The sequence below is a fragment of the Bidens hawaiensis genome, unplaced genomic scaffold (genome assembly GCF_021521415.1).
Source record: "Bidens hawaiensis isolate Kalapana, Puna unplaced genomic scaffold, B.hawaiensis_p1.1 tig00002631_1, whole genome shotgun sequence".
Taxonomy (NCBI): Eukaryota; Viridiplantae; Streptophyta; class Magnoliopsida; order Asterales; family Asteraceae; genus Bidens; species Bidens hawaiensis.
Window position 1 is genome coordinate 2728711 of NW_027491143.1, and position 144179 is coordinate 2872889.

General features: G+C 36.4%; 4 protein-coding genes and 1 long non-coding RNA gene across 6 annotated transcripts; 1 reads left to right on the forward strand and 4 right to left on the reverse strand.

Annotated features, from left to right (window-relative positions):
• Positions 1 to 21315: 21315 nt before the first annotated feature.
• On the reverse strand, positions 21316 to 24574 carry LOC143620662 (protein argonaute 4A-like). The gene is made up of 4 exons (XM_077092301.1): positions 24512 to 24574; positions 22221 to 22315; positions 22107 to 22138; positions 21316 to 21590 (listed from the first exon to the last, which is right to left on the reverse strand). Exons 1-4 carry the CDS (start codon positions 24572 to 24574, stop codon positions 21400 to 21402), a joined length of 381 nt encoding a protein of 126 aa, XP_076948416.1. The 3' UTR covers positions 21316 to 21399.
• LOC143620761 (protein argonaute 4-like) lies at positions 24513 to 27737 on the reverse strand. The gene is made up of 11 exons (XM_077092385.1): positions 27579 to 27737; positions 26758 to 26963; positions 26478 to 26684; positions 26242 to 26378; positions 26048 to 26145; positions 25847 to 25944; positions 25590 to 25752; positions 25391 to 25507; positions 25143 to 25313; positions 24943 to 25056; positions 24513 to 24861 (listed from the first exon to the last, which is right to left on the reverse strand). Exons 1-11 carry the CDS (start codon positions 27681 to 27683, stop codon positions 24670 to 24672), a joined length of 1608 nt encoding a protein of 535 aa, XP_076948500.1. The 5' UTR covers positions 27684 to 27737; the 3' UTR covers positions 24513 to 24669.
• An 18780-nt stretch (positions 27738 to 46517) lies between these two features.
• On the reverse strand, positions 46518 to 52702 carry LOC143620762 (uncharacterized). Its single transcript, XM_077092386.1, has 4 exons — positions 52251 to 52702; positions 50822 to 50937; positions 48132 to 48378; positions 46518 to 48029 (listed from the first exon to the last, which is right to left on the reverse strand). The coding sequence occupies exons 1-4, from the start codon at positions 52578 to 52580 to the stop codon at positions 46725 to 46727; spliced, it is 1998 nt and encodes a 665-aa protein (XP_076948501.1). The 5' UTR covers positions 52581 to 52702; the 3' UTR covers positions 46518 to 46724.
• A 22403-nt stretch (positions 52703 to 75105) lies between these two features.
• LOC143620764 (uncharacterized) lies at positions 75106 to 106755 on the forward strand. Of its 2 annotated transcripts, XR_013151394.1 has the most exons (8): positions 75106 to 75309; positions 79120 to 79179; positions 103595 to 104067; positions 104223 to 104316; positions 104413 to 104525; positions 104602 to 104683; positions 105689 to 106041; positions 106130 to 106303. XR_013151394.1 is itself a non-coding variant. In XM_077092387.1 (3 exons), the coding sequence occupies exons 1-3, from the start codon at positions 105968 to 105970 to the stop codon at positions 106568 to 106570; spliced, it is 423 nt and encodes a 140-aa protein (XP_076948502.1). In that variant the 5' UTR covers positions 105912 to 105967; the 3' UTR covers positions 106571 to 106755. The 2 variants fall into 2 exon arrangements, 1 of the variants encoding a protein (XP_076948502.1); XM_077092387.1 differs by lacking the exons at positions 75106 to 75309; positions 79120 to 79179; positions 103595 to 104067; ... (1 more) ...; positions 104413 to 104525; positions 104602 to 104683 and adding an exon at positions 106536 to 106755 and having other exon boundaries at positions 105912 to 106041; positions 106130 to 106443.
• A 31689-nt stretch (positions 106756 to 138444) lies between these two features.
• LOC143620708 (uncharacterized) lies at positions 138445 to 138989 on the reverse strand. Its single transcript, XR_013151380.1, has 3 exons — positions 138806 to 138989; positions 138623 to 138691; positions 138445 to 138527 (listed from the first exon to the last, which is right to left on the reverse strand). It is a non-coding gene; the product is annotated as an uncharacterized LOC143620708 (long non-coding RNA).
• Between the last annotated feature and the right edge of the window lie 5190 nt (positions 138990 to 144179).

Sequence of the window (144179 nt, forward strand, 5' to 3'; positions counted from 1 at the left end):
ATGAAGGATGAGGATTTGGTAGTAAGTGTGTTTGACCTCCGGATGGGTAATATGGTGGGATATCGGTGGGTTGATATGTTGGTATTTCGGATGGTTGATACATAGGTAGACTCGTCTGATGATAGCTTGAATGTCGAGGGGGTTGGTATGTTTGATGTAGAGTGTTATCTAGGTGATAGATTGGACTTGGATTGGGGTTTTGATTATGTTCTTCATTGAAGAATGATTCAAAGTAATCCTTGCTCATGATGTCCTTCGGAAATTTGTAGTATTTCCTTGCTCTTCTTGCTTCATTATTATAATATTCCATTAACTTCTCGTAAGACATCTTGATAGGTGGTTTAGAATGTGGAGAGGGAAAGAAAAGGTTACCAACCAATCTTATCCCTATTCAATTAAACAAGTAAATATTTCCTACGCTTGGATCGAAGCTTGGGTATTGATTTATGATACTCAATTCGCTAAGATCGATGGCTCTGATACCAACCTGTCACACCCCCATTCTAGGCCTAGGAGTATGGTCAATAGTTGGTACCATATTTGTAAATAAATTAGAGTAGCGAGTTAATGCGGAAGACTTTATAAAATATAAGGATCAAACTTGTAAATATTTACATTACAAAAAGACGAGACGAAAGTCTCGTTTAGTATTTACTTGTTTATAAGTTATACAAAAACATCATATTTTAATATTTAAACAAAATTATCCGAGCCACGGGATTCTTGAGCTTCTTCGTCTCTCAAGCTCTAATCTTGGTTACCTGCAAAACGTTATTAAAATACGTCAGCAACGAATGCTGGTGAATATGCTGACGCTAAAAATATTTTCTTTACTTAACCACCCCTCGAGACCACGTAAGCCTCGGCCCATCTTGGCTTAGGAATAATCAAGTTAACAATCATTATAAACTCGAGTCTCTACACTAGGTCACTTCAGCAGAACACCGCAGCGTTCCAACGTACTTAGGTACCATAAATATACACAAGGTCATTCTCACTCGAACATACTTTGGTTCGGCCCATCGTGGCTGGAGGTCGTGACCAGGCGTGGTGCGATGTGCCCACCGCATACCACATATGTAAGGATCCAGACAAACGTATACCACAGCCTGAGGGCTAGGCTCATACTCTTATTTATAATGATTTTAGAGACACTTAGTCTCATGTAAAGTTTTACACGTAACACGTTTGTTTGTTTGAAAACAAGTTAAAAGTGGGGCGTATTCACCTTTCAGAACACCGTCCGTTGAGTCTTTCTTGCTATCTCGCACCTATAGTACGAGTATAACCTTTGTTAGTCGGATACACGTTCCGGCTTAAGACCTTTAGTCTTATTTTTCTCGATGAACCTTTAGTTCATTATCTCATTTTACTTTAAAACCTTTAGTTGAAAAGTAATATTAATAAACCTTTAGTTTATTCATAAAACCCGACGTTTCTTCTTCATTAAGAAACGTATTTTTTTCTTTATTATTTAAGTATACTCATTATACTTAGATAATATATTTATAACAAAGATTAATCATATTCATATATATACTCACATATATGTTTTCATTTTTCTTTTATTTATTTTCTTTGTTATATGCTTCTTTGTTTATCGAGAATAATTTCGACTTGGGGTATTAAGCCTTTATAATATTTTATTATATTTTGGTCGGGCATTATGCCTACCTTTGTCGGCTTAGAAATACCCTAGACACTTGGGCAGCACATCAACGCCGTTCAATCAACACTCATTCCTTGCAAACTCTTATTCCTCACTTGGCACGCTTTTCGAGACACCAACTCTTCCTAGCACGTAATTCGAGGTAAACGTCAGGACGTCGGGGCAGCAACTTCTCTTTGCTTGGAACGTCGTCGGGAAGTAGTACGTATATTGGGATAATGGCACGGAAAAAGAGGTAACGTGCACGGGTTTCAAGATAGATCGATGGCACGAACTTCGAAGTTTAGAGAGAGAGTAGTGAGAGAGTATATGTGTGGTTTTTGGTGTGCAAATAGGAAGAGCCGGACCCTGCTATTTATAGACTTGATTTTGGGTCCCATCGCGGTACGCGCTGGCCGTCGCCTACCGCGACGTAGGCCTGGTCAGTCACACACTAGACCTGCCACATGGCAACACGTGGCAGGCGTTGCGCCACGTGGCGACACCTGGCGGACGTGTAGCCACGTGGCGGCAACCGTTGCCACCGTGTGCCACGTGGCACACGTGTCACCATCTGTCAGACACCCCATCGCGGTACGCGTTGGGTGTCTCTCTTGGCCTGTCACGTAGCGCGATAGGTTAAGAAAACATATTTTTCTTTTTAGTCCCTGAAATTTTGATTTTGGCAAATCTGGTCCTTTGACTTTGGAAACTTGACATTTTTGGCCCGAATTTTATGTGATGTTACATCCTCCCCACCTTGAAATAAATCTCGTCCTCGAGATTGCTTACGAGAACAAGTGGGGGTATTTCTTTCTCATTTCGGACTCAAGTTCCCAAATGTATTCGGGTCCTCATCGGGAATCCCATCTTACTTTTACGATTTTCAATGTTCGTCTTTTAAGTTTCTTTGTTTTCGAATCTTCTTTTTGAATTGGTCTTTCAATGAATTTTAATTTCTCGTTAATTTCTACATCTTTTAGTGGCATCGAAAGAAATTCATCGGCTAAACACTTACACAGATTCGAAACATGGAATACATCATGTATCCCTTGCATTTCCTCAGGTAGTCGCAAACGGTATGCAACGGTACCAATTCGTTCGAGTATCTCGAAAGGCCCAACGAATCGAGGATTTAGCTTGCCTTTCTTGCCGAAGCGGACTACGCCCTTCCATGGTGAGACTTTCAAAAAAACGTTGTCACCAACATTAAACTCCAACGGCTTACGACGGACATCAGCATAACTTTTTTGGCGATCACGCGCCGTCTTAAGTCGTTCTCGGATATGAAGAACTTTGTCGGTGGTTTTTTGGACTATTTCGGGTCCAGATAATTGATTGTCTCCAGTCTCAGACCAACACACGGGCGTTCTACATTTTCGACCATATAATGCCTCGAATGGTACGGCTTGAATGCTCGCGTGATAACTATTGTTATACGAAAATTCCATTAGGGGCAAGTGGTTATCCCAACTTCCACCTAAGTCTATCACACATGCACGGAGCATATCTTCCAACGTTTGGATTGTCCTTTCGCTTTGCCCATCAGTTTGTGGATGATAAGCGGTGCTAATGTTAAGCTTTGTGCCTAAGGCTTGTTGGAAGCTTTTCCAAAAGTGAGACGTAAAATGACTGTCTCTATCAGAAATTATAGATAGCGGTACTCCATGCAAAGCAACGATGTTGTTCACATAAATACGCGCTAATCTATCCATTGAGTACGACTCATTAATAGGGATGAAGTGTGCGGATTTTGTTAAACGGTCCACAATCACCCATATAACGTTATGTTGTCGAGTCATTTTCGGAAGTTTGGTTATAAAATCCATGGTTATTAACTCTCACTTCCATACTGGAATTTCGGGTTGCTGAAGCAATCCCGAAGGCTTTTGATGTTCAGTCTTGACTTTCAAACAAGTTAGACATTTCGCAACATGCGAAGCGATATCCTTTTTCATCCCATTCCACCAGTAGTTTGATTTGAGGTTTTGATACATCTTGTCACTACCGGGGTGCATCATATACTTGGTCTTATGGGCTTCGTTCATAATCTTTTCACTCAAGTCCCTAATGATTGGTACCCAAATCCGGTTTCCCATTCTAAGGATACCATCGTCACCTTTTACAAGTGAGTCAATGGTACCGTTACGTTTTTCATCGGAGATATTGTTTTCATTGATCGCTTGTGTTTGAGCAGATTTGATTTGGTCAACAAGATCAATTTGAAGTTCTAGCCTTAACGCTCGGACTCTTTTTGGCTTTTCGTGCTCTTTATGACTTAAAGCGTCAGCCAAAACGTTGGCTTTACCTTCATGATAAAAGATCTCACAGTCGTAGTCGTTGAGAGTTTCCATCCAGCGTCGTAGGCGCATGTTAAGCTCTTTTTGCTCAAAGATGTGTTTTAAGCTTTTATGATCGGTGTACACGATAAATCTTACTCCATAGAGATAGTGCCTCCATATCTTAAGTGCAAAGATTATGGCGCCTAACTCTAGATCGTGAGACGTGTAATTCTTTTCGTGCACCTTAAGTTGATGAGAGGCGTAAGCGATTACTTTCTTTCGTTGCATTAGTACACATCCCAAGCCGGAATGAGATGCATCACTATAGACAACAAAGTCTTCAGTACCTTCTGGCAAGGCCAGTATAGGAGCTTGGGTAAGATTTTGTTTAAGTATATCGAGTGTCTCTTGTTGCTTTGTTCCCCATTCATACTTGATGTTTTTACGAGTCAAAGAAGTTAGGGGAACAGCGATTCGGGAAAAGTTTTCGATGAATCTTCGATAATAGCCGGCCAATCCCAAGAAACTTCGAATCTCGGTTGGCGACTTTGGGATCTCCCACTTAGAGATAGCTTCAATCTTAGGGGGATTCACTTGAATACCTTTAACGTTTATGATATGACCAAGAAATTGTACCTCGTGTAACCAGAACTCACATTTCGAGAACTTGGCGTACAACTTCTCGGTTCTAAGAATTTCAAGTAATGTTCGAAGATAATTTTTGTGATCGTCCTTAAACTTAGAATAAATGAGTATGTCGTCGATGAAGACGATAACAAATTTATCCAAGTAAGGTTTACAGATTCGGTTCATCACGTCCATGAATGCAGCTGGCGCATTTGTAAGTCCGAATGGCATAACGATGAACTCATAATGGCCATACCTTGTTCAAAAGGCGGTTTTTGGAATGTCTTCGGTTTGGACTTTGAGTCGGTGATAGCCGGAACGAAGATCGATTTTAGAAAAGTAGCTAGCACCTTGAAGTTGATCGAAAAGGTCATCGATTTGAGGAAGTGGATAACGATTCTAGATTGTTACTTTGTTAAGAGCTCGGTAGTCAATGCACATGCGCATAGATCCATCCTTCTTCTTGACGAATAGTATCGGCGCTCCCCATGGTGATGAACTCGGTCGTATGAAACCTTTCTCGAGAAGTTCGTCCAATTGTTTCTTCAGTTCTTTCATCTCAGTTGGCGCGAGGCGATACGGAGCTTTAGCGATCGGAGTAGTTCCGGGAATAAGATAGATCCTAAACTCTACTTCTCGATCGGGAGGAATGCCGGGGAGTTCATCAAGAAAGACATCGGCATAATTAGAAACAACAGGAACGTCTTTGATTTCTTTGGGTTTTGATTCCTCGGTGACGTAGGCCATGAATGCTAAGCATCCTTGATTTAAACATTTGTTAGCCCTTATCATAGAGATTAGGATAACTCGGCCAGCGTCTTTATCCCCTTCAATTCGAATAGTTCGTTTATCCGGGGCTTGAAGTTCAACATTTTGCTATTGTAAAGGATACATGCATGGTTGTCGGATAACCAACCCATACCCAATACAACATCAAAACCCGCAAGAGTCATGGGTAACAATTGAATAGGCAAAACTTAACCGGCTAATAAGATTTTTCCATTTTCTAAGGCTTCGGAGATTTTAACAGTTTCGCCATTAGCGGTCTCGAAGCTTAGAGTTTTATTAAGTTTGATTAAAGGTTCGTTTAATAGACTACAAAAGTTATAATCTATAAAACTTAAGTTAGCTCCTGAATCAAACAAGACTCTAGCATAAGCGTTGTTAACAAGGAAGGTACTAGTAATGGTTTCCGGTGTGTCGGACGCTTTCTTCGTATCGAGAACGAAGACTCTTGCATTGCCCTTCTTGGGCTCGTTCTTTTGACCGCTACCACCGCACCACCAGCCGCGGGCTTGTTCTTGGGGCAATCGAAGCTAAGGTGTCCCATCTCCTTGAAGTTGTAGCAGGTCATCTTTTTCTTCCAACAATCGGCCGTTGCGTGGCCGGGTTTGTGGCATGAGTCACAAAGACGTGGAGTTAAATGGCATCTACCCCTATGATACTTCTTACAGATTTTGCATTGTGGGATGCCGGGGTTGAAGCCTGACCTTCGGTGGTCAACTCCTTTACCCTTGAAACGGGTATTCCCTTCCTTCTTCGGATCTTGCATTGACACGACCTTCTTATCTTCTTCTTTATTGCGGATCATTCCGCCCATCAAGTATCCAGCCAACTCCATCGCGGAGTCAGCGGTTTATGGCAAGTGCGATCTCACCATGTCACGAATCTCTCGTGGCAGTCCCCAAATGTAACGTGTAACTTTGCTGGATTCGGGGGTGACCAGCTGGGGAACCAAACGACAATATTCGTGAAATTTTGTGTTGTACTCACGAAGGTTCGTTCCAACAAACTTATGAGCCAAGAACTTGGTTTGGATTTGGTCTGTCTCGTGCATCGGACAGAACTTCGACATCAATAATTCTTTGAACTCGCTCCAAGACAAACTATACATCACCTCTCTTCCTCTACTCATTATTAACGTGTTCCACCATTCAAGCGCTTCGCCTTTGACCATCAAGGCGGAGTATTGTATCTTCTCTTCGTCGGAACACTTGCTCGTAATCACAATCGTCTCCATCTCTTCGAGCCACCTCACGGTCGTGATGGCTCATTTATCACCGTGGAATTCTTTCGGTCCATAATACTTAAAATCTTTAAACGAGCATCCACCAATCTTAAGTTTCTTAAATTCTTGTCTCACGCCTCCATCGGCATTTGACTCATGAACGCTCTCTTCAAAATGGGATGGTTTCGTACGAGATTTAACAGATTTAGATGGGTGAATAGATTGGGAATGTTTTGCTTGTCTAGATTGGGATCGAAATTCCGATCTTCCCAAATCGCTTTCTTAATCATTTGTTGGATTTTATTCATATATTTCTCGGGAATCTCTTCCTCTCTTTCATTTTTGGGGCCTTTCCCCTTTTCCTCACGTCTTTCGGCTTCCTTTCAGGAGGCCTCTCGGTTATCACTTTGTCTAGACATTCTTTTTCTTTTGTTCTCTATCTGAAATTTAACATAATTCTTTTCTTAATATACAAATTTTTATTTATTTCACATCCATATACATATCATAAATGATATGTATGTTATTTTACAACACACTTATATATCGTTTAAGCGATATATAAGGTCCTACCCTTATTACATATGATACATACATTACACATAACATATAAACTATATTACACACATAAACTTCTTTTCTTGATAACATACCACCATCATCATCCTCCTAATCTTTCATGAATTTCTTCACAACCTTTGTCAGTTTGTTGCATTTGCGAAGAAGCTTGTCTCCTATCTTCTTCTTTTTCTTTCCTTCAACGTCAATCTTCTTTCTCAACTCATCCGTCTCTTGTAGGGCTAGATCCAAATGTTCCTCCTGAGATTGAGGTATGTCAGTAGGATACCCGTATCTTGGAGGTGGGTCGCGGTAACCCATCATCACAATGTCGTAGTGGTTCTTGGGATCAGGGTATGGAGATGCAGTCACATCTGAAGGATAATTGAAGAATGTATCGGCAGCTTCATTCTGCTCACGAATTTCATTGGCCTGTTCTTTAATGGACAGAATTTCACCTTGGTATAGTGGAAAACTTGTTGACGCCTTACCCTTGAGTTCATGGAGGAATTGCATATACGGGTCGACAGATACGTATTTTGGGGTTGAATGTTGTTCTTCCTCCGATGTGGTTACCTCATTTGGATTGTCAGGATACTCCTCTTCAGGATTAGTTTCCTCTTCCGGTTCCTATTCTGGTTCTTCTTCGGTCATTGCCGACATGTGAATCTTCTCATATGGCATCGTCACTCTCATCTTGGGCTTGTGGGATGGCCCTTCCTTGTTGATGCGAGAATCAGCAGAATCCATTGTTGAAGTGCCGGTATGCCATCTTCGTTGATCGGAGTGGCATTGCATCTAGTTAGATGAAGAAGATTTCGGTTCCTTCTTGATTGGTAAGTTGGAGAGGAAAGCATAAGAAGGATGAGGATTTGGTGGTAAGTGTGTTTGACCTCCGGATGGGTAATATGGTGGGATCTCGGTGGGTTGATATGTTGGTATTTCGGATGGTTGATACATAGGTAGACTCGTCTGATGATAGCTTGAATGTCGAGGGGGTTGGTATGTTTGATGTAGAGTGTTATCTAGGTGATAGATTGGACTTGGATTGGGGTTTTGATTATGTTCTTCATTGAAGAATGATTCAAAGTAATCCTTGCTCATGATGTCCTTCGGAAATTTGTAGTATTTCCTTGCTCTTCTTGCTTCATTATTATAATATTCCATTAACTTCTCGTAAGACATCTTGATAGGTGGTTTAGAATGTGGAGAGGGAAAGAAAAGGTTACCAACCAATCTTATCCCTATTCAATTAAACAAGTAAATATTTCCTACGCTTGGATCGAAGCTTGGGTATTGTTTTATGATAACGAATTTGCTAAGATCGATGGCTCAGATACACCGCAACGTTCCGACGTACTTATGTACCATAAATATACACAAGGTCATTCTCACACGAACATACTTTGGTTCGGCCCATCGTGGCTGGAGGTCGTGACCAGGCGTGGTGCGATGTGCCCACCGCATACCACATATGTAAGGATCCAGAGAAATGTATACCACAGCCTGAGGGCTAGGCTCATACTCTTATTTATAATGTTTTTAGAGACACTTAGTCTCATGTAAAGTTTTACACATAACACGTTTGTTTGTTTGAAAACAAGTTAAAAGTGGGGCGTATTCACCTTTCAAATGGGATCGGCTTCCAACACCGTCCGTTGAGTCTTTCTTGCTATCTCGCACCTATAGTACGAGTATAACCTTTGTTAGTCGGATACACGTTTCGGATTAAGACCTTTAGTCTTATTTTTCTCGATGAACTTTTAGTTCATTATCTCATTTTACTTTAAAACCTTTAGTTGAAATGTAATATTAATAAACCTTTAATTTATTCATAAAACCCGGCGTTTCTTCTTCATTAAGAAACATAGTTCTTTCTTTATTATTTAAGTATACTCATTATACTTAAATAGTATATTTATAACAAAGATTAATCATATTCATATATATACTCACATATATGTTTTCATTTTTCTTTTCTTTATTTTCTTTGTTATATGCTTCTTTGTTTATCGATAATAACTTCTACTTGGGGTATTAAGCCTTTATAATATTTTATTATATTTTGGTCGGGCATTATGCCTACCTTTGTCGGCTTAGAAATACCCTAGACACTTGGGTAGCACTTCAACGCCGTTCAATCAACACTCCTTCCTTGTAAACTCTTATTCCTCACTTGGCACGCTTTTCGAGACACCAACTCTTCCTAGCACGTACTTCGAGGTAAATGTCTGGACGTCGGGGCAGCACCTTCTCTTTGCTTGGAACGTCCTCAGGAAGTAGTACGTATATTGGGATAATGGCACAGAAAACGAGGTAATGGGCACGGGTTTCGAGATAGATCGATGGCACGAACTTCGAGGTTTAGAGAGATAGTAGTGAGAGAGTATATGTGTGGTTTTTGGTGTGCAAATGGGAAGAGCCGGACCCTGCTATTTATAGACTTGATTTTGGTTCCCATCGCGGTACGCGATGGGTCCCTTGGCTGGCCCGTCGCGTACCGCGACGTTGACCTGGCCAGTCACACACTAGACCTGCCAAGTGGCAACACGTGGCAGGCGTTGCGCCACGTGGCGGACGTGTTGCCACGTGGTGACACGTGGCGGAAACCGTTGCCACGGTGTGCCACGTGGCACACGTGTCACCATCTGTCAGACACCCCATCGCGGTACGCGATGGGTGTCTCTCTTGACCTGTCGCGTAGTGCGAGAGGTCAAGAAAACAGATTTTTCATTTTAGTCCCTGGATTTTGGATTTTGGAAAATCTGGTCCTTTGACTTTGGAAACTTGACATTTTTTGCCCGAATTTTACGTGATGTTACATGTTTACAGGTGTTTAATTTTTTTTTGTTAGTTTTAAAAGTTCTGAACACCTAGAACTTCTTAGAACTTCAAAACTTTATCAGAACTTCTAAACCTTTTTGAACACCCAGAACTTCTAAACTTTATGAGAACTTCTAAACTTTTTTTTAAACAACCTGAACTTCTTAGAACGTATTAGAATGTTTAAAGATGTTCATTTTTTTGAACACCCATATCTTCTTTGAATGTATTAGAACGTTTAAAGATGTTCTTTTTTGGTCAGAACGTTTAAAGGTATTCAGTTTTGTTTCAGAACGTTTAAACATAATATTTTGAACCATAATCAGAGCTCGATTAAGTGCGTTATTTCGGCAATCCAATAATCGATTGATGATTCTAAAGCCTCTTACACATCAATTCGACTGATTAAATTATCAATTTTGATCAATTTGAAGATTTTTAATGTTCAGTGACGTTCTATTTTAATTTTGGTTTTTGACTTTTGAGATTTCATACTGTAAGTTGTGATTAGAGTTTAGAAATTGGATGAGATAGATTAAGGAGTTCTGAATTTGAATCGGAATCGATTTTAAATCGATGAATTTGATCGCGAACTACTGTTTGGGTTATTTACCAAATTGCCACCGCATGAAAGTGAAATCGATGATCAGGAGTGTCGCGTACGTAATGTACGATATATATATATATATATATATATATATATATATATATATAGGATCAGGATTGTGAGCGAACTTTTTGGAAATTGAGAACTATGAGGACCATTTTGGATCACAAAAAAACCCAAAAATAAAAAAAAATCATAAAATAAAAAAAACCCAAAAATGAAAAAGTAAAAAAACCAAAATTCTTATTTTATCATCCCGGTTTCATTAAAAAAAACTCGGTTTAGCTAAATTATATACACATATGTATAATATATGCATATATGTACATTTACATGTTTTTTATACACATATGTATAGTTTAAGATAAATAATACTGTAAATATGTGTATATTACGTAACTAAAGATTAAATAAAATTATACATATGTGTATAATACAACGTTTTTTTTTTGTTTTTTTATTATTTTTTTAATGAAACCGGAATGAAATATAAGAATTTTGGTTTTTTTAACTTTTTTAAAATTTTTGTTATTTTTTGTTTTATAACTTTTTTAAATATTTTTTAAATGTGTTTTTAGTGGTTCAAAATGGTTCTCAAAGTTTTCAATTTGCAAAGGGTTCTCTTAGGATTCTTACCCTATATATATATATATATATATATATATATATATATATAAGATTAGGTTCATTTCAGAAGTATTCTTAGTGCGAGAAGTCATCACAACCAATCATATTTTTTGTTTTTATTTTTCCATTAAATTATCTACAAGGGTATACATGTAATCCATCCAAATGTTAGTTTTTGGTAACTATTAATGGTAAGAAGTTTCAAAACATGTTATTTGTTTTTATTTGTTTATAATAATATTTTAAAGGCTCTCACCATCGCCATTGATCATTGACTGTTCACAATTTTAATATCACTATACTAACTAAGATCAGACAGAATATTTTTATTGAACAAAATATTCATATTGAATGAAAAATAGTCATTATAATAATATTAACAATATACATGTATTATTGTACGTAAACATAGAATTCTATATTGCTCATATTTTGATATTCTTTTAGCTTTTTTTTCTTCAACTTCAATAGCAGCAACAATATTTATCATAACTTAATATTTTCTTGCATAATATCATCATGTTTCATGAGTTGTTTGAATTTTTGTGTCATTTTCAAGCACACATACGTTTACCAAAAATAATGATCATAAACCAAGTAAATGTATAGTAATATTTTAATAAATACGTTACCTTCTTTTTTAAATAGATTTATTCAACATACCTTACACAATAAACACCTTATCCTACACAACAATTGAAATATACATACCATACAAAACTTACTACATAACCTACATAGTAAAATTACGTATCCTACACACCCTACACGGTAAAAAAATGTATCTTACATACGCTACACAATTAAAAAAATGTATTCTACACACCATACACAGTAAAAAAAACGTATCCTATATATCTATCCTACACATTCAATCGTTAATAATAATATCCTACACACCCTACACGGTAAAAAAAAACTTATCCTACACACCCAACACAGTAAATAAAACTTATACTACACACCATACACAGTAAAATTACGTATCATACACACCCTACACAATTAAAATACGTATCCTACATACCCTACACAATTAAAAAAACCAAATAAAAAAACAACTTATCCTATGCAGTTAAAGAAAAAAAAAACTTATCTTACACAAATACACAATTGAGATTTTTGGTGAACATTGTGTTGTTACATCTTTACAAATTGTTTTAATAATAAAAATCATAATTTTTTGATCGAATTTTCTCAGTAAATAATCCAAATGTTGGCATCTATGTACTGTTACAAATTATATTAAACTTGATTGAAAAATAAAAAATATAAAATGGCATACCATCACCCCTGAATCTTTATAAATTGATCCTACAATAAAAATCTTAATTAATTTAATCAAATAATACACTATAATTCACATGTACGTTATATAGGCATATTTTTGGGGATTACATAAAGCTCGTCCGTTTTCTTTTATATGCCTACAATCATATGACAATTTTGCCCTTTCACATTAATAATCATCATATCAATGCCGCTTGTAATTATAAAAAGGCCATTTGTATTTTAGACCATTGATTACACTTAATCAATGGCTAAGATTCACTTCTCGTTATAATTTCACTTCTCGCATGAACCATCCCCTATATATATATATAGGATGAATATCATTACAGAACTGATAAATTATTTAAAAACTTGAGAGAACCCTTGAAAAGTAACGTTTTTTATAAAAAAATTTGTATGTTAATATTATTTGAATGTAGTTTTATCATTTTGTATATCTATATTTACGATTACAATTTTAAAAATTAATTTTTATACATATCTACTTTTTGTTTTACACATATGTATAATTTTCTGAAAATTACTTATTTATAATTTACCATGTTTAAGTACTCTCAAGCACTTTTCACCTAAACCGCGTACCTATTACTCTCCAGTCGACTGACCTAAAAACATCTTGCGAGCTTTGCAACCATGACTTTTATAAAAGTTTTACAATTTTATTGTTATCGTGAAAATTTTAAAATCTAATATTAAAACAGTGAATAGTTCTAGACAATTAATGGTTTTATTATGTGGGTCCATCACGATTTGACAATGAGATCAACCTTCTCATCAGTTTTTGCTTTTCAGGGAGAAAAAATCATATTCCATAAGGGGGCCTATCAAACAAAAAGTTAATATTAATAAACACAGATTTACGAGCTAGTAATATTATATGCAAGTTACGGCCCGTAATTTTTTTTAACGACAAACACAGGCAAAATCCACGATAAACAGAAGAAACATGAATGAACTGTTTTTCTATCAACAACAATATTGTAAGTTTATCTACACTTCTATATAAAGCATATTGGAATAACAGGTTGCTAATTTGCCCACATTTTAAGACCCGAAGTTAACGAGTACTTAACGGAGTAAAATGAGGGTGAAATTACCCTTTCGTCCTTCAACTCTCTAAGATCCTTTTAAACTCATCCACATCAAATAGGAGACGAAAAAGAAGTCAATTGTTAAGGCTTGATAAATAGTGGTTTTGTTTTTTTAGGTTGAAAGTTACATACCCATTGCGAAGTGCGAGCTTACCCACTGGTATAATACATATATGTGATCTAATATAGAGTTAACATTGTGTAAAAGTGGATGAAAAAAATTATATCGTCGATTATACCTTTCCAATTATCAGTTCGCTTATATTAGAAAAAATGTTGGATTTGTTTCATTGCACTTCGAACATTTAGAAGGATGTAATTAATATGCTGATTCAAGTCTTACATGTGATAAAAAAAATTGTGGTTTCGGGTTAAGTCATGAGGGTTTTCTCATATATGATGGGTTTCCTTCTAAGGATTAAATGAAGATAATCAAATGAATGAATAGCCTATCGGTGATTCAAACAGCCCGTTTTCTAGATGCTTTAAATGATGATGTTAGAACTTAGAATTAAATACGTGGATATTTCTAACATGAATTCTTTATTAATAAAATATGTTGAAAGTCTAATTTCTCTAGTTTACAAGCAATGTTGTTGTTGATAAATTAACCATAGCTTTGTAAAGCTTGCTTAACCAAATTCAAGACGTGAAAAGGCAATAAAGTTACTAGGAAACCATTGTTTATTTCTTTGGTTAGTGAAAACTTAAGAGAAGTTATCAATTGATCATCTAGATCCTTAATTTGTTACGAATATATTGAAATAATTGGTATTATTTTAAACCAAAATTAGGTTAACATCAGTCAATTCAATTTGATTATGGATTAACACCAAATCTAATCTATAACTGACGTTCCATCTTTTTTTCTTTTAGATATTCATTCAGTTTCAATTATAAACGATTAGTTTATTTTGATTATTGTAAAAGATAGTTTGATTACTTTAGATAACCTTCAATTAACCTTAGATTTTGAACGTGAGTAAATTCAAGCTAACTTAAATTATACAAGGGTCGATAAAATACTAACTATCTTTTTAATTTGAAAAGGAGAATAAACAATAACGTATTAGTTATTATAAAAATCTATAATAAGATTTTTCTCACTCTATATAGCATATTACTAAATAAAATATTAAAAAGCCTTAAAAGTTTCTTTTAAGATCAGTTCGATCTGTTCAATTAGTTTAATAATATATATACGTATAACCAAATTCGGTACGGCCAGCAAACAATTTTACTTAGTTTGTGTTATATAACTATAATCATATCAAAAAAACTAATTTAGAAAAAAAATGGTGACCAAACAAGCAACCGATTTTTTTTATTATCAAAATATGATCAGTCCTGATAATTTTAAACCATGATTAAAAGGGGGTGTGTCTTTTAAAATATGGGTCCTCCACTTTGGAAGACATCAAAACCTCACATGTCCTCCAAAAACATTAGATGAAAATGCTACTGTTGTTTTACCATGGATTAGTTTTGTTTTATTTTTTTTATATTGTTCATGGAGGTTTAAAAATACCATAAAAATGCAAAATAATATAGTTATAGATTGTTGTCATTATTTACATGGAAGTTTCAACCTATTTTAAGACGTGGAAACTTTTTGCATAAAAATAAGGGATATTGGTTTTTAATACTCTTAACTTTCCCTCATTGGTAGATAACACTCCCAACTTTCGATTTGTCACCCACCACTCCCAACTTTCACCATATTTTTCTGTATCATTCCCCGTCTAAATGAACACTAACCTCGTTAATGTTTTGGACTAAAAATGTCATTCAAATTAGTTGAGGTAGTGAAAAAGAAAATTAAATTGTTTAACATATACCAAATTTGCCTCCAACCAACCCTAGATCTAGCATCACCACTCCATCCTCATCTATTACAACCACCACTACACCTCTGATTCAACACGAACTCATAACATATCGATTCGAAGTAATCCTTTACTCGCTGGAAAACGAGTTGCAGGTGTCCGGCGAACACCATATCCATTATTTCACCGCCCACCGCCCCAAAACCGCAACTCCCGCCCCTCGCCAGCACTAGTGTCTCACCCAGCCACCTTCCGGGATCGCCTGCGTGCCGGAAAAACGAGTTGCAGGTTTCCGGCGAGCACTATCGTCATCATATCTCCATCGGTGCACAATCTTCAGGATCTCCATCACCTGTTTACACCTCTGAACCATCTCCATTATCTGAAAGACGAGATAGCCGGAAAACTCAAATTCGTCGGAAAAAACGAGGTCGCCGGAAAAAAGAGGTCACCGGAAATGGAGGTTGTTGAGGCTGTACAATTACCACCGTCCCCGTCTTGTAGTTGTATTGGGAGTTTGTCGAAAAACAAGGAAGCCAAACCAGATCGTCACCGGAATATATGGCAGACCATAAAATTTCTGTTTTACCCCCTCAACTAATTTGAATGACATTTTTAGTCCAAAACATTAACGAGGTTAGTGTTCATTTAGACGGGGAGTGGTACAGGAAAATAGGGTGAAAGTTGGGAGTGGTTGGTGACAAATCAAAAGTTGGGAGTGTTATCTACCAATGAAGGAAAGTTGGGAGTATTAAAAACCAATATCCCTAAAAATAAATATCTAAAGATTGTTTAGGTTCGTAGAGACTTAACGATCTTAGTACATTTTATGTTTTAACCCTTTTAGATTAATAGGTATTTAATTTCAATGTACACAACTGAGTTTGATCCGAGCTTAGACTCGTTAAGATTAATAACAAACCAGCTGAGCTTGATCGAGTCAAGCTCGAGCTAAACAACGACTCATAAGTTGAGCTCAGACTCAACTTGACTAGTTTACACCCCTGTTTATGACTCATTTCACATTTTTTATACATAAAAGCTTCATATCTAAATCCCTGTATCGATCATATTCGTATATTTTTTCTCATATTATTTATTTCTTTTTCTATTCCTTGAACTTACAAAAACATGAAGAGAAAATGATACAAGAATACATAGCCAAGATGTGAATTGTGTCTTTTAATCTCGTTTTTATTTTAGAGAATAAGATTTATTGCTAAGTTAGATGAATACCTACAAAAAAATAAGTTAAATGGAGTGGGATCGATTTGAAAATTTAAAAACATTAATTATCGTACATCCTATCCTATGAAACTAGAATAGAAAAAACTACTAAAAGAGATAATATGGCCAATATAATAACATAATGGGTAGTACATCCTCTATAACTAGAATAGAGTTAGATCAATCAATCAATCATGCCCAGTAAAATCCCACCGACAGCAAAGCTATAAGTAGGGTCTGGGGAGGGTGGGATGTAGGCACACCGTACCTCTATCCAAAGGAATAAAGAGGTGGCTTCCAGAGAGACCCTCGGCTCTAAGTACATGTGTATGAAGCAAAATAAAGGAAATCAAAGTTTAACAGTTATATAAAAACTACTACTAATTATAATAATATTAATAATAAGATCACAGTTTAACAGCTATATAAAAGCTAATTATAATAATAATAATAATAATAATAATAATAATATATGTAAGGGAAATACCAATATGGTATGTGACCTAAATAAGTTAAGTCTAAGCCCTAAGGTATTCAATTCTCTCTAAAAATCCTTAACTTTAATTCTACTTCTCCACAAATTCCTATCCTCAACCATGTCCTCGGAGAGGTTTAGGTCTATCAAATCATGCCTAATCCTCTCATCCCAAGTCAATTTCGGTCGTCCTCTACCCCTCCTCCCCTCTATAGTAATGTTTTCTACGGATCTAACAGGATTCGTCGTCTGTCTTCTCTTTACATGTCCAAACCATCTCAATCTCCACTCTCTTATCTTGTCTGCTATGTTCGCCATCCATAATCTCTCGCGAAACACAACGTTTCTTATTCGGTCTAGCCTTGTGTGCCCACACATCCAACGTAGCATTCTCATTTCTGCTACCTCCATCTTCCGCACTTGTGCCTTCTTGATGGCCTAACAATCTGTTCCATATAGCATTGCAGGTCTAACTGCCACCCTATAGAATTTTCCCTTTAGTTTAATCGGGAAACTCTTGTCGCACAATATACCTGTGGCTGCTTTCCATCTACACCATCCTACCTGAACTCGGTGGGTCACATCACTGTCTAATTCCCCATCGCTCTGTACAAATGATCCTAAATACTTGAATTTCGTTACCTGCGGGACCACCTGCCATTCAATTGTGATATGTGCGTCTTCATTGTCGTTTATCCCACCAAAATCACAGTGGAGGTACTCCATCTTAGATCGGCTAATCTTTAAACCTTTTGTCTCTAAGGTTGTTCGCCACTCCTCAAGCCTCATGTTTAGATCTTGTTTTTTCTCAGCAAGTAACACAATATCGTCTGCGAACATCATGCACCACGGGAGAGTCCCCTGAATCGACTTTGACAACTCATCCAAGACTACTGCAAAAAGAAACGGGCTCAACGCTGACCCCTGGTGAAGACCTACCTCTACAGGAAAGAAATCAGTATCCCCCACTGGCGCACGGACACTTGTTTCACTCCTGGTATACATATCCATAATTATCTCTATGTATTTCCTGGGCACTCTTCTACCCTCCAAGCACTCCCAGAGCACCTGTCGTAGCACACTGTCGTAGGCCTTTTCTAGGTCAATAAACACCATATGTAGATCACGCTTCTTCTCCCTATACTTTTCTATTAATCTTCTTATAAGGTGTATTGCCTCTGTGGTGGAACGCCCCGGCATGAAGCCAAATTGGTTGACCGTAACCTGAGTTTCTCGTCTAAGTCTAACCTCAATCACTCTTTCCCATAGCTTCATAGTATGACTTAGGGGTGTGGGGGCTTCAAAGGGGGCTAGAGCCCCTCTGCTCGCGCCCCCAGGCGCTAATACCACACCAAATGGGCGCTAGAGGGGGCGCTACCGAGGCGCAAACACCACCCGTGAGCATGGTAGCGGGAGAAGAGAGAGAGGATGTGGGGCTTTAATATGGGCGTTAGAGGGGCGCTACCTACACCAGGGGCCAGGGGCTCCAACACCCCCTTATCCAGTTTCTCTCTCTGCCACACGTCATAATATTATTGGTTCTTGACTCTGCTGGAGCCCCCACTAAAGCCCCCCACACCCCTTAGTCTTAAAAGTTACCTAACTACTAATCTGACTTTGTGTAGCTAGGTTGGTATCGACAAATTTAACATAAAAGGTTATAAATGAATGTGCTTAAATTCTAAGCTATAAACATCTCACATTAATCACATCTAGGGTTGCACTACCTTAAAGAAAAGCCACTTGATCTACTCAAAAGTCAAAAATAAACATCTCACATTAATCATCAAATAAATTCAGGATACTTAAACTTATTACAAGTTACCATTTAAAAACTTTAGAAATGAAAGTTAAATTTGAAAGCATTTTGTAATCATACATTTTGTAGCAAGTGTTTCAATGGATCAACAATAACAAAATATATTGATACTTGATTTCTAAAGATTGTTTTGATATTTTTATAGTGTGAATAAAGTGTAAATTATTTTGAAAGAACTGGCTTACACACCTTCTAAATTTACTCCTAAATCTATATATAATACACTTTATAGTAGTATGATTGTATCAAGACGTGTTGATATGATGTTTCTCTCTTAGTGGTTGCGAGTTATAGCATGTTGTGTATAAAAGTTTTTATTTATAAGTCAAATAGTGGGTGTGTGAGTTAGCGGTTTTTTTAAATAAATATATACTTGGACGTATTGGATTAAGTAAAGAATTTAGATGATATTCGGTAATCTTGTGCTGAATCATTAAGAGACATAATTGATTAAGAGGTTGACTCTAAATAATTCATCATGACTCAGAAACTTAACTATTAAAATACCTCATGAACTACCGAGAGGTTTTCTTTAATGAAGCAAACACATTCTAGTGCCGACTATTCAGATGTTGACTCTTATTATAATCATTAAGAAGCTACCAAACAGCCCTTAGTGCAAGTTAAAACTTCTTTAAATATCGAATTTAGATGAGTCTATTAACGTTATAATCTCTAATTGTAAAACTTAAATCAACGATTAATATAATAAATTTTGATTAATCTTTTTTTTAAACAAAATCATGAGAAGAATATTACTTGTGGTACTATTAAAGCTTACAAAGGATTAGATAATAATAGTTATAATTTGTTAAAATAAACTTGGTCAAAATAAGGATGTGGTATAATACTATTATAAAAACCGTATTTTAAAGACTCAATTAGGTCTATTGTTGAGAAAATAGATCCTATATTCAAATTTGATTTTCAGCTTTAGAATGTCGAACACATACCCTTTTACAATATATTTTTGCACATTCAAAGTAGTATTATGTTATACTAAACCAAATCTATTTAGTTACATTTTGATTTTAACAACATTACAAGAAGAGTGTTTGTTATTCCCCACAAGACTCAATCTTCATCAATCATGACATGTTTTACTTGAGAGTTGAGGGTATATGTAAATAAAAAGAATACAAAAATTAGCCATTATAAGTGACTCAAGACCCAAAACAACTTAAAAACAAATTGATATCAACATACCACACACCGGCCCGACGTATGGTACATTGTATGTTTTCAACAAAGTTGGCATATGAATAACATATAACATCAAGCATAGACGCAATGATAAATATACAAGCATATGGTATAGTAGTGGGCATGTTACACCACTTAAAACAACTTTTCGGCCATTTTCTACTTCATTTCAACTGTTATGGCAACTCTTTTAACTTCAGTAACTAACCGAATATGATTCCAAGTTTCTAAGTTCAACTATCATAACAGGAACTCAAAATACACTTAATGATCATCATTAACATTCCTATTATGGGTCACATAACTATGTGACTTAGTTAAATCAGTTACACTTAGTGATTATAAAACTTCAAATTGAAAACACACAATATTATGATTCACTGACCGTTTTTAATGACATACAACATTGTGATTTAATAGTCTCATAATGACACTAATTATGGACTTCAAGTTGCATTAGGAATTTAGAATGAAACTTGGATGAAACTAAAGAAAAGTCTGAACCTGATGTTAAGCATTCTATTCACACATATTAATCCGCACAAATCTTCAAATTTATTCAAATTGTTTAAAACATTTACATATATAAATGTTCCCACTTATAATCATGTTATAACCACAACATTAATATATATAATACACTTCGAACTAGTATTATATTATAAATTAACCATGACATCAGTAATGATAAAGGATGATATAATTATAATCTATTGAAACAAATTTTGTCAAAATAAGGATATGATACAATAAATTATAAGAAAGTGACACACGTAACGCCCTCATATTTTTAAGATTCAATAAAGCCTATTCCTACGGAAATAGGCCTATACTACATATAACATTACATACTTGAACGTGTATTTTCAACTTTAAAATGTCAAAAACACACCAGCTTACATAATATTTATGCAAAAGTATAATAATGTCATGCTAGACATAACCTATTTAGTTGCATATTGTTTTTTAAAACATTAGCAAAAGTGTTGGTAATCAACCATCTACTTAGTGTTATTCACTTGAGATTATATGCAAATCAACAAGTATTTGCCAAAGTAACAACCAAAACTTATGACTAAATTAATAATAATTCAAAATCTAGACTTAGGGTAAATCATAAATAACACCAAAAGTATTTCATTGTTTCTAACTTAATGCATAATGTCACTAGAGTAAGGAATAATACTAGTTGTGCATAAACTACATAGCATTAGCACAATACAATCCACTTAAATCATCCACACAAATATTAATAATACTGTCTGTTAATCAACTAGCCAGGTGTTCAACAAAAGAACATTGAAGTGCATACATTGTCATGCAACTTTGGTATTTGAGTAACACCACCACTGCCACCGCTGCTGCTAGCGCCACCACCGCCACCACTGTGGCTGGATGCCGTGTCTGACACGTCATCAAACTTCACAAACTGCCCCATCTGCACTGCTGCCAGGTGTGCATAGCAGATTGGAGCAACTGCACATATACATAGAGGTTTATTTATCAGATTCTTTTTAAGTTGTAACTTTAACCAACCAAACCATATGGATATATAGACTTGTAAAAGAACCGAACGAACACGAACAAGGGCATGTTCCTGTTTGTTCATTTAGTTTTAAATAAACACGAACACAAACACTTAATCAGACAAATATTTGTGTTCATTTTCGTTCATTTAAGAAATGAACATGTTTATGTTCGTTTAGAATTTATAAAAAGAACAGTATAATTGAAAAATATAAACGAACAGAAATGAAAAAATGTAAACAAAAAAAAACGAACATAAATGAACGAACGAAACATGTGTTCACGTTCGTTTGTTAAATTAAAACAACACAAAATTTTGTGTTCATGTTTGTTCATTTATTAAATGAACGAACATATACAAACTTCCCGCCAAACGGGTCACGAACAGTTCACCGAACATGTAGTTCGTTTACAGGCCTAAATATGCAAAAGGAGTGCAGTTTGTTTATTTATATATTTACTCACCTACAGATATGGCAGTTGTGCTCCTTTGGTACCTGCATAATAATCCATAACCCCCACAAATCAGTCACTAATTATTAACAAATTTACTTGGTGAATATTTTTCATTTAACTTACACATATGATAGCGAATGAACAAGTTCTTGCAAATTATCAGCACTGAATCCAATCTGATCAAGAAGAACATGATAATGCGTCGGTCGTGTAGTCCCCTAAACATCAATGTATTGTTTTTCAGTCACAAACATTAATACATGTATAAAAGTTAGGATAGATAATTATTATATAACTAGTTTGAGGCCCGTGTATTACACGGGTAATTGTTGAAAATTTTAAACTTTAACAATTAAGTGAAATATAGCCAATAAATGGATCATATATTGCTAATATAATTACAATTAAATTAAAATTACAGAAATTACATAACTGATATTACACAAATATGTTACAAATAGGTAAAAACTTCCTTTACACTACATTTGTGATTGTATTAGCAAGTATACATTTTTTTTTATCAAAAATCAAAATCTTTATTTCATGTCTGCTTGTAACTCTTAATAAAGTAATATATAGACCTACTTATAACTCTTGATATAACCATATATAGTTGTCCGTGTGACAAAAAAAGTTCTCCAAGTACATACAACTCTAAATAAATGATAATATATATCCATGATACTAATAAAAAAATATTCATACATATAAAATATCATAGCTTTTAATCAATTAATATGATGTCATTTGAGAACATCTGCTCATGTTTATAAAAAAAACATGATTATCCCAAAAACCATATACCTGAACTTTGATGAAATAATCATCCTTAGTATCTTTACAATTTGAAATTGATTGATCATGATAAATTTGTTGTTGTCATTAATATTCTGTATATGACAAATTTTTAATTGACTTTATATTTTACAATTAAAAATTGTATAATCAAGCAACATAACAACCGAAAATTTAAATATAACAAAATGATTTGTTTATTTCATATGAATGTAATTGTCAGGAAAATGGAAAATACATGTTTTTTAATTGCCAAAAACCATATACCTGAACTTTGATGATATAATCATCCTTAATATCTTTACCTATAACATGAAACCCAACCCAAAAAAACCGTACCTAAACCCAAACTAACCGGACCCGAGAAACTCGAACTCAAGAAATACTAACCCAAACCTAAACCGAAGTAATTCGGGTTGGTTCTTGGGTCCGAATTTTAGGTTTTGGGTCAACCCGAAAATTTTTAGTTTTAAAATCCTATGTATTTTTAGGTATTAAAGGCTAAGCTTAGCCGCTGACGTTATCAGGATTTAGTCAAAGTCGATTGTTTCCACATATTATGAATCGAATGTTTATTTTTTAGAATATAAACCATAATAAACACTTTAATTAACACTTCAAAATTCACTAATCGTCTCTTGTCAATTCATATGGAGATTACTTATTATATGTAGTAATACATTTAATTGGAATAAACCTAATTTTAATGTCATGTATTGAAATGACTTAAAAGATAAGAACTAAATATGAAAATTGGTTGAAAAAAAAAAGATGAGGAAGGCTATGGTATAGCAAAAATAGTAACCTTTATTAGAATAGATAGATAACACAGACCCGAAAAATAAGTTCAGCAGATTAAAATTAATTTTAGATACTTATTAAAATTAAGTGATGACATTTATGATTTAAAGTCACTTAAAAAAATATATTGATTAAACTTATTATTCCTGAAAACTCACTATCATCATTAGTATCAAGAGCTTATAATCCCAACAGCAAATAACAGTGACATAGACTTTATTGATTAAATTAATTTTAGATATTTATTAAAATTAAGATAGATTATCACAAACTCATTAATAACAAAATATTATTCCGTAACTAAAAGGCAAATGAAACATTCTATAAGATAAATGAGCAATAGTGTTTTAAACACATTTACAGCGGTCAATGCCTAACTTATAAAATGATGTATTTATGTGTACTGACATCAATTGTAAATATGAAATGAATAATAATAATAATAATAATAATACCGAAAAAGTCAGATGAATGATGATTTCTTCATGTGTAATAATAATAATAATAATAATAATAAATACAAATGATCTGTAAACAGCTAATTAATACACAAATCTCAAATTAAACATATTAAACCTAAACCTTCAATCAATCTAATATCAAAATTCAATCAAAAGAGTTAATAATAATACTACTACATGGTGAAGATGAGAGAAAGAGATTTAGGGGTTTTGAGGTCTACCGTTGCGTCGTATATGTATATATATAGTAGATATAGTTGAGGGGGGCGATAGTAGTTGTGGCGGTGGTGGTCGTGGAGAGGGTCTATTAATGCAAAGGTATTCATTTCAATTCATTTATTAAATTGAAATGAATACCTTTGCATTAATCTTCAGAAGCAAGTTGGTTAAATACTGGTCATTGATTCTTCCGGGTGCCATGCACTGCGTCACAATCCCGTTTTCAACGAGGCATTTGGACTTCCACGGACCTAACAATATTATAATAAATAAAACATCTTCATATTAAAAATAATTTAACAAAAATAGAGAGAAATGAAACCATAAAGGTCGGAGTTCTTTCTTTCGGGCAAGATGCACAAAAGAAAGTGAGGTAAGCTTGGAAGTGTGTTTTTGATAGCATCAAACATTAGTTCTACACGAACACGAGCAGGATTGCGGCTGGACTGTAGGTTCTCTTGGATCACAGAATGTGGTGCATCAAGAAACTGCAAATATGCAAAGAATATTTTCATATATATCATTTTTATTTTATTTTGTCACAAAGTAAATAAGACAAGTCAACCCACCATGCCTTTGACTTTACAGCACCGGATGAGGTCTCTGCGTAGGCTATCGGTGTCGCAGCGTGCAGAGAAGTTCACAATTGCCCATTGCTTGACCCGTTTCGGCTCAACAAGTGTCTGCATACAATATATGAACACCTCTTATTAACAAAACTTGAGCTTTTTAATATTTTTATAAAACTTAAGTTTTAAGATATACTTACTTTGTTGTTGAAGTTCCATCGACCGTCACGAGGAAACATGTCTACACCGTTTCCAAACTTGAGTCTTGGCGGTTCCAGTACTCGGCCCTCGAGTTGGATAAACGAATTGTTGATTGTGATGCCGGTTGAGTTGATCAAAGGATCAGCACCATAGTTGGTTCTCTTCATCTCCTAAAACAACAAAATACCCGGCTTACATTATGCGAACTGTAAACATATTATTAATTAAACAAATTTAGCTAGCTTACATGCATCAACGAGTTCATCCTATCTTGCGGCTTCTGTCTGGACTGTTCAACAAGTTTTGCTCTTTGCAGATTCGATAATGATTTTGTGTAGCGTTGAAGAGAAATCAACTCACAGAGCTACATATAACCAATGCAGAAGCATTAATAATTAATGTTAACAATAAAGTTAATATTAACTTAGATTGTGATCACTTGTTACCTCAAGAGGAATGTAAACGGGACGTTTTGGTTTCCCGACATCCAGACAAGGGTAATTGTGAGATACTGTCAGCTGATGATTACGGTACTTGGCATAGTAGTCAGAGACCGTGATCTCTATTGGTTCACCAGGACTGTCACCATTCCTTTGCTTCATGAAAAACCTACAAAAACAATCATTTTGTTACATAAAATTAATTTTGTTCATGCATAAATAATAATAATAATAATAATAGTAATATTAACGCTAGGACTTACGTCTGTTTTCTGCAAGATTTTTCACTCAACCCGATAATTCTATACTCGATGTTAGAGGGAAACGTCTTGACCCGGAGATACCTTAACATCCGTCTTGCCTTTTATTTTTATAAACATATGAGCAAATGATCGATCAATCTAATAAATATTATACAAAAATGAAAAAGATATCAAACTGAATAGAACAGAACAGACTAGTACCTTGATCCAGTCAATCTCCCGTATGTTTTTGACATTTTGATTCTCTAAAAGAAAATCAACAACCTTCCCAGGCTTAAGTATCATCGTTGTTGAGACATCTGCAAAAACAATATTAATTCTTAACAACATTAATATGTATCATTCTGATTTTGAAAAATAAAGATGAATTACACGGAGTGTCGAGTGTTAATTACCCATGTTTAAGGTCAAACCGGCTTGAGTGGCCCGGAAACTGGAATGGAATCCTCTGCATCCCACAACACCGCCCCCAATGCTTATCGAGTTCCTTGGATCATTGTGAAAGAATGACTGCCTGACAAAAAGACAGCCTCTGCATACACAACAAAACATGCATATTAGCATGATTATCATTCAAATTAATAATAATATATAAATACATTGTAAAATAGTTTTTAAGTATATATGCTACTGTTTTGCAGCATGCTGTCTAAGCATCACATCAAGAACCCGCACTGCCTCATGGAACTGGTCGGATTCTTGTCCACGAAGCGCATTGAAAATGGCTTGGATCGGGATCTTGGTAGCATAGCTTATCCTCACGGTATACGACTTTGATTGAGGCGGACGTCTTGATCTTTTGGTGTCCTTTTCAGTTGGACTACCACCGCGTACAGTTCTATATAAACAACACCAAATCATTAGCAACAAGATTCTTAAAGTAACGGAAAAAAAAACATTAAATTGTGTACCTGTTTGACGACAGATTCTCCAACACAACAGGGAACTCAAGCTGAGCCCCGGGCAACGGGCCCACAGTAAACAGAGTCTTTTCGCCATCGTATGCGAAACCCTTACCGCCCATTTCTGCGTTGTAGAACTTGTAAACTGCATCAAGTACTCGCCTGCCAATACCTTTGGCCTCCACGGGATTCCCATCTTCGTAGACTAATGCCACCTAAATCATCATACCAACATTTTAGATTATAAACCAAGTCTGATATTAATTTATATCATTGTACACAGTTTTCATTTAAAATACTTTATATGCTCATTTACTCTATTTATACCAATAATAATAAGAGAAACATGGTATTACTTATTAGGTTTTCAACAATATTCAACAAAACAAACCAGCTTTCCTAACCACAATTTTCATATCAAGAATGAATTGATAAATGCAAAGCGAAAACGCACACAAAAGTCGAATTTTTTTATAACACCTAGTTATGTTACATATAGAAAATAAAACTCAAAAACATTTGTTACACATGATAACTCCCAATTATATTTACTTACAAAAAAAATATAACTAAAGAACGTTTCTTACACATAACTCGTGTTTCTAGATGAAACACTAACCCGGTATCATCTATTTATATCACTATTCATTAACTCAAACTTAGCTAACAAGAAATCGTACTAACCCGAACTTTGTCATTAAAAAACTTATTATAAATTTCAGTATTTTCTAACATTTATTAAAGCTTTGTAGTAACATAAGTCTAATCAATCATAACATAATAACAGTATATATATAGTTGTAAACATAGGAGAAGAGAGAGAGATATACACTGTATTGATAGAAGTGGTCAGTGGTGTTGTTCAGTTTCACATTAAAATGGTTGGAGACCAGTTCAATACTCCGGCCTTTGGTGCCAGTCGTGCGCCTTGCCATGGGGTTGCGGTTTGAGCCATGAGAAACACATTTTGGTGGAACCACAAGTATTTCCTTTGATGCTTTCTCATCCGAATGCTCCATTTTTGTTTTCTGTCACATTAAGAAACTATATCATAATCTTAAAATATATATACAGATCTACACATGAACAAAAACCAAAATAAAAAAATGATAAATAATAAGTACATCATATATATGTAGAGAGATCACAATTTACAAAACACAAACAAATAACTTTTATTATATAAGTTATAAATCTAGCAGAAGACATATATAAGAACACAGATCCGTATAATATATGTACACCACAAACATTTGTCCATGTATATATGAGTTATACACATTAATATAATTTTTTTAAAAACATACAAACATATGTAGCAAAATTACTTATCTTAAACACAAACAGATAACTTTTATTAAGTTATAAATCTAGCAAAAGACGGATATAAGAACACATAATACACACACACACACTGAAACATGTTACAAAAACACTTTAACACATATATAACTCACACACTTAAACACAAACACATACTAAACATACTTTAAACACATAGAGTTATGAACACAATATTGAAGAAAATATTCATTACAACTATGTACATATATAGAAAGATGATATACACCTAACGTACCAGAAGTTTAACAAGTAAACTGATCTGACCAAGTGAGAAGATGAACAGCTAAAAACCCAAGATCTAAAGAAAAGACAAAATGTTTTTTTGCAACAATTTTCTAGTGAGAGAAACAGTGTAGATAAAGAGTGAAGTTAAGGTGAATAAGTGATCATGAAATATTGTCTTTAAGGTTGGTCTTCTTTGACCATAATAACCCTTGCTATGATCATGTTAGTCAGCTAGTCCAATCTTGCATTTTAGTGTTTGAGGGTATTTTCGTCCTAATAATATTGTATATTTGATAATCTAATGAAAAGAAAATAATGATCATTACAACATCTCTCTTTCTCAGAACTTAAAAGTGATTTGAAAAAAGTTGATTACTTCCTATAAATGGAAGAAAATTTTTTTGGTTACTTTAGCTTCTAATTGTCTATTTTAGTGAAACTATTTCACATCACCTTTGTGAATAATAAATGTCTTTTATTTTATTGATATTAAAATATATTTGTATTTAAATAGAAACACAAAGTGTAAAAGTATAACACATTTTTAAAAAAAAGTAATCCTTAAAGAAATGATAGATAAGATTTAGTGTTTAAAACACAAATGAACACAACATTCATGATTTATAATTACTGATTCAGGCTAACCTGATGAGTTTATAATTTTAAGAAAATCATACACACATAAAATAAATTAAGTTTTTTTTACATATGTTTGTATTTTATTTATATGAAACACATATATATCATACACACTTTAACACACAAATATATATTATTATGCACTTGAACACATATACTTATGAACACATGTAAGACAAGGTGTGTTAAGTATGTGTGTCATATGTGTTTGTGTGTTTAAGTGTGTAAAAATACAGTTATGAACACATTGAAGAACACATTTATGTTTTATGGCAGTGTCACATGCAAAAACTGTATCATAATCTTAAAATACACACACACAGTCACACACACACATCCTATGGCATGAACAAAAACGAAAATAAAAAAATAAATATATAAGGAACACATAAAATGCAGGTATATTAACAAAATCACTTTTATTAAGTTATAAATCTAGCAAAAGACAAATAAAAGAACACAGATCCGTATAGTATATGTACAAAACAAACATTTGTCCATGTTTATAAAACTTATTAATATTAATATAATAATAAAAAAAAGAAATACAAACATATCTAACAAAACTTACCTTAAGGCTTAAACACAAACAGATAACTTGCATGAGTTATAAAATCTAGTACCAACTTAAGAAAATCATACACAAAGAAAATAAATTAAGTTTTTACATATGCTTGTATATTATTTTATTTTAAATCTGAAACACATATTACACACACACACTTTATAAAACACAAAAATATATTCACACACTTAACACATATTGTGTTTGTGTGTTTAAGTGTGTGTAAACACACACAGTTATGAACACATTGAAGAAAACTTCCACTACAAATATATATATATACATAGAAAGATAATATGATATACACTTAACATACCAGAAGTGAGAAAGTAAACTGATCTGAACAAATAAGAAGATGAACAACTAAAAACCCTAGATCTAAATGAAAGACAAAGGTTTTTTTGCAACAATTTTCTAGTGAGAGAGTGATGTTAAAAACAAGTTATCATGAACTGTTGTGTTGCAGGTACTTTACTTGGTGCTATCTATTAGTTACAGGGCCCGCAGGATTCTATTTATTTCTCTTTGACCATTTAACCCTTAGCTATGAATTGTTGTTTAGTGATGTAAACAGATCGAACAATCATCGAATAGTTCGTGAATTGTTTGGCAGAAAGTTCGTTTACATTCGTTCGTTTAATAAATGAGCAAACACGAACAAGAAATTTTGTTCGTTTCGTTAAATGAACGAATACGAACAGAGGTTGCGTTCGTCATTTGTGTTTGTGAACCTTTGATAATGTGTTCATTTATGTTTGTTTACATTAGTTAGTTAAAGGCTTGTTTTATATTTTTATAATATTTTATTTGTAATACCCAACCGAACATTTAAATTTTATAATTATTTTTATTGTTTATATTCAGTTCATTTCGTTAATGGTTTCTTTTTATAAAGTCTTGCTTCAACTAACAATAATTTTAACTTGTGATTCGTTGACATTATCATAATAGAAAACCTTAGATTAGGGGGATGGTTATGCTTATATATAATTATTGTTGTCTCAACTGTTTAGTTAAGGTAATTATGTCTTGGATTAAGAGTGTTGCTTCTTTATTTTTTTCTTAAATAGTACATGTTTTTTTTTTGCATTTGTGAAGTGTTCATAAACAAGGTCAATTCCTTAAAGAAAGTACACAAATAAGATATTCCGTTCATTTAATGTACATGAACTGTTCGCGAACAAATTTAATGATAAAGAAACGAACATGAACAAGGCTTCATTTAGTTCGGTTCGATTCGTTTACAATCTTATCCTTGGTAATCAAGTCATGCATTTTAGTGTTTTGAGGGTGTTCTAATCCTAATAATATTGTAACAAGTACAACTACCAACATATTCTTGTCGATTTCGTGTAATCAAATGGATACGTTTGTTCATATTTGATAATTTGAGAAGAAAATAATGATGATGATTACATCTCTCTTTCATATGAAAACTAACTCTCTCTCTCTCTCTCTCTCGACTTTAAAATGTTGGTGAAAATAATTGATTAGTTTCTATAAATGGATGGATAGCTTTTTGTTACTTTGGCTTTGTTTAAGTACCTAATTTTGTGAAATTATTTCACATCACCTATGCAAATAATGAATATTTCTAATTCATTTATTTTAATATATGTGCGTTTGAATACAATAGTATGAAGAAATGATAACAATAGAAACACAAAATGTAAAAATATAAATAGTCTAAACTTGCTTGAATGAATTTTAGGTCAAACTTGAAGGATTAATCTTGAATATTAGTAAAGTTAAGGGTTTATTTTGTTAAGTTTAATTTAGTTATTTGAATTGTAGTAGGTTTAGGAAAGCTATGTCTTAGAGAACAAGTTTAGTGAGTCTATATATAGGGTTTAGTTTATTAGTTTTATTTGTGAGAGTCGAGAGAGAGTTGAGAGAGAGTTAAGAGGGAGTCAAGGAGTCTCATCTCCATGTTCGTTTCATAAGTTCGTGAAGTTCGTTTGATATATGAAAAGAGTCGAGTGTTGTCACCCCAATATCTCGTGTTAGTTTGTTTGATAAGTTTGTTTGATTCGATTGTTTGATCCGTCTGGGCCAACAATTGGTATCAGAGCATAGGCTCGTTGAGTACACGGCTCTTTGCACGGAAGACGAGTCGCGTTTGATAAGTTCGTGAAGTTCGTTTGATATATGAAAAGAGTCGAGGGTTGTCACCCCAATATCTCGTGTTAGTTTGTTTGATAAGTTTGTTTGATTCGATTGTTTGATCCGTCTGGGCCAACAATTGGTATCAGAGTATAGCCCCGTTGAGTACACGGCTCATTGCACGGAAAATGAGTCACAAGGGAGGTTCGATTACCATTCAGAAGTTGGTTGGCTTTTGTTGTTTTGGTTCACGGCGGATCAAAGAAAACCCTTTTGGAGACGTGTTCGATAATTCTGAGAAGTTGTGATTTGTGTAGTAATTATAACACAATTATTGTGTTGATAATATTAGTCGCCGCCTCCAAAGCTGTTTGTCAATTTGTTTGGGTTTAGTTATATAGAGATCCGGGCCGTTCAACGTAAAAAAAAAAGTTCACAAGAGTTTTTTTTCGGCCATTTTTGTATCAAGATCGAAGGTGAAAAAAAAATAATAAAAGGAATAGGTTAATCATCAAGCCATGGCCGATGATAAAGAAGTGGGAAGCTCAGGAACAATGAAAGAATCTATAGGTGGTTTGTTTTGCAAGCACCGAAGTTAACTTTGACCAACTACGCATCATGGTCGGTTATGGTGAAAATTATTTTGGGTGCGAACGGTTTGCATGTTGCGATTGATAAAGAAAAGGGTGCAGGAATTGAAGAAATAAAGAAGTTTATGGCCTTGGGTGTTATCTTTCAAACCCTACCTGAAGACGTGATGCTTCAGATGGCCAAGTATTCGGAACTGAAAGATGTTTGGGAAACGTTAAGAGTTCGTTATCTTGGTGCAGAACGAACTTAGAAAGCTCGTGTTCAAATGCTAAGAACCGAGTTAGATGGACTGAATATGGGGGAGACGGAAAGTATTGACGATTATGCAGCAAAGTTGGGTGGAGTACTGTCACACCCCGACCAAAGGCGGCAGAACATGCCGAGGTGTAACGATTGCCCATAAGCGCATGACACTATTTTAATCGACAGTATTTAACAACTCATTTCATTTCACAACATCGAAAATGTCACATAACAATAATCATAAGTCAAATACAACAAAATATAGCAAATCAAATATTGTTCGTTTTTGCTAATATCCTAACGGTATTTGTGACGTTTTCTTCACCGAACTCCAACATCATCCTAAATGCAAATCTGTAACATTTCATAAAATAAAGTTTGTTAACACAAATGTTGGTGAGCAATTCATAGTTTTGAGCATATATGTATATAATAAGAAAAGCCACAATCTTGTATACAAAACAAACAAATAAATACCAATAATTTGGATAATATGAGGTCGCTAATAAGAATACATTAGCGGCACCGTCTATAAGAGAATACCAAATAGATTTGGATTTCATGAGGTCGTTAATAAGAATACATTAACGGCACCGTGCTATAAGAGAATACCATATAGTTCACGGATTTATGATTCAACTCTCCAAAAGCGTAAACACATAAGCATATAATCATGTAAGCATAGAACACCAAATCGAGCATTTATTTAAGTAAGGTATACAATAACGTTTGTGGTTTAAGACTCAAATATAAAGCATTTAATTTGAATAAGTATGAAATGTCACCCCCAAAACAAAAGATGGAAAACGGGGGATGAATGTACTCAGGTTAAAGTAACAAACTTGAAAGATTGATTATTTGGAGATTTTCCGGAACGACGAGTTTAACGTATGAAGCCTAAATAAAAGAAAGTCTTAGATTTACAATGGTTTTCTTGAAAATCTTTAAATAAATAATTGTTGCAAAAAGTAAACAATTAAAGTTCAAAATGTAACTATTTAAGGGTTTATAATAATAACCCTTTAAAAATGTAAGTTTCCTCAAAACCGGGTTAAAGTATCTAACCTTAATATTTACTTAACCTATGTTAAGTAATAAGGTGAGAAAAATGCTAAATGCAAGTTCCTTTGGGACAAAGATACTAAAACGGGTCTTTAGCGAGTGTTCGGGGTGTTGGTTCGGGTCTTGATAGTTGGTCAAACCAAAAGTCAACTTTCCAAAATAATGAATGTTATGAGATAACTCAATAACACTTTATAAGACTTAACCAAGTATGTATATCTATTGTTTTAGAACTAACAACGTACATTAGGCGAGAATTCGGTTTTGTCGGTCCAAACTATGTTATGAGATCAAGTTGGATCCAACATTTCCAAGTACTTAAGAAAATAATCAAAATCATATTTTTAGAGAAATGTACAAATCTTGATAGCTAAAAACACACTTGTGTGTCTTAAGCGAGTAAAAATCGGATTCGTTCGGTTTCCATCTCACAATATGTTCCTTGATGGTCTCCACATGCCCAAATATCATAGATCTTGTATAATAATTTATAAATGAGAAATATTTAAGTTTTACAACTAAAAAATTAACAATAATTCTTTTAAGCAAAAGTATCGGTTTAGTTCGGTTTCCATCTCCCAACGAGCTCATAGATGGATTCCACATGCTTAATATTAAAGACTTATAAAAAAATGATTTTTGAAACTCAAATCTAACATTAAACATGTTTAAACAACTATTTTAACAAAACTAGTAAGCAAAAGTTCGGTTCACGGTTTGGACTATTTACGGTTAAACTGAGGTTAGTCTCTACAAACCCCCACCATGGAACTTCATAAATATGACAAACAAACTAAAAAAAGAGCATAAGTTAAACAAGATTAATATGTGCAACAAGTTATATAAGTGTGTGTATATATCAAGAACACGAAGTCCTTCATGAAGCCTTGCCTTACGAGGTCGAAACTTAACCGATCGGAACCAGAGAAGTAACTACCAAAGGAAACAAGGGGTGTGTATTATATATATTTTGTACCACCATATTCAAGTAATAAGAATTAGTTAGAACAAGGTTAACTTTTAGTTTGACCTTAAGTAGTCAAAATAGCAAAATGTTGAAGATAAATACTTAGAGTTGAGAGAGATTTTGGAGAAGATGAACAACCAAAATGGTGTATGGAGCCTTGCTTTTATAATGGTAAGAGTATGGTTCATACAAATTGGATAAATATGCATGTGATGGTTGAAATGGTCAAACAAGTTTTTGATAAATGACAATAATAGTCCCCAAAGTTTGGTTTAAGTCATTTTTAAGGAGTTTTAAGGATCAAAAAGAATGTTTTCAAGACCCAACAAGTGTAAAACAATATTGTAACGTAAAATCCATCATTTTGATTATATCATAAGCTTTGGTTTACAAAATGGGTCGGTTTACATGATAAACGAATACAAATGAGACCCGAAATTGACGAATGTCACAGTATCCTCTACTTTAGGAAATTTCGTCCCGAAATTAAGATGACGATGATGATGCAAACAAGTGTGGATACTTATCCTTCATTGTGTCTTCTCGTTCCCAAGTGAACTCCGCGCCACGCCGTGATTCCCATCGAACTTTGACTAGCCAAATACGACTACGTTTGGTTTTCTTCTCGCTGCGATCCATGATCTCAATGGGTCGTTCAACCATAATCATCGATTCATCGACATGTACTTCGTCGAGAGGTATATGGAGATTTCCTTCGGCTAAGCACTTCTTGAAACATGAAATGTCGGATGAACACCGGCAAGTTCTTGCGGTAATTCGAGTCGATAAGCTACTTTCCCAACACGCTCAAGAATTTTGAAAGGACCAACGAAACGAGGAGCTAACGTACCCTTCTTTCCGAAACAGACTACCCCCTTCCAAGGAGATACTTTTAGAAGGACAAGATCGTCAACATTAAATTCGATCGGTTTTTTTCGTTTGTCTGCGTAACTCTTTTGACGACTTCTAGCCGCTAGGAGGTTCTTTCGGATTTGATCGATCACATCGGTATCTTCTTAGACCATTTAGGGTCCCGTGGTTTGAGCTTCACCGATTTCGTTCCAACTAATTGGAGATCGACATTTACGACCGTAAAGAGCTTGAAAAGGAGCCACATCAATGCTAGAATTGTAGCTATTGTTATAGGAGAACTCGATGAACGGAAGATGAGAATCCCAATTCCCACCGAAATCAAGAACACACGCTCGTAACATATCCTCGAGTGTTTGGATTGTACGTTCGGATTGACCGTCCGTTTGAGGATGATAAGCGGTGCTAAGATCGAGACGTGTTCCCAAAGCTTCTTGAAGAGATCGCCAAAAATGAGAGGTAAAACGGGCATCGTGATTGGAGATGATAGACAATGTCAAACCGTGTCGGCACACGATTTCCCCAACATTGATTTGAGCAAGCTGCTCGACAGAATACTTCTCGCGGATCGGAATGAAGTGAGCGGATTTGGTCAAACGATCGATGATCACCCAAATGCTATCGTTGCCTTTTTGGGTGTTGGGTAATTTGGTGATAAAGTCCATAGCAATATCTTCCCATTTCCAAACGGGAGTCGGTGGTTGTCGAGTAGACCAAAAGGTCTTTGATGTTCCGTTTTGACTTTTGAGCAAGTAAGACATTTAGATACAAAAACGCTACGTCCTTTTCATACCCGGCCACCAAAAGGTACCACGAAGATCGAAATACATCTTATCCGCACCGGGATGAACGGAATACCGCAAGATGTGAGCTTCGTCGAGTATACAAGTACGAAGGTCATCGCTATTGGGAACCCACAAACAATTGAGAAAGTACAAAAGACCATAGGGTTTAGTTTCGAGTTGAAGTTCGGCTCCAAATGACATTTCTTCATACATTTTACCCTCTTTAATGGAGGTACGTTGGGCTTGAAAAATACGAATTCGAATATCGGTTTGAACAACAACGCTTAGAAGCAGAACGGATTTAACATTAACCTTTCGACTTAGGGCATCGGCGACAACATTCGCTTTACCGGGATGGTAGCTAATCTCGAAATCGTAATCACTAAGTAATTCGGCCCATCGTCGTTGTCTCATGTTGAGATATTTTTGGTCAAAATATGTTGAAGGCTTTTATGATCGGTAAAAAACCACACATTTTGTACCATAAAGGTAATGTCTCCAGATTTTGAGAGCGAAAACGACGGTACCAAGTTCGAGATCGTGAGTCATATAGTTCTTCTCGTTGACCTTTAGTTGTCTTGATGCGTATGCGATGACTTGACCTCGTTGCATGAGAACACAACCAAGACCTTGATGGGAGGCATCGTAAAATACAACAAAATCGTCGTTTCCATCAGGAAGGGTTAGAACGGGAGCATTTCAAAACATGTCCTTGAGAGTACAAAAGGCTTCCTCTTGCTTCGAACCCCATTCGAATGGTTTCCCTTTATGGGTGAGAGAGGTAAGAGGCAAAGAGATCTTGGAAAAATTCTGAATGAAACGCTGATAATATCCGGCCAAACTGAGGAAGGATCGAATTTCCGTGGGAGTCGTAGGAGTTTTCCAATCCTTAACAGCCTCAACTTTGGCGGGATCAACATGAATACCTTTGTCGTTTAAGATATGTCCCAAAAATTGAACTTCCTCGAGCCAAAATTCGCATTTGGAGAATTTGGCATAGAGTTGTTCGTTTCTAAGGAGCTCGAGAATGGAACGCAAGTGATGTTCATGTTCGGCTTTGGATTTGGAAAAGATGAGAATGTCATCAATAAAGACAATACCGAATTTATCAAGGAAAAGTTTACAAACGCGGTTCATGAGGTCCATAAACACCGCGGGTGCATTTGTCAACCCGAAGGGCATAACCAAAAATTCGAAATGTCCATATCGTGTACGAAAAGCGGTTTTAGGAATGTCTTCTTCGCGAACACGCAATTGATGATAACCCGATCGAAGATCAATTTTGGAGAAACAAGTTGTGCCTTGAAGTTGGTCGAATAGGTCGTCGATACGTGGCAATGGATAACGATTTTTAATAGTAAGCTTGTTAAGTTCACGATAATCAATGCACATACGAAACGAACCATCCTTCTTTTTCACGAAGTGAACGGGAGCGCCCCAAGGAGATTAGCTTGGATGAATGAAGCCTTTATCGGAAAGTTCTTTGAGTTGGTTTGATAGTTCTTGCATTTCCGACGGGGCTAAAAGGTAAGGAGCCTTGGCCACAGGCATCGCGCCGGGCACAAGATCGATTTGGAATTCAATCGGACGAACGGGAGGAAGACCGGTGACATCATCGGGAAAGACATCGAGGAAATCACGAACAATGGAAATATCTTGGATTTTCCTTTCCTTTTTGTTCTTTGTCACCGAGAGGCTAAAACCAGAACGTACTTTTGGCGTAAGTAATTTTGCGATTGAACACACGACATGAGATTAAGCCTTCGAGGCGTTGCGTTGTCGAAGACCTTAAGAATTTACCGTTGACAAGCGGAATACGAATGAATTTATCGAAACAAACGACTTCGGCACGGTGCAAAGATAACCAATCCATGCCTACTATGACATCAAAACTTCCCATTTGCATCGGGATGAGATCGATGGAGAATTTATGCTTGGAAAGAATGAGAGAACAATCGCAGACGACGGAATTGATGGTAATAGAATTGCCATTGGCGACTTCAACAGAGAACGGTCGGGAAAGCTTAGTTCGAGGCATAGCAAGTTTCGACTCAAATTTCAAAGAAATAAAACTTCTATCGGCACCCGTATCAAATAAAATAGAAGCCAAATGATAGTTCACCAAAAACATACCGTTCACGACATCGTTCGCCACTTGAGCTTGATTTTCATTCATCTTAAAAGCTCGCCATTGGTTGTCATGGTTGACTTGTTGTGCTTGTTGGGGAGGTGGAGGTGGTGCTTGGATTGCTTGGATGGGTTGGATGATTGGTGCATTGAGTTGGGGGAGTTGGGGTTGATAGGTTTGGACTTGGTAGGCTTGGGTTTGGTAGTAAGGTATGGTCATGGTTTGGGCTTGGTTAGAAAAGGTTAGGCGTGGGCAATTGTTGCGGAAATGGTTTGGATGGCCACAATTAAAGCAAGCTCGGGGTTGTTGTGGAGGGTTTGGTGGGTAGGGTGCATATCGGTTTTGGGGATTTTGGGGAGTAGTTCTTGGTCGATTGGGTTGGGTTGGTTGTGCGGATCGACATGTGGTATTGAGATGACCAAAACGGTTACAAATTGTGCATTGGCGGCATGGTAAGTGTGATGGGTGGTGGCGTTGACAATGGTTACACAATGGGAAAGTACCGGTATAGGGCCTTCGGATTTGTTGAGGAACTTGGGTTTGTTGTTAAGGTTGGGGTTGGGTGACAACAGAGTTTCGGTAGTTGGTTTTGGGTTTCTTTTTGTTATTGTTATTGTTGTGTCGGGAAGAGTTGGAGTAGTTAATAGCTTGGGGTTGTGGGTCAACTTTGGCTTGAGGTGCGGGCTCGGGCTTGGCTTTCTCATTCGGTTTCTTGATGGTGAGACTACCCGCTTTCACGTGATTTTCTGACAACGTGTCGGCCAAAGTGATGGCTTCCTCAAGGGTCACGGGTTTGCTACTCATAACAGAGTCCCGAATTTGCATGGGTAGACCCCCAATGTATTTATCAATTTCACGTTCAGTTGGGATAACCAAATGAGGAACAAGGATGCTCAACTCATGGAAGTGGAGTGAGTAAGCGAAGTTATCACCACTTTCTTGTTTTAGGTTCCAAAATCCTACCTCAAGCTTTTGGAGCTCGTGTTTGGGACAGAATTTCTTCATCATAAGCGCCTTGAGATCGGCCCATGGAAGAGTCATAGCCGTATCCGAACCTTGGAGGTGCATAACACTACCCCACCATGTTAGAGCGGTTTCTCTAAACATGTTTGACGAGAAATTTGTCTTTTTCGCGTCGGGGCATTCGTTGTGTCGAAACACACTCTCGGTCGATTCAAACCATTGCAACAAGGTAGTCGCACAATTGGTTCCACGGAACTCGGACGGTTTAGCACTAGTAAATTGCTTAAGCAGGTAGGATGCGGGTTTGGGTTCAACGGGTGCGAGTTGGGTAGCTTGGATTTGGGTTATAAGTTCAGGAATCACAGCGGCCATTTGTTTGGCGACTAGAGCGGCTATACGTCGGTTGGAGTTCTTGAGCGGTTGGCGTCTTAGCGGAGGCATGCTAAAATTTATAAAGAAAATGGGATAAGTTTTGGGTAAAAAGAAATGAATATAAGGGTGTATAAAAATAAAATAAGATATCTTTTTTTTATTGTGAATCCTAGAGTTAGTATGGAGAAGATGTTAGTGTTAGGTAAAATATAAAACTTTGTATATAAATAACAAAACCGTAAACAAAACGTAAATGATTTTGAGATGGTTAAAGCTTGAAAAATTTGAGATTTATAAAGTCGGAAAAATCGTGCATGAATCACCATGACTCGATATTCCAACACTAAAAAAAGTTTTATAAAATACCACGTTGGAGTCTAAACATGTGCACGTAACCACCGCGACTTTTTCATGTTTTAGACATAAATAACAATAATAACACAATAAATCGAGATACAACGTCATGTCAAAACACTAGTCCACAAACCACCGTAGTCCTACTGTTTTAACACCGAAAATTAGGATGGCGACCGGAACGCTCGCATTCGACTACTTAAAGAATTGACATATATAACATGATTTGTGGCCTAGAAAACGAGCACTATAACTCAACCATCCCATGTAAGTAAATCACCTTCGATCCTTGGAATCTTTTTGTCAAATGGTCATTTTATAATGTCTTGTTTTCTATGATGGCTACAAACCCGATATAAACGCAACCTCTAAGAGATTTGAAACAACGGGATCCAAGTTAATCTTGTAATCCAAAAAACACAATAAAAAAATCTACTTTTTGCGTTTTAATGTAAGGATACCTTGGAAATACTATGAAAGCGTGTGTATGTGAACATTTAGGATATTGGTGAACTTTAAATAAGTTTATAAATAAACATGCGATATGAACAATAAAATAGAGTAAACACGTATGAACACACGTATAGGACCCTAAGCATAACAATTCTAGGTCGTTACGTCTAACCACATATCCTAATTGTCATGGCTCTGATACCAATCTGTCACACCCCGACCAAAGGCGGCGGAACATGCCGAGATGTAACAATTGCCCATAAATGCATGACACTATTTTAAGCGACAATATTTAACAACTCATTTCATTTCACAACATCGAAAATGTCACATAACAATAATCATAAGTCAAATACAACAAAATATAGCAAATCAAATATTGTTCGATTTTGCTAATATCCTAACGGTATTTGTGACGTTTTCTTCACCGAACTCCAACATCAACCTAAATGCAAACCTGTAACATTTCATAAAATAAAGTTTGTCAACACAAAGGTTGGTGAGAAATTCATAGTTTTGAGCATATATGTATATAATAATAAAAGCCACAATCTTGTATACGAAACAAACAAATAAATAGCAATAATTTGGATAATATGAGGTCGCTAATAAGAATACATTAGTGGCACCGTCTATAAGAGAATACCAAATAGATTCGGATTTCATGAGGTCGTTAATAAGAATACATTAACGGTACCGTGCTATAAGAGAATACCATATAGTTCACGGATTTATGATTCAACTCTCCAAAAGCGTAAACACATAAGCATATAATCATGTAAGCATAGAACACCAAATCGAGCATTTATTTAAGTAAAGTATACAATAACGTTTGTGATTTAAGACTCAAATATAAAGCATTTAATTTGAATAAGTATGAAATGTCACCCCCAAAACAAAAGATGGAAAACGGGGGATGAATGTACTCACGTTAAAGTAATAAACTTGAAAGATTTATTATTTGGAGATTTTCCGGAACGACGAGTTTAACGTATGAAGCCTAAATAAAAGAAAGTCTTGGATTTAGAAAGGTTGTCTTGAAGATATTTAAATAAATAACTGTTGCAAAAAGTAAACAATTAAAGTTCAAAATGTAACTATTTAAGGATTTATAATAATAACCCTTTAAAAATGTAAGTTTGCTCGAAACCGGGTTAAAGTATCTAACCTTAATATTTACTTAACCTATGTTAAGTAATAAGGTGAGAAAAATGCTAAATGCAAGTTTCTTTGGGACAAAGATACTAAAACGGGTTTTTAGCGAGTATTCGGGGTGTCGGTTCGGGTCTTGATAGTTGGTCAAACCCAAGGTCAACTTTCCAAAATAATGAATGTTATGAGATAACTCAATAAAACTTTATAAGACTTAACCAAGTTTGTAGATCTATTGTTTTAGAACTAACAACGTACGTTAGGCGAGAATTCGGTTTTGTCGGTCCAAACTATGTTATGAGATCAAGTTGGATCCAACATTTCCAAGTACTTAAGAAAATAATTAAAATCATATTTTTAGAGAAATATACAAGTCTTGATAGCTAAAAAAACACTTGTGTGTCTTAAGCGAGTAAAAATCGGATTCGTTCGGTTTCCATCTCACAATATGTTCCTTGATGGTCTCCACCTGCCCAAATATCATATATCTTGTATAATAATTTATAAATGAGAAATATTTAAGTTTTACAACTAAAAAATTAACAAGTCTTTTAAGCAAAAGTATCGGTTTAGTTCGGTTTCCATCTCCCAACGAGCTCATAGATGGATTCCACATACTTAATATTAAAGACTTGTAAAAAAATGATTTTTGAAACTCAAATCTAACATTAAACATGTTTAAACAACTATTTTAACAAAACTAGTAAGCAAAAGTTCGGTTCACGGTTTGGACTATTTACGGTTAAACTGAGGTTAGTCTCTACAAACCCCCACCATGGAACTTCATAAATATGACAAACAAACTAAAAAAAAGAGCATAAGTTAAACAAGATTAATATGTGCAACAAGTTATATAAGTGTGTGTGTGTGTGTATATCAAGAACACGAAGTCCTCCAGCCTTACGAGGTCGAAACTTAACTGATCGGAACCAGAGAAGTAACTACCAAAGGAAACAAGGGGTGTGTATTATGTATATGTTGTACCACCATATTCAAGTAATGAGAATTAGTTAGAACAAGGTTAGCTTTTAGTTTGACCTTAAGTAGTCAAAATAGCAAAATGTTGAAGATGAATACTTGGATTTGAGAGAGATTTTGGAGAAGATGAACAACCAAAATGGTGTATGGAGCCTTGCTTTTATATGGTAAGAGTATGGTTCATACAAATTGGGTAAAGAGGCATGTGATGGTTGAAATGGTCAAACAAGTTTTTGATAAATGACAATAATAGTCCCCAAAGTTTGGTTTAAGTCATTTTTAAGGAGTTTTAAGGACCAAAAAGAATGTTTTCAAGACCCAACAAGTGTAAAACAATATTGTAACATAAAGTCCATCATTTTGATTATATCATAAGCTTTGGTTCACAAAATGGGTCGGTTCACATGATAGACGAATACAAAAACGAATACAAACGAGACCTGAAATTGACGAATGTCACAAGTACAGTCAAAGTACAAGAGCTTGGGAGCGGTACTTGAAGAAGAGGTTTTGGTAAGAAAGTTCTTGAACTCTATGCCGGATAAATATTTACATGTTGTTTCTTCGATGGAGCTACTCGGAGACATCGAAACAATGGCGTTTGAAGATGTGGTTGGACGTTTGAAGGCATATGAAGAAAGAAACAAGTTCAAGAATGTAAATGGAAGTTCATCCCAAAGTCAGCTCATGTTCACCCAAACCGAAAAGAAAGTTGAAAACTACCAAGGACATGGTAGAGGCCGTGGAAGATACAATGGACGAGGAAGAGGGAATCCAAGATGGAATAGTGAACGTAAGAATGATGAACGGAGTGAATACCGGAAAAAAAACCCTGGAGAATGGGAAGACAGAAGGAAGTATGTAACGTGCTACAACTGCGATAAGATTGGGCACTACTCGAATGAATGTAAAGAACCAAGCAAAGGGAATGATGAAGTGAATTTGACAAAGAAAGAAGATGATGTTGATCCTTCTTTGTTAATGGCAGTTTGTTCAATTAAGAAGGTAAGTTTGAATGAAGAAATGGTTATCCCTTGTGTATTTGAAAAGGATGAAAAGAATGAAGGTACATGGTACTTAGATAATGGTGCAAGTCATCATGTGTCAGGAAAGAAAGAGTTTTTTACTACCTTAGATGAACAAGTTTCGGGTCAAGTGAAGTTTGGTGATGGATCCGAGATCGAGATCAAAGGTAAAGGTAATGTGACCGTGGTAAGTAAGACTGGTGAAAAGAAAACGTTTTGTGATGTTTTCTATATCCCTAAGTTAAAGACCAATCTTCTTAGCTTGGGAAAGTTAGATGAAGAATGATGTAAGATTGAAATAGCCAATGGTACATTGAGGCTATATGATAAGAAAGAGAGATTGTTGATGAAGGTTCAGAGAAATCTGAATAAGACGTACAACATCAAGCTTCAGGTATGTTGTAATCCTAATAACTTTGAAGTTGAAAAGAAAGAAAGTTATGATGTGAAAACGATTATGAAAGTGAAGGATGTTCGGTTTGGAACGATTCCGAATGATTTATTTGGAGTTCGTGAAAGTATTGGTCAAGAACGAGTTGATGAGAAGAAGCAAGTTGAGAAAGAAAATTGCAACATGGTTTCAAATTTAAAATTGAAGGAACGAATGCTAAGTTTGAAGAATCGGTGAAGCAAGTATGCTATAGTCAGTTGAAAAGGAAGAACAAATGCAAGAAGAAATACAATTCAAGATTAAGGGGGTGAATGAAGGATTAATCTTGAATATTAGTAAAGTTAAGGGTTTATTTTGTTAAGTTAAATTTAGTTATTTGAATTGTAGTAGGTTTAGGAAAGGTATGTCTTGAAGAGCAAGTTTAGTGAGTCTATATATAGGGTTTAGTTTATTAGTTTTATTTGTGAGAGTCGAGAGAGAGTTGAGAGAGAGTTAAGAGAAAGTCAAGGAGTCTCATCTCCATGTTCGTTTGATAAGTTCGTGAAGTTTGTTTGTTAAGTCCGTTTGATATATGAAAAGAGTCGAGGGTTGTCACCCCAATATCTCGTGTTAGTTTGTTTGATAAGTTTGTTTGGTTCGATTGTTTGATTTGTCTGGGCTAACAAAACTCGTAATATATTTTGATATACATGATGAGATGATGAATTTATGGGTTAACCACTTTATTTTACAACTCTATTTTAAAATGTGTTTTTATGTACCTTAAACTTATTGAGTATTTTATGCAAAATGTAAAAGTTATAAGAGAAATACACATTAATTTTAAAGTTTAAACGTAATTGTTTTATATACATTTGTTATTTTGTTATATGTTTGCAATTTTAGAGTCTTAGTGCGTAAAACGGTAAAAATATGTTTGTATCAACACGTGTCATGTCATGTTCGAGTGCATGTTGGATGGATTCAAATTACTAACATGTAAACAAGCATGGAATATTTTGACTCCATCCCACACAAATGTGTGTTTATAAAACCTTTGTGCGCCTTCTTTACCATGTGTAGTGGGAGAGTTATGGATATGTGTAGTGGGAGAGTTACGGATAAAGTTATGGTCCATAACTCTTCCCTTGCACCGTTCCTCTCAAAGTTATGGGTAAAGTTATGTGTGCCCAAGTTATGTACATAACTTTAAAGAGAGGCGTTTTGTGGGAGAGGGATAGAGGGGGTAATGATAGTATTGGATTTTTATAAAATTAGGTTAGTTTTAAATTATTGATAATTAATAAATTAATTTCCATCAAATTAGGTAATATTGCATTCTTAAGTGGATGATTTATATTCGTCATCCATCTTCTCCTTGATAAATAATCATGCCATTGTCCGATCTTTTACTTGTTAGGTTATAAAACTTCCCACACATGATTATAAAGTATGGTGCTCGATCTTAGCTAGTTACAAGTTAATATTTATTACAAAAGTATATTCCATTGGGTTTTTGAATATGGAGTTTGATTAATTGTTTTAAAGTTGAAAAATGGGTTCAATGTGTTTATTGTTTTCATTTTTTTGTCCAAAAGAACAAATAGTTCATGTTTGAAAAGAAAATAATCATGATTGTATATCTCTCTAGAGTGCCAGTGAATTAAGTTTCTATAAATGAAAGAACATATTACGTTCTTTTACTTTGGCTTTTATCTATATCCGTGAAATTATGTCACATCTCCTCTCTGTAAATCTGTGAATAACAAATTTCTTTTTTATTTCTTGTACTATTAGTATATTTGCTTTATGAGATAACAAGAGAATCACACAAAGTGTAAAAATATAAAACACTCTTTCAAAAGTAATTAATATTTAAACATGACAAACATATATATTTAGAATGTAAATTTCTCTAATACAACATAAAATGAACTCGAAATTCATGAGTTTATATATAATATATATAGTCTAAACGAGATTTGGTGAATCTTAGGTCAAACATGTAAATCCATTTTGTTACATGTTTTGAGTCTATATAGTTAAACGTAATTGCTCTATATACACTGTTTTGTGTTATAAATTAGCAATTTTAAAGCCTTAGTGCCTAGAAAAGGTAGAACTATGTTCGTATCAACATATGCATTCACATGTCATGTTCATGTTCATGTTGATGTTCATGTTGGATTCAACTTTTGATTTTGTTTCACCTCTTATCCACCTTTAACCCCTATAAGTTCCATTATAAATAGATTTTCATCCCATTACCATATACGTAGAATTGCACTAAAGCATATACAACAAGCCTTATTTTAACCCAATCAAAATCATTAAAATAGATATTAGGTATCTTGTTTCACAACTCACAGAAGATACGTAAAGAGGAAAACCCACAATTAAGATGTTACAGCGCAAACATACAGGATAGTCTAAAGTTAGTTATATCAACCACAACCATTAATAAACAGGCTTAAAATAGTTATAAATCACAGTTCATGTTAATACTTTTTATTCATTTATTTATATCATATGCAACATAAAGAAGAGGATTCATATTTATACCTCATACCAATTTTTTTTTTCCTTTTGAACCAAAAAATTTAAATTATAAAGGGGTAGAGACATGGTATTATGACTTTCCAATTTCCAGTCTAGTTACAAATCATTTGCACCCAAAACAACTACATTAAAGATGTATCTACACTTGGTTTTTTTTTTTTCGTTTTCTTTTTTTTTTTTAAATCTCGGAGTGACAAACAAGGATCTACAAAGGTAAAGAAGCCCATGTTACTGGGTTTTTCCAGCCCCTGGATCAGACTCATCATTGTTTGAACAAGTTCCACCCGAGTCACCGAGCAGATCAACCAGATCACCTTCATCAAGGCACCTCCTCATAACACCGCCGCCACCGGACCTCTCACTTAGTGACACCAAGCCCACGGCAGCAATGCTATTTGCAATGGCGTGGTTCACGTCTGTAGCTCCCCCATAAAGACCCCTGCTTCCAGATGCCAGCCCGTTTTGATTCCCGTCGACATGGGCTAGAACCGAGGGCAGCTGGCTTGAGCCACTGATTAGCAGGCGTAGGGTATCCCTTGCGCTCTTCTCAGCCATGGAGTCGGTTTCTTGGATCAGTGGGCTCACAAGCGCCTGGTGGAGTGGTGGGATGGTGACGTTCATGGCAGGCCCGCCGCTCACCAGGTAGGCTTGTCCTGAAGAGCAAATGTCTATTACAGGGATGTGAACTATTGAATCAGTCATCAAGGGAGTGAAAAGCGGGATCTGTTGAGAAGTTGGCATGGATATGGGTAACCTAACCAGTGGTTCGGGTAAGAAAGGTGGGATTTCATCCAGATTAAGAGTTGGTTTCGGTGTTAACAAGCTGGATGACGATGAGCCTGCGAGAAGTGAAGAAAGGGGTGGCAAGGTAAACGAATCGACCACTGGCATGGGCTTCATCTGTGAAGAAGCTGATGCCATTTGGAGAGCGGACGCAACAGGTGGACACCAACAATAATAAGGAGAAAATGGAGAAAGCGGAGGAGATGAACTTATGACCGAGGTATCATCTACTGTTTTCTCAGCTAAACCAACTTCTAGCCCGATTATCAACGGGAACAGGCTGCTATCTATAGCAGCTTCAGAAACCTTGTCTTTAGAAGACTGATTTGAAGTGCATATATTGGTAGAACTAGATGAAACAGAAATGGTATCGAGATTTTCAGCACATGAAAAGCTGCTTGTTTCCCCCTTTCGCCTGAATTTATCCTTGACAACATTTTTCAAGGAAATAAGACTTCTAGGTGGGCTGTCTTTGAAAGAACTTGCTTTTGGACTCAGACTGCCTGAAATGCCACAGGTCCGACCACGTGAAGACTTCGATGCCAATTGTGAGCTTTTACCAGTTCCGCCATGTCCTAAAGAGGTTGTCGATGAGGGAATGGCTAATGACACGGGTTCAATATTATTATTCGCTTGAGGATTTGAACCAACAAGATAAGATCGAAGACGAGTCACAAAACATTCAAGACGAGAATCACTAATTCCAGTTAAATCAGCAAGGGAAGGCTTCTTCTCAAGTAAGTTCTTCATCTAAAAACAGTGTATGCAGCATATATCAGTATAGATTTTTCAATAAGTTCGTAGCACAGTAGCAGACACGTTTGTATGCAATTCACAAAATACGATACCTACCTTATCAAGCAATTCATTACCAAGAAGTTTGGACTTCTCAGAGCACCAAAAGTAAAAAGGTTCATCACTAGTAGGAACCCTAATCATAAAAGACCGACCACAATTATCTGCTGATATTCCTTCAATCATGACAGACGAGCAATCAGAGATACTTCTCAAGGTTGAAAGACGCTCTGCATGACCATCATCTCCAAGAAAGGATATACGTAGATCAGATGTCGGTAAGAGAGACAGAGTTAAGTCCCCCCTGTTTCAATGCAAGAAAGTATAAACATCAAGTATTGAAAAAAAAAACATAATCAGTTCAAAACACATATAGCCATCCTATTCAAAATCACACATTGAGATTTGAGTTTTCTAATCCGGAATGTGATTTTTCAATACCAAGTTTCTTCATGTTTGTTTTTTAATAAGTTCTTTTTAAAGGATAGGAGAGAGAGGAGTTGTTACTACTATAAGATCCCTCAAGAGTCAAGGCAATTACTATTTATCTAACATTCTAGAAACTGTCTACTCAAAGGTGTCTGACACCATAAGTGCATAACTTCTAGTATTTCAATGCTCGAAGGCAATAACAAAATACTCCTAAAAACACAATAAGTACACATATTAGATCAAAGACGAGCATTTCAATTACTATAATGAGACGCCTTCAGAATGCAATGTTGGATAAAGGCTGTTATTATTTTAAAATTATAATTAATTGAAATAGTGCACCTAACATACTAGCTACTCACATAGTTTCTCATCTTAATTTTCCAAAAGCATGGCATACACTTCACACATGGCTAAAGACATCATGACAATTTAACAATACTGCTTTATAATAAGAATGACACTGGTGATCTAGTTTAGTCCCTATGTTATCTATAATAAACAGTAGAAACAGTATTGATTATTGAACACATAACTCACATCAATATCCCCAAAAATAAGGGCTGTTGTTGGTAACTTTTGTATTTATACATTAAAAACAGCTGAATAGCAATTTCTGAACTTGAAAATGCGTCTTGGTGCATTAATGGATAACAGAAAATGTAGCAAGAAATCAAGAATGGATGTGAAGTCAAATAACCAGACAAGAATGTTAAAAACCAAATAACAATAAAAAACAATATTTATCAAGTAGAAGACTCCAGAAATCAGAATACAGCACAGCATAGCATATCTGTAAGAATATCAATATAAAAGCATAACTCTACCTTTACTTCTTCTTAATTCAGAGATCATAAAAGAATACGCCAGTTACCTACAACGAAAAGATATATTTATTTGGAAGGATGAACATGTCACTATTAATATGCTGATGTGCACGAGCCTAGAACATCAGACTTCTACTCATTAAATTTCAGAATATGCAATTATCAATTAACAGATGTGAGCATATGTTTCTCATAAAGACAATTAGCAGTTAAATTGAACAAGTTAGAATGAAAGTATGCAAGTGACAAATAGATGGTAAGATAAAATGTGACAAGTTAAAAACTGATATATCCCACAATTAAACCAGTGAGCTGCAACAGATATTATCACACAAAAACAAAACTCAAAATTTAACTGATATCTACTTGACAAATCTGATAAGCCACGTCATTCCACCAACCTCTACCCTCCCGTGTCAAACACACCATCTAGCTATGATCAATCTCAGGCCAAAATGCAGTTGTCTACGTAGCAACCAAATGGTATCCGATACGTAATGACATCCGAGGTTAGGTACATACACGTCTGCAATTCATGTACAAGGCACTCAAAATTTTCACCCTAACAGTTTCAGAGATTAGAAGTATATAGCATTGTCCAAAAATCACATGTTGCCTAATGCGGAAATATTAACCCCGAGTACATGTGAAAACGTCTTGCACATTCAAAGTTACAACAGATAAAAGGTTGTGTGTGTGTGAGCGAGTGTGAGACCACTAAGGCGTTAGTGCATTACAAAACAGTTCTGTGTCAGGTCATCACAGAGAAAAATCTTAAAAAGCCGCACGAAAGTGGAGATCAATACTAATAATGCAAAGAAAACGCAAGTAAAATGAAGAATAACAAGATGAGTGTGAGAGAAAAAAGGAAAGGGATATATATTTGTATGCGTATGACCACTAAGACAACAAACAGTTCTATGCCAGTCCATCAAAAGAAAAATAAAATATTAAAATGCCGTGTGTAAGTAGTAGTCAGTGAAGAACAATCCTTGTTGTGCAACTAAAACCCATGTAAAATGATGAATAATAAGATGAGCACACAAAACTTCGATATTAAGTAGACCAAGACACAATAAAATCCTCTCATATTGAAACCTATGCACGTTAGAATGCAGGCATGCAGCTAACTTTCCCTTTAGTCCCAGAAAGCAGAGAAGGTGACCTTAAAATATGCACAGCAACCTATGAACGGAATGCAAAGCAAATGTTACCTATTACCTACAATACGGCTCGACCATCAAACTTTACATATGAATACAAATATCGCAAACCTGGCTTAAAGGCCATAGCTTCAACCAGATTATCCCAATCAACAACTATACCTAAGTACTTAACACGTTCTAAGAATCAACAAACTGAATAACATGCCAAATTGTTCTGGTTTATAGATCAAGCAAATTTTAATGAAGAGATGCATATGTCTTTATGTTTATAAACTTATAATGCATCAAAATTTAGTTACAGAGCATTCCAAATTGCAACTACCTTGAACTGTTTGGAATTAGGAGAGTTCCTTGCTTGTCGATCTTGCCAACACGAACTGACACAAGCGGAACGCACAAGCACCTTGCAAGCAATCCAACTTCTGATGGTTCAAAGTGCTGCAAGCAAAACCAAATACATCAGCATCACATCATATCATATATTGCAGCAATTAATCAACAGCCTCTTTCAATTGTTTACCAACTCAGAACAGTAAATAATTCATCTATCTCAAAATCCACATGTTTATTATAACAAGATTTCAAGGACAATACAGCATAGTTTCCATCTTATATCAATAATATCCAAAAAGAACTGATAAAATAAGAATTCAGGCACCTAAGTTATCCCAACTGATAGATAATTCCTAAATACTTAGTCTCAGCTATATAAGACTACATTTATTCAATCTGTGTAAAACACGATATCTAACCTAGTCATATTATACACTGAAACAACAAATTAACAGCTTTTTTCAATTATTCGCAAACTCTGCACAGTAAAACTCATCTTAAATTCCACATGTTTATTGCAACAATATTTCAACGACTATACAGCAAAGTTTCCATCTTATATTAATAATATCCTAATCTAACTGATTAAACACAAATTCAGAAACCTAAGTAATCACAATTGACAGATAAATCCTAAATCCTCATTCTCAAATATATAACATTACATATATTCAACCAACCTAGTACACGAGTATCTAACCTAATCATATTATATATTGCAACAACTAATCAACAGCCTCTTTTAACTATTCACAACTATACATCACACTTTCCATCTTATATCAATAACAACCAAACCTAACTAACAAAACATAAATTCATACACCTAACTAATCATATCATACACACTGCAACAATTGACCAATAACAATCTAACTAATTGCAGTTAACAGATAATTGCCAATCCTTAGTCTCAACTATATAACATTAGAACATTACGTTTATTCAATCCGTGTTTTGCACGAGTACCTAACCTAGTCATATTACATACTGCAACAATCAATCACCAGACTCTTTCAACTATTCACAACTATCATCACACTTTCCATCATATATCAATAACATCCAAACCTAACTAAGAAATTATGAATTCAAACACATAAGCATATAACATTATGTTTACGCATCAACATCATATCACATCATGATACTACAACAATTAATTCAACAACTTCTTTCAATTGTTCACAAACTCTGTGCAGTATATAACTCATCTAAGTAATACGAATTCATCAGAATCAATAATATTCAAACCTAACTGATTCAATACGAATACATACACCTAACTACTAAACACTACATTTATGCATCAACATCATAATATGAATTGTTCACAACTCATCTAATTGATACAAAATGATTAGAATACATCAATACATAGACCTAAGTAATCACAATCAACAGATAACAAGCAATACCTGACTCAAATGCGACAATAACCGATCCTCAGCCACGCCACTGGACACATTAACCTTAAGCAACGGCTTCAACCTCTCATCCGCACGGCAGGCTCCCATGACCTGCATATCAAGCGCCTGAAGCCACTGCACAACCGTTCCTCGTGCACTCCGTCGCATCAACACCTCATCGTCACCTCCGTCGCCAACGAACAAGTCCGTCAACCGATCCGCCAGTCCGGTTCCGTTAACGTCGTCCGTACGGTCTTGATTATCATCAACGCCTCGATCCGTAACCGATTGTCGTTCCGATTGTTGCTGATTCTCGTGATTGTTGCTGTTGTTGTTCATATTGAATTTGAAACCCTAGGTATGATTGGATTGGATTGGATGAATTAGGATATTTATTTGTTTGTTAATTTATAATGATAATAATAATAATTGGTAGAGAATAGAGACGAGAAAGAAGGAAGATAATATTATTATTATTATTTGTAGAGAGGAGAAGAGTTTGGGTTGAAAAGATGATACGGACGTGAAAGGAAAAGGTTAGTGGGAATTAAGTAATTGGTTGGAGTCCGGTAGGACCGTGCTGACGGGGTACCAGATCACCGGAAGTGGGCCCGGGGTGGTGTGTGAGTGTGGAGGATAGATGTGACACGTTGTCAAGGAGGTGACTATTTGCTTTTGTGTAGTGTTTTAAAAACCGGTTCAAACCGGCCGGTTGAACCGGTTAAACCGGATTTCACACAGTAGGTCGATATTTTGAGTCCGGTATTTTTGACTGGTTTGCTAAAACATCGTACCGGTGGTTTTTGTCTAAAATACCGGTTTCTACCGGCATACCGGTTTTAAGCCCGAGAAAATTTGACATTTGCGGCCCATATTTTTTCAAAATTAATTTTAACCCAACAATTAACATTCAAACGTGTAACTTTAAGACTATTTTTAAAAATTTGAGTGCTTTTACGTTACTTTTTTAATATGGATACTTTTAGATTATTTTTTGTTACATGAATAATTTAGTTTTAGGTTATTTTTGGATTGAAATTACATTTATAAGAAATTATAAGGTAAACTATTTAACCGGTTGAACCTCCCGGTATAATCCGGTTCAACCGATTATACTATTTTTTAGATTAATTCGGTACAAGTAAAATACCGGTTTTTAAAACATTGCTTTTGTGGGAGTATTTAATAATTAATTGTTTGCATTATTAAAATAATAATAAAATCCTAGATATCTACCCTCTCACTTGTTCTTAACTAGGGAAGATATTTATTGTATTTGGTATGAGCAGTGATAAATAAATTTTAGGATTTTGGTATTTAGTATTTACGTGTATAGGTATGAATACAAGTATTTTGGTATTAATGTACCCGTTTAAATTATGTTAGAGATTTATTAACTTTCATATTTTTGTCTAAAATATATGTCCAACTAATTACCAATCATGTGACATATAGTCTAGCCGGTATTCGTATCAATCTAACCAATTTGATATACGTCATGTACTGATACCCTTATTAATTAAGTTTATTTGTTACTCGTATCAAGATAATTGGATATTTAAAAAAAATTATTTTGTAAGATAATAATATCATATAACTTTCATTTCTAGAAAACGTTTACAATAAAGTGGCAGGCAAACGGGCAACAAACTGCGCCGCTACCCCCTTTTGAATATCAAAGACAATCCTACTAAAAACGAAGGTTTGGCACCTAGGAGTTGAAGAGGTTCCGTATACGACGCGCTGAACCCTACTCAAAAATTTACAGTCTCTGGGCCCAGGAAACCAAATGTATCAAAAGCAAATGGAAGAAAGACATGTTGATTCTCTAAACAAGTTTTCTCGTGTTTAACAACTGTAACGATTCCAGCAAATTCAGGTATACCCTAGCCGGAATATACTATTTACGTGTTATTCAATACTGAATATATGAATTATAATGTGTTTATACGAGTATATAAGATTCACAGTACGAATTATACTCGAATGAACAGTTAGTCGTATTAGAATTACGATTAACCGATGAACGGTTATTGAAACCCGAACGAATCGGGGATTACGTCATAGATGAAATATATGATGTTTAGTAAGGTTTACGAAGTATTAAGGCTTCGGGATAAGTGAATTATAGCACAGAAAAAGGATTTCGATTTATTAGTACGTCGGTACGTTAAACGAAACCTTTAACATCAAACCAAGCAAGAGACGATCGATCAAGCCGAAAAAGATGCACAATGACCGACAATATGATGTGTTGAGTCAATAAATGTCATGGTTTAAGTTTTTAAAGATTTTAAATCGGTTTTATATAAATTTTATTTTTAAGCCGAAAAACGACCGTTTTAGCCTCGTTTTAAGCCGAATTAAGCGTTTAACCGAAAAAAGAACTGAACCAGATTATCCACAACGTTATCTGGATTACACAATCCAAATGTGTGGCCATGGTTGGAGTTGTGGGCCCCCCTCCCCACCTTACTATGGACCGATCGGTCCATAGCCTCACCATACACACCTCATTTTCATTTTTCTAATCTCCTAACTCCAAAATCCTCTCAACACTCTTCAACCTTCATCCAAACTCTTGATTTTTAACAAGAATCATAAGGTAAAAACATGATTTTAATGGTTGATTCTTAGTTTTGATTCCATAATCTTGAGAAAATGAGGTTTCAAATGAAAAATGGGTGAAAACCCGAGATGAAACCGATTCTTGGAGGATCAAGTGATGTATACAAGTTATACAAAGGATCTTGGTCCAAGAAAGTAGCTAAAAGAGTCAAAAACGAATTTTTACGGTCAAAATCTTTGTTTTGATGTTTTAATCGAAACCATGAAAGAAATGGCTTGATTGTGGGTATAACTTGCTTGGTGTGGTGTTGTTGTGCTTGTAAGTGTTGTATCTAGTGGCTAGCAAAGGCTAGAAACCAAGATCTTTGCGATCTAACGCTAGAAAACACAAAGTAGTTCGGTTTTCGTATGATTTAGTTATTTTGGACAGATTGTGATAGACCTAGAGTTGGGTCACGAAATTTCACAGAGATGATCTACACATGAAAATATGAGATCTGTGAATTTTTGGTAATTTTTGAATAAAGGATGAATATTTGGTGAATTTAATGCTCGGTTTTGGCCAAAAATGGTGAAAAATAGCTAAACATCATGAAAAATTCTGGAAAATTTAAGATAAGCTTTTTATAACATATAAAAGTCACACACAAAATTTCAGGTTCATTGAAGAAGTCTAAGTAGGCTTTTCGGTAAAACGAGTTCTAGGGATTTCTAGCTCGGTTTTGGTAAAAATTGCATGAAAAATAAGTTTTTGGTTCTGGAAAAATTACAGGGAACTATGTGGGTGACAGGGGTCATCCCAGAAAAATTTGGGATTTTTCGAAGTTCGTTTGGTATTTTCGTCATATTTGGTGTTTAAATGACGTTTAAAAATGGTTAAATAAATTTTAGATATAAAAATTAATTCTGGAAAAATTTTATAAAATTCCTTACTGTCAAAATATGGTTTGTACAAAATTTCAAGGTCCGAGTCTAAACGGATATTTATTTGTGCTAAATGGAACTTAAAAACAAACTTTTTAAGCTTAAAACGAGTAAACCGGCGAAGTTCGCCTAAGCGAGCTGACTGGTGTTTGAAAACCTTAAAAATGGATGATTTTTATGAAACTAAGTTAATCAAGTAAAAATAAATCATCCGAAAATAATTCGGATAATTTGGGTAATTTTACCCGATTTAACCGTTTCCGGTGTATTAAAGACGGAAACGGGCCCCGCGGCCAAACGGGGTGTCTAACCGAGCTCTAATTTCACCACTTTAATGAAAATATCAATAATAACTATTTTCGGGTCGTGTGTGGTCAAACTTATTTTTGTAAACATAAAGACGGATAACCGTGCTAGGCACGCAAAACGAGAAAACAAACTAACGGTAGTCTTGACTAAAGAACTCTAGGTGATATCACAATCTAAGTCCTGAAAAGTATTTCGGGGTTAACATTGTCCCCGGATCGTGTATGTACTGGGTTAACAGTGTCCCCAGACGTACCGGTTAACACGAATTTAAGTTATATTGATAGAAATTGTGTAGTAACGATTTGGGGGATCGTATTACAGATCTGTACCAGTAGCCGTGCACCGTAGTACATCTTGCTCACAAGAAGGTGAGTTTTCACGAGCCCCTTTTACTGAACTGTTTTAAATATTTTTCCGGGGCGGAAAGATGTTTTTATCAAAGTGTTTAAGTACATGCCGATCGCATGGAAATGAATGTATTTATATAATGTTTATTGTACGGAAATCGTACGGTAATATATTTAGATGGTAATTAACTGAGTTGTTAATATTGTAAGGCCCGAAACAGTGTTCTGGGTTAACAGTGTCCCCAGAGGTTATTAAATGTATTTCTGGGTTAACAGTGTCCCCAGAGGATATTGGAAATGTTCTGGGTTAACAGTGCCCCCAGAGGTTATTAAATATGTTTCTGGGTTAACAGTGTCCCCAGAGGTTATTAGATATGTTTCTGGGTTAACAGTGTCCCCAGGGGTAATTTCATGTGTTTCGGGGTTAACAGAGTTTTCACTTGTGAACTCAGTATAATTACATCGCTTATTTATGATTTTTATAATGATTTGTCATGGTTTATTTACATTAGTGAAACTCACCAACTATTCGTAGTTGACCCGTTTTCTTTACATGCTTTCTAGGTACACTCAAATTGGAATGAGTGATATGTGTTCGATGCTGTGTGCTATTTTGTGGAAGTCTAGAGATCTATATTTTTCATTAAATATGTTAATGTACTATCGGTAACACTTATGTGATAACGCTTAGATGGTTATGAAACTCAGAACAATGTAATACGTTTAAATTAATGTAGTGGTGTTTTCTTTATAAACAATGCTGTTGATATCAGATGTGTCTGTTGCATCCCGTGTACGTTTCCGCTGCGGTTACGGGGTGTTACAGAACTTGGTATCAGAGCCATTGGTTATAAAGAATTAGGATGTCTTTAAAAGATACCTAAAATATAACCAGTAGCTCAAGTATTATAGGATCTGAATATCAACTAATAATTTATTGTGACGAGATCGGGATGAACTTGGATGGACAAGTGGGTTATTATGGTCCGGAACATAATAACAGACTTGTCTGCACGAGGGAATTCAGGGAAAGTCACGGGGGACTTTAATAGGTAAAATTGGCAACATACGTGCAAATATGTGATAATATTGTTATGTGGTCAAGTTGTATAAGTAAGTGTATATGAATTTGATTATGATTTACACTATGGAAAGGACTATATGTTTGCTAACTTGTGTACAGGTAAACATGTCAAGATCACGAAGTTTATCTGTAGAAGAGGACCCGGAGGAGGCCAGTTCCGGGGACTCTAGGAGTGTACGCTTAGCTTCCAGCACCGAGCCTTCTGAGACTAGCCTTAGGAGTGCTAGCTTGTCCTCCCCTGCTAGGGTTACCAGGTCTCCCACCCCACCCGCACCTCAGGTCACCCTCACCCCTCCCAGACCCGGTCCCCGCCTCACGGCGCGGATCAGTGTCCCGTATGTTTCACCTACCTCTACCCCACCCAGATCCACTTACCACAGAGGCGAGTCCTCCCGCCCCCAGCCCGGGCCTGTGCCGCCACCTGTGTGGGGTACCCCCAGGCCAGTGAGGGATGAGCGTCCCTCCACCGAGGCGGCGTGGCTCCGGGTGCTCACCGAGCGGATGAATGAGCACACCACCGCCTTGACGGTGGGTATTCAGAGGAGGAACCTCTTGGTGGATTGCATACTGGACAGCCAGCATGCGATCGCGCAGCTGAGGAGGGAGGACGCCTACTCCCTGGGGTTGATTGACCGGATGGAAACACGGATCCGGGGTTTAATGGCAGTGATTGTGGGGATGGCGGCGGTGTTGGTGTGGTTGGTATACCACCGTGTTTAGATCATGTTAGGGTGGTGATAGTCAGGGACCGCTTTTTGATAATCTGTGTAAGCAGTTAGTGGTGATGCTAACATAGAGTGAATCTTGGGTAGTTATAATACAACCACTGGCCCTTAGGGGGGGTCTCTTTTGGGGCATATCAGTATAGATACTTTTGGGTATCATTCAAGCACTGACCCGTTGCGGGTTATGTCGAGATGATGCCGACATAGGCCCTACGTATGAAAACTTAACTAATGTAATAGTGACCGGAAAGTAATATGAACGGATGTTTGTGTAATATGTACTAACGTTTATTAATGAATGGAATGTTTGTTGTGTTTTATGATTGGAACTTGTATTGATTATATATTTTCTTGACGTTGTGTAGAATGGCACCAAAACGTTCAGCCCAATTGTCGGAAGTGAACGTGAGTCGTTTGATTGCTCAACAGTTAGAGGCGGCGATACCGGATATAGTATCGCGCATCGCCGCCAGTATTAACAATTCGACCAATCCAACCCCTCCGAGCAATCAAACGACCACCAATAATGACGGGGAACAAAATGTTAATCCTCCACAGAATGATAACACGATTCCGAGTAATGACGCACCGCCTAGGGTGGTCGTTACAGACAGTAATGGCCCTATACCTACGGTAGAGACGAACCGTACTGAACCGATTCGTGCATCCAGGGGATGTTCAATCAAGGACTTCATGTTGTGCAAACCTCTAGAGTTTAGCGGGTCTGAAGGACCAAATGGGTTGGTTAAGTGGATCGAGAAAATAGAATCCGTGGTGAATATCAGCAACTGCCCCGAGGATTGTGTTGTTAAGTATGCTGCCTGTACATTCACGGACCATGCCTTGACATGGTGGAACACGATAGTGCAGACCCGGGGCCAGGCGGCGACAAACCGCATGACCTGGACGGAGCTCAAGGCTCTTGTACTGGAACATTTCTGCCCGAAAAACGAATTGCAAAAATTAGAAAATGAATTGTGGAACCTGGAGATGCATGGGGCAGACCATTTGGGTTATATGAACCGGTTTAATGAGTTGTCGCGATTGGTACCATGGTTGGTCACCCCAGAGTCGAAGAGGGTGGAGCGTTATATTTGGGGGCTAACTCCAGTTGTAAGGAGTATAGTCAATTCTGGGGGACACCAGACGTATGAGGGTGCGGTGACGCAAGCTGGTATCGTCACGTATGATTTCGTAAGAAGCGGGTCACTGAAGGTAGCAGGAGAGTCCGCCGGGGGGAAGCGGAGTTCACATGACCATAGGACCTAGGAAAAGCAGCAAGGTAAACGTGCTAGACTCACTGCCCAGAACTACGCCATGACTAGTTCGGGCGGAAGGCAAGAACCGCAGAAGGGAACGTTTCCTAAGTGTGGGAAATGTGGTTACCACCATGGTGGCATGTGCAAAGAGGTGGGTGCCACCGGTGTGGCAGGATTGAGCACTACGCACCGAGCTGTAGGACAAACCTGAACAACTTGAACCGGCAACCGCAACCTATCCGTGCGCAGCCATTTAGGACCCAATCAGCCCGACAACAAAACCCACAAGGAAATCAAGTGATGACCACAAGTCGTGCTTGCTTTGAATGCGGTAGCACAGATCACTTCAAGAAAAACTGTCCGAAGCTGAACCAGGGAGGAAATGGGCGGCAACCCGCGGGTCAGGCATCGTCGTCCAATCCGGCGCGAGGCCGAGCATTCGTGATGGGGGCGAACGAGGCACGCCAGGACCCCAGCGTAGTGACAGGTACATTCCTCGTCTCTGATCATTACGCTTCTGTATTATTTGATACAGGCGCCGATAGAAGTTTTGTCTCCGTTAGATTCCTTTCGATAGCAAACCTTCCTATTGGTGAAACCATAGAACCTTACACCGTAGAAGTCGCTAACGGTAAAACCATGATAGTTAATCACATAGTTCGGAATTGCCCTTTTATTCTGAACGAACAATCCTTTCCGATTGACTTGTTACCGGTAGAATTGGGTAGTTTTGACGTAATAGTGGGAATGGATTGGTTAGCACGTAACAAAGTAGATATAAACTGTGAAAAGAAAATCGTCAAGATCCGGGTGTCGGATGACGAGGAGGTATTAGTGCAAGGAGAAAAATCCGGCACCATGATACCATTTATATCCCATCTCAAGGTGTTAAAATATATACGTCAGGGATGTGTGGCGTATCTAGCGAGCCTGACGGCCACTGATTCTGAGGAAAAACGGGTGGACGATATTCCAGTGGTACGCGAATTTCCACAAGTCTTCCCAGAAGAACTTCCTGGATTACCGCCAACCCGACAGGTCGAATTCAGAATCGATCTATTACCTCAAGCTGGCCCTGTTGCTAAGGCACCCTACCGACTTGCACCATCAGAGATGCAAGAATTATCCAACCAATTGCAAGAATTGTTGGATAAAGGATTTATACGTCCTAGTTATTCCCCGTGGGGTGCACCGGTACTATTCGTGAAAAAGAAGGACGGAAGCCTTAGAATGTGCATTGATTACAGGGAGCTGAACAAGTTGACAATCAAAAATAGGTATCCTCTCCCCCGAATCGATGATCTGTTCGACCAGCTACAAGGTGCGAGCTACTTCTCAAAAATAGATCTTAGATCGGGATACCATCAGGTTAGAATCCAGGAGGAGGATATCCCAAAAACCGCATTCCGGACTCGCTACGGCCATTACGAGTTCTTAGTTATGCCCTTTGGGCTAACAAATGCGCCAGCAGTATTCATGGATCTCATGAATCGAGTCTGTAGACCCTACCTCGATAAATTCGTCAGCGTGTTTATTGACGATATTTTGATTTATTCGAAGAGTAAAGAAGAGCACGAGCAACACTTGAGATTAATTTTAGAGCTTCTAAATCAGGAGAAGTTGTTTGCAAAATTCTCCAAGTGTAACTTCTGGTTACAAGAAGTGCAATTCCTTGGACACGTTATAAACCATCAAGGAATACATGTTGATCCAAGTAAGGTTGAAGCAGTTAAGAGTTGGCAAGCGCCTAAATCGCCAAAGGAAATCCGCCAATTCTTAGGCTTAGCTGGATATTATCGTCGATTTATAGAGAACTTTTCCAGCATTGCCCAACCTTTAACCCTTCTGACCCAAAAGGATCGAAAGTATGAATGGGGTGAAGAGCAGGAAACGGCGTTTCAAACGCTAAAACAAAGATTGTGCCAAGCGCCGATCTTAAGTCTCCCCGACGGAGACGATGGTTTTGTCGTGTATTGTGACGCATCCCGTAGAGGATTGGGATGTGTGTTGATGCAGAATAATAAAGTCATAGCCTATGCTTCCCGACAGTTAAAAGTACACGAGAAAAATTACACTACTCATGACTTAGAACTGGGAGCAGTTATCTTCGCACTTAAAATCTGGAGACATTATCTCTACGGTACAAAGTGCACCATCTTCACCGATCATAAAAGTTTGCAACACATATTCCATCAGAAAGAACTGAATATGAGACAACGAAGATGGGTCGAGTTATTAAGCGACTATGACTGTGACATCCGTTATCACCCCGGCAAGGCTAACGTCGTAGCCGATGCCTTGAGTAGGAAGGATCGGGTTAAGCCATTGCGAGTGCGAGCGCTGGGGATGATAGTCCAGTCGTACCTTTCGGATTTGATTCGAGTCGCTCAACGCGATGCATTGGAAGAGGAACAATTGGAAAAAGAGGGACTTTTCGGTAACGAAAAGAATTTCGAACAGCGCAAGGACGAAATTCTCTACTTCAAAAATCGGATTTGGATCCCGACCCTCCATGACCTTCGTGAATTAATCATGGATGAAGCGCATAAATCAAAATATTCCATACATCCGGGTTCGGATAAGATGTACAAGGATGTGAAGGAGTTCTACTGGTGGCCGGGTATGAAAAAGGATATAGCCACATACGTCGGCAAGTGTACGACGTGTGCGAGGGTTAAGGCGGAGCACCAGAAACCTTCGGGAATGTTACAACAACCGGAAATTCCCGAATGGAAGTGGGAGCAGATCACGATGGATTTTGTGACACATCTCCCCAAGACGTCCCGAGGACATGATGCAATTTGGGTAGTCGTGGATCGATTAACCAAATCGGCACATTTTATCCCGATTAGAAATAATTATAACACTGAGAGACTTGCGCAGATTTATATAAATGAAATTGTGTCTCGTCATGGGATACCCATCTCAATCATCTCTGATCGGGATAGCCATTTCACCTCCAAGCTTTGGCAAGCTGTGCAAGAAGCGCTGGGAACGCGTATTAATTTAAGCACAGCCTACCACCCTCAGACCGACGGTCAGTCTGAGAGGACCATTCAAACCCTGGAGGATTTGCTTCGTGCATGCGTACTGGATTTTAAGGGAAATTGGGATCAACATCTCCCGCTCGTTGAATTTTCCTATAATAACAGTTACCATAGCAGTATAAAAGCAGCACCGTATGAAGCATTGTATGGACGAAAGTGCCGATCACCACTCTGCTGGACTGAAGTGGGCGACACACAGGTTATTAGATCAGATCTGGTCCAGGAAACGACCAGCAAAATTCTTGAAATTAAGAACAATCTGAAGGCCGCACGGGATCGGCAGAAGAGTTATGCCGATACCCGTAGAAAACCGTTATCATTTGAGAAAGGTGATAAAGTATATTTGAAAGTATCACCTTGGAAAGGAGTAGTCAGATATGGAAAGGCGGGGAAGTTAGCCCCTAGATATATTGGACCATTCGATATTACTGCGAAAATCGGTCCTGTAGCATACCGATTAGAACTGCCTGATGAACTGAGTGCAGTTCACAACGTGTTTCACGTGTCGAACCTGAAACGGTGTCTGTCGGATGAGACATCGGTGTTACCCTTAGAGGGTGTTCAAATAAATGATAAGCTCAACATTGTAGAGGAGCCCATAGAAATAGTAGATGGGAAAATCAAGCAACTTAGACACAATAAGATCTCGTTGGTCAAAGTTAGATGGAATTCGCAACGAGGCCCAGAATATACATGGGAACGAAAGGACGAATTTCGGAAGAAATACCCCCACCTATTTCCTCAAAAGGAAGTAGTTGACGCGTAAAATTTCGAGGACGAAATTTTTATAACGGGGGGAGAATGTAACGATTCCGGCAAATTCAGGTATACCCTAGCCGGAATATACTATTTATGTGTTATTCAATACTGAATATATGAATTATAATGTGTTTATACGAGTATATAAGATTCACAGTACGAATTATACTCGAATGAACAGTTAGTCGTATTAGAATTACGATTAACCGATGAACGGTTATTGAAACCCGAACGAATCGGGGATTACGTCATAGATGAAATATATGATGTTTAGTAAGGTTTACGAAGTATTAAGGCTTCGGGATAAGTGAATTATAGCACAGAAAAAGGATTTCGATTTATTAGTACGTCGGTACGTTAAACGAAACCTTTAACATCAAACCAAGCAAGAGACGATCGATCAAGCCGAAAAAGATGCACAATGACCGACAATATGATGTGTTGAGTCAATAAATGTCATGGTTTAAGTTTTTAAAGATTTTAAATCGGTTTTATATAAATTTTATTTTTAAGCCGAAAAACGACCGTTTTAGCCTCGTTTTAAGCCGAATTAAGCGTTTAACCGAAAAACGAACTGAACCAGATTATCCACAACGTTATCTGGATTACACAATCCAAATATGTGGCCATGGTTGGAGTTGTGGGCCCCCCTCCCCACCTTACTATGGACCGATCGGTCCATAGCCTCACCATACACACCTCATTTTCTTTTTTCTAATCTCCTAACTCCAAAATCCTCTCAACACTCTTCAACCTTCATCCAAACTCTTGATTTTTAACAAGAATCATAAGGTAAAAACATGATTTTAATGGTTGATTCTTAGTTTTGATTCCATAATCTTGAGAAAATGAGGTTTCAAATGAAAAATGGGTGAAAACCCGAGATGAAACCGATTCTTGGAGGATCAAGTGATGTATACAAGTTATACAAAGGATCTTGGTCCAAGAAAGTAGCTAAAAGAGTCAAAAACGAATTTTTACGGTCAAAATCTTTGTTTTGATGTTTTAATCGAAACCATGAAAGAAATGGCTTGATTGTGGGTATAACTTGCTTGGTGTGGTGTTGTTGTGCTTGTAAGTGTTGTATCTAGTGGTTAGCAAAGGCTAGAAACCAAGATCTTTGCGATCTAACGCTAGAAAACACAAAGTAGTTCGGTTTTCGTATGATTTAGTTATTTTGGACAGATTGTGATAGACCTAGAGTTGGGTCACGAAATTTCACAGAGATGATCTACACATGAAAATATGAGATCTGTGAATTTTTGGTAATTTTTGGATAAAGGATGAATATTTGGTGAATTTAATGCTCGGTTTTGGCCAAAAATGGTGAAAAATAGCTAAACATCATGAAAAATTCTGGAAAATTTAAGATAAGCTTTTTATAACATATAAAAGTCACACACAAAATTTCAGGTTCATTGGAGAAGTCTAAGTAGGCTTTTCGGTAAAACGAGTTCTAGGGATTTCTAGCTCGGTTTTGGTAAATATGGCATGAAAAATAAGTTTTTGGTTCTGGAAAAATTACAGGGAACTATGTGGGTGACAGGGGTCATCCCAGAAAAATTTGGGATTTTTCGAAGGTCGTTTGGTATTTTCGTCATATTTGGTGTTTAAATGACGTTTAAAAATGGTTAAATAAATTTTAGATATAAAAATTAATTCTGGAAAAATTTTATAAAATTCCTTACTGTCAAAATATGGTTTGTACAAAATTTCAAGGTCCGAGTCTAAACGGATATTTATTTGTGCTAAATGGTACTTAAAAACAAACTTTTAAAGCTTAAAACGAGTAAACCGGCGAAGTTCGCCTAAGCGAGCTGACTGGTGTTTGAAAACCTTAAAAATGGATGATTTTTATGAAACTAAGTTAATCAAGTAAAAATAAATCATCCGAAAATAATTCGGATAATTTGGGTAATTTTACCCGATTTAACCGTTTCCGGTGTATTAAAGACGGAAACGGGCCCCGCGGCCAAACGGGGTGTCTAACCGAGCTCTAATTTCACCACTTTAATGAAAATATCAATAATAACTATTTTCGGGTCGTGTGTGGTCAAACTTATTTTTGTAAACATAAAGACGGATAACCGTGCTAGGCACGCAAAACGAGAAAACAAACTAACGGTAGTCTTGACTAAAGAACTCTAGGTGATATCACAATCTAAGTCCTGAAAAGTATTTCGGGGTTAACATTGTCCCCGGATCGTGTATGTACTGGGTTAACAGTGTCCCCAGACGTACCGGTTAACACGAATTTAAGTTATATTGATAGAAATTGTGTAGTAACGATTTGGGGGATCGTATTACAGATCTGTACCAGTAGCCGTGCACCGTAGTACATCTTGCTCACAAGAAGGTGAGTTTTCACGAGCCCTTTTTACTGAACTGTTTTAAATATTTTTCCGGGGCGGAAAGATGTTTTTATCAAAGTGTTTAAGTACATGCCGATCGCATGGAAATGAATGTATTTATATAATGTTTATTGTACGGAAATCGTACGGTAATATATTTAGATGGTAATTAACTGAATTGTTAATATTGTAAGGCCCGAAACAGTGTTCTGGGTTAACAGTGTCCCCAGAGGTTATTAAATGTATTTCTGGGTTAACAGTGTCCCCAGAGGATATTGGAAATGTTCTGGGTTAACAGTGCCCCCAGAGGTTATTAAATATGTTTCTGGGTTAACAGTGTCCCCAGAGGTTATTAGATATGTTTCTGGGTTAACAGTGTCCCCAGGGGTAATTTCATGTGTTTCGGGGTTAACAGAGTTTTCACTTGTGAACTCAGTATAATTACATCGCTTATTTATGATTTTTATAATGATTTGTCATGGTTTATTTAATTTAGTGAAACTCACCAACTATTCGTAGTTGACCCGTTTTCTTTACATGCTTTCTAGGTACACTCAAATTGGAATGAGTGATATGTGTTCGATGCTGTGTGCTATTTTGTGGAAGTCTAGTGATCTATATTTTTCATTAAATATGTTAATGTACTATCGGTAACACTTATGTGATAACGCTTAGATGGTTATGAAACTCAGAACAATGTAATACGTTTAAATTAATGTAGTGGTGTTTTCTTTATAAACAATGCTGTTGATATCAGATGTGTCTGTTGCATCCCGTGTACGTTTCCGCTGCGGTTACGGGGTGTTACAACAACTTTGCCTGATACAGCCTTCAACGCAGCCTGACCCACAACAAACCACCCATACCGAAATACATGTTCTGATACATATACGGCTATGCTCGTACACGTACCGTACCAATGAAATCTTTTGATTTTATGCTTTTTCGTTTTCTAGTTTTATCGCTAACTGACTCACTCTTAAAGCTTTTGTTATGTGCCAACCTCATGTGTTTATGGAACAAGTCATCCGTTTGTTTTTATTAATTATGTCATGTTATTTTTAATTAATTTTTTTTGTTGAGTTGGTTAAGGATGGATAATGGGTGGTTAAACTCTCCCATGTTCACCATGTTTCCGTAGCAACTTAGGAGTCACGTTCTAGTACTGGTTGTTTATTTGTAATCCTTATTTAAGGATCAATTTTGAAGTTAATGTTTATGAATGAAAATTTTATGATTTGATTAATCAAAGTCTCTTTCAAAAATTTATGATTTCTATTCTGGTTTTTATCTATTTTTTTGGACCACTTGATTAACGAACGAGATTCGTAACAACTTTATTGGAAATTCAAACCAATGCTCATTATAAAATTAGAGGTGTTAATATTGAAAAGAAACACACTTATTAAGCATTTTGATAATGCTAGGTTACAAGCCTTGTGCGTTATGTTTTCATATAAAGCCTAGTAGTATCCAGGTGCCATGTAAAGTGACGTCCATTACCAAGAGATCTTAGGTTTTTGAGCCTTGTGTGTTATGATGAACATTTATATAGTATTAGAAGTTGATTAGGTTTTTTTTAGTTATTAAGAAAACCGTTAACACAATTCAAAATTAGAAAAGTATGTTTAGTCAATCCCTTCTTTCCCTTTCACTCACATATTCACATGATCACCCTTATTTTGTTATCTTGTAGAGGTGCATATACCAACACATTTTCAAAATTGACGTAAGTTTGTTGAAGTTAGTGTTATGTGGTTATTAGGGATGTTTATGAACCGAACCGAACCGAACGCGGGCATACTCATACTTGGTTTGGTTTGAAAGAGAGCCGAACCGAGCGGATTGAATTTAAAGAAACGAGCGAAATCTTTATGCTTGAACTTGGTTTGGTTTTGAAACCGAGCGGCTTGGTTCAGTTTGGTTTTGCTTGACTTCGTACAAAGTTTCCAATTTTAAATTTCTAAAACTTCAAAATATTATTAATACAAGACTTTCAACTCTAAATTGTCTAAACTTTCATCTTTAAAATGTATAAAACTCATAGTTAACAATAAAACATGTATATAAACGAGTGGCTATGGTTTAAATTTGAACTTTGAATACAACAAAAGAGGACAATTGTAAAAACCTTAAAAATAGTATTCTTTAATATATATACATAAAGTTTATATATAAAACTAATATATAAAAATTAATTCGAGCAAAACGAACCGAACCAAACCGAGTGAGGCTTTGCTCGTGCTTGGATTGCTTTTAAACCGAACCGAGCCGAACGGCTCACTTGCAAACCGAGCCGAAATCGAACGAGCATTTTTCGAGCAAAATTCGAGCGAACGATGAACGAGCGGCGAGCAATTTGGACAGCCCTAGTGGTTATGTCTAAGATATGAATTAAAGTGCTTTGATTGTAAAAAATTGCATATTACTCATTTAATTAGAAAAATTTTACATGACCTTTAGGATTTTCATTTCCATTCCGATTGAGTGATAAGATGATTCGGGCGTTGAATAGGAGCAATGGGTTCAAATTTCAATTCCTATAAAATGTATATTTTGTCATTAAAAAAGGGATATTGGTTTTAATTACTTTTAACTTTGACTCATTGATAGATAGCACTCTCAGCTTACGAAATGTTCCCCAACGCTCCCAACTTTTAACGTATTTTCTTCTAGCACCCCCGGAGTAACGAGACACTAACTTCGTTAGTGTTGGGGTAAAAAATGTCACCAAAGTCACAAGGGATAAAATCAAAAGTTCATTTATTATATATTCCGCCATCCCTCTCCACCGAACCACCACCCCCTATTTCCTGTCGACAACCACCACACGCCACTGACAACCACTAACTACCACAGCTGCCACCATCACCGGGACTATACCGCAGAAACTTGGAAACATAACAAGCCTTCAAAAAACTACCTTGGGTATTACAACACTTACATCGGCGGTATTCTGCTAGAAATCGGTAACTTATCTAACATTCACAGCTTCAGTGCCGCTAACTACGGCCTCACCGGTGAAGTACCGCCTGAAATCGGAAAACTTCAAAATCATGACACCTTATTCACAGGCGAGATACCAGATGTCACAGCCCCCGACCCCTATAACCCGGGATGGGAAGCCGTGAACATTGATTGGTGGTATCGGTGTTTATTAAATTATTTTGCAGCGGAAAACTTCATCAGAATCGTAGTTAGGAAAAATGATCAGAGTTATAAAAACACCATGATTATTATTATGAAAAAACCGGGAATTTAATCCCTTTTGATACAAACATAAGTTTTATAGGGTTAATCCCTAATTTACAAAACACGTTTCTTTATTATGGTGAAAAGCCACTTATTTAAGCTGGAAGCCCGCAGGAATCATTCATTTGTCTCTAACAAGTCACCTGAAACATGTTTTAAATATTTGATCAGCAACAAATATTGGTGAGTACATTCATTTGTAAATGACACATTTTACAGTTACAGCATTAAGATGTTTTTACATCTGTCTGCTTACAAATTACCGAAAGGTACTTGTCACTCGACTGTATCTATGACTGTGGTCATATTACTTATTGGCTAACACTTGTCCAATAAGTAACGTGTAATAGCCCAGTAGGAAATCCTTGTATTCAAAACCCCACAATACCAGTAGTAACCATCCCGTAAGTCTACAGATACTTAATCACTGTAATGTATTTAAAATACTTTAAAAATATTTTTGAAAACATTTAGAACATTTGCCATGAGTTTTATAGGTTTTGAAATTATCATGACAATGTCGGAAAAATAGTGGTCTCACGCAAATGTGAGTTGTACAAAAACTCGAATGTCTCACCTTGCAGGTTTACAATTAAAGAAAACCTTCTGGTATTAAGCACCTAGGATAAACACAATGTAGTATCACTAGATTAGTATAAAACCAACAATCATAACGATAATCACGAGAGTAGAAACTTTACACAATGGCACAATGTCATACCTTAACAGGCAGAGCTTTCGGATTCGTGTATATACGCTTCTTTCGATCGGATAGGATATCGTTACGACACTCGGGTATTATACTAAAATCTTAATAATATGTTTGTGTGTGAGAACTCAGAGAGAAAAGAAAGTTTTGAGCAAATTATGAATGTCCCATTTCCTTTCTATTTATAGCAAGTTTCAGACCCCATCGCGGTACGCGATGGCCATAAATAGAAAGCCGTCGCGTACCGCGAAGCATCTTATAGCTTCGCTGAGTCAGCCCTAGGCCTGCTATGTGGCACGCCACGTGGCAGGCTACGTGTCCACTGCGTAACCTCCACGTCGCGGTACGCGATGGAAGGATTTTTATTTTATTTTAATTTCGAACAAAAATACTAAGGCGGCCCTTAATGCGGCTCGCGGCGATGCGAGCGTGCGCCATCAAAGCGCCACATTGCGCCCATCGCACTTCGCCCGTGCCCGTGCGCGTTCGGGTGCTTCGCACCCTCCGCTAGGACCACTGGGTGTGATATGTCTTATAAGAACATTAACATAGAAATTTTCTTTCTTATAAAGAGCTCACTAGTTTGTTAATCTAGCGATGTGGGACAAGAGTTTACAAACCTATTTATACTATGGTGGTTCCTTCTCCATTTCTTTCCTCCACCAATGTGGGATGTAATTTCCTTCTTCCATTTCCTTACTTCTTCCTTTTATTTAATTTTTGGTTTGTTATACCAGACTCATTCTGGAACCTCAAGAACCTCACTAAACTGAACCCGTTTCGTAACAAGCTTCACGGATCTATACCGGATTCATCGGTGAGTTACTGAATCTAGAGGTGCTACAACTCCGAGAACAAAACTTGTGTCGACAGTGTTGTAATACTTGAGGTATATTTGCTGAAGGCTTGTTATATTTCCAAGTATCTACGGTATAGTTCCGGTGGTGGTGGTGGTGGCAGCTGTGGTGGTTGGTGGCTGTTAGTGGCGGTGGTGGTTGTCGGCAGTGAAGAGGGGGTGGTAGCTGGGTGGAGAGGGATGGTGGAATATATATTAAATGAAATTTTGATTTGATCCATTGAACTTTGAAAAATGGCATTTTTACCCCAAACACTAACGAAGTTAGTGTATCGTTACTCCGGGAGTGCTAGAAGAATATACGTTAAAAGTTAGGAGTGTTGAAAAACATTTCGTAAGTTGAAAGTGCTATCTACCAACAAGTCAAAGTTTCGAGTATTTAAAACCAATATCCCTTAAAAAACATCACTTTCCAGTGACATTTAATTCTTTTCATTAAAATCTAATGATCTACGGAAATTTTCCAATGAATATAGATTTAAAAGTTGACATTTCAAAAAAAAAAAACACAGATTTAAAGAAGTCATGAAGGTTATTAGAATATTATCAATTGTTGTATAAAATTATAAGAATATATCAAAAGAGCATGTAGAGTAAGTATATATAGGGTGATATACAATGTAATAAATTAAACCTCAACTTTTATATAGCTATACATATCTTTAACATGTAATCTTATACCAAATTTTTAAAAGAATTTACCAAAAGAACCATTTTGACAAAAGATAATTAACAAAATAACCTTGAATTTTTAAAATTATCGACCAATCAAGTTGTATGACATGTGTCATTTTGGCGCGATAGAAAGTGAAATAATAACTGAGTAAATACTGAAATTCTAATGTCATTGTGTCAAATTTGATAGTTAAACACTTAAAATGGGTATTCAACATAGCACATTAGATTTCCATGTCCACCCAGTGAGACATGTTGAACCAACTTAATGCTTGTCACCAAGCCTAACATTAGTTGTAACATAACTTGTTGGGCAAAGTGATTTAATTAGTATGCATAATGCATGTTCGATCAATTTGAGCTGTTAAAGACACATGTCCAAATTGACTTATTCCTAAAGAGCCTCATGTGACTTCAAGAAACATGAAGGCGGATTCACATCTTAAAGCAATAAATTCATATTAAGATACCCAAAATCCATGTAGCTTTAGAACTGAAGACCAAATAAATCATGAAATTTGGGTTTAACAATTGTATAACACTTTCAGGTGGAACATTACAATAACAGATGACGAGGCCAAATATTTAATAAAGCCAGATGAAAAAAAGAAGTTGATTTTGAATCCATAACGAATTGTAAATAGTTGCTTAAGACCACGAGTAGTCATAAAGCCCGTGCCCCGGGCATTATGCGTCACGTGGCGCCCGGTCAGAGTTATGACTTTTTACAAAAACAGGGTGTAGTCATAAAGCCCGTGTCCCAGGCATATGCGCCACGTGGCGTCCAGTCACTATTAATTTTATTTGTTTTTTTAAATAATAATTCATTTAAATAATTAAATATAAAATTAAAAAACTATATTAAAATTAAAAAAAATACAGTATATATATATATTTAAAAAGCATTCACAATTCCTCTCACATTTGTCAATGTTCATTTCTTTTACAACTTATAATGCTTTGAGTACTTAACGCCCTGCTTGCGGTGCGCACATATAATGTATATATGTGTGAACCCTTGGGTGGGCAAAAGTAAAATTGCACTAATTTTGACGTTATTTTACTAATCACGTGAAAATAACGTTAAAAGTGGCGGAAGGTTAATCAGGCATCATGTGGTGGCGTTGATAGCCGAAAGACAAGGGCACATGCACCAATCAGCCGGTGTCCCGATGATTGAGTGTTATGTGTCTTATGTCCAAGGCTTGATTCAAAACTATTATCGAGCCGAGGGTCTCACCGGAAGCAGCCTCTCTATCCCTATGGGATAGAGGTAAGGCTGTCTACATCTTACCCTCCTCAGACCCTACCATAGCATTGCTATTGATGGGATATACTGAGTACTATGATGATGATGATGATGATGATGATGATGATGATGATGATGAATGCTTTGAGTACTTACTTTGAATACACACCGATACATACAATCAATACATACATACATTACATACATACATTACCCACGTGCCATATGTACCAGCCACACACATATGGCACCAGTCAACTCCCTCATAAGTGTCCCCCTTGGTCTTCACATATCCCAATTTCTCATCTTCCTCTATAATACGAACTGAAGCAAAGTTTCTTCTTCTCCTCCGACGATATTTGTTAATCTTTGGTTCAAGATCGACAACAGAATTAACTAGAGTTACATGTTTCATAATCCATTAGGATCAAGGTGAGCATTTCGTTCCTCTGTTTTTCTTACTCTCTTAGATTATTGCTTATTCTTATTTGTTGACTGTGGTTACGGATTTCATCAACAAATCAAAACCCTTCTCGAATATCATCGAGTAATGATTTATTCATCTTACACAATTTTCACCTGTTTTTTGCAGATTAGAACAAACGCTATCTACACATACATGGCTATTTCAAACGCAGAGTTGCTGATTAAGCTAGGCAACTTTGTTCTACACGTCTAAACTGAATATTTGCAATTTTAATTGTGCAATTTGATATAAGGATTGTAGCTTTGTTACAGCGTTGGGTTCTTGGTTAATCGATTGTGATAAAATGAAAAAATAAAATTAGCTTGCCTGGGCTCAATGGTGAGCAACCCAGTAATAAGTTAAACAAATAATCTAATGTAGTCAAACTACATACCTTATGTTGACCTTCCATAAAACCCTGGATTTAGGAACCATTTACCTGAGCAATAACAAACGACGTGGCGACACCATCGCTGTCCGCCGTTAGCTAGTGTTTCAAATCGGAACGCGGAAATGCCATAAACGATTTAGGATGAATTATAGAGATACTACCGATGAACCACCACACTACTCCCCGGCAACGGCGCCAAAATTTGACGTGAGGTCGAAGACTCACTCAAAAATAAACCGAGTACAACTAGTTAGATAGCGGTAAGCGGGTATCGAACACATGGAGTTTGTGGAAAATGCGTTACTGAATAGCTGTGAAATTTATCTAAATTAAACTAAGTGCAAAAAGTAAATTTAATGATTTGGTTGTTTGGTTTAATTTAACAAAAAGAACTAAAAACAATTTAACAAATTTAAATTCAATATGAGACAATATGCCTTCCCTCGGTTTCAGGTTTCTATGAATATCAAAGTTAATGTTTAAACTGAGATGAACAATAAATAAAGTTCGTGCTTATGTAAACGATTGTGATAATTGAGGATCAAGTACTTGGATTATAAAACGCAAGGTAATCACTCAAAAACCAATTAGTTTATCCAACCCCGAATCTCTCCCGATTAATATCGATTACTTAAAGCACCAAGAACTGACGGTTTAGAATACAAATTCGATAAACTAACAATCTATCAACCAATACATAAACAGCATAATAATGAAAAGATCAATTATTATCTCAGAAATTGCATAAACATTCAACAAAACATTCATAAATAAACCTTACAATCCGAGGGAAAACACAAAGGGATTTAGCCGAGCATGATTAGGTTCATCATTCCTTCAATTAAAGCTTGGATATGAATCAAAAACGAGTCTCTAATGATTACCACACTCAAAATTAAGCTATGGCACCTCCAAATCGCCCTTAGGTCGTCCTTAGATGAAAGATAATGATAAGAATGTCAAAAGCCAACCCTAAAACGAGTTTATAAGGTTGTTACAAGTTTCAGGGTCAGTCCCACCGTAAGCTACGGTGGCTTTAAACTGCCATACGGTGTCATTTTCTTCAGATCCCACCGTAGCTTACGGTGGCTTCACCGTAAACTACGGTGGCCTTTAACAAGACCTTCTTGTTTTAGTCATAACTTTCTCGTTCCAAGTCCGTTTTCTTCACCGTTTTCACCCACATTCTCGTAATTACATCCTCTATCTTCTCCTACCTGCAATTATATGAGTAACCATATTCAAATAATTCAAAAAGATAAACCCATTAAACACATGATTATTATTGTTCTTAAACCACTTAAGGGTTGTCCCATGGACCACCCGTCACATTCCCACAATTACCAGTTGCTTGCCCTCAAGCAACATCTCAACACAAAGTTTTTATTATTTTCAACTTGTAGCCACCGATCTTACCACAAATCCGGTTCGGTTAAGGTCCCAAGTCATACCCTATTCCCTCATTTTTATCGGTTGAACTAGTTCACTTGACTTTCCATATAAACCATAGATTTCTAACCAAACCTAACATGATTTCGGTTTTTACCTATATATAACACGCATTTACACATTAACCTTTTCTTGGTGATCATCCATACATTTCATATTTAATCAATTCTCCTCGCATACGTTTGTACAATCATCAAATCTCCACCTATGTAAATGCTTTTGACATGAATACAAATCAAGAGGGCTTAAAACGGGTTGTAATGGGGCCAAGTGTAAAGGTATGGAAGGGAATATTGAAAGTAGCTCAAGCGATCCGATCCGACTTATTACAAACAAACTAAGTAAACAATGAAATAAACAACTATATGCATTACTAACATCATTTTTTTTAACTAATATAATACTTGAACATTGCATACTTAAACATTGCAACTCCATCAAGGGTTCCTATCCTGGAAACAATCTAACCTTTTGTTACTGTGTAATAAACCAATTTGATATCAGTTTTCAATTTAATATTACTTCCATGACATCATGAGATGGCCACCTGGATATTTAAACATATGTTATTGTGTGTAGGTAACAGTGAAGTTTTATGCGTAAAGAAAGTTGAACCGTGCCTTGGATCTCTATTAATTGTACTTACCGGTAAATTCATTACCCTCAAGTACTAGTTTCAAGCTTCTTACCTTTTGTTTTGACTTTGATACCTTAGTAATCACAACTTTATAAACTTATTGTAGTATAATGTTGATTAAAGTTTAGATGGCTTTACGTCTGTATTCTTTTACTACCTACGACTTTAGCTTTGTCGTTAAACGGACCATCTTTGCGGGTTGGTGGGCCTAATCCGTCATGATCTTGGACATGACCCAAATTTCCAACACGACCTAGACCAGAAATTAGTGGTGAACACATGAACCCAAATACGACCCGCTTATCACGATTTGACCCAAACTCAACCCCTTTAGTTAAATCACTTAACCCATGATCCAACATGTTCACCCGAATCCGACGTATTTAGTTAAACATGAGCCCGTTTATTGCTAAACCCAAACCCAAACACCACCCGCAGGTTCGACCTCAAACTAACCTGAACCCGTTTATTGTGATTTCTTTCGTGTCGTCTAGGAAATTCACACTCCTAGGTAAGGTTGCGACTGTAACTTTGTTTGTTGGTGATCAGTCATACCCCACCCCCAACATCTTCTCCCTTGGATTTTGTTACATTTTCTTTGTAGTACGTCGCTTTGTTTGATAGTGTGAATTGTGTAATCAAAGATTGTTGCAGATGCTTCACAACTCTGACATATGTTTTTATTAAAATATTAACAAACTAATTTTTGAACCCGTGTATTACACGGGATTTGTCAAATAATAAAAATAAAAGGATCCATTATTTGAAAGAAATAAACAAAATTAAAGGTTAAAAGAAAATAATATAATATAGTACAAACAATAAGAAGTCTAGAATCTTAAATTTACAAATTCGATTTATTTTTATATACAACATTTTCAAAATTTTTTTGACCAATTACCCGTGGTATATGTGATGAATGAGATGAGAAATTAATTAGAAGGGAAATTATAACACATTTCTAAATTGTTTTTCCTCATGACTCATGAATAGGTAGGATAAATAAGATGAGAAATTAGAGAATTAGAATTGAAATTAAAACCCATTTGCCAAAATTATTTTGACACATGACTAATGGAAAGTTATGATAAATGAGATGAGAGATTAGAGAATTAGAAAGGAAATTATAACCCATATGCCAATATGGTTTTGCTCCATAACCCATGGATAGGTAAAATGAATGAGAAGAGAGATTAGACCAAGAATGAATAACAGATTGCCACAACATCCTCATTATTTTCTTTTATTAGTATAGTTAGATTAATAGTATATACAACTCCATATATTAAAAAAGACATACCAACTCCCATTTTTTAATATGTATATAATTACCAGTGGGTTAAAATTGGTGTTTGTGTTGATGTTTTTTTTTCCTATCCTGGAAACAATCTAACCTTTTGTTACTGTGTAATAAACCAATTTGATAGTTTAAATTGAAGTTATAGACCATATGTAAGTAATTAGACAGTTTGATATGAGTAACTTCTTCACATAATATTTAACACACATGTCTCTGGTCTATGTTTAGCCCTGCTTGCGGTGCGCGCATATAATGTATATGTGTGAACCACTGAACCCTCGGGTGGGCAAAAGTGAAATTGCACTAATTTTGACGTTATTTTACTAATCTCGTGAAAATAACGTTAAAAGTGACAGAAGGTTAATCAGGCATCATGTGGCGGCGCTGATAGCCGAAAGACAAGGGTACATGCACCAATCAGCCGGTGTCCGGATGGTTGAGTGTTATGTGCCTTATGTTCAAGGCTTGATGCAAAACTACTATCGAGCCGGGGGTCTCACCGGAAGCAGCCTCTCTATCCCCGTGGGGTAGAGGTAAGGCTGTCTACATCTTACCCTCCTCAGGCCCTACCATAGCTTTGCTATTGGTGGGATATACTGAGTACGATGATGATGATGATGATGTCTCTGGTCTATGTTGCCTTTGCAAAAGCCTTCATATGTTCACAGCCACCAAAACATTATGATGCATAAAATGATGTTTAGAGCCACCAATCAGTTTATTGCACAAACAAATAGACTGCTGGTTTCATCCACAGGCGCCTCATCACGATAGAATTCTTCTAAATTTACCTTTTAATCTCTTAATGCGTTTTCAAAATAAGATTGGCTCCAACGGAAAAAAAGGCCGAATCTCAACTCTTTTCATGATTACGTGCATATAATTTTAGATATCACATGCAAAGTACAATGGTTAAACATGGTGTTAACTCCTTCAGAATTAAAATGTGTTTAAGAAGTCACAAAAACAGAGATCCTAATAACGAACATTAGGCATATAACTGTCACATCCTTACAATAACACTATTAGAAATTTTGGATATCAATTGCACCTGTTAACAGCAAACCAATTGCAGTTTTAGACAATTTTCCATTTTTTTAACCTGGGTATTTCAGTAGGAACACCATTGCATGTAACTTCAAGGGCGGCTAGCTCCGAAGTCTGATATATCAGTTACAGAGATGACATAACTCTGTCCTATTTCCACAAACTTCCTGAAATTTCAGCGTATGTTAGAACATGACATGAAAACATTCTTTCATGGGTAGGTTTATTAGAGGAATAGTGAGTTACCTGATGCTCAAATAGGCCAGTGGCGGGTAAAGGAAACTCACAGTACTCGACTACTCGCAGGTCACAATTCTTTTGGGCCACTTTTGACCTTTGTGCACAACTAGGATTTCTGGTGTCATCGTCTCACTGCATAGTGAGCAACTTACCTGTCCAAAGGATATTTTTTCACAACCAGTTCAAGACTAGGAATCGAGTACAAAAAAATAAAATCTTGAAGTGGCAATTTAGATCCATTTACTTATTAGCGGGCCGATGATTTCCACTAACGAGTCAAACAAACTTAAAATAAACAAGCGCATGAAATTGATACAGGTCAAAGAACTTAAAAGAGTTGTGAGTGAAATAATATACTTTGTGATCATATTAAAGACACCTATTGTTTGTTTATAGATAATGTAAAATTGCATTTTATGACAGCGTTAGCTAGGAAACAACATGCATATCGACCATTAAATCGGAAAGCATAACACCCAAATGCAGCCTCCATGAAACATCATACCTCAGTTGCGTTGTGTTGGGTTGGGTTCTTGAAATTATTATTGTTATTGTTTTTTTTAACACTGTTGGGAAAGTAGTAAAAATGACAATCATTTAGGCCTATGTATTTATATATAATATACATATGTGGAATAAATGGATGGTATCGAATAACATGACAATTTTAGAGTGTAACATGTCTATATCCTTTAGTTTATAAGATTGATTGAAGATATTGTTCCTATGTAGGTCAATATTACAAATACATAGTTAAAACTAATGGTTTGTAGTTCAAAGTGCTGTTTAGGATATTTTTTCAAAAGATCATCAGGTCTTATTTTTAAGCTAAAGGGTCACAACTGCCACCGGGTGAAAACCTGGTTATGGATGCAGTTTTAGCATTTTAATATAGTTAATGTAATTGTCATTTATTTTATTTGGGTCATCTTTGTAAGTTATTATATTCGACTTTTGCATCGTCTAACTAATATTTGGTTGTTAAATTTTGCAGTTATTTTCTTTGCTTTTGTTTCCTTGGTTATGAAGGTTACTGTCATCCAATATTTGAGGTTAGTTCTTGGCCAATACTGTTTATTTGGCCATTTATATTTCGATATTGTTGGTAAGGTGCTAATTTGGCATTTTAATATAGTTAATATAACTGTTGTTTATTTTATTTGGGTCATCTTTGTAAATTTATGGTATTCGACTTTGCATCGTATGACTTATAATTGGATGTTAAATTTTGTAGTTATTTCCCTTGCTTATGTTTCCTTGGTTGTGAATATTACTGTGATCTACACTATTTGAGGTTAGTTCTTGATACTGTTTATTGGCCATTTATATTTCGTTATTGTTGGTAAGGTACATATTAGCTTTAGTCTAACGGTAAACGTGTCACCCATTTTATTTTTAAATTTGTGTATCTTAGGTCTGTTGTTAGTATTATTATATGTGTGTATATATATATATAACTTATTCTTTACTTTTTATGTAAGTTTCTTTTATTTATGCTTTCCTTACGCCGACTCGCCGAAAAAGAACCTTCTTCCTCCGCTTTCATGCCTGAACAAACAATTTTTTCATCTACTAATGATATAGCCGAATCTTCTTCACGTCCTTCCAATCATTCTATATTGTCTCCATATCAGACAACGTACTCTGACAGTGGTGATTGCGATTGGACCTGTGAATTTTGTCACGACTTATTTTGGTATGAAAAACGTCTTAGGTCTGGAACATCTGGTAGGTGTCCTAGGTATTCACATTGCTGCCGGGGTGGTCGTGTGGCGCTACCTTACCCAAGGGTGCCTCCTAATTCGATTATTAGACTTTTCCAATATGCTGACTTCTTGAAAAATATCAGGACATATAACTCTATGTTTTCTATGACGTCTTTCGGTGCCAAAGTTGATGATTTCATAAATGATGGCTCTGGCCCGTACGTGTTCAAGGTTGAAGGCTAGATACATCATTGGATTGGTAGCCTTTGTCCACCTCCAAACGAACCACCACGTTTCCTTCAAATGTACATATACGATACCGACAACGAGCTTTCAAATAGGATTGGTCTGTTTTCTAACGACGGTCATTTGCGCATAAGACAACAAAACGTAACACTTCTTATGTATGTGTTGGCTACTACCAACGAATTGGTCAAGCTTTTCCGAAGAGCAAAAGACTTATGCAACTCATCTAGAGTCCCAGACTTTAGCATTCGTCTTTATAGTTTATACAACGCTCTATCCTATGACAAACCGTCTCCAGGGTCTATCGGTGCCATTATTCCGGATGGTGATTCTTCGTGTACAAATTTTGACATCGTCATTCATCATAAGGACGACCTTCCGCAACGCATAAGCAAGCTGCACCCTGCCATTGCAGTATCCACTTCTTTTTTTGTATGCAGAAGGTGGTTAGTCACCTGATTTGTTGTTATGCAACAATACATCTGATAGTGACCGCAAACTTACAATGAATATGTACTACAGTTATCTATTGCATGATAGACAGGGCATATATACACATATGTTGATGGGAGGCCATCTTTTGCAACAATTCATTGTTGATGCATATGTATGCATTGAACAAAGTCGCTTAGACTACATCAGAAACAATCAAAACCTTTTCCGTACGGAAATTTTACAAGGTATCGAAGATGCTGTTGAGCGAGGTGACTCTGAAGGACGATCTATTGGAAAACGCACGATATTTCCGTCTTCGTTCACAGGTGGTCCACGTTATATGTACAAACACTACCTCGATGCACTTGCCATCTGTAAAGTTCATGGAAAACCTCAATTTTTCATAACGTTTACATGCAATGTGAAATGGCCTGAATACAACGACATATGTCTAAGTTTCCATCTCTTAAACCAGAGGATCGTCCTGATATCATAGCAAGAGTTTTTCACGATAAGGTTAAATCTCTTATAGATTTCCTGAAGAAGCAAAAGCCTTTTGGACAACTTACAGCAGGTATTTTCTTCTACACTGGTTACGTTTATATGCGTTAACCATTTTAATAGTTTTCTTACACATTTTACTTTTTAACATGTCGTATATTTGTATACAATAGAGTTTCAGAAGAGAGGTCTACCTCATTGTCATCTACTACTTTGGGTGAAGCAAACTTCTATGGTTACACAACCTTCGGATATCGATAGATTTATATCTGCTGAAATTCCTAACCCTGATGAAGATCCACTATTGTATAAGGTTGTTACAGAAATAATGGTTCATGGGCCATGCGGTTTACTAAAGCCTACTTCACCTTGAATTTTTAACGGATCATGTTGTAAAGGTTTCCCAAAGAACTTCCAACCAACGACTTTCTTTGACAAGAATGGCCATGTGCATTATAGACGTAGAAATTCAGGATTTACTGTTAAGAAGAACGAAATCATTATCGACAGCAGGAACATTGTTCCTTACAATCGTGTTCTTTGTTTGCACTTTATGGCACACATTAACGTTGAATACTGTGGTTGGAGTATGCTAATAAAATATCTTTTCAAATACATTTCAAAAGGAACAGATCGTATTCGTTACAAGATAACAAAGTTTCCAAATATTGACACCGTTTCAAATGAGTCTCCATCCGATGTGAATGAAATTCAAAACTATATCGACGGTCGTTTCATATGTCCACATGAAACCTCCTGGCGGATATTCAACTTCATGATTCACGACAGGAATCCTCCGGTTCAGGTACTTTCTGTCCATTTAGAAAACTCACAGAACATTACCTTCAAAGATCATGACAACCTAAACAGCATTGTTGAAAACACGTTTATCAGACGTACAACACTAACTCAAAGGCTTAACAATAACCAATTCGATCCATCTGGACGTCACCTAACATACGTCGACTACTTGCTTGAATACAGACGGGATGTCAGATCAAATTTTGGATTAGACGATCCTTTCATACGTCTCCAGCCATAGGACGACTCATCTATGTACATCCAAGTGCTGGTGAAAAATTTTTCCTTCGAATGCTTTTGAATCACCAAAAAGGATGCCAGTCATTTGCTTCTATACGCACGGTAAACGGCCACGTATGCCCAACCTTTCGTAGTGCGTGCGAAATGCTCGGTTTACTTCAAGATGACAACGAGTGGTCATGTACACTTAACGAAGCCGCCACCTGGGCCACTGCCGCGGAATTGCGTTCATTATTCATACATATTCTTTTGTACTGTGACGTGTTGAATCCGTTGCAACTTTGGAACCAACCGTGGTCTAAAATGGCTGACGACTTGGCACATGACTACAACATAGCCAACGACGATTACAAACAACAATCCGTTCTTGCGAGCTTCAGTTGCTACTAATTTCAAGCCCTAATGGTAAGAGTTTGTCAGATTTTGGTCTTCCAATGCCCACACCAAACTTCATGGAACGGATACGAAACACCCTACTTATGCAAGAAAAAAACTACGATAGGGACCAACTCTCACGAGAACATGAGTCATCCAAATCTTGGTTAAATGCGCAACAAAAAGTTATATACGATGACGTCATGACGGCTATAACGTCTAACAATCAGTTGTTGGCATTTGTTTATGGTCATGGTGGAACCGGAAAGACATTCTTATGGTCAACCATTATCTCAGCTGTCCGATGCAAAGGTGATGTTGTTCTTGCGGTTGATGATTCTGGCATCGCGTCATTGTTGTTACCATAAGGAAGAACCGCACATTCTCGCTTCAAGATACCAATTGACTTAACAGACAACTCTTCATGAGATATTAAGAAAAAAACTCACTTATCCCAACTCATAAATGAGGCAACCCTCAAAATATGGGATGAAGCACCTATGAGCGATCGACGGTGATTTGAGTCATTGAATAAATCACTTCAAGACGTTCTTGACAACCCGACTTTGCCATTCGGTAGGAAATCAATATTGTTAGGTGGTGACTTTAGGCAAACACTACCAATAGTACGTAAGGCTTCAACGTCGTCCATTATTGCATCGTCTTTACCAAACTCATATTTATGGCACCACTTCAAGATATACCAGCTTACACAAAACATGAGGCTTCAACTGTGACATTCATCAATTTCGGGTCTCGATTTGTATCCGTTTTGTAAACTTTATTGATGTAAACCGACCCGTTTTGTAAACCGAAACCTTGGATATAATCAAAATGATGGATTTTATGTTACAATATTGTTTTACACTTCTTTGGTCTTGAAAACATTCATTTCGGTCTTTAAAACGCTTAAAAATCACTTAAAACGAACTTCAGGGACCAAATTTACCATTTTTAAAAGTTGAAAATATCAGACCTGCACCCCATCGCGCTACGCGAGGGGGGAGGTGTTCCTTGGTCGCGTACCGCGACGGGAGACCTGCAGCAGTTGCATGTTTTTGTTGTTTTGTGTTCGTTTTTTACCCTTTTCTCATGCAAACTCTTGATATAAACACCCATCTTTGACCCAACTCCTTCCCCTATATATACACTACTATTTCCCTTCATTTACACCTGCTACAACACCAAATTCTCTCTCAAATATCAAGATCTTAAGGTTATTTTTAGTGTGTTCTTGAAGGTTTGACTTCTAAAAGTCAAACTGAGTTATTTCTTTCTTTCTAATTGGCTTATGTAATCTTATTAATACTTGTTTATGGTGGCACAACATATATATAATATCACGCCTCTTGTTACATTTGGTAGTTAGTTCTCCGGTTCCGATCGGTGAGGTTTCGGACCTTGTAAGGCAAGGCTTCATGGAGGACTTCGTGTTCTTGATATATAAAAACTTATATAACTTGTTTATACATATTATTTATGCTTAACTTCTGCTTATTTTAGTTTATTTACAAGTTCCATGGTGTGGGTTCTAAGAGTCTATGCTTCGGTTTAACCGTAAATATCTTTAAACCGGACACCGAACTTTTGCTTACTAGTTTTGTTAAAAATAGTTGTTTAAACATGTTTAATGTTAGATTTGAGTTTCTAAAATCATTTGTACAAGTTTTTTGATATTAAGCATGTGGAATCCATCTATGAACTCGTTGGGAGATGGAAACCGAACTAAACCGAAACTTATGCTTAAAAGACTTGTTGTTAACTTTTTAGTTGTAAAACTTAAATATTTCTCATTTATAAATTATTATACAAGATCTATGATATTTGGGCATGTGGAGACCATCAAGGAACATATTGTGAGATGGAAACCGAACCAATCCGATTTTTACTCGCTTAAGACACACAAATGTGTTTTTAGCTATCAAGACTTGTATATTACTTTAAAAATAGTTTACAAACTGATTTTTAGTATTTTCTTAAGTACTTGGAAATGTTGGATCCAACTTGATCTCATAACATAGTTGGACCGACAAAACTGAACACTCGCTTAACGTATGTTGTTAGTTCTAAAACAATAGATCTACATACTTGGTTAAGTGTTATTATGTTTTAATGAGTTATCTCATAATAATAAATTTTTTGGAAAGTTGACTTTGGGTTTGATCATTTTTCAAGACCCGAACCGACAACCCGAACACTCGTTAAAAACCCGTTTTAGTATCTTTGCTCCAATGGAACTTGCATTTTAGCATTTTTCCCACATTATTACTTAACATTGGTTAAGTAAATATTAAGGTTAGATACTTTAACCCGATTTTGAGCAAACTCACATTTTTAAAGGGTTATTATTATAAATTATTAAATAGTTACATTTTAAACCTCGAACTTTAAATTGGTTACTTTATTTTTGCAACAATTATTTTATTTAAAGATCTTCAAGGCAACCTTTCTAAATCCAAGACTTCTTTTATTTTAGGCTTCATACGTTAACTTGTCATTCCGGCAAATCTTCAAATAATCAAACTTTCAAGTTTATTATTTGAACGTGAGTAACTTCATACCCCGTTTTCTATCTTTTATTTTGGGGGTGACATTTCATCTTATCTAAATGTTTTATACTTGGGTCTTAAACCATAAACATTGTTGAATACTTTACTTGAATAATTGCTCGATTTGGTGTTCTATGCTTATTTGCCTATGTGTTTATCGCTTTTGGATGGTGGAACTATAAATCCTAGACCATTTGGAAACCCCTCATGGCAAGGTGTCGTTAACGTAATGCAATTAACGATAACTATAAAATCCTAAACTATTTGGCATCCCCTTATAGTTGGGTGTCGCTAACTTGTTAGCTATAACTATTTTATCCAAGTTTATAGCTATTATTTATGGTTTTGTATACTAGTTTTGTGGATTTTCATACTACATATCTATTGTTCAAACTTATGAATTGCTCACCAACCTTAGTGTTGACAAACTTTATTTTATGAAATGTTACAGGTTTGCATCTAGGTTGATTATGGAGTTCGGTGAAGAAAACATCACAAATACCGTTAGGATATTAGCAAAAATGAACAATATTTGATTTGCTATATTTTGTTGTATTTGACTTATGAATATTTGGTTATGTGACATTTTCGATGATGTGAAATGAAATGAGTTTGTTAAATATTGTCGCTTTAAATAGTGTCATGCGCTTATGGGCAATCGTTGCACCCCGGCATGTTCCGCCGCCTTTGGTCGGGGTGTGACAGATTGGTATCAGAGCCATGACAATTAAGATAGGTGGTTAGACGTAACGACCTAGAATTGTTATGCTTAGGGTCCTATACGTGTGTTCATACGTGTTTACTCTATTTTAAATTGTTCATATCGCATGTTTATTTATAAACTTGTTTAAAATTCACCAATATCCTAAATGTTCACAAACACACACTTTCATAGTATTTCCAAGGTATCCTTACCTTAAAACGCAAAAGGTAGATTTTCATTGTGTTTTATGGATTACAAGATTAACTTGAATCCCGTTGTTTCAAATCCCTTAAAGGTTGCGTTTATATCGAGTTTGTAGCCATCATAGAAAACGAGACATTATAAAATGACCATTTGACAAATAGATTTCAAGGATCGAAGGTGATTTACTTACCTGGGATGGTTGAGTTATAGTGCTCGTTTTCTAGGCCATAAACCGTGTTATAAATGTCAATACTTTAAGTAGTCGAATGCGAGCGTTCCGGTCGCCATCCTAATTTTCGGTGTTAAAACAGTAGAACTACGGTGATTTCGTGGACTAGTGTTTTGACATGACGTTGTATCTCAATTTATTGTGTTATCATTGTTATTTGAGTCTAAAACATGAAAAAGTCGTGGTGGTTACGTGCACATGTTTAGACTCCAACGTAGTGTTTTATAAAACCTTTTTTTAGTGTTGGAATATCGAGTCATGGTGATTTCATGCACGGTTTTTCCGACTCTATAAATCTCAAAATCTCAAAATTTTCAAGCTTTAACCATCTCAAAAAAAAAAATCATTTACGTTTTGTTTACGGTTTTGTTATTCATATACAAATTTTATATTTTGCCTAACACTAACAACTTCTCCATACTAACTCTAGGATTCACAAATCAAAAATCGAAATCTTATTTTATTTTATACACCTTTATATTCATTTCCTTTTACCCAAAACTTATCCCATTTTCTTTATAATTTTTAGCATGCCTCCGCTAAGACGCCAACCGCGCAAGAACTCCACCCGACGTATGGCCGCTCTCGTCGCCAAACAAATGGCGGCTGTGATTCCCGAACTTATAGCCCAAATCCAAGCCGTCTAACCCGCACCCGTTGTTGCACCCGTTGAACCCAAACCCACATCCTACCTGCTTATTCAATTTACTAGTGCCAACCCGTCCAAATTATTTTGAACCAACTGTGCGACTACCTTGTTGCAATAGTTCGAATCTATTGAGAATGTGTTTTTACACAGCGAATGCCCCGAAGCAAAAAAGACAAACTTCACTTCAAGCATGTTTAGGGGTCTACCAATGCAAACCCGAGACTCAGACATGAGTAGCATACCCGCGAACCTTGAGGAATCCATCACTTTTGCCGGTGCGCTATCGAAAAGTCATGTGAAGGAAGGTACCCTAACCCTCAAGAAATCAAGTGAGAAAGCTAAGCCCGATCCCGCACCGCAAGCCAAGGTTGAACCCACACCACAAGCCATTAACTTCTCAAACTTTTCCCGACACAACAACAACAACAAAAAGAAACCCAAAACCAACTACCGAAATTATGCCGTCACCCAACCTCAACCACAACAACAAACCCAACCCTTCCTCAAAACCGAAAACCTTATGTTGGAACCTCCCCGCTATGTAACACTTGCCAACTTCACCATCAACCAAACTCGGCTTGTCGCCATTGTACCATTTGTAACCGACTTGGCCATCTCCACACCACATGCCGATCCACCCAACGAACCCAACCTAGCCAACCCAACCAACCAAACCAACCAAACCAACCAAGAACTTTTCTCCAAAATTCCCAAAACCGATATGCACCCTACCCACCAAACCAACCCCAACAACCCCGAGCTTGCTTTAATTGTGGTGATCCCAACCATTTCCGCAACAATTGCTTGCGTTTAACCTTTGCTAACCAAGCCCAAACCATGACCATACCTTACTACCAAACCCAAGCCTACCAACCTCAACCTCCCCAACTCAATGCACCACTCATCCAACCCATCCAAGCACCACCTCCACCTCCACCACAAGCACCACAAGTCAACCATGGCAACCAAGGGCGAGCTTTTATGATGAATGCATATCAAGCTCAAGTGGCAAACGATGTTGTGAACGGTATGTTTTTGGTGAACTATCATTTGGCTTCTATTTTATTTGATATCGGTGCCGATAGAAGTTTTATTTCTTTAAAATTTGAGTCAAAACTTGCTATGCCTCGAACTAAGCTTTCCCGACCGTTCTTTGTTGAAGTCGCCAATGGCAATTCTATTACCATCAATTACTTCGTCCGCGATTGTTCTCTCATCCTTTCTAAGCATAAATTCTCCATCGATCTCATCCCGATGCAAATGGATAGTTTCGATGTCATAGTAGGCATGGATTGGTTATCTTTGCACCGTGCCGAAGTCGTTTGTTTTGATAAATTCATTCGCATACCGCTCGTCAACGGCAAGGTTCTTAAGGTCTTTGGAAACACAACGTCTCGAAGGCTAAATCTCATGTCGTGTGCTCAATCGCAAAAGTACTTACGCCAAAAGTACGTTCCGTTTTTAGCTCTCACGGTGACAAAGGACAAAAAGGAAAGGAAAATCCAAGATATTCCTATTGTTCGTGATTTCCTTGATGTCTTTCCCGATGATGTCACTGGTCTTCCTCCCGTTTGTCCGATTTAATTCCAAATCGATCTTGTGCCCGGCGCGATGCCCGTGGCCAGGGCTCCTTATCGTCTAGCCCCGTCGGAAATGCAAGAACTATCAAACCAACTCGAAGAACTTTCCGATAAAGGCTTCATTCGTCCAAGCACTTCTCCTTGGAGCGCTCCTGTTCTTTTTGTGAAAAAGAAGGATGGTTCGTTTCGCATGTGCATTGATTATCGTGAACTTAACAAGCTTACTATTAAAAATCGTTATCCTTTGCCACGTATCGACGGCTTATTCGACCAACTTCAAGGCGCAACTTGTTTCTCCAAAATTAATCTTCGATCGGGTTATCATCAATTGCGTGTTCGCGAAGAATACATTCCTAAAACTGCTTTCCGTATTCGATATGGACATTTTGAACTATTGGTTATGCCCTTCGGGTTAACAAATACACCCGCGGTGTTTATGGACCTCATGAACTGCGTTTGCAAACCATTCCTTGACATATTAGTTATTGTCTTTATTGATGACATCCTCATCTTTTCCAAATCCAAAGCCGAACATGAACATCATTTGCGTTCCATTCTCGAGCTCCTTAGAAACGAACAACTCTATGCCAAATTCTCTAAATGTGAATTTTGGCTCGAGGAAGTTCAATTTTTGGGACATATCGTAAACGACAAAGGTATTCATGTTGATCCCGCAAAAATTGAGGCCGTTAAGGATTGGAAAACTCCAACGACTCCCACGGAAATTCAATCCTTTCTTGGTTTGTCCGGATATTATCGGCGTTTCATTCGAAACTTTTCTAAGATCTCTTTGCCTCTTACCTCTCTCACCCATAAGGGACAACCCTTCGATTGGGGTTCGAAGCAGGAGAATGCCTTTTGTACTTTCAAGGACATGCTTTGCAATGCTCCCGTTCCGATGAAAACGACGACTTTGTTGTAATTTGTGATGCCTCCCATCAAGGCCTTGGTTGTGTTCTCATACAACGAGGTCAAGTCATCGCATACGCATCAAGGCAACTTAAAGTCAACGAGAAGAACTATACGACTCACGATCTCGAACTTGGTGCCGTCGTTTTCGCTCTCAAAATCTGGAGACATTACCTTTATGGAACAAAATGTGTGGTTTTTACCGATCATAAAAGCCTTCAACACATTTTTGACCAAAAAGATCTCAACATGAGACAACGATGATGGGACGAATTACTTAGTGATTACGATTGCGAGATTCGTTACCACCCCGGTAAAGCGAATGTTGTCGACGACGCCCTAAGTCGAAAGGTTAATGTTGAATCTGTTCTGCTCCTGAGCATCATTATTCAAACCGATCTTCAAATTCGTATCTTTCAAGCTCAACGTACCTCCGTCGAAGAAGGTAACATGTACGACGAAATGTCATGTCGAGCCGAACTTCAACTCGAAACCAAACCCGATGGTCTTTTGTACTTTATCAATCGTTTGTGGATTCCCGATCGCGATGACCTTCGTACTTGTATTCTCGACGAAGCTCACAATTCGCATTATTCCGTTCATCCCGGTGCGGATAAGATGTATTTCGATCTTCGTGCTACCTTTTGGTGGCCGGGTATGAAAAAGGACGTAGCGTTGTTTGTATCTAAATGTCTTACTTGCTCAAAAGTCAAAGCCGAACATCAAAGACCTTTTGGTCTACTTGAGCAACCATCGATTCCTGTGTGGAAATTGGAGGACATTGCTATGGACTTTATCACCAAATTACCCAACACCCAAAAGAGAAATGATAGTATTTGTGTGATCATCGATCGATTAACCAAATCCGCTCATTTCATTCCGATCCGCGAGAAGTATTCTGTCGAGTAGCTTGCTCAAATCTATGTTCGGGAAATCGTGTGTCGACACGGTTTTCCATTGTCTATCATCTCCGATCGTGATGCCCGTTTTAACTCTCATTTTTGGCAATCTCTTCAAGGATCTTTGGGAACACGACTCGATCTTAGCACCGCTTATCATCCTCAAACGGACGGTCGAACCGAAAGAACGATTCAAACACTCGAGGATATGCTAGGAGCATGTGTTCTTGATTTTGGTGGAAATTGGGATTCTCACATTCCGTTCATCGAGTTCTCGTATAACAATAGCTATCATTCTAGCATCAAAATGGCTCCTTTTCAAGCTCTTTACGGTCGTAAATGTTGTTCCCCGGTTTGTTGGAACGAAATCGGTGAAGCTCAAATCACGGGACTCGAAATGGTCCAAGAAGCAACCGATGTCATTGATCAAATCCGTAAGAATCTCCTAGCCGCTAGAAATCGTCAAAAGAGTTACGCCGACAAACGGCGAAAACCGATTGAATTTAATGTTGACGATCTTATCCTTCTAAAAGTATCCCCTTGGAAGGGGGTAATCCGTTTTGGAAAGAAGGGTAAACTAGCTCCTCGTTTCGTTGGTCCTTTTAAAATTCTTGAACGTGTTGGGAAGGGGGCTTATCGACTCGAACTACCGGAAGAACTTGTCGGTGTTCATCCGACTTTTCATGTATCAAATCTTAAAAAGTGCCTAGCCGAGGGTAATATCCATATACCTCTCGACGAAGTTCATGTTGATGAGCCTATGATTATGGTTGAACGACCCGTTGAGATCATGGATCGCAACGAGAAGAAAACTAAGCGTAGTCGAATCCGGTTAGTAAAAGTTCGATGAGAATCACGGCGTGGCGCGGAGTTTACTTGGGAATGAGAAGACGCAATGAAAGAGAAGTATGCACATTTGTTTGCATCGTCGTCTTCATCTTAATTTCGGGACGAAATTTCCAAAAGTAGAGGATACTGTGACATTCGTCAATTTCGGGTCTCGATTTCTATCCATTTTGTAAACTTTATTGATGTAAACCGACCCGTTTTGTAAACCGTAACCTTGGATATAATCAAAATGATGGATTTTATGTTACAATATTGTTTTAAACTTATTGGGTCTTGAAAACATTCATTTCGGTCTTTAAAACGCTTAAAAATCACTTAAAACGAACTTCAGGGACCAAATTTGCCATTTTTAAAAGTTTAAAATATCAGACCTGCACCCCATCACGCTACGCGATGGGGGAGGTGTTCCTTGGTCGCGTACCGCGACGGGAGACCTGCAGCAGTTGCACGTTTTTGTTGTTTTGTGTTCGTTTTTTTACCCTTTTCTCATGCAAACTCTTGATATAAACACCTATCTTTGACCCAACTCCTTCCCCTATATATACACTACTATTTCCCTTCATTTACACCTGCTACAACACCAAATTCTCTCTCAAATATCAAGATCTTTAGGTTATTTTTAGTGTGTTCTTGAAGGTTTGACTTCTAAAAGTCAAACTGAGTTATTTCTTTCTTTCTAATTGGATTATGTAATCTTATTAATACTTGTTTATGGTGGCACAACATATATATAATATCACGCCTCTTGTTACATTTGGTAGTTAGTTCTCCGGTTCCGATCGGTGAGGTTTCGGACCTTGTAAGGCAAGGCTTCATGGAGGACTTCGTGTTCTTGATATATAAAAACTTATATAACTTGTTTATACATATTATTTATGCTTAACTTCTGCTTATTTTAGTTTATTTACAAGTTCCATGGTGTGGGTTCTAAGAGTCTAGGCTTCGGTTTAACCGTAAATATCTTTAAACCGGACACCGAACTTTTGCTTACTAGTTTTGTTAAAAATAGTTGTTTAAACATGTTTAATGTTAGATTTGAGTTTCTAAAATCATTTGTACAAGTTTTTTGATATTAAGCATGTGGAATCCATCTATGAACTCGTTGGGAGATGGAAACCGAACTAAACCGAAACTTATGCTTAAAAGACTTGTTGTTAACTTTTTAGTTGTAAAACTTAAATATTTCTCATTTATAAATTATTATACAAGATCTATGATATTTGGGCATGTGGAGACCATCAAGGAACATATTGTGAGATGGAAACCGAACCAATCCGATTTTTACTCGCTTAAGACAAACAAGTGTGTTTTTAGCTATCAAGATTTGTATATTTCTTTAAAAACAGTTAAGAAACTGTTTTTTAGTATTTTCTTAAGTACATGGAATTGTTGGATCCAACTTGATCTCATAACATAGTTGGACCGACAAAACCGAACACTCGCTTAACGTATGTTGTTAGTTCTAAAACAATAGATCTACATACTTGGTTAAGTGTTATTATGTTTTAATGAGTTATCTCATAATAATTAATATTTTAGAAAGTTGACTTTGGGTTTGACCATTTGTCAAGACCCGAACCGACAACCCGAACTCTCGTTAAAAACCCGTTTTAGTATCTTTGCCCCAATGGAACTTGCATTTTAGCATTTTTCCCACCTTATTACTTAACATTTGTTAAGTAATTTTTAAGGTTAAATACTTTAACCCGGTTTTGAGCAAACTCATATTTTTAAAGGGTTATTATTATAAATTCTTAAATAGTTACATTTTAAACCTCGAACTTTAAATTGGTTACTTTTTTTGCAACAATTATTTAATTTAAAGATCTTCAAGGCAACCTTTCTAAATCCAAGACTTCTTTTATTTTAGGCTTCATACGTTAACTTGTCATTCCGGCAAATCTTCAAATAATCAAACTTTCAAGTTTATTACTTGAACGCGAGTAACTTCATACCCCGTTTTCTATCTTTTATTTTGGGGGTGACATTTCATCTTATCTTAATGTTTTATACTTGGGTCTTAAACCACAAACGTTTTGTATACTTTACTTGAATAATTGTTCGATTTGGTGTTCTATGCTTATTTGCCTATGTGTTTATCGCTTTTGGATGATGGAACTATACATCCTAGACCATTTGGCAACCCCTCATGGCAAGGTGTTGTTAACTGTAACATCGTGAAAATTTCGAGTTCAAAGTATCAACTTTCCAAAGTATAGGGGCCAATTTTGCCAAATTCCAAACTCTAGGGTTTATTTTGAAAAATCTGTTTTCTTGACCCATTGCGGTACGCGATGGATCAAAAGAGACACCCATCGCGATACGCGATGGGGTGTCTGACAAAGTGTGACACGTGTGACGTGGCAACACGTGTCGCCACCACGTGGCAACACCGCCACCACGTGTCGCCACGTGGCGCGGCGCCTGCCACGTGTCGCCACGTGGCAGACCTACCTTGTGACTCAGCTGACCTATATCGCGGTACGCGATAGGTTAGCCAAGGGACCCATCGCGTACCGCGATGGGATCCAAAAATTGTCTATAAATAGGAGGCTACGGGTTCAGTCCAATTTCACACACTTAACTCTCTTTCTCTAGCATCTCTCTACATTCCCATAATCGTATACTCGATCCACCTCGATAAACGTGCCATATTTCCTTGATTTACGTGTCCCGATCCTTGAATTCCGTGTCAACGTTTCCTCGAAGTGTGTGCCACCCTCCACCCACATTTGACCAAGATGGTGTTTGTTCTCGAAGTACGTGCCAACGTATATTGAAGATTGACGTTCATCTATTTGCGTGTCGAGAAAAGAATTGATCGAGAAGTGAAGCGGCGTCGGAGTGCTGCTCGATTTCGTAGGGTTTCCAATACGCCAATAAGGTTAGGCGTAACGACAAATTCAATATAATATAATATTATATTAAAGGCTTAAGCCTTAAGTCGATGTTATACTCGATACCTCGATAAAAGAAAAGAAAAGAAAACATAACAAAGAAATGAAGGAAAGTATGGATATTGAATATTGTTAAATACATATATATGTGTGTAAGTATGTATGTATATTCTTTGTTATGAAAATATTATTTAACGAATAATGAGTATTCTTAAATAATAAAAGAAAAAGAATACGTTTCTTAAAGAAGAAGAAACGTCGGGTTTTGAATATAAACTAAAGGTCATATGGAGAATTATGTGCGCAAGGCTAAAGAGGCGGGAATTGCCGAACCTTTTCCCGAAGACAACATGAGTGACGGATATTATGAAGCGTACTTTGACCAAGATGTGGAACATGACTTGACAAAACCCGTATATTACCCCGGAAGTAGACACTACCCGATAGACGTTCCCGATAGTCCACCAAAACAAAAGATTGAACCACCAAGGTACTCAAGCTCCCATCCACCAACAGTACCTATGTATAATCCATCTGAAGTAACGACGTACCATCCAACGGAGATCCCCACTTACCAACCCTCGGAGATACCACAATACTGTCCAACCCGATATTTACCAAATTCTCACCCGTCCTATGCCTTCCTTTCCAACATGCCTATCAAGGAAGAACCAAGATCCCCATCCTCTGACTGGATGCAATGCCACTCTGACCAACATCGATGGCATACCGAAAGCTCCACTTTTTAGGAAGTCAACTCTCAACCTAACAACGGTAAAGGGACATCCCGCAAACCAATGATGAGGGTAATGATGCCCTGTGAAAATTTTCAGATGTCCCCAATAAACATTGAGATCACACAACCTATGGAGGAAGATGAACCAGAAGAAGAAGAACCAGAAGAGGAGGAGGATCCTGAAGAAGAGGAGGACCCCGAAGAAGATGAGGACCTTGAGGAAGAGTCCAAGGAAGAACCGGAAGAAGAGCATCTTGAAAACCCCAACGAGATAACAAGTCCAATGGAAGGATCACTCACTTCCCAAAACCCAAGCTATGGTTCTGTAGACCCATATGTCCAATATCTCGAGAAACTCAGGAATCAAGCTTCGTCAAGCTTCCCACCATTTCAAGGAGAAATTCCATCAATACAAGAGCAAGCTGATGAGATCCGAGAATAGAACATGGCTGCTAAGACCTACCTCTACCTTGCATCCGACATGACGTACGTTCCGTATCCAGAACCAAGGAATCACTACGAGATGCTGACACTAGGTTACCGTGACCCACCTCCACAGTACGGATACCCCAACGTAGTCCCGCAATCGTATGAAGAACACTTGGATCGTGCCCTACATGAAACGGACGATTGGAGAAAGAAGGTAGATAAGGGAGAGAATAAAAAGAAGAAAATGGGAGAAACACTCTTTCGTAAGTGCAACAAATTGACGAAGGTTGTGAAGAAGTTTTTGAAGGGTTAAAGATGATGTGGACAACCGAGAAGCTATATGTAAAATAGTTTTGTATGATATGTGAATAAGTATGTAATAAAGAACATTTGAAACGTTCTTGTGTAATGATAGGATGATTAATATATATATATATATATATATATATATATATATATATATCCGTCAAAACGATATATATATATGTATGTATGTAAAATAAATATATATATATATCCTTTGTGATATATATGTATGTGAAATAAATACATGTGTTTAATAAAAGAAAATTTTGTTAAAATTTCAGACTTAATTGAAAAAGAAAAAGAAAAATGTCTGAACAAAGTAACAATAATGAGAATGCTCGTAAAGAAGACGAGAAAAGAAGGGGGAAAGGCCCCGAGAAAGAAAAAGAAGAACTCATTCCCGATAAATATTTAAACCAAATCCAAAATATGATTAAGAAAGCGGTTAGGGAAGAGTATGATTTTAGATCTCAATCTCGACATTCTCAATCTAGACAAACCAAACATTCTCAATCCGTTCATCCTTCAAAGTCCGTGAAATCCCGTCCGAAACCCTCTCATTATGAGGGTAGTGTTCATGAGTCTAACGCCAATGGGGGAGTTAGGAAAGAGTTCAAGAAACTCAAAATCAGTGGTTGTTCATTCAAAGACTTCAAGTACTATGGACCAAAAGAGTTACATGGTGACAAAGAGCCATTTCAACCGTGAGATGGCTTGAGGAGATGAAAACCATTGTAATTACAAGTAAGTGCTCCGATGAGGAGAAGATCCAATACTCTGCCCTTATGTTCAAAGGAGAAGCACTTGAGTGGTGGAATGCTCTGTTGATGAGCAAAGGGAGAGAGATGATGTATGACCTGACATGGGAAAAGTTTTAGGCATTGTTGATGGCAAAATTTTGTCCCATGCATATGACCGACCAGATCCAAACGAAATTCCTCAATCTCAAGGTCGTGGGGACAAACCTTCGTAAATACAACACCAAGTTTCACGAATACTGTCGTCTGGTTCCCCAGTTGGTTAACCCTGAGTCCAGCAAAGTCACAAGATATATTTGGGGACTACCGCGGGAAATCCGCGACATGGTGAGATCTCACCTACCTCAAGCCGCTGACTCTTCTATGGAGTTAGCCGGTTATTTGATGGGCGACTTGGTCCGCAATAAGGAAGAGGACAAGAAGGTAACACCAACAACTGCTCAAGGAAGAGCTGGAGGAAATGCCAACTACAAGGGAAAGGTCGTAAACCAAAATCGATTCAATTCAAACGCCACGCCGTGTAAGACCTGTAGGAGGTATCACAAGGGTCGATGCAACTTCGCCCCACCTCCAAAAGTGTGTGAATCATGCAACCGTACGGGTCATGCGGCTGCTGATTGCTGGAAAAAGAAGATGATGTGTTATAACTACAAAGAGATGGGCCATCTGAGTTTTGAGTGCCCAAAGAACAAACTCGCTGCTGGTGGTGCGGGTGGAAGTGGCAAATACAAGAAAGGAAACACTCGAGTCTTTATACTCAACACAAAAAAGGCCGCTGACATGCCGGAAACCATCACCGGTACGTTTCTAGTCAACGACACCTATGCTAGAGTTTTATTTGATTCTGGCGCCAATTTGAGTTTTATAGATTATAGTTTTTGTAGTCTATTAAACGAACCATTAAGAAAATTAGATAAAACTCTAAGCGTCGAGACTGCTAGTGGCGAAATCGTTAAGATCTCCGAAGCCCTTGAAAACGGAAAAATTCTCCTAGCTGGTTGTATTCTGCCTATTTGTTTGTTGCCTATGAGTCTGGCTGGTTTTGATATTGTACTTTGTATGGATTGGTTATCCGATAACCATGCCCGTATCATCTGCAATAGCAAAATTGTTGAACTTCAAGCCCCCCGATAAACGAACAATTCGAATTAAAGGGGACAAAGATGCTGGCCAAGTTAGCATAATCTCCATGATTAGGGCTAACAAATGTTTGAATCAAGGATGCCTCGCATTTATGGCCTACGTCACTGAAGAATCCCAGCCAAAAGAAATCAAATAAGTTCCTATCGTTTCCAACTTTTCTGATGTTTTTCCTGATGAACTTCCCGGAATTCCTCCTGATCGCGAAGTAGAGTTTAGGATCGATCTCATTCCCGGTAATGCTCCGATCGCCAAAGCTCCGTATCGCTTAGCGCCAACCGAGATGAAGGAGTTAAAGAAACAACTCAATGAGCTTCTGGAAAAAGGTTTCATTCGACCAAGTTCGTCACCTTGGGGAGCGCCAATTTTATTCGTCAAGAAGAATGACGGATCTATGCGTATGTGTATCGATTATCGTGCGTTAAACAAAGTCACAATCAAGAATCGTTATCCACTCCCTCGTATCGATGATCTTTTCGACCAACTTCAAGGTGCTAGCTTCTTTTCTAAAATCGATCTTCGTTCCGGCTATCACCAACTCAAAGTCCAATCCGAGGATATTCCAAAGACTACTTTTCGAACAAGGTATGGACATTATGAGTTCACGGTCATGCCATTTGGACTAAATAATGCCCCAGCTGCGTTCATGGACATGATGAATCGCATTTGCAAGCCTTACTTGGATAAATTTGTTATTGTATTTATCGACGACATACTTATTTATTCTAAGTCAAAGGCTGATCATGAAGTCCACCTCCGAACATTACTTGAAATTCTTAGAACCAAGAAGTTGTACGCCAAGTTCTCGAAATGCGAATTTTGGTTGCACGAAGTGAAATTTCTTGGTCACATCATTAACGTTAATGGTATTCAAGTGGACCCCGCTAAGATGGAAGCTATCTCTAAGTGGGAGGTCCCAAATTCGCAAACCGAGATCCGAAGTTTCTTAGGTTTGGCTGGCTATTACCGTAGATTCATCGAGAACTTTTCTCGAATCGTTGTTCCTCTAACTTCTTTAACACGTAAGAATAATAAGTATGAATGGGGAACAACGCAACAAGAGGCATTCGATATACTTAAACAAAAGCTTATTCAAGCACCTATACTGGCCTTGCCAGAAGGTACTGAGGATTTCGTGGTATTTAGTGACGCATCACATTCCGGCTTGGGTTGTGTACTAATGCAATGCAAGAAAGTAATCGCTTACGCCTCTCGTCAACTCAAAGTACACGAAAAGAACTATACGACTCAGGATCTAGAGTTGGGCGCCATAATTTTTGCACTTAAGATATGGAGGCACTATCTCTATGGAGTAAGATTTACCGTGTACACCGATCACAAAAGCTTGAAACATATTTTCAATCAAAAAGATCTCAACATGCGCAAACGACGATGGATGGAAATGTTCAATGACTATGATTGTGAGATTGTTTACCATGAAGGCAAAGCCAATGTCGTAGCTGATGCCTTAAGTCGCAAGGAACACGAAAATCCGAAAAGAGTCCAAGCATTGCGTCTAGAGCTCCAATTGATCTCATCGAACAAATCAAATCCGCTCAAACTCAAGCGATCAATGAAAACCAAATCTCTGATGAAAAACGTAACGGCACCATTGACTCGTTAGTCAAAGGTGACGATGGTATCCTGAGACTCGGCAATAGAATTTGGGTACCAATCGTTGGGAATTTGCGTGAGAAAATTTTGAATGAAGCTCACAAATCTAAGTACATGATGCATCCCGGAAGCGACAAAATGTACCATAATCTCAAAGCGAATTATTGGTGGAATGGAATGAAAAGGGATGTCGCTTCACATGTTACGAAATGTTTGACATGTTTAAAAGTCAATGCTGAACACCAAAGGCCTTCGGGATTGCTCCAGCAACCCGAACTTCCCGTATGGAAGTGGGAGTTAATTACTATGGATTTCATTACCAAACTCCCGAAAATGACTCGACAACACAATGCAATTTGGGTAATTGTGGATCGTTTAACGAAGCCCGCACACTTCATACCCATTAATGAGTCGTACTCAATGGATAGACTAGCGCGTATTTATGTGAACAACATAGTTGCTTTGCATGGTGTACCGATGTCTATAATTTCTGATCGAGATAGTCGTTTCACGTCTCACTTCTGGAAAAGCTTCCAACAAGCTCTTGGTACAAAGTTGAACCTTAACACTGCCTATCATCCACAAACTGATGGGCAAAGCGAAAGGACAATTCAAACGTTGGAAGACATGTTTCGGGCTCGTGTGATCGATCTAGGTGGGATTGGGATGACCACTTTCCCCTAATGGAGTTTTCGTACAATAATAGCTATCACACAAGTATACAAGCCGCACCATTCGAGGCGTTATATGGTCGAAAGTGTAGAACGCCCGTGTGCTGGTCTGAAACCGGAGACAATCAATTATCTGGACCCGAGATAGTCCAAGAAACCACTGACAAGATTCTCCATATCCGAGAACGACTTAAGACGGCACGTGATCGTCAAAAGAGTTTCGCCGATGTCCGTCGTAAGCCGTTAGCATTTAATGTTGGTTACAAAGTTCTGTTGAAAGTCTCACCTTGGAAAGGCGTTGTTCGCTTCGGTAAGAAAGGAAAGTTAAGTCCTCGATCGTTGGACCTTTCAAGGTACTTAAACGAATTGGCACTGTTGCATACCGATTGCGACTGCCTGATGAAATGAGAGGGATACATGATGTATTCCATGTTTCGAATCTGCGTAAGTGTTTAACCGATGAATCTTTGGCTATGCCATTAAAAGATGTTGAAATAAATGAGAACTTAAAATTTGTAGAATATCCAATTCAAATAGAAGATTCAAAAACAAAAAAATTAAAAAGACGAACTTTGAAAACTGTGAAAGTAAAATGGGACTCGCGTAGAGGGCTCGAATATACATGGGAACTCGAATCGGAAATGAGAAAGAAATACCCCCACTTGTTCTTGTAAAGCAATCTAGAGGACGAGATTTATTTCAAGGTGGGGAAGATGTAACATCGTGAAAATTTTGAGTTCAAAGTATCAACTTTCCAAAGTATAGGGGCCAATTTTGCCAAATTCCAAACTCTAGGGTTTATTTTGAAAAATCTGTTTTCCTGACCCATCGCGGTACGCGATGGATCAAAAGAGACACCCATCACGATACGCGATGGGGTGTCTGACAAAGTGTGACACGTGTGCCATGTGGCACACGATGGCACCCCCCTACTGCTACGTGTCACCACGTGGCAACACCGCCACCACGTGTTGCCACGTGGCGCGGCGCCTGCCACGTGTCGCCATGTGGCAGACCTACCTTGTGACTCAGCTGACCTATATCGCGGTACGCGATAGGTCAGCCTAGGGACCTATTGCGTATCGCGATGGGATCCAAAAATTGTCTATAAATAGGAGGCTACGGGTTCAGTCCAATTCACACCAATTTCACACACTTAACTCTCTCTCTAGCATCTCTCTACATTCCCATAATCGTATACTCGATCCACCTCTATAAACGTGCCATATTTCCTCGATTTACGTGTCCCGATCCTTGAATTCCGTGTCAACGTTTCCTCGAAATGCGTGCCACCCTCCACCCACATTTGAAGAAGATGGTGTTTGTTCTCTAAGTACGTGCCAACGTATATTGAAGATTGACGTTCATCGATATGCGTGTTGAAAAAAGAATTGATCGAGAAGTGAAGCGGCGTCGGAGTGCTGCTCGATTTCATAGGGTTTCCAATACGCCAATAAGGTTAGGCGTAACGACAAATTCAATATAATATAATATTATATTAAAGGCTTAAGCCTTAAGTCGAGGTTATACTCGATACCTCGATAAAAGAAATGAAAAGTAAACATAACAAAGAAATGAAGGAAAGTATGGATATTGAATATTGTTAAATACTTATATATGTGGTATACTCTTTGTTATGAAAATATTATTTAATGAATAATGAGTATTCTTATATAACAAAATAAAAATAATACGTTTCTTAGAGAAGAAGAAACGTTGGGTTTTGAATATAAACTAAAGGTTTATAATTTACTTTTAAATTAAAGGTTTTCAAGTAAAAGAAAATGAACTAAAGGTTCATCGAGGTTGAGATATAATATAAGACTAAAGGTCTTAAGCCGGATCGTGTATCCGACTAACAAATATTTATACTCATACTATAGATGCGAGATAAAGAAGGGAAAGACCCTTGGACGGTGTGTGAAGCCGATCCTAAAGAGAAAAGGTGAATACGGCCCCAAAATTTTATAAACTTGTTTTCAAACGAGTCAAACATGTTATGTGAAATTGTTTACAAGGAACTACGTGTTTCTAAAACCGTTATAATAAGGGTATGAACCTAGCCCTCAGGCTGTGGTATATGTGTGTCTGGATCCTTACATAGGTGGTACTACGCGATGAATGGGCACATCGCACCACCCTTGGTCGTAGGACGCTCTCCTGCAGGGAGTACGAGCGTTGTGTATATTTACGGGTACTTAACTAAGTCGAACGCTGCGGTGTTTGCTGAGGTGACCTAGAGTAGAGGCTCGAATTTATAATGTGTTGATTTAACTTTGTTATTCCTAAGCCACGTTGGGCCGAGGCAGGCGTAGTATCGAGGGATAATAAAGTAAAAGAAAATATTTTTGCGTCAGCGTGTTCACCAGCATTCGTTGCTAACGTATTTTCTTACATTTTGCAGGTGAACATGTTTAGCACTTTGAGTGACGAAGTGCTTTGAATATCCGATGGCTCGGATTCATTTTGTAAACTTAATATATTAAATGATGGTTTGTAAATATTAAACAAGTAAATGTTTTGTAACAACTAAACGGGTATTTATTAATCCCGTCTTTTGAATATATGTAAATGTTATATTTCGATCCTTAAAGTGTTATAAGTCTTCCGCAAACTAACGCAACTCTGATTTATTTACAATTATGGTACCAACAATTGGTCATACTCCTAGGCCTAAGATGGGGGTGTGACATTAACGTAATGCAATTAACGATAACTATAAAATCCTAAACTATTTGGCATCCCCTTATAGTTGGGTGTCGCTAACTTGTTAGCGATAACTATTTTATCCAAGTTTATAGCTATTATTTATGGTTTTGTATACTAGTTTTGTGGATTTTCATACTACATATCTATTGTTCAAACTTATGAATTGCTCACCAACCTTTGTGTTGACAAACTTTATTTTATGAAATGTTACAGGTTTGCATCTAGGTTGATTATGGAGTTCGGTGAAGAAAACGTCAAAAATACCGTTAGGATATTAGCAAAAATGAACAATATTTGATTTGCTATATTTTGTTATTTTTTGTTATATTTGACTTATGAATATTTGGTTATGTGACATTTTTGATGATGTGAAATGAAATGAGTTTGTTAAATATTGTCGCTTTAAGTAGTGTCATGCGCTTAAGGGCAATCGTTGCACCCCGGCATGTTCCACCGCCTTTGGTCGGGGTGTGACATCAACAACCTAACCTAACCGAATCAGAAGCATCCTCCATCACACGGTTCTCTTCATGGCTCATATCATTAGGAGACGGTAAACTGGGAATACCACACAAAGACGACCCAAGATACAGAAACCTCAGATTCAGCTTTGTCAGAACTCATGCATTTCATATACGATACAGAAACCTTGCAAAATCCGTGTGCGACAACGCTTTAAAAAATGCAATTGTCTGCCCTAATAACGATACTGTACACCTGATAAACACACACATACTGAACATGGCTCCAGGAACAAGTAAGACACACATCAGCCAAGACTATAACTCCACATGCAGGCGACCACGGTGACACGAAGATGTTATACCCAACTGAGTACCTCAACCTACTTAATTTTAATGACCTTCCACCACATCAATTGGAACTAAAGCCAAACGTACCTGTTATTCTGCTTAGAAACCTAAATCCAGCTGCGGGCCTATGCAACGGCACCAGGCTTATAATCACCTAGTTGTTGGATAGAAACATCGAGGCTAAGATAATGACCGGAACTATGATCGGCCCTAGACTATACATACCTCGAATTAGCCTAATCCATACAGACAAAGAATTACCTTTTGTTTTTAAAAGGAAACAATTTCCAATAAAACTTTGTTATGCCATGACAATAAACAAAAGCCAAGGCCAGTCATTAGATAAAATTAGCGTTTACTTGCCACAACCAGTCTTTGGACATGGTCAACTGTATGTGGCAATGTCTAGGGCTACTAAACCAGAGGCACTAAAGGTGCTAATAGTCCCATACGAAAATGAAAACGACGAACCAGACGAAACAAGAAATGTAGTTTACTCAGACTTTTTAGATCATATCATACATGAATAACGTAATATATAAAGTTGACACAAAGCATTTAGTCACACATTTAATTTTACATACATGTACATTTACCGCCCAAACATATCCACATAGATAGAAGTACATATACTGTATAGTTACTTATAGAAAATGCATTGCAATAACATACTCTCTTTAGTTACAACAAATTTCTCCATAAAGTTTTTCATTATACGTATACCAAATCTTTTATATGACAACATTCAACGACAACTTACAGGATTTCAAAAATGTCTAGAATATGTCTTTCTGAAGTCAAAGAATAAGGTGATCCAGCACCAATAGAAGTACGTGTCCTGAAAAAGTGGATTCCATATCATGATAAAAAAAGATATATGCTACCTCTTCGTCGACGTACATGTAAGTTCTACCTTCTTAAATATGGCATATTAAAGGAAAAATGACAACTAACACATCTTATGACATGGATGCGCCATAGAAGCAACAACATCTACAAATAACAAAGCGCATTTTGATTCAATTATCACTGTCCAATCATGCTACATAATCGATGACTACGTATGCTTTTCAAAGAGGCCTTACATCCCAACAGTAGGTCACGATGCATCTATAAGACTGGGAATGATAGCAACATTCACTCCATCCAGCAACAACAACATCCTGACCACTACTTTGACTTCGCTTCCTACAATGAGTTGATGCCAAGAACAAAGATCCCAAAGAGGCTAACCGGTAAACCAACTGTCCAAATCCTATTACTACTCAAACACGATACATAAATATGTACATATGTATCTGTATGTGTCTATATATTTGTGTACTTATGTATTTCTCTATATCTGTATGTGTCATACTGTTAAACAGATACTAACCCAAAACACTTGCAGATTTCATAGGACGTGTGATAGATGACAAACATAAACCAGTAAAATCAACGACTCTCATAAAGATCATCATAATAGACGAAGACATGATCTCAAGGTAGTCTGCCTTTGCACATCTCTTTTACATATACGTTCACATAAACATTTATTCCATTTCATTTTGATTACAATAACCATCATTTAACAAATGCAGCGATACATCACTTGAGTTAACTCTCTGGCCAAATCACAATGTAAAAGCACCAGATAAGATCAACATAGAAAGCATCATTGCAATCACATCCGCTGAAGTCAAATAATACATGGGTAAATACGTTTCAACAAAATAAAAAAAAAACACTTTCAATTGTTCTATTTAACTAATTTAGTGTTATCATAACAGGTCAGCCACAACTGGATTCGTCTGTTTCAACAACAATTATTGTCAATCCAACATACCCAATTTTGAAGAATCGCATAAGCAGGTACTTACCAACAAATTAATAGTCATTTTAAAGCACCCAAAAAACAAACAAAGCAAAATAAACGTACTTATGACAACCCGTTATAACTGTTAACAATATATACAAATTCCGAGATCACGTATGACATAAAATCATATTTTAAAAATAAACAAACGTCATCAATTATGTTAATTTTGATTTGTTTGTTGTTACTTTGTTTCTAGGTGTTAATGAATTAGATTTGTTTTTGATGGTTTGTTTAGTTATAACTTTCCACATACAACTTTGTAATGGGAGTCATGTTTTTTAATATTATATATATATATATGTATTGGATCATTTCAGAAGTTTTTTTAAAAAGAGAAGTGCGAGAAGTGAAAGTGTAACTCCATTAATCCTTAATTCCACTCCCTTTCTTATGTGTAGGTGCGTTGTTTAGGTGCATATGTATGTGTGTAGGTACGTATGTTTGTATATGTGTATGTATGTTTGTATGTGTGTAGGTACATAGGTTTGAATGTGGCTCGGTACATTTATATGTTTGTAGGTAGGTTTGAATGTGTAATTAAGACATAAATACAACCAACCTACATATATGTATGTAACATCATATGAAAGGGAGTGAAATTAGGGATTAATGGAGTTATACCTTCACTTCTCGCACTTCTCGCTATAATATCACTTCTCGCAAGATCCATCCCATATATATATATATATATATATATATATATATTATATAGGATGGTTATCATTTTTTAGTGCGATAAGTGAATTATAAACATTGAGTATGACATTTTAATGCTTTTTAGTAAGAAATAACAAAGAAAAATTGCCAAAAATTGATGCTTCATGATTATCTATTTACTTTCGACAACACATAAACATTTAGTTTTTCATGATTATTTTTTCTTACAACTCTAGCGCAACGTACTTCTTGAAGCAACTTTGAGTTTTTTATTTTCTTTTCAATTATACTTAAATATTGAAAACATGCAAGCTAACATGCATAAAATATCTTCCCAACAGATTGAACAACCTTATGTTACCGACAAACGAAGACCATCGGTTGACACTTGCACAAATTTTGACAAAGAACCCTCATCAACAACCGGTAACACGTTTGACAAAATAAAACACAAATATTCTTCTAGATTTATTCGTATTGACTAAAATGACAATACTCATTACATACACACAATACATTTTTTTTTTTTGCAAAATAACCACAGATGTATTGCATGGATAAAGGAAATTTCAACCGACACAAAATGGTTCTACGTTCACTGTCCAGAATGCCCCAAGAATATGAACCCAAAAAGAAACAATCCAAACGGGTTTGTATGCGAGGACCACAAGACAACCAAACCACCCAAGTTCATGTAAGCCGATTACAACTTTTGTACTCACTAATTTTACTTGATATATTCCAAAAAAATATATATGAACAATAATGTATTATCTAAACAGGTACTGTGTGAACGCAACAATTGCTGATAACATCACTGACATACCTGCTGTATTCTTTAACGAAGCGATGGCAACCCTCTTTGGAAAATCATGCGTTGACCTGATAAAAACCCATGGTTACAAAGACCAAAAAACAACACCACCACCCATCCTCGCAGCAATTGGAAAACCAATCGACATGATGGTAACAATCAAATCCAATCGCACATTAACCGTCAACAGCGTGAAAGAAACAGAACCGGTTACACAACCAATTCATCCCACAACACCAGCACCAAAAAGTCAAGGCAAAAGGCCACAACTAGAACAATCTGGTAATACACCATTTATGTTTACCTCAACTATTTTGACTCAGGTTGTATACCTTCACATTTTTACTCTTAACTAAAACACCATCTAATTACAGGATCAGAAGACCATAAAAAGAAACACAAAATCTGAATTAACGCAGTCATGACTATCTTTTGACCATGGATTCAACAAAGCCTTTTTTTTTGGAATATATGAACTACTACTGACCATGGATTTAATATCAGCATAGTACAACTACAAGGAGCCCTTCTTTTTGTTCAAAATGAAATATGCTTACTCGTCAGTTATCATGTGTGTTAAAACCATAATGTATTTTGAACAAAACAACCATAACTAAGTATGTATGTAAATAGCTTATGTCTGCAAAAGGGCCCTTTCTTTTTAGCTCCACAATCTAAGTTCTAATCTATGTCAAATACATAAGACATACAACAACTAAAAACTACTTGACCCGCAGCAACGTGCGGCTACGAATCCTAGTTAAACTCTAAAATAAAAACTAAATTAAAATAAAATAAAATACATTAAATTAAAAAAAAACATAAGTAATAATAATTAGACTACTACATGTATTTTCAAAAATTTTCGCTTGCCAAACTGCTTTTAGAGATTGGACTCTCGGGTCATCTTCGGTTAGCTCATTTGAAAAAATCTCGCTGTCGTTGTCCAATTCATTCCTTTTAAGTACTTCGATGGCGTCCAAATTTACTTGAAAACGTTGGGCTCCAAGTTCTTGTATACCTGTGAGTCGAATGTTCGTTTCCTTAAAATGACTTACATTTCGACATTCGAACCCGTTGCCAACGACGAAGAGACCCCTTTCCCTTTCCCTTGCTTCTTATACCCCCCGGCCGAGTCATCTCGGTAATTTCCGCATAAGGATTCCCGGCTTTATTATCGCTTAGGTTGAAGTTTTGAGCGTCGGAACGGGGCGTGTATGGATCAACCGAAGACGATTTTTAAACTTTTTTTACGCGGACCACCTTCGGCGTTGGTGTGACATTCGTGACAAAACAAGGTATACCTTATTCATTACATAGCGAGTAAATGATAAATCAGTTAATTCGTAATGCTTAAACGAGTAACCGACCGATACTAATTATGACCCGTATATATACTGAGGGGTCATATACGAGTTATATGTATATTATAGTGGCTAACATATTGATATTTAGGCCCCAGTACATTTAAAACCATTTAAACGAAAAAGGTTTCGTTTATTGATACGCTATGAGTTTAAACGCAATCGTTAACATCAAAACGAGCATTGTAACATCCGTTAAGCCGAAAAAGATTTATAAAACACTTATATGACATGTTCTAGGCAATCCGTGAAAATATTTTGGATTTTTAAAACGAGTCAGTACGTTTTTCTTATTTTACAAAAATGGACTGAAAAACACTCGTTTTCGCGCTATTTTTCGCGCTCGAACTAGTTTTCTTGCGAAAAACCGAACCCGGATTAAATTTTGGACCAACTTTTACGCGTGGCATGAAAACCGAGGCACCAATGGGCCAAAAAGAGGCCCAATGGGCCCCATTCATGAGCCGGCCGCAAATAAGGGTATATCCCTTTTGTTTCTAGCTTGTTGTATAAGTTAAAAAAATTGGATATTTAAACACACAAACCAACCAAGATCAAGATCAGCTGATTTCTTGCATCTTCTAGCCAAAACCTCCAAGGTAACAATCAAAACCCATGAGATTTTTACTTGATTAACAAAGTTTAACCATGAAAAATTAAGTCTTGATTAGTTTTAAACATGTTTAACCATCCAAAAACCCAAAAAATCACCTAAAATCATTTTTTGATGTCAAACATGTTTACAAGTCAGTACCATGTGGATTTTTGGCCAAAAACACTGATTAGAACATGAATATGTCGTTTTTACGGTTCGAAAGTTCGGTTTGAAACAAAAACCGAAACCCTAATTTACAAGGCTGTTATATGGATGATTTATGCTTGGTTTGATGTTATATGATATGTAGATACACTGAGTTCGTGACCCAAGACCTGGAGAGTTGTTTAAACCATCAAAACTCATCGAAAACCGACAAGGTAAACCCGTAACACTCGTTTAGGGGCTGTTTAGTATTAGGTTGTGACTTTCTTGTTGTTAGCTTGTGAAAATTTGCAGGGCTATTAGGGATCATTTAAATGAGTCCCTGTTCAAATTTGGTAATTTTCCGATAAACAGAGAATATTTGGCAAATTTATTACCGTTTATTGGCGTTTATTCGGGAAAAATAGTTAAACTTCATCAAATATTATGAAATTTAGTTTGGAACCCATAAATGTTATTTTAATATCACTAGAAAAGTTTTAGGACATTTTGAGATGTTTAGTTATTTTTTGTGCAATTGTGTTGTAATCGAGTTTTAACAGCTGAAAAACACGCAAAAAAGCATTTTGGCCAAAGAGTTAGGTTTTGGAGATTTTTCAGGAGCTATGAGATGATATTGAGACCACTTGGCAAAATTATCGGATTTTTCATATGTTGTTTGGTATAAACGGGATATTTATTACTTAATTATAACACATTTAATGAATTTTTATAAATAGATAATTAATCATAAAATTTCTGAAAGTATTTTTATAAAATTATCCATATTTTAATGTATTTTTACAAAAATTTCCATAATTTATATATAAGTTCATAATTAGTTATGAATAATCAAAGATTTAAACTATATTTGTTTTAACGAAACCGACAGTTTTGTTTTTAACGGACTGACTGGTATGTCAAAATGTCAAAAGTGGTCAAATATCATAGTTTTAGGTGATTTTGATAAAAACGAACTTTTTAAGAGAATTCCGGACAATTCGGATGAATTGTACGCGCTTCGTATAATCAAAACCATAAGAAAACGGAAACGAAACCTGTGATCAATCCAGATACCGAAACCTTAAAATTCTTTTATAAATTAAATCATTTTATCAATCAATATTTTTACTTAAGTTTTTATGATCTTACCTATTCTCGAAACGCGTAAACGATCAACTTGGCTAGGCTCGGAAAACGGTGAAACTGAGCCAAATCTGATTTTAAGTATTTCACAGTATACAACGTCACAATCTAAGACTATGGTCATGTTTTGGGCCTAACAGCTATAACCAAACTAGTTATACAGCCCGATTTGGTTTAAACACTGTACTAGTATTAACAGTACGATACCGATTATAGGATACAAGCTATAATCGAGGCATAACACTTATTGACGTATATTACCTGCTCGAACTACAATAAGGTGAGTTTCACGACCCCACTTTCTAAACAGTTTGATGAACTTTTGGGGTGGAAAGCATGTTTACATATACTTATATACTTGAAAACGTGTGATGATGTGAATTATCTAAATACTAATACTTGAAAGTCCCCACAAACACAAATGATTAACTTCGTGCCGGTGAGGTGTGGATAGTACTATCGGTTTGACAAACCCAACTGACAGAGCCGGTGGGGTATGCCGGAACATGTTAACCCAGTTGCACATTGTCATTTAAACTTATTACATACTGCTATGTGGTGTTAGACATAGTACATACTTGGGGCAAAGTGGCTGTTAAATGCCAACGGGAGTGCATGGGCAGGGGTGGCCATGTGTTTTAGCTCGTTTCGGTTTCACCTGTGGCTTAGTATAATACATCATACACATACATGTATACATACACACTGTAAACTTTACGAACTCGTATACTGATTTCGTTGATACTCAAGAAACTTGAAACTCACCAACTAGACGTAGTTGACCCGTTTTAGCATGCTTTTCAGGTAAGCCGAAGTTGGAATGATTTGCTTACGTGCTTGGTGTTAGAAGGAAAGTTGAATAGCTGTGAATAGATGCAAATACGTACTAATGAATAAGGAACCGAGAGCTGGTTATGTGTTTTTCATCTAGTTTGTAAACATAGTACCTACCAATGTAATATGATGTAAATTAGTTTGTTGAATTTCTTTATAAACAATGTGGTTGATACCAGGGTTATCTGTTACATTCCCGTATTACGCTTCCGCAACTACCTAGTCGGGGTGTGACAGAAGTTGGTATCAGAGCCATTGGTTATAAAGAATTAGGATGTCCCTTAGGATACCCTAATATAACCGTAGGCTCGATTAGCTCTGGGAATATAATAATATCAAATAATATATACTGATGATTCTCAGGATGAATTCGAATGGACAAGTGGGTTATTATGGTCCGGAACGTAATAACGGACTTGTTTGTACGAGGGAATTCGAGAAGGAGTCGTTGAACAATCTAATAGGTAAAAACAGTAACATATGTGTATAAAATATAATATTAAATAAATATATATCTATATAAAGGATTATCTGTGCTAATGTGTACGAATACATGTAAGTACTAAACTTTAATTAATATTATACATTATTATAATTAATGTTATCAAGAATTGTTATTATTATAGTAACCTTTGTACAGAGGGAAGTCGAGAATCCGATATGATGCAACTGATCAAGTACCAACCCTATCTCTTGAAAAGGAAGAACGAGAAAAAGACTCGGAGGAGAACATATATGTAGAAACAGATGGAAATGAGAGAAATGAGGTGATTCCATATGAGGCTCCATTGATAAGCCTTAATTATCAAGCTATAGATGAGACAGTTATTCCCCTAGAACATCACCTAAGCATGAGGTACGATTCACCAGTACTTACCACTAGAACTCCTAGATCTCCCACACCATTATCACATCATACCACGGTGACTGCATCCACTCATATAGCTAGTCAGACTGACTGTACGAGAGTACCACCACCTGATAGTATGCCTTCTCCACCCAGATTAACTTATCATAGGGGAAGAACCTTCCGTGTCCTGGTTAACTTTACCTACACGGAGTATACCTGTAACATCCTAAAATTTTAATTATAAATAAAGAAAGTTATGTTTAGTGATTTTCGATAACTGCCTTAACACATTTTCCATTAGGTTTTTAATTTATTTTATAAACGAACTTCACTTCAGGCGAAGTTAAACCTTAGGCGAACTTGGCTTCAGGCGAAGTTAAACCTTAGGCGAACTTGGCTTCAGGCGAAGTTAAACCTTAGGCGAACTTGGCTTCAGCCAGGGGCTGCAGCTTAACCCCTGGGCTGCAGCTTAACCCCAGCCAGGGGCTCTGCCCCTTGGACCCCGCTAGGGGCTGCCGCCCCTAGAACCCCGCTGCCAGGGGCGCTGCCCCCGGACCCCCGTTCGTTGTGGGTCATATATGGATGGAAATACAAAACGAGTAGTAGTAGTTAATTGATATGTGTAAATATTATACAGTTAGCCGAGCCCAGTTAAAGAAAGGAATTACGATCAACGGCGAGCGTAACAGGATTCAGGTGAGTTTCTAGCCCCATTCCTTGTTATGTTTTCGGGGCTGTGTGCATACTTGATGTGTTGTTAATACATTTATCCTAAGTGATAAGTGTATGCCATAGGTGATATATGTGATATGTATGAATGATTGCTTGATGGTTCGTGAACGATCTTCGGATATTGCACGTACTGTCAGGTTGTAACGTTATAAAGCCATATGTGATATATGTGATATGTATGAATGATTGCTTGATGGTTCGTGAACGATCTTCGGATATTGCACGTACTGTCAGGTTGTAACGTTATAAATATGGCAAGTATGATATGTATGTTTATGTGTATGAACGTAATAAAGTTAATAAAAGAAGGAAATGACGGTTGTATGGTTGTATGGTTACAAAAAGGGTACCGAGCCCTAATAATACTCGAGGTATGATGTATGATTGTATGGTAACGAAGAGGGAATCGAACCCTACTAATATTCGAAAACAAGGGACCAGACCCTTATAATATCTGTGATGTTAGGGACCAGACCCTTATAATATCTGTGATGTTAGGGACCAGACCCTTACAATATCTGTGAGGATAGGGACCAGACCCTCATAATATCTGTGATGTTAGGGACCAGACCCTTATAATATCTGTGATGTTAGGGACCAGACCCTTATAATATCTGTGAGGTTATAGGGCGAAAGGCTCTTAAAAACGTATGATTATGAATGTAAAGAAAGTATGTAAGTAAGAAGGAAAGTATGTAAGTAAGAATGAAGGTATGAGTACTTATGTGTGTATGAAAGAAAGTTATGAGGTTAAGTACGTATGTATGTAATAAGGTATTGTATGGTATTGTATGATTAACTAGAACTCACTCAGCGTAGCTGACTTTTAGTATGCACGCAGGTGAGTAGGATGAGACAGCTGGCTTGAGTGGAGGACACATGGCAGAAGACTAAAGCCTGGCATCTGAAGATCTGATATGTTTTATAAGTTATGTTTTGATTTTGAAAGACAAGAGGAATGTTTTAAGACATGATTATGAATTGATATGTAATGTTTTATGAAAGTTTTATATTCCGCGAAAAGTTTTTAATTAACTCTGATATTTAGAACTGTGTTTATGAGTAAATCCAACGTGAAAGTAGGGTTACCGGTAACGGGGCCTTACAATACCTATACCTAATCAAGAACCTCCCCATTTAGCCGACCCAGCCTGGTTACTGTATTTACTAATCAGATACTAAAGCTCTTAGTATCTATAATCACCAACATATATAGAAGACGTGAGCTAAATGATTACATGCTGGATATACAACAGGTAGTGATGAACACACATTGATCCGATACTCATTATTGACGGCTCTTATACAGAGTGACAACCAAGACATGCGGTTGTCAAGCAATTATTGCAGCTTAAATGGTTGTTTGTGTTGGTTATTGTATTATATACATATGGATAAATATAAATAAAAGTAGTATGGTTTGTTATACGTAATTTTTTGATACCCCATGCAGCACTAGTAGTAGCATATTGCGCTGACATGGAGGATGTTTTTAATCTACTATTGTTACAAGCACTGACCCTTACTGGGTTAAGCCTCTATATAGTGAAAAATTTTAGTATATCTATTTAAGAGCTGGCCTACACCAGGCTAAGTCTATGTGCTGGGTTTGGATTACATACGTACAGTAACAGTTATGTGTAATACAAATGTGTTCTTTGGCATAGTTGTGTGTTTATGATTATGTTATAGAATGGTCCCGGAGAAAACTAATACTATATTTGAGGCGGAGGTGGGCGAAATGATTGCTCGCCACCAACAAGCAGTGATACTGACTATTGTAGAACAAGTCACTGCAGGCATACGTGCCAACATTATTGTTAAAGAACCTACGAGCACCACCACGGCCACCGCTAATATACCTCCGCCGGACACTAATGTAGCCCCGGGTGTTACTACCCCGGTGAATACTGATAATGTTATAAACACTAATAATACTCTCCCGACTGTTAATGTTGTTGGGAACCCTGAGACCGTTTTGAACACCGATAATGTCACGAATCCAAACCCCGTACCGGTTATCAACCCAACTGTTAATAATAACACTCAACCAAATACTGGTAATGATCATAATAATCCCGAACCCCCACGTCAGGATTACGCTTATAAACAGTTCACATCGTGTAAACCAACTGAATTCAAAGGTATTGAGGGACCGAACGGATTGGTCAAATGGATTGAAAAGACCGAGTCCGTAATTAATATTAGTGAATGTCCACCAGACCGTATAGTCAAATTCGCTATGAGTATGTTTCTGGATCATGCTTTGATGTGGTGGAACACAGTGGTCCAAATAAGGGGACAGGATGCTATAAACCGTATGTCATGGACCGAATTTAAGCCCTTATGCTAGAGCATTTTTGCCCGAAAAATGAGATTCAAAGACTGGAACATGAATTGTGGAATTTGGAAATGAAAGGTGCTGACCATGTGGGTTACACAAACCATTTTAATGAACTCTCTCGCTTAGTACCGTGGTTAGTTACTCCAGAAGCTAAACGTATTGAACGCTACATCTGGGGATTGACTCCTGCCGTGAGGAGTATAGTTAATTCAGTAGCCCACCCAACATTGGAAAGTGCTGTATCTCAAGCGGGTGTTGTTACTTTTGATCTTATGAGAAGTGGTGTGATAAGAATGCCGGGGGAAACATCGAGTTTGAAACGATCTGACTATGGGACAAGGATGCAAGAGAACCCTCAAAATAAACGAGCCCGTCCGAATACTCGAAATTATTCCATGACCAGTTCGAACGTGAAACAAGAAGCTTATAAAGGGACACTACCGAAATGTGAAAAATGTAATCTTCATCATATGGGTGATTGTAAACCGGTAGTTTGTTACAAGTGTGGAAAAACTGGACATTATGCCCCAGTTGTAGAACCCCCGCCAACAATGCAAACCGACCACAACAACCAACCCAACTACGTCGACCTCAACCAACCCTATCCCAACTCAATCAACAAACCCCACCCACCATGAACCTCCGTACTTGCTACGAATGTGGTAGTACGGATCATTTTCGGAGAAACTGCCCTAAGCTGAATCAGGGTGCAGTGAGAAGGCAGAACCAAGCACAAGCATCAACCTCCAACGCAGCTAGGGGACGCGCGTTTGTATTAGGATCGGGTGAAGCGCGTCATGATCCGAATGTGGTGACGGGTACATTCTTAGTTTCCGGTCAGTATGCTTCAGTTTTGTTTGATACGAGTGCCGATAGAAGTTTCGTATCTGTTAACTTCTTACCTTTAGAAAATATGCCGGTTAGTGAGCTAACAAAACCATACACTATAGAACTAGCTTATGGTAAGTCAATACTTGTTAACCGAATAGTCCGAAACTGCTCCCTTATACTAAACGGCCACCCGTTCCTTATTGATTTACTTCCAGTGGAATTGGGAAGTTTCGATGTTATAGTCGGTATGGACTGGCTATCTAAGTATAAAGCTGAAATTGTCTGTAAGGATAAGACTGTTAGGATACCTCTTCCGAATGATGAGGCTATGACTGTTCAAGGTGAGAAATCTGGTACTATGTTGCCTCTCGTATCTTAACTTAAGGCATTGAGATATTTACGCCAAGGTTGTACTTTATACTTGGCGAGTGTAACAGTTAGGGAACCCGAGGAAAAACGAATGGAAGACATCCCAGTGGTACACGAGTATTCAGATGTATTCCCCGATGAGTTGCCTGGTTTACCACCGACCCGACAAGTGGAATTCAGTATTGATTTGATACCGAGAGCAGCCCCCATTGCTAAGGCACCTTACTGACTTGAACTTTCTGAAATGCAAGAACTGTGCAACCAATTGCAAGAATTGTTAGACAGGGGTTTTATCCGACCTAGTTACTCACCGTGGGGAGCACCAGTGTTATTTGTAAAGAAGAAAGATGGGAGTTTCCGAATGTGTATTGATTACCGGGAATTGAATAAAGTGACTATAAAGAATAGATACCCCTTACCTCGAATTGATGATTTGTTTGATCAGCTCCAGGGTGCGAAGTATTTTTGGAAAATTGATCTTAGATCTGGTTATCATCAAGTAAGAATTCAGAAAGAAGACGTACCAAAAACTGCTTTCCGAACTCGGTATGGTCACTATGAATTTTTGGTTATGCCGTTTGGGTTGACAAATGCACCTGCAGTGTTTATGGATCTCATGAACCGAGTTTGCAAACCTTACCTTGACAAGTTCGTGATAGTGTTTATCGCTGACATTTTGATATATTCGAGAAGTAAGGAGGAACATGAACAACATTTGCGGGAAGTCTTAGAATTATTGAGGCAAGAGAAGTTATACTCAAAGTTGTCCAAATGTGAATTTTGGCTACAAGAAGTACAGTTTTTGGGGCACATTGTGAACCATCAAGGGATCCAAGTAGACCCAAGTAAAATTGAGGCCATTAAAAATTGGCAAGTTCCTAAGTCACCAAGAGAAATTCGCCAATTCTTAGGACTAGCCGGGTATTATAGAAGATTCATTGAAAACTTTTCAAGTATTGCCCAACCTCTAACCCTCCTAACTCAAAAAGATCGAGCGTATGAATGGGGAGAAGAACAAGAAATGGCCTTCCAAACGTTAAAACAGAAATTATGTGAGGCTCCAATATTAAGCCTTCCAGATGGAACTGATGAATTGGTGGTATATTGTGACGCGTCTCGTAAAGGTTTAGGATGCGTACTGATGCAAGGAAAGAAAGTAATAGCATATGCCTCCCGACAATTAAAGATACACGAGAAGAACTATACAACCTACGATTTGGAATTGGGAGCGGTTATTTTTGCATTGAAGATCTGGAGACACTACTTGTACGGCACAAAATGTACTATCTATACTGATCACAAAAGCCTACAACACATATTTGACCAGAAATAGCTAAACATGAGACAAAGGAGATGGGTAGAACTGTTAAATGATTATGATTGTGAGATTAAATACCATCCGGGTAAGGCCAACGTAGTAGCTGATGCTTTAAGCCAAAAAGACAGAGTCAAACCATTAAGGGTACGAGCACTCGGAATGATTGTTCAAAGTAGCCTAACCGAACAAGTTCGTGTTGCACAAGATGAGGCTTTGAAGGCAGATCAGCTAGAAAAAGAAGAACTACATGGGAATGAAAGGAATTTTGAGAAGAAAATTGATGAAGTATATTATTACAAAAACCGGGTCTGGATTCCAACACTTCATAAACTCCGAAAGTTGATTCTTGATAGGGATGGCAACGGGGCGGTTTCGGGGCGGGGAATGCCAATCCCATACCCGCCCCGGTTTATAAAACCCATTACCAAAACCGTCTAAAAACCCGCGGGGACTAAACGGGGAATCCCCATCGGGGATTCGGGGAAAACCGCGGGTATTCGGGGAACCCGTCTAGCATAAATGGTTATTAAACGGGCTAAATACCCCGTGGGGATCCCCATTTAACCGTCGGGTTCACCGTTTAAAACCCGATTGTAAGAAAATGATACAAAATTACAATACAATATTAATACACAAAAAGTTCAATATCCAAACACATTACACATACAAAAGACATTATTAATACATAAAAATGTTTATTTCTCCCATCACAACGGAAATTAACTTCATGATTGATCCTTCTTACACGTCCATACCGCACCCATTCAACCATTCAAACACTTGTCACGCCGGATTGCTATGATAATCAAACATTAACATATTAATTGGAAACTATATAAGAATCAATGTTAAACCATATTAAAATGTAAACGATAAACCATATATATATGTATTACCTCAATACCATCGTCACAATCATATTCAATAGTTTGGCAATATGCCTCGGAGGTTGTTCTAGGGTTAGGGTAAATGGCCAAATGGGAAAGTAGGAAACTGGTTTTAAACCGGTATACGGGAAAATGGGTTAGGCAGCCTTATTGGGAAAATAAATAATAAATAATATATTATATATAAATATAAAAATTATATTTAATTAAACGGGTTTTAAACGGGTATACGGGGCGGGTATACGGGGCGGGTACAGGCTATACCATACCCGCCCCGAACCCGATTAACTTAAACGGGGAAACCCCGAACCCGGACCCGTCCCCGATTAAGTGTCCCCGAACCCGCCCCGTTCGGGGCGGGTTTCGGTTTTCCCCATCGGGTTTGGTTTTTTTTGCCATCCCTAATTCTTGATGAAGCACATAAGTCCAAATATTCTATTCATCCAGGTACTGATAAGATGTATAAGGATGTTAAAGAATTTTACTGGTGGCCTGGCATGAAAAAGGATATAGCCGTGTATGTAAGTAAATGTGCAACGTGTGCAAGAGTTAAAGCCGAATATCAAAAACCTTCGGGAATGTTACAACAACCCGAAATCCCACAATGGAAATGGGAACAAATTACCATGGACTTTGTGACACACCTTCCTAAAACCTCCCGAGGACACAATGCTATCTGGGTAATTGTTGACCGATTAACCAAATCCGCACACTTTATTCCCATCCGTAACAACTACACCACCGAAAAACTCTCTCAAATTTACATCGATGAAATTGTATCTCGACACGGAGTACCTCTTTCGATTATTTCAGATCGAGACAGTCACTTTACTTCATATTTCTGGCAAACAGTACAAGAATCTTTGGGAACTCGAATAGATTTGAGTACCGCCTACCATCCCCAAACCGACGGCCAATCTGAGCGAACCATTCAAACCTTAGAAGATCTACTTCGTGCTTGTGTACTTGATTTCAAAGGAAACTGGGATCAACATCTCTCGCTTATTGAGTTTTCCTATAATAATAGCTACCACAGTAGTATAAAAGTTGCACCTTATGAAGCTCTATACGGGCGAAAATGTAGATCACCACTATGTTGGACGGAAGTGGGTGATACCCAAATTCAAGGTCAGATTTAATTCAGGAAACCACCGATAAGATTCACCAGATTAAGCAAAAATTGAAAGTTGCCCGCGACCGACAAAAGAGTTATGCCGATGTTCGCAGAAAACCGTTATCTTTTGAAATAGGTGATAAGGTGTTTTTAAAAGTATCGCCGTGGAAAGGTGTTATAAGATTTGGAAAGACTGGTAAACTAGCCCCGAGATACATCGGACCTTTCGAGATTATTGCAAAAATTGGTCCCGTAGCTTACCGATTAAAACTACCCTTAGAACTGAGCACTATTCACGATGTGTTTCACGTATCGAATCTAAAAAAGTGTTTGACTGATGAAACGGCAATAGTACCACTGGAAGATGTCCGGATTAATGAAAAGCTCAACTTCGTAGAGAAACCGATAGAAATTGTGGACTGGAAAACTAAACAGTTAAGACAAAATAAAATCTCATTGGTAAAAGTTCGGTGGAATTCAAAATAAGGACCCGAATTTACTTGGGAACGAAAGGACGAATTCCGAAAGAAATACCCACACCTGTTCCCTAAAAAGAAAACCGATGACACATTAAATTTCGGGGACGAAATTTCTTAACGGGGGGAGAATGTGACATTCATGACAAAACAAGGTATACCTTATTCATTACATAGCGAGTAAACGATAAATCGGTTAATTCGTAGTGCTTAAACGAGTAACCGACCGATACTAATTATGACCCGTATATATACTGAGGGGTCATATACTAGTTATATATATATATATATTATAGTAGCTAACATATTGATATTTAGGCCCCAATACGTTTAAAACCATTTAAACGAAAAAGGTTTCGTTTATTGATACGCTATGAGTTTAAACGCAATCGTTAACATCAAAACGAGCATTGTAGCATCCGTTAAGCCGAAAAAGATTTATAAAACACTTATATGACATGTTCTAGGCAATCCGTGAAAATATTTTGGATTTTTAAAACGAGTCAGTACGTTTTTCTTATTTTTCAAAAATTGACTGAAAAACACTCGTTTTTGCGCTATTTTTCGCAAACGAACTAGTTTTCTAGCGAAAAACCGAACCCGAATTAAATTTTGGACCGACTTTTACGGGTGGCACGAAAACCTAGGTACCAATGGGCCAAAAAGAGGCCTAATGGGCCCCATTCATGAGCCGGCCGCAAATAAGGGTATATCCCTTTTGTTTCTAGCTTGTTGTATAAGTTAAAAAAATTGGATATCTTAACACACAAACCAACCAAGATCAAGATCAGCTGATTTCTTGCATCTTCCAGCCAAAACCTCCAAGGTAACAATCAAAACTCATGAGATTTTTACTTGATTAACAAAGTTTAACCATGTAAAATTAAGTCTTGATTAGTTTTAAACATGTTTAACCATCCAAAAACCCTAAAAATCACCTAAAATAATTTTTTGATGTAAAACATGTTTACAAGTCAGTACCATGTGGATTTTTGGCCAAAAACACGGATTAGAACATGAATATGTCGTTTTTACGGTTCGAAAGTTCGGTTTGAAACCAAAACCAAAACCCTAATTAACAAGGCTGTTATATGGATGATTTATGCTTGTTTTGATGTTATATGATATGTAGATACACTGAGTTTGTGACCCAAGACCTGGAGAGTTGTTTAAACCATCAAAACTCATCGAAAACCGACAAGGTAAACCCGTAACACTCGTTTAGGGGCTGTTTAGTATTAGGTTGTGACGTTCTTGTTGTTAGCCTGTGAAAATTTGCAGGGGCATTAGGGATCATTTAAATGAGTCCCTGTTCAAATTTGGTAATTTTCCGATAAACAGAGAATATTTGGCGAATTTATTACCGTTTATTGGCGTTTATTCTGGAAAAATAGTTAAACTTCATCAAAAATTATGAAATTTGGTTTGGAACCCATAAATGTTATTTGAATATCACTGGAAAAGGTTGAGGACATTTGGAGATGTTTAGTTATTTTTTGTGCAATTGTGTTGTAATCGAGTTTTAACAGCCGAAAAACACGCAAAAAAGCATTTTGGCCAAAGAGTTAGGTTCTGGAGACTTTTCAGGAGCTATGAGATGATATTGAGACCACTTGGCAAAATTATCGGATTTTTCAGATGTTGTTTGGTACAAACGGGATATTTATTACTTAATTATAACACATTTAATGAATTTTTATAAATAGATAATTAATCATAAAATTTCTGAAAGTATTTTTATAAAATTATCCATATTTTAATGTATTTTTAAAAAAATTTCCAAAATTTATATATAAGTGCATAATTAGTTATGAATAATCAAAGATTTAAACTATATTTGTTTTAACGAAACCGGCAGTTTTGTGTTTAACGGACTGACTGGTATGTCAAAATGTCAAAAGTGGTCAAATATCATAGTTTTAGGTGATTTTTACAAAAACGAACTTTTTACGAGAATTCCGGACAATTCGGATGAATTGTACGCGCTTCGTATAATCAAAACCGTAAGAAAACGGAAACGAAACCTGTGATCAATCCAGATACCGAAACCTTAAAATTCTTTTATAAATTAAATCATTTTATCAATCAATATGTTTACTTAAGTTTTTATGATCTTACCTATTCCCGAAACGCGTAAACGATCAACTTGGCTAGGCTCGGAAAACGGTGAAACTGAGCCAAATCTGATTTTAAGTATTTCACAGTATACAACGTCACAATCTAAGACTATGGTCATGTTTTGGGCCTAACAGCTATAACCAAACTAGTTATACAGCCCGATTTGGTTTAAACACTGTACTAGTATTAACAGTACGATACCGATTATAGGATACATGCTATAATCGAGGCATAACACTTATTGACGTATATTACTTGCTCGAACTACAATAAGGTGAGTTTCACGACCCCACTTTCTAAACTGTTTGATGAACTTTTGGGGTGGAAAGCATGTTTACATACACTTATATACTTGAAAACGTGTGATGATGTGAATTATCTAAGTACTAACACTTGAAAGTCCCCACAAACACAAGTGATTAACTTCGTGCCGGTGACATGTGGATAGTACTATCGGTTTGACAAACCCAACTGACAGAGCCGGTGGGGTATGCCGGAACATGTTAACCCAGTTGCACATTGTCATTTAAACTTATTACATACTGCTATGTGGTGTTAGACATAGTACATACTTGGGGCAAAGTGGCTGTTAAATGCCAACGGGAGTGCATGGGCAGGGGTGGCCATGTGTTTTAGCTCGTTTCGGTTTCACTTGTGGCTTAGTATAATACATCATACACATACATGTATACATACACACTGTAAACTTTACGAACTCGTATACTGATTTCGTTGATAATCGTGAAACTTGAAACTCACTAACTAGACGTAGTTGACCCGTTTTAGCATGCTTTTCAGGTAAGCCGAAGTTGGAATGATTTGCTTACGTACTTGGTGTTAGAAGGAAAGTTGAATAGCTGTGAATAGATGCAAATACGTACTAATGAATAAGGAACCGAGAGCTGGTTATGTGTTTTTCATCTAGTTTGTAAACATAGTACCTACCAATGTAATATGATGTAAATTAGTTTGTTGAATTTCTTTATAAACAATGTGGTTGATACCAGTGTTATCTGTTACATTCCCGTATTACGCTTCCGCAACTACCTTGTCGGGGTATGACAGTTGGCCTCGATAACCGGGCCCCATTTTGGTTGAAACCTCAAGTATTCTTTCCAAATGCTAAAGTAATTGGAGCTCCACATGGCCTTATGTTGATACTCTATCAACGCCCTTTCCATGATTTTCGCGTCCGAGACACCGCTACTCCACGTTCAAACCATCCGATAGTAAACCGTATGGAACCCCGTGAATTTGGTGTTTATGTCGTTCCATTTCGACTGTAAGGAATCTTTTTCTCGACGAGTCCCCGCCAAATTCTTGGAACAACTCTTTAATTTTGTGCCAAAATACGCCCGTTTTTTGATAGTTCGCTAAAAAAATAAAAACATTACAAGTTCAATGTTTTGTTCAAAAAAATTTTTAAAATATATTTATTTTTTAAAAACTTACCGCACAGGGGATCTTCCGATACATCGCACCAAGCACGAGCACATAGTACCTACTCGTCGATACTCCACGGTATGGTGTTACTTTTAGCCCGAGCTTCGCATGCGGGCTTCTTTGCGTGTTTTATCAGATGTCCGAGTTGGATCGAACCGCCGACGGTCTTCGGGACGGTTGTGGCTCCGGGTTTATTTGTGTCTCCGGAACGAACTCGTCGTCGGGTTGGGAACCTGAACCGGCAAAAATGTTTGTGGTTGGGTTTTGGAAACCCGGCACCGTATTTGGTAAAGGGGCTCCGGAACCTAGATATGCCATGTACGCGGCCATATGCACTTCGAACGTATACGAGGATTGAGGGACGGGGACGGCTGGCATCGGGGCGGTAGATGGGTTCGGTTGTGGATTTTGGTTGCTTTCGTTGCCTTGACGGGCAAATTGACCGAAACCGAGAACATTTTGGTTGTTATTTGGAAACATTTTGGTAGTATTGTAGTAGAAATAATTGTGTAAAAATATATTTGGTAGAGAAGTGGTAGAAAGGAATATGAAAAAAAAATGAGGTTTAGATTTGTTTTTATAGCATAGTTTTAGTTAATAAAAAGTTTTTTTTTAAAAAAAACCAACGGCTCCCCAGCGGATGTTTTTTTGATTTTTGAGCCATTTTCAGCATTTTGTACATAACGCTTAAAAAACCCAAAACGCCGGGGGTAGGGGGCGGTGTGCCCCCGGCGTTTTAGCCCAAAACGCCGTCCAGATTGAACGACTACGGACGGATTAATCCGAACATGCGCCGAATATTAATTAATAGAGCTAGTCAGTAAACAAAACGTTGGACAGAAAGAAGTGTTTGGCATTACCAAACAAGAGTTGCTTTAATCCTATCTTTAGAAATCCATCACGTGCTTCTTTAGATCTAACAATGTTGTAAGTTAATGAATCCACTTTGTTGTTAGTTAAAGTAGGTCATTTATGAAGACAACGGCTTATGTAGGTGTGATGTGACTGCAAAATGATTTACATATACATTATTTAGGACCCATGTGGCAGAAATTAATTAATAGATATTTACATGGATTTGGTGCATGGATGTCAATATTCATGGTTGTAGTTTTCACCAAGTTGTGCACGGTTCGGTTCGAATGTTTGATTATTAACCTTAACTAAATTAACTAATCGGCTTTTGGTTAATTGGTTATGTTTATTCGGTTTATTTTTTGTTGTTCGGTTCGGTTATTAGCCTTAACTAAATTAACCGATAAGTTTTTGGTTAATCGGTTTTGTTTATTCGGTTAATTTTTTGGTTTTCCGTTCAGTTCGGTTACTTTTGGTTAATAACCAAAATCAAATTTTGTCTAAAATTGTTACTTGGAAATAAATGAAATTGATTCATAAATAAATAAATGAGGGTATAAATACATGAAACGATAGCATAAAACATGAGATGCATGACATGGAGCTATAAATATATGAAAATATGAGTTGTTTGGTTCGGTTTAGTTTAAAAAAAGTCAACTGAGGATACAAAAAATAACCGATTTTCGGTTAATTTTAGTTCAGTTCCACTGGTTTTCGGTTTGGTTCATTAACGATTCGTTTATTGGCTCACGCATAGTTTTAACTACTTAGCTGCCTAATGAGTTTTAAAATCTACCGTAGTTTTCTTTAAATAAAGCTGGATTAATTTATCGTATACGAATTAATTTTTTATTGTTATGTTATTAGTTAAACAAGTTGGTGGCTGTATTGGGCTTTCGGTCAAAAGTCTTAGAAATTGGGTTGTTAATGAAAACATCAGTATCCAAGGCCCAACTGCTAAGCCCTAAAGTTTTTTAATAGGTCTTTCATCTTTGTACTTTTGTAGTTTGAGTTGGTTGTTTTATTATTTTAAAGCCCATTTACCGAAATCTCTTCTTGAGTCTTAAGGTGTTATCCTAAGACCTAAGGTAAGTGTGTTGGAGTACCATTGTAGAGGTAGGGTACCAAAAAGACCCAAATACTCTTAAGTACCACCCGCGGGTCACAGAGAATGTTCTTATATGCTACCCGCGGGACATACGGATCACCCGCATATCACGATAGAGGAGGAACGTCCTCATAACACGCGCAGAAGCATCCAGGCATCCTCAAAAGTCATCCGCAGGACAAGACATCTGTCCGCATAAAACAACTGGAGGATAATGCCAGCGGGACATCTGTCATCACTCAAGTACTCTCTAGAAGAAAGCCCATGATTCTTACTTGGGGAATACGTGACATACTAACCAATGAACAAAGGACACCTGGCCAGGTTGTTATAACCGTGCACATGGCCAGGGCGCGATCCATCCTATCAGCTGGTGACGCGTGTCCAGGTTGTTATGCTCATGCACATGAGACGTATAGCCCAACCTATCACAAGAGGACACGTGTCTAGGCGGTTATCAAAGTCTTCTAGAAGAGGACAGCTGCCCCAATCATCTTCCATCATCCTTCGGCTATAAATACCTTGTCAAACGGTACGAGGGATTCACTCACCTATATTCTGACTACACTTAGTCTTTATACTTCAGTACTTTCTCGATTACGAACGTTACTGATTCTCACGCCGGAGGGTGGTTACAGGAAGACCCCCCCCCCTCTTGTCCTTCCTGTAACGAGACTCACGGTGTCTGTTTTGCAGGTTCCGGTCACTGGACTTCGGGAAGTCTTACTCATAACGTGTTGGTAGTTACCGTATTATACCATGTGAACTCATTAGATCCAGGACCCATACCCGGGGAGTGGATCTGTGTTTCTTCAACCATGTAGTCTTTTAAGTTTAAGGCCGAAGCTGATTTTCCATTGACACGGTTCCAGTCCAAACTCAACATGAATATTTCTAAACATGTTAAGTTGAGGTGCACAAACCAAGTTTTTTTTTGATCAACAAAGTCAAGAACCAGGTAGGGTCGGCCCGGTTTAGGGTTGTTTTGGGCTTTTGAACCATTTGGCCGGTTTCTTTTATTGGCTTTTTGTCAATAGGGTTTCTCTGAGGGGCTGGTATCTGGTCTGTACCGGATGGTTCAGGTAGGGCATGTCTGGTTTCGGCTCGGTTGCTCCAGGTTGGATCCTGAACCGCTTGTCCGTATCTATTATTTAAGTGATAGAAAAAGTAAAGGGATTATGAGGATTATGAAATTGATTTTATTGTTAATAACTCATAATCACTAACTCGGTATGGTAACAAATGTGCATCTCCAACAACCAAAAGATTATATGCTTTAGTCTTACTTGATACATAATGGAAATATTAGTTAAAATAAAAACAAGTTCTATATTGAAAGTATTAAAATTTCAAAATATAATAATAATAATAATAATAAAGATAATAATAATAATAATAATAATAATAATATTGAAAGTATTAAAATTTCAAAATATAATAATAATAATAATAATAATAATAATAATAATAATTGATTTTATTGTTAATAACTCATAATCACTAACTCGGTATGGTAACAAATGTGCATCTCCAACAACCAAAAGATTATATGCTTTAGTCTTACTTGATACATAATGGAAATATTAGTTAAAATAAAAACAAGTTCTATATTGAAAGTATTAAAATTTCAAAATATAATAATAATAATAATAATAATAATAATAATAAAGACCTAAATATAAATAATAACTATAAAAATGAAAAACAATAACAACGTCAACACCAACTAAGGCTATGTGTAGTGGAAGGACTACAAATGGGGACGAATTGTGACACGTGGCGCCCAGTCAGCAGAGAGGGCGAATTTGTTTTTGGGGTGTAATGGTGTAGGGGCTACAAGTTGGGCCCACAGTATCTTTATTTATTATTTTCTTTTTATAATTAAACTAATCAAATAAAAACCAATTTATTTAAATAACTAAAAAAAATGTATTAAATTTAAAAAATAAATACAAAAAAATACATAAAACTAAAAAAAAACACACCAATAATAAAAATAAATTATAATAAAAAAACACACCACAACAAAATACATATAAAAATCTATATTATATATAATGCATAAAACATGGGCAAATTAAGACACAAACATTTTAAGTAATTCACAACTTGCAAAGCTTAAGGTACACCTTCTATAGCATGTAAGATAGGGACAAACTTGTCAATTAGAAAATATACATGAAAAAAGTTACAACATTGCCCCCTCATCTTTACTTAAATTTTGTAAATTTAAAAAATTATTACAATTTTGAACCTTCATCTTACCTATGTATTCTTTTTTATTTTAATTGTAACCAACTTCCCACCAACGATTTTCCAACGGCCGTAACTTTTTCATACGTTAATATATTTTTTTAAAAATTACACCATAAAAACGAGCATTTTATTGTCTTTAATTTGGGTATGGTATTCCTATAGTTTTTTTCAATTAAAAAAATTAACATGTTACATATAGGCGTTCAGAATTCATTTTTAACGGTTTCTAAGTTAAATAGTGAGCTAAACCGTTGGTTTGATTTTTTTCATTGAAAACGAAAACTAAAGCGTCAAAAATTTAAACTGAATCGTTACTAATGGTTTGGTTTCGTGCATTGAGTTTCAATAATAAGTTTACAGTCCGGTCCGGTTTTATATGGCCTATTTTTGGTATAAACCGTAAACCGAACTGTTTTTCTATGGTTCGAACATTCAGAAACCAGCTAATCAAAAGTGGCGATTGGTTTAAACGTTTTCAAGATTTCAAACGAACTTTGAACATCCGTAACTGTTACATGATTACTAGGATTTTGATTTCCCGCAGTATCGTGCGGGCACCCGTCTAGTACAAATAAAGTAAACAATACAAAAAAATAATCAAAGTTGAAAACTGTATGGATATAAATGTAAACAAACCAAAGATTTTAAAGTATTTAAAGTTTTATCAAGTTTAGTACACTTTTAAAGTTCAAGGTTTAAAAGTAAATAAAGTTTAAAAATAGTTTATAAATATCTAAAAAGTCTAGGGTATAAAATGTAAATAATAATAATAATCAAAAAAATAATCAAACTCTCCCAACCCAGCCCCGTCCCCTTCCCCCAGCTAGTTTTTCCGGCCTCTGGCGACGGCCATAATTTCCGGCCACAATAACACCCCCATCCCCTTCACCCAGCATGTTTAAAACCAAATTCTATTATATATATATATATAATACATACATACATAAATATATGTATATATAACACACACACACCCATACATGCCGGCCCCACCACCCCCTTCTTCCAAGCGACGAGAAGACGTCGCCCGCGCCCCTTATCGCCCAAAAATCGCCCCGGGGGCGGTGTTCTAGCCCCTTCGCGCTCAAAAATCGCCCAAACTCACGCCCACTACATATGGCCTAATTGACCAAACATCAAACAAAAAGTGATAATAATACCCACCAATATTCAAAGTACAAGTTCGAATATTTGAGAAGTGATGTGATGGATGTTTAATCAACTACTGAAGTGGGAATGGAACATATATTATGAGTCTTTGTACGTAGTATCAAATATCTCTAACGTGTTACATACTTAGTATAGTAATAAGACACTAAAACTTACACTTTGATAAATACTTTGAACCTAGCTAGCTAGTCACTCACATAAAAGGATTTAAACATGCAACTTTATTTTCGATGTGATGCATCTTGTTGTCTTATTAATTAAATATACCGTACTAGTTACTACGAAATCGATTAGGATATACAAGTCCTTGTTTTCGCTCGAGGGTGGGTGAGTGCGTTCGCACCCTTATTAAACTACTTCAAGTATGTTATCTAACTTATGTAAAACTTGATCTTTTTCTTTTAAATTTTAACATATTTGATTATTCGTCGAGTAACGATATTGCATTTATCTTAGCTCCGGCTTTAACATAGTTTGGTTTGTTGCCTAATTATCAGATTGTAGAAAACAACACTAAAATAAGTATCCACTTAACTCATATATATCAATACAATTATTTATGTTCAAATGAAAAATGATTTTAACTAACACTTTTCCGACTAATAAATAGGTTATTATATATAAATGTAAAATATGGTGATTATACGGAACAAATTGTGAAGGTAAGTATAACTAGTTATTTGGAAATGTTTTTGAACCAGTATCAAAGACCCCGCGTTGCAGTTTTGGAGTAAAACAATAAAAAAGTAATGTTGAATTTTTTTATAAACATGTGTCTTAAGGGGGGCGTTGAACCCGCGCTTTTGCAACGAGATTTTTAAACTAAACAAAAAGTATGCGTAAAAAAGTTCAACCACGCCTACCCATTATACCGTGTTAACACACAAAAGTAGGCCGAAACATAAAACATAGAAAATAATAACTAAGCCAACATAGAACCGAAACGTTGAACGAAAAAAAGTATATGTAAAAATGTTGAACGTGGTTCGGTCTGAACTGATCTACATCCACGGGTTGTAACCATGCATCCTTAAGTAAGTGACAAACGATTACAAGTACATAACGTGATTATCTCCTCTTTGGACTTCAACTAATAAACCAGGTCTAAACAAAGGCGTACACACTCAACAAAGTTGAAGTAAAATATTGCTTTTGTTATCGCCTTTGCGGTGGAACATTAACCTTGGTGTGTAGTATATGATATCATAGACGAGATACACGTGCAATACGTGATGGAATGAAAGAGACTTGAAAATACTTTGCACCTATCAATTGCATGTCATAAAACATATAAAAGACGATGTGTCCGGATCTTATTTTCAAACATTAACTTACCACTATTAAGATAACTTATAAAACTTACGATGAATGTTTTTTTTATATGATAGTGTGTTATATGTGGATTATTTTTGTTTAATTACACGCAATAATGCACTTTATGAATTATGAGGTGACACCACAAAAGTGACAAATTTATCCGTATTGATGACGAAATTATCCGTATTCAGTTTCCTGAATGAATTGTACCCAGTTGCATTGGTATTTATTACAAGGTCAGTTAATGTAGTCAAAATCAATAAGAAAACACTTCTTGCATAAAATATAACGTAACAATTATCTTTGTTTTGCTCTAAGCGGTGTTTTTAGTATTTTTAATCAAAAATTTGAATTAACAGTAACCTATTATTCTCATCCTATCATCCCTAAGTTTTTTATCATTCACGTTATCGACTGTTTTTCATCGCTTTTTAAAACATCTTAAAACTTTTTTTAACAACATCTGAAGTCATCCATGATAAAGAATAACTAATCCTGAGATGTGATATAAAGCATCCATATTTAAACATTTACGGTGTACAATGCATATATAGTTCTTATCTCTAAACCCTTTCTTAAATAAGAAACATAAACATGTTGAGATATACTAAGGCTGGTGTAGAAAATGGATAGATGTTGAATTGGCATATGTAGGGAGTGATCTTCGGGATGAACCCGTTCGGGGTGTCTTTTACGTGATACCTAGGCACCTAGCCACACGCCCACACAACCCGGTGTTCACATAGGTCGTGAATCATATTGGCTATCACTAACACCTGTTTATGTGCACCGCCTAGCCACATTACTGACATGTAAAATTCAAGATATTGGTTTCTTTCTTGAGCATATAAAAAATTTGTTAGCTACCCATTTGAGATTAGATCTATAGACTAGTAATTAAATTTGTTTATTAATGTTATTATATTTTTTCTCTTTAAGTTCACTAAACTACTCTCTAATTATATAATTTGAAAATTCAGTGTTCTAAGAACAAGTTTTATAGGGTAGCGTCCATGCCACCTCACCCACTTTTTATTCATTAAACCACTACATCCAAATTCCATAGGGGGCTAAGGATATAAAGCTCCCTTTTGGGCGCTACAAGCTTGGTAGGCTAAGAGCTCATTGTATGAGGCAACGCTCTTTTCTAACCAATCACATTCTCCTACTCACATTATTTTTTAGTTAAATCATTATGTTCTTTTAAGTAAAAAATTAGTGAGATTCTTTGTATACATTATAATGCCGTGAAAGGTCGTTATTCACCTTTTAGTTAAAACCACTACACTCGGTCTAAGGCCACCGCACCCTTTAATATATTAATGGGCATCAAATGAAAATTGGACACGAGTTGGTTTAGGGTTGCTCCACCTGAGAAATCCCAGCCACAGCACCGATATCCACTTCTAGTCTTCTACAATTTGTTACATAATATATTAATAAATCAGAACAATGAATTATCCCAATTTTTAGTCAGTGCAATGCACTTCATCTTGTGCGTCACATCAATCTTTCTCTCATGAAGACTAAATTCAAGCTTCATATTTTTTAATATATCTTCGACTCAACTCCAAAATGGTAAGTGACAAATGTACAAAGTAATAATGAAATTATGAAAAGGCAGTTTTGGAATTGGATGAATAAAGAATAAAGTTTGATGATTAAATATCGCAAACCAACCTAACCTGACATATACGAAATGGGTATAAATGTATAAAACCGAATATGAAGTTGGTTTCAGATTTTATAGCAACGATGATATGCGACCCGATCAACAAAAGCGGGTTTCAAGATGTTTGATTGATGATTGTCACTCATTTAACTAAATTCAAAGTAACATTTCATTTGGTTTAATGACTAGTTATTCACCTATTATAACCTAAAGACCTTTAGTTTTAATATAATAAAGTTTTCCATCAAACATCTTGAAACCTGGTGAGATCTCGAGTGTGTGACCTTTATGTTTGTATAATTATTGTTTTGGTTATTGTACCTTATGTTACATGCACGATAATATCAGATATACACGTTCTAGTGGGTTGAACCATTGGGTTCAAGAGACGATCGAACCCAAGGGTGGATGGACGTTACGATTTCAACACTTGGCATCTCATAAAGTGGCTGATTGACCCTCGATGGAACCCGTTGTGCGATGGCATCTCAAATTCTGAGGCTAAGAGTGCTTCAAAGAATCTAATGTCCACTACGGTCCTCCCTCGTCACCATTTATGACAAGAACAACTTTAATCAATTGCTCCAATATATTTTTTATGAAATGTGTAGAGGTAACACCCCTAAAACAATAAAGCGATACATAAATAAATAGCATCGACAGTGCCATCCCTGATCCCGAGAAGGAGTTATCAGTTGTTATTCGGTGAGTCCCGGAAGCAAATAATAATTCTTCTAGATAACGACATCTAGTGGTCCCGTAAGGTAGGGGTGAGCACGGTTCCGTTCGGTTATTGGGTGAAACTCAAACCTAAACCGGTTATTTTAGAATACCAACCAATCGATTTTCGGTTATTCGATTATTCGGTTTTCGGTTATTTTCGGTTTTGGTTTCGGTTATTTTCGATTTTTTTTATTGTGAGTAGACACTACAAAAAAAAATAATAAAAAAAATAGAGTACCTCATACATATTGAATTCAAAATACAAATATAGGCATGTGTACGTGGAACCAAACAAATACAAAGTTGTTTGAGTAGTAAAGGTTTAAATTCAACGACGTTCTTAATAAAAAAAACTAAAGGTTTTGCCCGAATCTTCATTCATTGCCTTATTTATCTTTAAAGTTTAGACCCAATTTTTATCATCTTCATAATCATCATCACGATCAATGGTAGATTATTTTGGTGTTTTGCTTTTTGTCATAACATCTTAAAAAAAAGTAGAAAACATATGTTCGAGTAATCGGTTTTTTTCGGTTTTTTTAAAATGGATAACCTAATTAACCTAAACCCAAAAATCGGGTTTTCAAAAAACTAAAAGATTAACCGTCGGTTAATGCTTCTGTTCGGTTTTTTTCGGTTCGGTTTTTTCGGTTATTCAGTTCCGGTTAGGTTAATTCGGTTTAATGCTCACCCCTACTCTACCGTAAGGGGATCACTACATGACGTCACTATGAATACAATTGTGCATGTAACTAACAAAGCTAACACATACATATATATTTGATGTAATTATGTAATATAATTCATGCACAATTTATTGTAGAAAACATTAACAATGTGTTTTCAGTCTCTCGTCGTCGTCATTACCATATTGATATATAGCCGGAGGTATTTGCTTTAACAAAATGAATTATCTCGTGATTCGGTATTCAGTGTAATCAATTCTTATTCTGGCATTTCTAGTTTTACAAAAACATAAATTGTGTAGAAATTTATATTGTTAATTAGAGAAGGAACTTTGTTTGAGACACAAATTAGATTAAACATCCTGAAAATTCTGATTTAATGTAGCATATTTTTTTAAAAATTGATATATGTTGGAAATTGGAATAATACTCTCACCTTAACATATAAAATATGTCTTTACAATGATTAAGTATGAATTTGCAAAGTGATTAACTCGAAATATCTAGAACAACGGAGCAATTTTATTATATAAATAAAATAACAATTAGCCAAATATATTGTAGTTAATTAATAATTTAAGTCATGCAAACCAGCCAGCTGTAGATGCATTGCGCCGACAAATCTAAAAAAAAAAAGACAGTTATTAGTTGGTTATATGTGTAAACAAAAATAAACCGACCTTTTTCATGTTAATAAGATTACAGAACATACGAAACCGACCATTTTAGTATCAATGGAATGACAGCCAACATACACTTGTCCTAAATTCCTTTCTTTTATGTTAACTAATCAATCTTAATTCTTCAACGGTTCAACCTATTTTTATTCATGTACTAAGGTTTATAGTATTAGTATCTACATTTTATATTTAACAGATATTTCATCCCATGATTATAAAAATGAATCACAGATGATTGTGATTTAGTTACAATCTAATCATTGGATTATTTCAGACACGAACATATTTCAAGTACTTTGACGAATAATTAACTCTCTTAAATATATTATAAAACTGGACAGATTAGGGTTGAAGCAAGTTATGATAAAAACAGACTCGGTTGGAATTAAGTGGATCCCCGAGAGACTTCCTCGTGGTAAATTGCCTTCTCTCATTTCAAGTGGGTTGAGGGATAAAATCCTGTAAGGTGTATATATAAATATATAATAGAATTAGATTACAATTATGATCAGACATTTAAAGAAAAGTTTGAAATTAGTGATTTTAAAGAAATTCACTAAAATAGATTCACATGCTATATTTGGTGGTTGCGGCAGCAACGGTGTTTGTGAGCGGCAACAAAGGTGGTAGATAGGGCGATGACGAAAGATAGTGGTGTTGACAACGAGTAGGTGATGGTAACAAACAATAGTCAATAGTCGATGTCGGTATTAACCTATATGAACATGTGTTTTAAACTAACAAGGAAGTTTTATATTAATGATTCATGTTTACCCATTGAATATTATAATTAGACTAAAATTGGCTTGTCGTATAATTTCAGTAACCCAAATAAACCATATAAAATTTATTATTATTATTTTTTAAAATTTTAACCAAAAGCAAGTATTTGAAATCATCGTTTACATTCATGTATGGTTCACATATTCTCTCCCTTCTTATGGTGTCATGTTAAGTATCGGTTCTTTATCTTATTATTCTGAGGTATTATTTTTATTATAAGGTCTTAAACATTGAACGAAACATATACTCTATACGCACGAATATATCATCATTTCAATCATCTCATCACCAAAAAGTTAGTTCATAACTTTATTATTATCAAATGTGTACCAGAATATAACAATAACCTTTTTAATCATTTATAAAATATTAAACTTTAATCATCCGTGCTTAAGTTAAAAGTACCAACAATATTAAGTAAAGTTAGCATAATTCAGTAACACGTATTTAGATGTTGATGACACGTAAAATACGTGATTAATTAGAACTTCTTTATTGTGCAATTGGTTTATTGATCCAATAACATGAGATGATGATTAAGGATGTGATATTCTTTGATGCCTCAAGTTCGAAATGCTCAAAGAGAGTTTTCCCATTTGAATATTGAGGGGTCGTTCTTAACGTTGTTAAAAAAGTAGATATTCTTTATCGATGATTGTATTCTAATTTTTAATACTTCTTACAATTGATCATTTGTTAAATACTGTGAATCCCGTGGCATGCGGCCTAGGACTAGTGTAAATAGTATACTAGTCCACTTGCCTTCTAACATTATCTATCTAATAATTATCACATGCAGTTAATTTTGTTCATAGAAAAGATTAAATATTATAAACATGAATCATGATGAACTCAAAGTTCAAACATTGAAACAGAAAGATGTGACTTCACTCGTATATATACCTAATCCAAATTTAATATACAATTTATAATAAAAATTTAGATTTGATTATACTAATTGTCATTGTGGTTTTATAAAAAACGTGTTATGAGCAAAATTAAGATATGAAATACTAAACCAAGCCACCTAAGTTAGATTCAACCCACACGGATCCACATGATACGAATTGTGTTTGGTTCACCCGTAGTGTTTCGCCTACATGGCAAGTTATATGAAGTGCATGTTCTGTGAAGCAATCAAATTTGATATGTTAAAATCAAGGCAGTTATGACGGTGATAGCACCAACTAACGATACTTAGTGACGAAACTTGGACTTTGATATGGTGGGGTGAGGGGTCTCCAAATCCCTATGAAGATTGCGCCAATTACAGTCTTTAATATATGTGTGTCTGACAACACACAAATCAGGTCATACATTTTTTCACGATACTCTCTCTCTCTCTCTCTCTCATACTTGTTTTTCGATTGCAGTCCAATAACAATTTTACGTTGAAAGAACAGTGACGATATGTTCGACATCTGCTTCTTCATAAAACTTTCTATTGAAGTAAACCATTAGTAAGAAGATAAACGTTCATAATAAGTAGTTTAGTTATAATTTAACTTTTGCTTTTTCATAAAACTTGCTAATGAAGTAAAAGATTAGTAAGAAAATAGATGTTCATAATAAGTAGTTTAAACATTATTTATGTCAAGTTGTCAATATGAATACACGTGCTTTTTTGTTTTGAGTATATGGGGAAGAGTTTGGATTATATGGTGGTTCGAATTAGGGTGACAAATTGACAAAGACACGCGCCAACGAGTAGTCCAATGAAGATCCAGATCCGAACTTTCGACCCAAACCATATCTTCCTTGATTTCTTTTTCTAATCTTATGTACTAAACCTAATAATCCTTTATTATATTTTCTATTAGAATAGCACATGCACTTTAAATAAAAGTAATTACATTTGCATAGAAGTTGTACACCCTACAATAATTTTTTAAAATTAAAAGGAATATTGGTTTTTAATACTCTCAATCTTAACCAATTGGTAGATACAAACTTCCAACTTTCGATTTAATATCCACCACTTCTAACTTACACCCTATTTTTCTATACCACTCCACGTCTAACAGAACACTAATCTCATTAGTGTTTTAGACAAAAATGTCATTCAAATTAGTGTAGGGATGAAAATGAAATTTAACTTGTTTAAACTTAAATCTCTAACCATATAACATAACACACACACACACACAAAGAGAGAGAGAATCGTCTGCCATGTATTCCGGCAACGATCCGCCATATTTTCCGGCCAGTCTGATATTGCATCCCTGTTCCTCGACGAAATCCTGTAACAACGCAAAGTTGAGACGATGGTGATTTGTAGAAGTACAGCGGCAGGGGTGGATGTAGGCGAAGAAGAGGGTGGCGGCGACTAGGGTTCCGCCACATCACCGCTGTCGTATCCGGATTTTCATTAGACGACAATGAAGGTCACATGTTCCATTCTATTTGAGTTAAAGTTAATCGTAAATTGATGCCGTTTATTTGTTAATCTGAGATGGGGTGCAGGTGGTTTTCAAGGAAATAAGGGAGGAAAATTGTTGTAGGTGGGTTGATGTTGATGAACCAGAAAGATCGATGGGGCGGGATCGATTCGAAATGTTTTCTATATGGTTTGTTACCGACTCGATTGCAAACACTAGGGGTGATTAATGGTTGTAAGTGGCACCAGTGGTTGGTGGCTGTCAGCGCCGATGGTGGTTGGTGGTTGTCGGTAGGGAAGATGGGTGGTGGTTCGGTGGAGAGAGATGGTGGAACGTATAACAATACAAAATTTAAATTTTATCCCTTTAACTTTGAAAAATGACATTGTTACCAAAACACTAACGTAGTTAGCGTCTCGTTACTCCGAGAGTGCCATAAGAAAATATATTAAAAGTTGGGAGTGTTGGAGAACATTTCGTAACTTGAGAGTGCTATCTACCAATGAGTTAAAGTTGAGAGTATTTTAAACCAATATCCCAAATTAAAAAGGTTTAATGGTGAACGTCTGAACGATGAGTATTTTCATGGTTCATAGATGACCCAAGATGATAGTGCGACGCTTACATGACAGAGAATATAGAGTGTTTTCTGTGATAGATACACCTCATGGTCTTAAAATGTAACATATCATCTTACCTTTTAATTCATAAAAGTATATTAGATAAGTCGGTAGATGGTAATTAGAACTACATAATTAATGTACTTTTATAAATTGAAAACGTAAATCAGTACATTTTAGAGCCATAAGGGTTACCAACTACTTCATAAACTATAAACTTAGTGACTATTTTACTCACAATGATAACTCCTTAAACTACAACGAAATCACAGTAGTTTTAGCAACTCTCTTGAAACATTACCAAAAACAAAACTCATTTAGCATGCAAGTTATCATGTGCATGAACAAATTCGTGATTGAACATAAACGAGAAAAAACACAAGTTATACGCAAATCAAATATACACCAATCTTTTCACACTAAAAAGTGAAATTCGATCTACATAAACATACGCGGTTTAAAGCCCCCCCCCCCTAATAAAAGTGGTATATTGGTTTATTTAAAAGAACATTTTCTAATCTAAAAGGCTTTAATCCTTTATATCATAATTCAATCATACCACATATGGTTTCTAAAAGTAGAAACACAAGTGGTCAACTCATTTGACTCAATAACTAAACTAAACCTCTTGGTTTTGGTGCTTGGGATCATTTAGGTGTGTGTGCCATAGTTTACCGCCGCACATTCTTGGTCTTGCCTTCCTTGTTCGCAACAAATCTATATTTGTCCATTTTATCTTTTATCACCAACCTTCTTGGAACATCGGATCACACAAAGGTTTCAAACCAAATCAAATATTTGACTCTCTTAAATCACTTCAAATCTTCCATTTATTCAAGGAAATTTTATAATGTAGTTTATATTCCAAAGAAGATTTATATGAATACATTTGATTATATATATATATATATATATATATAGGGCTAGTATCAATTAGGAACCTAAATTTAATTAGGAACTCTAGGAACTCCTCTTGACCAATCAAACATTTTTATTCATTTCTTGTAATATTTTTAAAATGGGGGGTAGTATAGTCTTTTGAAAAACTAATAAATATTAACGTATTATCTTGTTGAATAACTTCTCCTATTTTCACTCTCCATTAACATAGGGAAGTTATACTAAACACAAATCCAAGATCAAAACATATTATTTATCATATCTTTAAATATCGTTCATCAGTATCGATCATCAAATCAAGAAAATTAATTTTCATATTCTCAGGTATGTATAAATTCTTTAATCGAAAGAGTCCCAATTATTTTACTATACCTTTATCTACTAATTGTGTTTTGAATCAAAAACACAATATACGTACAGTTCCTTTTTCTTTCATTGTAAGGTTGTTATATATTAATAGGATAATTATTAATTCTTTGTTTTTTGTAGTTATGGATAAATCGAGCACACATTCAAATATGGATATTATTCCAATTCAATACCAAATTGAAGAACCAAATTGAAGAACCCAGTAGAAACACGAGTTTTTAAACTCTTTTCCCTCTTAATATTTTTAAGAGCCTTGTTCCTTGTACCCGTACCAGCACTAGCTAAGACATTGAAATAGAAAGATAATACCTGTTAAACATCATAATTCCTACTATTTTTATATGAAATATTCACGCAATGTAAACAACTTTATTACCGTCGATCTCCTCAAATTTTACAGAACTCATATTTGCAGCAGTCACCTTCCTCCTTTTTGAATCACTCACTACATCCAATAATTAGCCAATCAAACAAAGTAAGCATTATATGTAAAATTTATTTTATATTTATATCCCTTGATTTTGATATATGTAAAATTCAAACAAAGTAACTTTCTAACCTTTATTATGATCTACATTTACACCATTCAAAGGTGTAGCAGACCTTTTTCTCCTTTTAGACTCACTCACTACAAACAATTACCAAAAACTTTACACTTCTTAAAACTTAACATACTAACGAAAACGTAACATACCTTGGCTTTGTTTTTGCATACTATCTATCCATGAACGATTATCAATGACAAAGTCTGTACACATTAACACAACATGTTGGATTTGAGTCCATAATTTACAATATCTAAAAATGTGTTACTACTAATAATACAATAACATATCATTACCATCATTTTTGTTCTTATCTCCAATTAATATGGATGATCTTTTCAAAGATCTATTATTACTTTTCCCCATATCTCAGTAGCTTTTCCTACACACATGATAAAACAATATTAGATGATACTTTGACAACCGAAACACATGATAATAAACATTAAATTGAACCCATAATTTAAACATTGACATCTATAATTTATATGACATACACCTGTGTATATCAACATATTAAAAAATATATACAAACTCAGTCATATCATTGACATTAAAATTGATATCTGTATTTCACAAAAACTTACACGCGTGCAAAATATACTAGACTAAGCCATATTTTAAATAATACAAGCAAATCTCATAATATTAACATTGACATCTATAATTTTTATAATTTACACCGATATAAATTTTATAACATTCCTTATAATTCACAAAAACTTACACGCGTGCAAAATATACTAGACTCAGTCATATTTTAATTAATACAAGCAAATCCCATAACAATAAAGCTACTGAAAAAATTTAAAGCTACTGATGTCCTGGTTTACATTGCAAATCAAATCTACTTCCTAACAACTCAATTGAATCGCAAATATGTATTAATGAAAAAAATTGAACTTTACACTATCATATATATAAGTCAACGTAATGGCTATGATAATATAATTGAAATATACTGAAATCTTATGCATAAAATTAATAATAAAGCAATTGATTAGACAAAAATCTAATACAAAAAATAAATAATGAAGCAATTAAATTTGATTACTCTAAATTCAATGTTGTAGATGACCAACCTACGATGAGTTAACTGGTGGAAATCGACTTCCATTTGGATGAATATATATTACTCCTAATCTGTATAATTAGGGATAAGGGGATACGAATTTGAATTTCAATTTACATAACAATCGGGGTGATAAACTGGTCGTCTTCTCTGTCCTCTCTGTTTGCACATTTTTTGGAATCAACCCTAATAGAATTCAGAAATATCAGGGATACAAACACATGTATTACGTTTTACATAATTTTTTTTGACGATATTACCCTTACCAGATTAAATAAATAATATTCAGTTTGATTTATAATTACAAATATGCCACTGATCTTATTAACAGCTTATATGTAAATCAATGGATAGGATGGGTTCTTTTAGTTTTTAATTATTTTTGGGTTCTTAGAGAATACCATCCCTATATATATATATATATGATCAAATGCAAAGAGGTTTTTCTGTAACATATATCATTTGGCTTATACATACCATAGTAGTACGAGTTTGGTTCAAAATACAAATTAATAATTTTTTCATGCTAAGCGGGCAAGTCAATTGAAAAAAAAAGAGAAGCGATGGCATTTCCATAATTACTTTTATAAAATAATCGCTACACCCGGATACAAGAGAATAGAGATAATAATTCGGTTGTTTGTAAAATGTAGAATAATTATTATCATTTTATAGGTACTTTGTTGTAGCGTAATAGTTATTACTCTATAATAATAAGAGTTAATTGCCCGTTTGCCCCCTGTGGTTTGTCAAACTAGCACGTTTGCCCCCAGTGGTTCCGAAATAGCACCATTGCCCCCTGAGGTTGTTTTTTTAGTACCCGGGTGCCCCCAAACATGAACGTCCGTTAGTTTTCACCGTTTGGTGTCATATCTTCTAGGGTATTTTCGTCTTTTAACCCAGTGGTTCCGAAATAGCACCATTGCCCCCTGCATAAAGATGGAACGTCCTTCGATTTCTTCACTTATACACCAAATACCAGCAGATCCTTCAACCCCCACATCCTTCGATTTCTTCTAGGGTTTTCAAACTCATACCAGTGAATCTTTGTTTGAACGATGGCTTGGGAATTAAGGAAGAAATACTCTAACCTTAACCCCCATATAAGATATGGTAAGGTTTAGCACCTTCTTCAATTGCGATTCTTGAAAGGCTGGAATCATTAATTTCAGTTTAAATTTTGCTGTTTATATGTTTTATATGTGTTTGTTTTTGTTTTTTTGTAACAGTTGGACAACCTAATTTGTTCTCTGTACGAATAAACTATGGTGGTGCATTTAGGAACTTTCCGGGTAGAAGATATGCTAATGGTAAGGTTGCATTTATAGATGATGTGGACATAGATGTGTTTTCTGTGATTGAAGTCCATTGGATGTTGCGTGAGCTAGAATTTTTTAAAGATGATGTTCCGCTATATTATCATTTTCAAATACCAGGTAAAGATTTGGATACTGGTTTAGTAGCTTTAGGTAGTGATGCTGATGTGCTTAACTTGTCCAAATATGTGGCTGAAAATAAGATTATTAACTTGTTCATTGAAGAATATAAATCTGATGTGGATACTTATTTGAAATCACCACAATCAACATCTAAGGTTGTTATTGAGGAAATAGATGATGGAGATGCTCATGCTAATGCCATTGCTGTTCCTAGGAAAAAAATGGTTCCTAGAAGAAAATTATTGATGATTGAGTATGGTGATAATGCAAAAGGGGGTGAGAATGCAAAGGATGGTGATAATGCAAAAGGGGGTGAGAATGCAAAGGATGGTGATAATGCAAAAGGGGGTGAGAATGCAAAAGGGGGTGAGCCGGTTGTAGATGGTTATAACTTTGATGATTTTGATTTTTCTACGGTCTACCCAGGGGGTGATAACGAATGTACGGGTGATAATGGGAATGAGGTTGACAATGGTGAGACTGATTGTGGCATCGAGGATTCTAGTGAAGATGATGATTCACAAGATAGTGATTTCAAGGTGGACATTGAAAATGAATATGCGGATGACATGGAAGTTGATATGAGGGACTTCCATGACTATGTAGATGATGACGAGTCATTTGATAGCATGAGTGATGATTCAACTACCGACCTGTCATCTAAGAGAAACAAGATGTTGAGGGAAATCAGACGTAAAGAAAAGGTTAGTGTTATATTCATTGTACTCTTTTGTTTTTTTACTAGTTATTAATTGTGGGATTAACTTGTTGCAGGGCAAGAATCATATGCAAGCTGCAAGATTTTTTGTTGGTCAAACATTTGGAACTAAAAAAGAGGCTAAGAAGCTTGTTGAAATGCAAGCAATTCAAACTAAAAGAAAGTTATCCTATAAGAAAGATGAGGTAAATAGGATTAGAGTCATTTGTGAAGGAAGTGTTCCTCAATTCAATAAAGGTGATGGGCCTTTACAAATATCTGCTAAAAGGGCTAGCCCAAGAAAAAAAAACCCTATTATCAGGCCCAACCAAATACCAGCAGATCCTCCTACTGCCAATTCAATAGCCTGTAGAAAAAGAAAAGAAAGACTTTTACAGGCAGCTTGTCCTTATGTGTTATACATATCTAAGGAGAAAGATTCGGTTGAAACTTGGATGGTGAAGACCTACAAGCCTGAGCACACTTGTGTACAATCAAGAGATAGTCTTTATTTGACTGCCAAGTTCATGGCTAAAGATAAATCGGTGCTTAACCTTGTGGGATCCAACCCACATATTTCTGCGAAAACCATCCAGGAGGAGGTATCAAGGAAGTATGAACTTAATGTTTCCAGACCTAAAGCATTTAAGGCAAAGGTAAAAGCTTCAAAGGAGATCCGGGGTGATTACAAAGAACAATATTCAAAATTGAGGGACTATGCCATGGAGCTCATGAATGCAAATCCAGGCACCACAGTGAAGATTGATGTTGAGTCAGAGCCTAACCCATCTTCTCAAACTAGAGTATTCAAAAGAATTTACATCTGCTTGGGTCCTCTAAAGCAAGGTTTTAAGGCATGTGGGAGGGAATTACTAGGGTTAGATGGGGCTTTTTTGAAGGGATCTTACCAAGGTCAAGTGTTAGTTGCTGTTGGGTTAGATCCTAACAATGGAATCTATCCATTGGCATATGCAATTGCAGAGGCAGAAAACAAAAGTTCATGGACCTGGTTTCTAGAATGCCTTCAAGATGATCTGGATTTACAAAGTAACAGCAATTTCACTTTCATCTCAGATAGACAGAAGGTTAGATCTGTCTTATTTTTAACCTTATGTCTCATAAATTGTTAATTAACATCTTTTATGTTCCTTCTAAATAGGGCTTGATTCCAGCTCTTGCACAAGTATTCCCAGCTGCTGAACACAGATTTTGCCTTAGGCATATACACCAGAATATGAAGTTAAAGTGGAGAGGCAAAGCATTCAAGGATTGCTTGTGGGCATGTGCAACTGCAACAACAGGTAACTTAATCAATTTATGCAGTTAATACTTTTATTGTACTTTCAAGGTTAGATCTGTCTTAATTTATGCAATTGTCAAATAGTTCCTGACTTTATTGAACAAATGGAAGAGTTGAAGAAATTTAATATTGAAGCTTATAAGTGGTTGGCTGGTATTCCACCACAACATTGGAGTAGGTCTCATTTCACAGGTACATTGTTGTTCAAATGTTTCTTAATCAATATGAGGTTTCAATGAGGTAACTTTTTTGTTTTGGTTATAATTGAACAGGAAGAGCACAAAGTGATGTTCTACTCAACAACATGTGTGAGGTCTTGAATTCAAAAACTGTTGATGGGAGAGAGAAGCCTATAATATCATGCTTGGAATTTATAAGAGAATACTTGATGAAAAGGATCATCAATGTGATGAAGGCACAAGATAAATGGAATGGTCCACTAACACCAAAGGCTACAATCATTTTAGAGAGAAATAAGAAAAATGCACCAAGTTGCATTGTAAAGTGGTGTGGTGATAAAAGGTGGCAGGTAACTGGGACTAGAGGTCAATATGCAGTTGATGTGGAGAAAAAGGTTTGCACTTGCAGGAGATGGGAATTGTCTGGAATTCCATGTAAGCATGTTGTTGCTGTCAACTGGGATATGGTTGTTCACAAACAAGAAGTTGGTCCACTAGAGACATGGGTCAATCCATGTTATTTTATGGATACTTGGAAAGAAGTTTACAAGTACAAGATTGGGCCACTGAATGGTCCTAAGTTATGGCCAAAATGTCAGGATCCAACAACATTGATTGCACCATTTCATAGAGCACAAATAGGCAGGCCTAGGAAGAATAGAAGAAAGGACCAGGTGGAGCTTGAAGATAATATGGAAGTT

What these genes read in the sequence shown, in the direction of transcription:
- LOC143620662 (XM_077092301.1), bottom strand. Translation starts at nt 24,574, where the DNA reads ATGGCACCCGGAAGAATCAATGACCAGTATTTAACCAACTTGCTTCTG. An exon ending in GTTCATTCGCTATCATATGT is followed by an intron (nt 22,139 to 22,220) that starts GTAAGTTAAATG and finishes ATTATTATGCAG; the next exon opens with GTACCAAAGGAGCACAACTG. An exon ending in CACAACTGCCATATCTGTAG is followed by an intron (nt 21,591 to 22,106) that starts GTGAGTAAATAT and finishes GTATATGTGCAG; the next exon opens with TTGCTCCAATCTGCTATGCA.
- LOC143620761 (XM_077092385.1), bottom strand. Translation starts at nt 27,683, where the DNA reads ATGGCAAGGCGCACGACTGGCACCAAAGGCCGGAGTATTGAACTGGTC. An exon ending in CGGTTTGACCTTAAACATGG is followed by an intron (nt 26,146 to 26,241) that starts GTAATTAACACT and finishes TTGTTTTTGCAG; the next exon opens with ATGTCTCAACAACGATGATA. An exon ending in AAATCTTGCAGAAAACAGAC is followed by an intron (nt 25,753 to 25,846) that starts GTAAGTCCTAGC and finishes TTGTTTTTGTAG; the next exon opens with GTTTTTCATGAAGCAAAGGA.
- LOC143620762 (XM_077092386.1), bottom strand. Translation starts at nt 52,580, where the DNA reads ATGAACAACAACAGCAACAATCACGAGAATCAGCAACAATCGGAACGA. An exon ending in CTAATTCCAAACAGTTCAAG is followed by an intron (nt 48,379 to 50,821) that starts GTAGTTGCAATT and finishes GCATTGAAACAG; the next exon opens with GGGGGACTTAACTCTGTCTC. An exon ending in GTAATGAATTGCTTGATAAG is followed by an intron (nt 48,030 to 48,131) that starts GTAGGTATCGTA and finishes CACTGTTTTTAG; the next exon opens with ATGAAGAACTTACTTGAGAA.
- LOC143620764 (XM_077092387.1), top strand. Translation starts at nt 105,968, where the DNA reads ATGAACCCAAAAAGAAACAATCCAAACGGGTTTGTATGCGAGGACCAC. An exon ending in ACCAAACCACCCAAGTTCAT is followed by an intron (nt 106,042 to 106,129) that starts GTAAGCCGATTA and finishes TTATCTAAACAG; the next exon opens with GTACTGTGTGAACGCAACAA. An exon ending in GCCACAACTAGAACAATCTG is followed by an intron (nt 106,444 to 106,535) that starts GTAATACACCAT and finishes ATCTAATTACAG; the next exon opens with GATCAGAAGACCATAAAAAG.